The sequence below is a fragment of the Pelobates fuscus genome, chromosome 1, assembly GCF_036172605.1.
Source record: "Pelobates fuscus isolate aPelFus1 chromosome 1, aPelFus1.pri, whole genome shotgun sequence".
NCBI classification, from domain to species: Eukaryota; Metazoa; Chordata; class Amphibia; order Anura; family Pelobatidae; genus Pelobates; species Pelobates fuscus.
Window position 1 is genome coordinate 149,236,004 of NC_086317.1, and position 144,179 is coordinate 149,380,182.

At 41.0% G+C, this 144,179-nt stretch overlaps 1 protein-coding gene across 2 annotated transcripts; it reads right to left on the minus strand.

The window, feature by feature from the left end:
* Nucleotides 1-805: 805 nt before the first annotated feature.
* Nucleotides 806-69,873, minus strand: CAMK1G (calcium/calmodulin dependent protein kinase IG). 2 transcript variants are annotated; one of them, XM_063450952.1, is made up of 15 exons: nt 69,797-69,873; nt 59,349-59,392; nt 32,778-32,836; nt 29,804-29,921; nt 18,325-18,453; nt 17,705-17,779; nt 17,432-17,570; nt 14,377-14,500; nt 13,847-13,922; nt 12,547-12,659; nt 12,163-12,241; nt 11,063-11,150; nt 9,117-10,297; nt 5,082-5,205; nt 806-1,897 (listed from the first exon to the last, which is right to left on the minus strand). In XM_063450952.1, the coding sequence occupies exons 3-14, from the start codon at nt 32,812-32,814 to the stop codon at nt 5,118-5,120; spliced, it is 2,247 nt and encodes a 748-aa protein (XP_063307022.1). In that variant the 5' UTR covers nt 32,815-32,836; nt 59,349-59,392; nt 69,797-69,873; the 3' UTR covers nt 806-1,897; nt 5,082-5,117. The 2 variants fall into 2 exon arrangements, with proteins under 2 accessions (XP_063307022.1, XP_063307031.1); XM_063450961.1 differs by lacking the exons at nt 59,349-59,392; nt 69,797-69,873 and adding an exon at nt 40,445-40,494.
* Nucleotides 69,874-144,179: the final 74,306 nt, after the last annotated feature.

The following is a 144,179-nucleotide window of genomic DNA, read 5'->3' on the forward strand; positions in this document are numbered from 1 at the left end:
GCTGCAATCTTGTGCCTTATATGGAGCAAGAGAGCTCACTAAATATGACAGGCATTGTGGAAATGTTGTGCTACACTTTTTACCATCAGCTTGTTTAAAAAATAAGAAAATTGGGCAAAAAAATAAATAAATAAAATAATAAATACATTGTTAAAAAAATAATAGAGGAAAATGCACTTTCCTCTAGCTGTTAACCCAGGTTTAAACCCCAGGTTGTGATTGGTTGCTTGCATCAGATACTCTCAACAGCTCTCTCTGGATTTTATTTATTTTTTATTTTTAATGTCTAGCCATCACTGACAGCTTATAAATGGTAATTCCCGGCTGGCCACCTTCACATCCAAAAACTGGCAGATACTTGGCTTCTAATTAGCTGCGTTTTTTTTTTAATAAAACAAGGGATCCAATTTCATAGATGCAAAAAGTGTCTCATTTAACTAAGCAACAAAACAGCCACATGCAAATAAATTAATCTTGAAACCTCCCTTGCCTAAAATAAAAAAAATACTGTTTTATCCAGAAGAAGATTGGCTCTAATAGATGCCATATGTGCGGAGTATAATAACCACCACAGATATTAATCAAATATCCATATTGAAAGAAATGAGCAAGAAGCATGTCTTGTTTTTCATTAAATTGTTAAATATATCAAGGGACTAAAAAGGCAAAACATTTCAAATTTAAAAAAAAATAAAAAATTGAATTGCCATGCACATTGGGAGTCAAACATTACAGTGAAAACCCAGAGTTCTATTGATTAAAAAAAGTTTATTAATAATTATATTTTACAATATATAGAGCAGCAGGAAACATATTTACATACACACACAGCAAAGATTTCACTCAGTTTCGATGACTGAAAATAAAGCATTAGTATTTTCTAATATCCTACACTTGTTTGCAAAAATCAATAGTGGCATTTATACACTACAATTCAAATATTCCGGACATCTAGAGAATGTGTATATAGGTGATGGCACCCCACATATTGCAAATAAAGAATTGAGATGTTATAAATGATAATTTTATGGCATTACTTCTTTACTTGTCGTGACAAAAAAAAAGCTAATAGAAGTGTATAAATGCCTACATTACAAAGCTATTAACACCCAATTTGCAGAAAAAAAAAAGTTTTCTGACAACATGTCTGATACAGTTGGCTATTGATGAGTCTACTGGAACTCTTAATTTGCTATATCATTCTTGTATTATAACCAGAAAATGCACACATATTTTAAAACTTTTCATGTGATAATTTACAATATAAATTAAGCCCTATCATAACAACTAAATATATGTCTGCATGTTCGTATCAGTTTGACAAGTTTGACATTTGGCTAACTCTTCATTTCCATAAGCTGCTCAATACTTAATCTTCTGAAAAGTCCAGCATTATTTTAATTCTTCAGTTAAATAACAACCTGGTTGCCAGCTTCCGAGGTGGCCTCGTTAACAGTAGATCTTGGTTTACACCAAAGGATTTATCTTCTTCTGGAAATATTCAGAAATATTCCATGTACTGAAAATACTAAATTTTAAAACAAGTAACACAATGCTATGACTTAAAACACATGGTAACATAACCCGTACATTTACAATTGTAAATATATTTGTACAAAGATACATTTTGATTGACAACTTAGTTGAGTCCTCCTGGTGATGTCTACTAAGTGCTGATTTAGGATGTTCTAGCAAGCAATGGAGCTGTGCAGGATAGATACACCTGTTATAAGCAAGTACGTTCCAGGTTTGCAAAACCACTGCCTTGTCCTTCGGAAAGCCTCCACGTTATTCAAACATTGTTCCCATAAAGGAAGTGAATGAAAGTTTCCTCTGCTTCTCCACTGAAGCGTGATCAATGTTTTGGCTTAAATGCACAAGAAAAAGTGCAGCCCTTCTGGAAGACATAGATAATATAGTTCATGTTATTGCTACTATTAAAACATGGTTTTATTATTCCTTCCACTACCCTTGGTGCGGTGGGAATGTCCCAAATTCAGGGTTCTGTTCTGCCACACTAGGTTTGTTCTACATCTGAGGATTGGAGGGAACTGTCCCTAAACAGTGTATTATTATTATTTATATAGAGCCAGCAAATTCTGTAGCACTGTACAATGGGTGGACAAACAGACACATAATTGTAACCAGACATATGGACGCTCAGGAACAGAGGGGTTGAGGGCCCGGCTCAATGAGCTTACATGCTAGAGGGAGTGGAGCATAGTGACACAAAGGGTATAAGTAGGGGTAAGGAAATAGGTTGCTAGAAAAGGATTCACTGAGAACTTAAGTTATTTTTGAGGAGTTGCAGAAGAGGAGTCATGGGGGGAGGAGGGGAATGAAAACCCGCTAACAGTTTAAATGATATGCTTTCCTGAAGAAGTGTGTTTTCAAAGAATTTATGGAAGGAGTGGAGACTGGGTGAAAGTCCAACTGAGAAGGGAAGGGAGTTCCACAGAAAAGGTGCAGCCCTGGAGGTGAGCATCAGATGTACGGACAGATGATAGACGTAGGTCTTCGGCAGAGCGCAGGGGCCTCGACGAGACATACTTGTGTATTAGGGAGGATACGTAGGTTGGAGCAGCATTATGTAGGGACTTGTAAGCAAGCACCAGAATCTTAAATTGAGCCCTATATCTAACTGTAATCCAATGTAGGGACTGACAGAGGAGATGGTGGCGTGGGAGGTGCGGGCGGACAGGAAAATGAGCCTCGCTGCCGCATTCATTATAGATTACAGCGGTGAAATCTGGGAACATGTAAGACCACTGAGAAGGGGATTGCAGTAGTCAAGGCGAGAAAGAACAATGGCATGGACCAGCACTTTAGCTGCGTCTGGTGTTAAATAGGGGCGGGTGCGAGCTAGGTTTTTGAGATGGAAGCAGCAGGATTTGGTGGTAGAGGTGATAGTGGCGCCGTTGACTTTGAGGGAGACAGACACGGGAGTAGCAACACTTGAGAGAGGAAAGACCAGAAGTTCCGTTTTGGACAGGTTGAGTTTAAGGAAATGAGCAGCCATCCAATTGGAAATCGCAGAGAGGCAGTCAGAGACACGAGTCAAGATGGGCAGATAGAGATCAGGAGAGGGCAGGTGGATTTGTGTCATTTGCATATAAATGATAATGGAAGCCAAAAGGAGATGATGAGTTTACCAAGGGAGGCAGTGTAGACTGAGAACAATAGGGGACCAAGGACAGAACCTTGGGGAATGCCAACATAGAGGGATTTGAGAGAAGTGGCAAAGCCAGAGAAAAAAAAAACACTGAAAAAGCACTGGAAGAGGTAGGAGGAGCACCAAGAGTGAACAGTATCTCGTAGACCGAGATTATGGAGAATGAGAAGAAGCTGTTCATGATCAACAGTGTCAAAGGCAGCAGAAAGATCAAGGAGAATTAGGATAGAGTAATGGCCGCGAGATTTAGCAGCGATTAAATCGTTGGATACTTTGGTCACAGCTGTTTCAACAGAGTGACAAGCGCGGAATCCAGACTGAAGCAGGTCAAGCAGAGAGTTGGATTTGAGGAAGTCTGTCAATCTTGCATACACAACTCTCTCAAGGATCTTGGAGGCAAATGGCAGAGCGATATAGAGCGATAGTTGGATGGAGAGTTGGGATCGAGGTTAGGCTTTTTCAGAATCGGCATTATAGTTGCATGCTTGAAGGGTGAAGGAAATGCTTGCGTGCTTGAAGGGAGAGATTAAAAATTTTAGTGAGAGGAACAGAAAGAGAGGGAGTGTGGATGAGATATGAGGGAACAGGATCAAGGGAAAGGTGGTTGGGCGGGAGGACCGGAGCAAAGTTGAAACCTCTTCCGTTGTAGTAGGTGCGAATGAGCATAGAACGGTGGAGTGAGTGGGGTTGGGTGATGTATTGGAAGATGTATCGGAAGGGGAGGGAGAGATGTTAGAGATCTCCTCCCTGATTGTAGAAATTGTAGATTGTAGATCGTGAAGTGAGTAGCAAAGTTTGAGGCAGACAGGGTGGTAGAGGGAGGGGAAGCAACAGGGCAAAGGAGAGCATTAAGAGTGTGAAATAGGCATTTGGGTTGGCGGGACAGTGTGCTTATGAGGGTGTTGAAGTGATTTACTTTTGCAAAGGAAAGAGCCAGAGTGCAGCATAAATTTATAGTGTAGGAAGTCTGGTGCAGAGTGAGACTTTCTCCAACAGCGTTCAGCAGTTCTGGAACATGTTTTGAGATATTGGGTCAGCTTGGTTGTAATTGGGAATTCTTGCTGCGTTTAAATGTAGGAGGTGCCATGATGTCAAGTTGAGAGGAGAGAGTTGAGTTGTAGAGTCAGGTTGCAGGGTTAAGGCAAGTGAGATTTGAGATGGATAAAAGGAGAGTTTGGAGTTTGGTGGAGAGATGCTGGAGATCAAGGCAGTGGAGGTTTTTGAGGACTGGAGAGTTGACGGTTGTGAAATTTGGGTTTGGGGTATGCCGATGTCAAAAGTCAGCAGATGGTGGTAAGATAAAGGAAATGGAACATTGGATTAGAGGTGGTACAGAGATTGGTGAAGATTAGGTCAAGAGTGTTTCCTGCTGTATAAGTTGCTGAAATAGACTACTGTGTGAGGCCGAAAGAGGAGGTTACAGAGAGCAGATGGGAGGCATCAGGGCAGTTGAGGTTGTTGACTGGGATGTTAAAGTTCCCAAGTATGAAGGAAGGAGTGCTAGAGGAGAGAAAGTGGGGTAGCCAGGAAGAAAAGTGTTCAACAAACAGCCTTGGATGTACACTCATGTCAGGCAGTTATGCTTCTTTTCCAGGCTGGTCAACACACTTTCTGGGTGGGTCACCCCTTGTCACTGCCCTAGGAGGCCTGCCCACTTGTCTTACAGCTACCCATTAAGTATTATGACAGAATGAAAATAAAGCTTTATTTATCTTATTTTGCAGCTTTTTAAAAAGCTAAGCATTCTTTCAGAAACAAGAAATATGTGCAACGGTACTTGCTTCCCAATATCTGTAATATACAACTATACTTTCATCTCAAACATTAAATGAACTTGTGTTAGCTAGCTTTCACTGTAAACATTTATACAAATATTTTTTGGCTTGAGGCCTACAGACACACAACTTACTATGAAATGTAGTTACTCAAATCACATTCCTTGTGATCACATGATTGAGCAAACTCCTGTCTGTCCACTACCACAATGTGTGTAGTTTGTCCCTTTCGTTGGAGCAGCGGCATTCATGAAGTGCCTGTGAAAAGAGAACATTAATTCACTTAAATGTTGCAACTGAAAATCAGAACCATGTCAGAGCAAGGGCAGTCATTTAACAGAATGTCAAATGGGTCTGGTATGCCTAATGCAACACACAGGGATGAGGGAGTCTGACTTGAAGTGAAGAGCTCAAAAACTGGATATAGACAGAAATTTCACCTAAAACTGTCTGAAATACGAAGTATTGTAATTAACACTGTAAGTCCCGTGTAATGAATCCAGGAGCTGGTTCACTTAAAAAGGCTTTGTTAAAATTCAGGATGAAAACATGGAATTTGTATATATGGTGTGTATACCTTTAAATCTGTCTCAAATGAGATAAAATTAGGTGCACGCCAAATACTATACTTTTAACAAACAGGAAATTAAAATCACCTTCCAGTATAGGAAACTGTTTCCTGTGATATAATAAATCAGTGTAACACTGATACGTAGTGACACAATAATATATGGTGTGTGTGTCTTTAAATTTATGATCTATAAGTGGACAGAATATATACCAAGTGGTGTATTTAGAAGTACGGATATATTATTTGGTGGAAATATGATGAAGATGACTATATTTCATATAAATGGTTAAAAATCAATAAAATCCAATGAATTCCAAATGAAGTTTAAAAATAATTCAAAATTTATTAGAAAAAAGGCGCCTATATCAGGGCTTTCAAAGTGATAGAGTATAAAAATATAAAACTACATAAAAATGAATAAATATAAGTCAGGGACGTTTTGCAAGATTGTTACCAGCACATCTGTGTAGGTTGTTCCGTTTTTGTAGTGAGGACCAGTTAGGATGGATGTGGATAGTTTGTTGCCGGCAGAAAGAGCAACAAACTATCCACATCCATCCTAACTGGTCCTCACTACAAAAACGGAACAACCTACACAGATGTGCTGGTAACAATCTTGCAAAACGTCCCTGACTTATATTTATTCATTTTTATGTAGTTTTATATTTTTATACTCTATCACTTTGAAAGCCCTGATATAGGCGCCTTTTTTCTAATAAATTTTGAATTATTTTTAAACTTCATTTGGAATTCATTGGATTTTATTGATTTTTAACCATTTATATGAAATATAGTCATCTTCATCATATTTCCACCAAATAATATATCCGTACTTCTAAATACACCACTTGGTATATATTCTGTCCACTTATAGATCATAAATTTAAAGACACACACACCATATATTATTGTGTCACTACGTATCAGTGTTACACTGATTTATTATATCACAGGAAACAGTTTCCTATACTGGAAGGTGATTTTAATTTCCTGTTTGTTAAAAGTATAGTATTTGGCGTGCACCTAATTTTATCTCATTTGAGACAGATTTAAAGGTATACACACCATATATACAAATTCCATGTTTTCATCCTGAATTTTAACAAAGCCTTTTTAAGTGAACCAGCTCCTGGATTCATTACACGGGACTTACAGTGTTAATTACAATATTTAACAGAATGTATTTACTTAGAGCGATAAAAAGGACAACATTCTAGGGGAAAGATGTGGCTGTGTGGCTCAGCCGGCAGAAGCATCTCATTGTATTCTGGTCATTCTGTGCCCAATTTGGACCTGAACCGAACATACAAGGTTTACTTGACAAATAAAAATGCCATAGGCATTAAGCACTAAACTGGCATTAAATGTGATGTCCCCTACAATGACAGAGATTTTGAGATATGTCAAGACATACGCCCACCTTGCTATGTTATGTCCTGTCATGAAACCCATGAACATTGTGCTGCTTAGGCTCTTATAGCCAAAAGAAGCACATGCTGCTAGTCAGGTATTCATTGCAATTTGGCTATGCTACCTAACTAATAGATGAGTTTTTAGTTTAGTGCTTTTCCCAGCATTCCTTTCTCACGGTCACTTGGTGGACATCCCTACTTAAACTGGCAGACCACTATACTACTAATCGGATGCATTAAGAAACAGCTGCCAGATTTAAAATGAAAATAAATAAATACTAATATACACCTTTTCCTTCCATCAACTGTGGAGATCCCTTCACAGAGGGTATTTGACTGTATGAACATGTTTATTGCAGAGACAAAAGCTTTTATTCCACCAGTTCTAAACCTTAATTATGCTACTGTGCATTATTTGAGCTGCCCTCGCCTTCTGTTCTACTGTCATTATCAACGGTTTGTGCTCAAGAATAAATCCCTGGCTATATTTACAATAGTGTATTATACCTTTGTTTTTCTTTTTTCTTTTATATAGATCTTTTATGTAGTTTGAACGTAGGCGTTGCTTTATTGCATATCTTTTCTTAAACTAATAATAGCCATTGATATTATGCAATGTCATATTGTTCCTGTTATAGCAATATAAAATAACTATAGATATTGACCACTATCCAGGAGTGCACTGGACTGTTTCTGATCTGTTCTGAAATTAATAGGTGAAAGAGATTTAACTCTTTATGAATGATAATATTTTAAAACCTTTAAATATCAACAAAACTTTGACTTATTTAGAAAAAAACAAAACAACCCCGCTAAAAAAAACAGTTAAATAGATTAACTATTTCACCTAATCTGAGAATAGAACAGTATGTACTTTTTATATAAATATACCAAAAATGCAATCTGAACATTAATTAAATAATTTGTATACTATATAAAAAAAAAAATGTGAATTTATAAACATACTAGGAGCCTGTTCATTGTGTACACAGCTGGGACTTTAACTGGGCATTCCCCTGGCATGCTGGCATTTTATTGGGACAGGTAAGACTGGGGTGTCTATCTCCCTGGCACCTTGTGTGTCTCGTTCTTCACCCAACCCTTTGCGTGTTTCTTTTTCCACTTCTACAGACTATCTCGGTGCCTCTTCCCCCCAGCACCTTTGTGTGTCTCTTTTTCCCTCAGACCCTTTGCATGTCTCTTTTTTCCCCAGCCAGACCATTTTCCCCTTCCCCACTGAGTGTCTCTGTTTCCCCTTCCCCAGCTCCTATGTGTGTATCTTTGTCCCATTCCCCAGCCCCTCTGAGTGCATATGTGTGTCCCTTCCTAATCCATCTGTGTGTCTCTTTGTCCCCTTTTCCAGGTCCTTTGCGTGCGTCATTGTTCTCTTTCCCAGCCCCTCTGCGTGGCATGTGTCTCCTTCCCCAATTCCAGTGTTTGTGACATTCTGTGTATGTCCTTGTCCCCTTCACCAGCCCATCTGCATGTGTCATTGTCCCCTTCTCCAGGCCCTTTTGTGTGTCTCTTTACCCCTCTTTCTCCACTTGCGTGCCTGCTCACCTCCCTTTTGTAGCGTGGCCGACTAGATGTGATCTTCTTTATCCTCTACCTGGTCTGACAGGAAGCTACTCATTGCTCTCAGAAAGCAGCTTCCGGTCTGCTTGGCCATGCTACATGAAGTGACTGGCAGGTCACCCAGACAATGCATATCACGGGACAATGCGCCCTATGTGCTGCCTTATGTCTGGAAAAGTATGAGGTACCACAGGAATTATTGGCAGGAACTACTAATCATGCACTGTAGTTGCTGGGATGGAGAACAAGATAGCCTGTCAGAAGGTACTCCTGCTCTCCACTGTCACTCAGTACATAACACGGAGAATATGCTGAAAACTGATTGACGTGAAAAAAACAAAACATGTGTATACATAGATTTGTTGAAAACCCACACATTTACTATAATTTCATATACAGCATATGTTTTCCTTTACAGAAAACTTATATATGACATGGAGGGTACACGTTAAAATAGCTATAAAAAAAAATGCAAGTTGCAGCCTTAAAATTTACCCCCTTGCAGCTGAAGATGCTTTAAGGTAAAACAGTATCAATAGTTGAAAAAGATCTATATAGTATCTTTATTGATTTGTAAACAAATGGCAATATAAATTCAGATGTGAACTTACTGCCTTTTGTGAGATTTTCTTGGTGGCCCAGTTTCAGAGCAGGATATTGGTTTTCCCTTTTCATAGGTCTCCTCCGAGATTCCATTTGCGACATATAGGCTAGTGGCAACTGGAATCCTGTCATTCTTAACAGTTCCATAAGATAAGTCCATGGGTCTGCACTGAGGGATCTCCATACACAAAATATCATAATCTAGGGTAGACTTATTTGTGGGGCTGGTCTTTTTGGATGATTTTTCTTGCACGGAGGTTTGTACATTGACCTTCTTGGAAGAGGTCTTTAAAGAACTGGCTTCTTGTTCTGCTATCTTTGGGGAATTAGGTGTTATTTGTGGAGGAGGTTTCTGTGAACTATTAGTTGTAATATGATCAATTGGAACTGATGACTTTTTTGGATTAGTGTTTGTAGAAGGTGTTTTCTGTAATGAATTTCTCTTGACTTGATTGTTTAGTTCCAGGGGTGATGGGAGATCGAGAGATTGAGAAATGTGTTTCGGGCTGTGATGCCGATGCGCTTTTGCTTGTGTTTCTACTTGGACAGTCTTAGTTCCACTGGTGGTCTTGGAAGTAAGATTTTTCTGTGTTTTAGAAGTAGATTTTGTTTGTGAATGCCCATCCTTCACAGGGCAAGCTTGATTTTGCTCCATAACCATGTGGTGCACCGGGCTGGTTTGGGTAGCACTGTTTTGGGTGATACCCTTAGGTGGTGATCTCCTAGAACTTGAAGTGGGAATTTGGACTGCATGGCTTGATTTTTGGACAGATGGTGGTAACTCAAGTTGTCTTGGCTGAGAGGACATTTTGTGAGTTAAGCTGGCTCTCTCAGAGCCAGAATCAGCAGAGCTCAAAAGATGTGCATCAGTTGGCTTGATGACTTTAGATTCCATTGTAGTTAGTGGATTTGTTTCAGATTTCAGTTCTCCATTAGCAATACTGCAAGGCATCACTGTTACCATGCTACCAGGAGATGTTTTATGGGGGATAGTCAGGTGCAACATCTCTTTTTCATCTCTATTCATTTCCTCTATATTATCATTAGAACTACTTAAACTTTTAGCTGTAGAAACTTTGATTGTTGGGAGTCCATTCTTTACTTCTGTGGTGGAATTTCCACTGTTTTGGTTGGTGTTCATGTGCAGCTTTTTCATATGATAAACTACTGTCGCTGCATTAAATGCTTGCTGTAAAAACATTAAAAAATGAATACAGGAATTCCAAACCAAAAATTGTGAAACAAAGATCTGAACATTGCTTACATTTTTTGTGTGTGAAAAATATGAATTTTAAGGGAGTGATATGACTTCCTAGTGATCATGTTCATGTTCTGTTGACATATAATATTACATAATTTATGTTCAAGTCATATTTAGTATTTATTTCACAAACACAAATAAACACTGTTTCAGTCATATAAGTTATTCCTCAGCCCAGTGTACCAAGAGTGTAATTGACTGTAAATTACATAAACATCCTTTTCTCCTTACGCACTGTATATATGAGAATGTGCAGTTCTCCCGAACATCTACAAGTTGAAGGAGAAGGTCCTGGGCCCACAAGAGGGCACATGTGCTGCCTGCAATACCCTTTCAAATACAAACATTGGGTTTTAGCTAGGAAAATCAGTTTACTGTAAGTGGCTATTATGCACATAAAATTGTAATGTTCACATCTGGGGAATCTACATTCACAAAGTGCCAGCAGATACATATAAGCCATAACCTGGGTAAGTGAATATTTTTATTTATATTATTCTTGTGTCACTTAGCATGCGCTGAAAAATGTGCTTCTATATTATTTGTATTAAACTGTTTTTGAAACCACGATAAAGTACTGCACAGATTTTTATTTTTGAGAGAAAGGTTGAACTTGATGGAAACATGTCTTCTTTCAGCATGTCTAACTATGTAAGGTAAAATCTAAGAATTTAATAGTGACATATTACTCACTTTCCACTTGCTTTTTGCAAAGTTCTTCTTGATTTGGATGCTCACTGAGCAGTAGATGTCCCGATGGAGAGCAGTGTTACCTGCAATCCTACATTTTGTGGATACACAAGAAAAACATTTTTTTTAATTTTTATAGTATTATACAAACAGAAAATATATCATCACTTACAACTAGTAGTCAGTATTTGCTAGAGTATTTAAATGAAACTATAGGTTGTTGGTTGGAGATCTTTGGAGTTTTAATTTGAGCTAAACTGGAGTTGACTGTAGATTCACCGATTGTAAGCTCATTTGAGCAGGGGCTTCTTCACCTCTTGTCTCTGTTATTTTCCATATGTAAATTACTTGTCAGATATCCACACTTTATCATTTTAAAGCTTTGTGGAATATGTTGGAGCTAAATGATAATAATAATAATAGTTAATCTCTCAAAAGATATATATATAAAAACAAAAAAAACAACAGAAGAATGACTATGCACAGAACGACAGGTCCCTAGTATGAATAGAAGTAAACAAGTTTTCCCTGTAGTGAAACAAGGGTTAATCTAACAATGTCATTAAATACCTTCAAATAATTTCTTTAGCATGAATTCTACGTAAATGGTAATCTGATTCTAGGAATACTGAATGGGAAAGCACATAAGGGCACAATGGTGGTGTTCTACGAAAACATCTTCTTTATTAATGAACAGTGAGTTACTATGATGCTGGTCTCTAAGCCAATCTACAGGGTTCCTCAATAGCTATTGACAGGATGGAAAAAAACACTTATTGAACATTCTGAATTCCCACTGCGTGCTCCAAGGTAATTAGGCAAACATTAGCATGTGCACAGCCGTTAACAAGAAGAAGCTTGGAAAATATGCGGCACTGTTCTCGAAGACTAATTTATATTTGGTTTGACTGTGGAGACTCTATATCGCACTAAAGAGAAATGTCTAGAATTGATTTGTCAAGTGCTACTTCCTTCCTAATTCACAGCTTGTAAATGTTTTGAGACTCTCTTAATATCCAGTCTGTCTTCCTTGTCCTGCCAGTTGGTGTTTGTAATGCTTGGCAGTCTAAATGGAATTGTAATGAATCTCATTCGTGTCTCACCATGGGTGATTGAGGGCATTTTCACAGTTGTATCTTTTCTGAGGATCTTTCTCGAGAAGGCAGCTTATGAAATCTTTTGCTGAAAGAAGATTTGCAAGACTTTGGTTAACAACACTTTACTTTAATTTCAATATTTATTTATTTTTTCTTCCTGATTTAAGATGGCCATTTGAATTTGCTCATTTTTCATTACTTTCAAACATGTTTAGTCATTCCACATGTTTTACAAATGAAGCTTTTTTGACAGATTTATATGCTTATAGAACAATATTTTCTACAATATCTGACAGAAAAGCTCTCTCCAGAATAGAATGTTCTAGCAAATGTGAACATAACTTTGCTAAGCTGTGATATGCTATAGAAAATAGCAACAGATATCAGTACCTGATTTGGAAATGTCATCCCAAAATGGAGACTCAAACTCATATGTTCCGTCTCTTATTTTCTCAAAGAGCTTTGATTCAGTTTCCTCGTAAAAAGGAGGGTAACCACACAGCCTACAAAAGAACAAAACAGAATGTAAATACTAAAACAAATGACAAATTAAAATTACATAGATTAAATTACATATTTAGACTTATACAGTAAAAGTACTGGGTATACACAGAAATTCATATATTTAGGATTCTCTGATGGTAATCATCAGTTCCAACCTTATTTGAAGTAGAAAGTGTATTATCGTACACAATGAATGACGTGAAGGGACGGTCACAAAAAATGTCCCTTAGTGTATGAGCAGTCATCATGATTTATAGATTTTGGCATGCAATCAGGGCCAACATGAGTGTAAAGTGGCCCATGTGGCTTCCTTAGGGTGTCCCAGGAATGTGGGGAGCAAAAAAAATGACCCATGCTTTTGAGCTTTCATTGAGGGGGAATAGGCATCATTCCACCCACGCAGCAGGGTTCCGTTAGGGATGTGATCTTCCATTACCGTGGCTGCCCCCAAAATTGGGAAACCAGGGAACAAACCTAGGATGGTGGGACAGGACGCCGAAACAGTCACTGTACTGCCAAAATCAGAATAATTGGGAGGTATGCTGATGTCCTAGAACTTTATTTTTGTTTTGACAATCTTTATTTATATCAAAGATTTTTGAACAGTTTAAAATTTTACGTGAAAACGTACAACATGTCCAGTCAAGTTACACATGCATTGTATAGTACCACGGATATAGTTTTCGTGCAATATATTGATCAATATAAGTGAGACAACATAAAAGAGCTGTATGTATTTTTAAAATACCTCTGAGTGTTTGCATTTTTTTGTTTCTCAATGAGTGCAATAGTTCTACAGATATTTTGTTCCAAAATGCATGGACAATTTTTTATTTTTTTTTAGCAGAGGTGATATCAGAGGCAAGTGGGCCTCTATATCATTAATTTACGGCTATTTCCTTCAATCTTTAGCAGGAGATTATAACGTAAATATCATGTAAAGTACTTAAGAAGATAGTGGTTCTCACTGCCATACATATGTCTCGACTTTCTAATATCTATTAACTTTCCGTACTGGATTATTAAACATTCTGAACTGTAAAATGTATGATTTAAGAAACAAACAGTTTTGTTGTTTTATATATTTCTATATGATATTACTTTACACTGTTTTACATAGAAATGCTTACATTGTAAGACATTTTAAAACAACCATTTTAAACAAAAACATGGAGACTTCACTTACAAAATATAGGTAATGACACCAATAGACCAGCAATCCACAGCTTTGCTGTATGGCTTCTGGGCAAGAACTTCAGGAGCTATAAAATACGAAGTGAAGTGAGGAACAACGGACTTACCAAGTTTGTAGAAGAAGAAGAATGTAATATTTGTTTGCTTTCAGGGGTTTATTTTATTCATTCATTAGCTACTACACTAAAAATACAGTGTCTCAAAACTTCGACAGTTCAGGTTTCTCGGAGACGATAGTAAATAAACCAATCAGAGAATTAAGAGTTCTGATAGAAAGAACATGACTAGGCTTAAGGGCACCTAAGGCCCATCAAATTCAGCCTAGGGCACAGGGGTCAGACAGGGCCTCGGAACTATGAATTTGCTTAGCCCCATTCACCATCCCTATGTAAGAATCAAGGGGGAGGGGGAGCAAAATGGTAACCTGCATTGGGCTCCTGTTGAATCGTAATCCTTCTCTGCTGACTTCTCCTTTGCAAAGCAAAAATGTAAAATAATTATTCGTAATCCCGCTATACTCACCTACATAACCTGGAGTGCCACATGCAGTAGACATAATTCCACTTTCTTCCATTTTGGACAGGCCAAAGTCTGTTATCATAATCTTGGCGTTTTCATCTGGAGTTAGGTAAAGTAAGTTTTCTGGCTGTAAAACCATGTACACATTTTATTAAGAACCACAAATTATGTAGGCCACTAAAAGTAGTTAACAATCTGTACTCAGTATATAGTTATTAAAGGGACACTATATATATATAACCCTAAGTCCTTATCCATGTCTATTATATGCAGAGTACAGCTGTTTTAGTATGGCTGAACAAAGCCTCAATTAAAGGGACACTATAGTCACCAGAACAACTACAGCTTATTGAATTTTCAGAGAAAATATAGTGTTTACATTACAGCCTAGTGATAACTTCACTAGCCACTACTTAGATGGCTGTTAGAGATCCTTCCTGGGTCATGGCTGCCTAAAATGCATCCAAACATTTAGTATCTCCTCCCTCTGCATGCAGACACTGAACTTTCCTCATAGAGATTCATTAATTAAATTAATCTCTATGAGGAGATGCTGATTGGCCAGGGCTGTGTTTGAATCATGCTGGCTCTGCCCCTGATCTGCCTCTTTGTCAGTCTCAGCCAATCCTCTGGGGAAGCATTGTGATTGGATCAGGCTACCACTTCTGATGATGTCAGCAGACTGCTTGTTTTTTTTGTTTTTTTTAGGCAAACAGCATGCAGAGTTACAGCTTCTGGCTTGAATACAGTAAGATTTTGCTATATTTACGGAAGCATGAGGGGCCCAAGGGGGCTAGATGGTGGTGTTAACACTATATGGTTAGGAATTCATGTTTGTGTTTATGACCCTATAGTGATCCTTTAAGTTATACAACTTCAGGTTTACAATGTATATGTGTTATGCAAAATTAAATACATATCTGCACATAGCTAGAGTATTTCAGGAGTATATTTTGACATCTGGGTAGCACTGTCTAATGTAATATATTTCTTGCAGACGAGATGAACTATTTGTCAAAACATCAGCAACTTCTGCTGTCTGCAAGGACATATGCATACCCGCATGAAATCTTCCTCTTCATGAACTTTCTAGGTGAAAACATCTAATTGTCATTTTTTGCATATTTATATAAAACAAAAAAAAATGCCTCTTCTCCTCTCTCTCAAGGATTACCCAAAAGGTGAGTATAGGGATTTATGCTAAAGAAAGTTTATAAAACAGTCCATTGAGCAGAAAGTGTTTTGGGAATTTTGTATAAATATATATATATTTGTATTGTAGATGCATAATGCATGTGTTACTGGAATTTGAGATTTCAGTTCATTTGAACTGCTGAACACATATTCATTGTTTAAACAAAATATTCCAATAGGATAAATGTAGTAAATTCACAAATTAAGGTACTGGGAAAAACGTTCAAGACTGTCAGCTGTTGTTTTGCTAAACGCAGCTTATGTTTATGGCAGAGTTTAGGGATGATCTGAGTTCAGTTGTTTCCCATGATGAAAGGCAATTATGCTCCCTTTACAGCAATGGTGACATGAAGTAATATGTGTGGGGAGCACACTGTACACAATACAATTGTGAAACGATCATTCTTAAGCTGTCATAGGAAAACATTGTCACAAGTGTAGGTGTTCTCGGTTTTATAGTAATTGATCAATTTAAATTACATTTATTTTCATACCCCAAATGCACAAGAATAGTGTACAGAGGAAAAGTCACTGTGAAAGCTAAAAAAATAACTATTTATATTTATTTATTTATTTATAGCATTAAAGTAGACCTGACATGATTTTGTCTGATAAATAATATAATTTTAATAATCCTTTATTAAGATCTTTCTATAACGTTCCTGTTTGTTTTTCATAATGTGCACTGTTTTAATGCTATTGTTTTATAAACATAAATCATAGGATTCCCATTTTGTTTTGAATAGCGAATATACCCAGACTGCGTAGATTGACATGACAATTAATATCAGCTTGAAACCAAAATCTATTTTATTTGCCTCTGTACGCCATAGCTCAACATGTATCTAATGTTGAATAGGTAATTATATCTAAATTGAAGAAAACAAACCTGTATTCCTAATGCTATAGTGCCCAAGTTGCAGATTAATTTTACCCCCCTTCCACTAAAAACGTGACATTATCCTGCTTTCAAGTCAGTGGCCTATTTACTACGTTGGAAAGTGACGCGCATGCACAGCAAATGCCACATGCCCTTCCAAATGATTATCGTTTTACTCGGTCATAGAGGAAGCACCTCTAGTGGCAGTTTGGAAGACAGTCACTATAGGTGTGTTTAACTCTGCAATGCAAACACTGCCGCCTCTATGAAACTACAATGTTTTATATTGCAGGGATAAAAATGACAGAACCACTGCACCCAGAACACTTCATTAAGATGAAGTGGTCTGGGTGACATTAGTTCTCCTTTCAAGGAACACTGTAGACAGTGCAGCTGCTTCATTACATTGAAGTGGTTATGGTGTCTGGAGTTCTGTGGCGCTGTTCTTCTATTCAGCGATAAACTGTTGTTAACGTTTAAATGCCAAACGTCTTCAGCAGTCCATCCCACTGTGCTGCTGCGTGGGCTAATCAAGAAGTATTAGCCTGAACGAAATGGGGTGGCTGTGATTGGCTGAGAGTGTCAACTGAATGTTTTCATCCTATCACAGCACTCATTGCTGGTATGACTTTGTATGGCTAGAAGGAAGTTTGTACTCTCGGCCTTAGCCATATCTGCAGTGGGGCTGGGCTCCCAGATACTCTGCTGTGAGGAACCTTTTTTCTAATACCTGACATTAATTATTTGCACAGCTACTAATGTTGTTGTGTTTATTCCTATAAAAAGTATAACTTGTACAATACTAACGCTTTATGACACTTTAAACATTTTAATTGGATTAGTTTTAACCAAAGCACCTTCTGACCATGTGTACCTCAATACATCTTCCATTTCATAGACACCATCTCCACCTACTGATTTGTTTCTTCAGGCAATAAACACATACGGACGTTTGTTGTCCATGTTGATACAACTTCCACTCACCTTCAAGTCCCTGTGAACAATTCCATTATCGTGCAGATACTTGACTGCAGATAGGACTTGACGGATCACATTGCTGGCGTCTTTTTCCGTATACACCCCACGCTCTAAGATACGATCAAAAAGTTCTCCTCCGGACACCCTGAAATATGCAACATTTATATATGAACAGAGATATCAGGTAGCAAATATTATGATTGCACCTAATTATTTTTAAAGCAGCCAAATGTCACCTTAAAACACAAAAAAACAAACAGTTTTCTGAACAGAACTTACAGCTGCATCACGAGATAAAAGTGGGAAGAACTCTCATAAATATCCTCAAGTATCACGATATTGTCATGCTTGATCCTAATCACCAGAGACAAAAAGGGAAAGGCATTAGTTTCAACTTGACTTTCCTAAAAAGAATAAAGTTACAACATAGAACGCAAATTTGAACTTTTCAGATCAGCGCCTAAACTGTTTCTATAGACCATTTACTTTTGCAAATACACATCAAATTTAGTCAAAAAGTAGCACATTTCTTAGAACTCAGATTTGTTCCCATCATACATCATACAAGGATTTTCGTAGCTTTAAAAAAGAGCAACCAGAAAAAAGGATAAAGAGGAGCTCTGGACAGAGTAAAGGGCTTCCTTGAAGGCATCTGATGTAGCATCCTGCTATACCCTGTATAGCAAAGATGCCTTATATAACCAATATTTGATTTGAGTTTTAACTATTTTTGCCAACTGTTCTGTGAGACTTTTGTGCTTGTACTCTACCATACAAGACCCTATCCTGACTTCTGAAAGATAACTTCATAAACAGCATTGCTAAAAAATATTATCTCCAAAATGAATGATTTGTTTTAGACCACGTTTAAGCACAACAGGGGATATTGGAAAACTCACTTCTTCAGCACCGCTATTTCATTCTCCAGACTCCTGTCTCTTGAGCTATTCACCTTCTTAATGCACTTCAGAGCAAAGTGTTGTCCAGTGGACCTGTGTTTAACCAGGAACACTTCTGAAAATGCACCCCTGCAAGGCAGAAAGGGTATACCCATTAGAACTGGACAAATACATAAATGTGATATATTCACTTGATTTGTAAGATGTTATCAGCATAACTCGTGTTATGGTGTATTTGTTCTATGCCATTTTTTCCATACAAATAGAAATACATTAAAATCCTTAATATGCCTATACAATAAATACATCTATTAATGGATATATAAATGATTTTGAATATTATTAGGTTAGTAAACCAGTTTATACATGATATATCTAATTTTCTTTGAATAAGGTAACAATGTACACAAGGGCATTCAGTAGTCACCAAGATCCTGCCTACATTGAGAATGGTCATTAAATAAAAGAAGATAAAAAAATGGAGCAGGGGAAAGGAAAAAGGGTTAGAAGAATGGGCATTGTGAAACATCCAGTCAAGCCAAGGGAACTACATCTTCTGGTAGGTAAGAAGAGATCCCTGGAGCTTGTCATCCGCTCATGCATCAGATTAGAATTATGGACTTTACAAAGGACCATTGACCAGACTCTGGGAACAATACTCCTCTACAGCTACACGAGGGTTGGTCGAGTGGTCAGAGTGTTCTATATCAATTAGATAATTCTCACCTGACAGAGAAGGAATGCCCAGGAAGATACATTGATTGTTTTTTTTTCATCTTGAGCCAACCAACCTCTGGCACCACTACCACATGTCATAGAATGGCTACATCTCAATTTTTCTACTTCACGTTGCCAAAAATGCACTTTCCACCCACCCCTTTGAACACAATAATGTTACATCTGAATATAATATTATGTGGCCAGGAATTATTGTAGTGGACTGTGAAAACACTGCACAGAAATACTTCTTTAAAAAGGTTACCTTAGTAATGTGCTTTATATGTCAAATAAAAAGGTGAAGTAGAAAAATCATTGATAAGTCAAAGTGCTCTGTTGCCATGGCAATAAAACACATTTCTAAAAGGTTTACTGTTATTATGTATTTAAAGATTAGAGCAACTTACTCTTCAGTATCCCTGATTAACATTCTATAACATTCTGCTAAAGAGACACTGTCTTTAAGCACCATACCCTCTACAGTTTTTTACAGTGGTTATGGTCCAAGGAGACATAGATTGCATAGAGTGGATTCTCTTTGTTTTTCTCAAATTCCCAAGTAGTTTCAGAAAAACTGACTTATTTCAGCCACTCTAAGACCATCTGCCGCCTTCGCGATAATTAGGGAGTTTCACTTGCAATACAGGTACAGCTTACCTGGTCTTATCTGCAGTAAATTGTCATTAACACTTCTGTATTACTAAATTGAGACATGCGCCTTGCAACACAATATCATACGGTACATCCTGTTTTTTTCAATAACAGTTACCGTTACATATGAACCATTCAGAACTGAAGTGCTTTTGAGATATATATATATATATATATATATATATATATATATATATTTTAATTCTTTATTTTTGGTGTACACAAGAGTAATCACAAGCTTTGGTGCGCCACAACAGCGACATCAGGGTACAATATTGAATATTTGCATTACAGGTTGTGGTAAATGATTGTCAGGCAGATTTTTAGTTAAAGTAACAAATTAGCAGTTGTTTAGGTTCTCGAGTAGCGTAAACTTTTAAGTATTCAATGCAACTAACATTTATAAACACGTTTGACTCAGTAGCTTAAAGTAAGTGTTCATGGTGAGTGTCATTGTTTCAGTTCCTCGATAGTAATATGATCATGCTGAACTACGCTTATCTGTGCTTAAAAGAGGGACATGCATGCCATACGGTGACATCTGGACTGATTAGTCATACACCAATCCTCTATAAAATGACATGTCTATCTAAGTACACAAATTAGTTAAATGAGTGAAATCTATCAAATAGCTTAGCTAGGACGATTATTGAAATAAGGTAAAGTAGAGTATTATAAAAGAAAGGAAAGTAAGATGAGATAAGATAAGGTACCACCAGGCAGAGCACGGCACGTTGGGTCGTCATCTGTGGTAGTCTTGAAGACCGCTGTGTTACAGGTTTGGCTGAGACATTACTAACACTAATGTCCGTGTAGCGGTGTATGCCGCTAGAGTGTCCTTCGGTGAGGCTGTCGGTGGTGAGTTCCGCGGTTGTGCCTGCCATGTCTTCCTTCGTGCTGTTGGTAGGTAGCTTTTGAGATATTTTTATTTAAAGCTTTCTGTAAACAGGTAAGCTTTTATCAGCAGCCAGCACCCTAGTGGTTAATCCTACATCTTTCCTTGGTATCATCTACTGCATTCTCTGATTAGTCTTGGCTAATCTTGTTTAAGTCTCTTAGTGTTTTAACTGCTCACGCTTTCAAATATAGACATGAGATGTAGAAATCCATTAATGTTTTTGCAAGACCATCGTGTTCATTCACAATTACTTTCTATGCAGATTATATTGAGTTTGTGTTAAAGCTTTACCAATATCTTAACCATGTCATTATGGGAGAATGTCTGGCAACATATCAGGATTAATAAAGGTTTCCAATAATATACCACAACATGGCTTTTTTTTGGACTAAATTCTTACAATTTGCTTTTCAATTTACCACAAATCACTTCCTATTATATAAACTCAATGACAATATTAATAAGCGATGAACAAAGTGACATGTGACATTGGCTGTTTTAAAATCCAATCCACAGATCACATTCCATATCTGTACTGTATGTAAAATCTTTTTGTCTGCACTCATATACGTGGGATACATGACGCATTTTCCTACAGACACAGATATATAAATTGCGGAACGCTGTGTGAGACTGATATCAAGAGGTAAAAAAATGCTTCTTACAGAAAAAGGGAAGATTGAATGAAGCCGATTAAATTCCATTCACTACTTCGAAACATAATATTCCAAGCAATTTTAGCATCAGGCTACAATACATGAGGGACTCCATGTCACAAGGAAGCTCACACTGAACAGAATTGATCTATTCTGGATTCCAGGGCTTACTGCTGATACAGAATGTGAAGTATTTCAAATTAAATTAAAAACAATAAAGGCTTCTTCACAGAATGTGATGTTGAAGCAAGTAATTAATTCACACACACATACATTTTGAGATGTGAATGCTCGTCTGTTATCTTGCACCCTTTTATTTTAAGGTAACACATATTGTGGGGACATGGTCTGTGACATGGTCTGTTAACAGTTAGAGATGTTTGTTTATAAAAGGATACTTCAAACATCACAGCCATTGCTGCCTATTGTAGTAGTTATAGTGTAAGTGCCTCGTATCAAATGTTTTCTTAATATATTGTATGTTGTGTGTATCTGTAATTCCACCCTTGTGTTCTGACCTCATCTGAAGGAGTTTCACTTCCACATTCGGCTGTCCAAATATTTGTACATCATTAGCATTGTGTGACAAATGAAGTTCTACACTACCAAGATCTGTGATATGAAGGATATTCACATATATGCTTGAGCAATTAACCAGTGAAAACAATCTCACATCACATACTATCTATTTAGAGTGTATTCCTGAACAACTTGCAGAGCAGGACTGAAAATGAGGCTTTGGGTGTTAATGCTTAGAAATAATCTCCTGAAAGAGCTGACAATAATACGTAAATCAGTGTAGTGCTAAGTGTGTTATCCCATGGTTCACTTAGGACCCAAAACCAATAACATATTATGTGCATGGAGAGAAGATAGGAATGGAGACCATTTGGAAGATGGATACATTCTATATCTATATTGACAACATTACTAAAACATAGCCTTGAGCTAGTTATTTTGCCATTCTAGCAAATGCAATATTGCTTTTGAAACTACGAACAAACCAAGACATACTTGATTTCACGTAGATCTGTGATTATACAATAATACAAGAGAAGTGTGAGAAGTGATATCCATGGCAACGGGCACTTGGAAAAATACCCTACAGCATCCCCATTTATATTCAGTGGACAAAATCACACCTATAGCTGCCTATTATATAAACATACACAATTAGATTTGTTCTATGTAAGACATACACAATGTGTAGTTTTCGTTAAACACTGAGTTTTCTATGAAAAATGTAAAGTCAACTGTTAAACCGTGTGGGATATGCTAATTGCTAATCACATCAAATTAGCAGAGGTGAATATACTTGAGCAATTAAAAGGCAAAACATTTGGTAGTTACCCATCTTTCATGCTAATCCCTACTACACCTGAGTCTATTAAAGAAAGAATTATTGGTAAAAATACATTGGCATGGCTTACATGTGAATTCAATGTTCGATGTTATATGATATCCAAAGGTGACATTTTAAACTCAGATATACTTTTCAAGTTACATTTAGAAAAATAAAATATAGCCAAATATTTGGATGTTACTGCATCCGATATAGGGTATGGAGAAATTATATTACTTTAATGGGCAAAAAAGCTTTGTTCAAATTGATTTAAGCCATACGTCGTTCTAATTTCAAATGTGTCAATAGGTCTTGTTTTTGAAGGCACGTTATCTATCATGATAAACATTGGTTAAAAATATTCTATTTTATAGAAAGTGAACATAATGTGTGCTCCTTATTCAAAATATCATCTAGCTTTAAATAGCTTGTTTTTGAATAAATCTCTAATTCACCATGGAAACTGTATATTTTTCATGTTACAGCTTCCACATGCTTTTAGCGTGAGAATGGTTTAGATTAGGGGCCTTCCAAGGATGCTGTATTGTTATCTAACATTCTGAGCAAGTCGGTCACATAAGCAAGGCCACTTTTGTCCAGTACACCAATCCCTAAGCCAGGATTTAAAGGCAATCTGTTGTAAGTGACTTCAAGATATCAAATTCAGGAGTTTAAGCTGAGATCCTAATTAAACAGGCAAGTGTTATGCAATAGACCTTATGTTTCGTAACAAGCAAAGCTTTATCTGCACTGTTTTAATTTGTCCTACTTTCCAATGGTCACCTCTCTTGCCTCTTCATCACCATTCTTTAGATAATTAAAGTCATTTGAACACATAAATATAATTGCATGTTTTTAAATGACACTAAAATACAAACATTTTAAAAAGGAGGAATTTGCATAAATTTAACTAAATTTTCAAACACTCCTATGCAATATTCAGACATATTCTAACACAACCATAACAAACTAAAATAGTTTTATATTTAAATATTAAAATATTAATATTTTATAATATTCACTGGGATATGGCAATTTCCAATATAAGTGCATATACATATATTATGGTCTGGCAACTACAATGGTTTATATGACCAATATTGATTTTACACATTCTATAGTGTTAGGAATACAAACGTCTATTCCCAATGCTATAGTGTCTCTGTCCCTAGCTCTACATAGGTCACCCCTGCCCACATCTGCCCCAAAAGCGAAACAAAAAGTTTTACTCACCTTTCCAGTGCCAAGGCTCCCTGAGTGCTGTTCACCTTCCCACCTCATTACCGAGGAGGCATGTCCTTCTCCATGATGGTGCAATGCAATGCACTTCATTGAGGAGCATTTGCGAACACATTTACATTTCCCCATAGGAAAGCATTGAGTCCATGCTTTCCTATGGGGGCTTCCACGTCACATGGCAGAGTTCTACTCGGTCAATGCAGTGAAAGCACTTCTATTGGCTGTCATACTAGAGGTAAATATTGTAGATTTAAAAAAAAAAAAACAAAAAAAAAAAAACATTGGGTCCCTGTATCCAGACCTCTTCATTGAAATGAAGTGGTCTTGGTGACTATAGTGTCCCTTTAAAAAAAATTAACTCTTTAACAACATTGTGGTGATAAACACTTATGGTGTTTCCTGCAATTTGTAGGATGAAGCCCCTATGTCTTAAATATGACACCTATATTGGTCTTTATAACTGTGGTAAATATTGTTGCAAATATTAAATATATACTTGGTCACCTCTAGTGGTTTATCAGCTATTTAAAAAAAAATTGGCACAAGTGTTTAGCTGTATTATTCAAATAACCTCAAAATCAAAACTGCCTCTTTAAATTTAGAGTCGTGATATACGCTGTGCTCTGTCATTTGCAATATGGAGCTTAAAGTTTAAAGGGACTCTCCAGCCAACCCATTTTACTCACCTGGTTCCAGCGCCGGGAGCCTCGTGAAGCCGCGCCCCCTATTTCGGTGTGCGTGGCTGCAAGCTGAGCTGACTGACAGCTCAGCTCGTGGTCTTTGCCTGCCCCCTCTCTTCTGCTGACAGGCAGGAGAGAGAAGGCGCGCACACAGTGCCTTCTCTCTCCTGCACACATCAGACGTATTTTAATATGTCTGACGTGTACAGGGCCTTTTTAGGGCCATGCATGATAGGAAGTCCCTCTGGTGGCCGTCTGAGTGACGGCCACTGGAGGTATTCCTAGCAATCAATGTAAACACTGTATTTTCTCTGAAAATACAGTGTTTACATCAGATTGCCTGCAGGGAGCTATAGATCTCACCTGAACAACTACATTAAGCTGTAGTTGTTCAGGTGACTATAGTGTCCCTTTAAATGTCTGACGGCCATATTGGATTGGACCTGACCAATTTTTTAAAAGTTTCAAAATGTTGGAAATTACATATGCTTGCCATTTACTTTTCTACCTGCAATATAGCAACAAGCTTTTATTTTTCACCACCTCCATGGCAACTATATGTCTTATTGTGTTTCTTTGACTTCTAGTGGACTTAAAGAATCGAATAAAGAGCAGATGGAAGTCATTGAAACTGGTAAGTACAGCCCTGACTGAGCCCCCTTTTGGTAAATTACACTTTTCTAAAGTCAGTGCGTTGATCTCACATCTAATAGTAATAGTGTTTCTGTTGCTAGGATACCAGAGTTATTTATCTGGCTATTATAAAGCCACTAGTCTCAAACCTTCAGTTTTTATACATCAGGCAGTGCGGTCTAAACATAGCAATCATTTTGGTTTAAATCGGTTTTATGATAATGTTACATGTTTACAAGAAAATAAATGATGAAATAAACATTATCAGTTACTGCAAAATTATTTTAATCATAAGTAATATTTATGAACTTGACCTTTTATCTCTAAATTTTTAAGTACATCTGAATGTAAAATTTCTAAATAATAACCTTATTTGACCAATTTCACTAGAAATGTCCTTCCTTTTTCCTGTCGGTTCCTTTTAAAAAAAACAAATCTAGTGCCAAAATCCTTCAAATTTGCGTGATTCAATAAAACAAAATATTTCTATAATGTAACCCATAACATTATGTTCTACTGACCCATGATTCTGCGAAAGAAGCATTGGATTTGTATTTGCAGTGCAGTAACATAATAAAATAATTTTTCAGATTAACCACTGACGGCACTGAATGATTTGAACTACAAAGTAGCCAGCATTAGAATGGAAGGACAAGGGATACACATATTGTAAGGATATCACTACCTGTTTATAGTTTCTCTGACGGTCTGCAGCCAAGTTGTGAATGAACAACAGCTCACTCAGTGCTGTTTGGGCTGTGCTGTGCGTATGCAATTGAAAAGGAACTCTTTCTGGCATGGGGGTGTGTCTAAGGAGAAGGAATTCTCCTTAGCCACACCCACACCACATGGAAAAAGCATTTAGCAAAACATTTTTTTTTATTCTTTATTTTTGTGTGCAGCATAACAGGCTTGCAAAGCCACAACAAATAAATCAAACATTTGAAGTAGTCCTATGCGGTACCCTATCTTGGCTCTTTGTAGACTTGCACTAATCTTTGTTTATAAAAGGTTATAAGAAGCATATGCAGGAACGTAGTCAGTCTAAGTCTAACAAACAATTTAGGAGTGCAATAGAGAAGTCAACATCATAATAAACTCAACACATAGAGTGGGGGCAAATGATCCTGCTGGCTGGGGGCTGGTGGTGATTAACCATATGTATGAGGCCTCGGATGGCAGGTTATGGCTAGAGCTGAATTTACACCTCCATGTCTCAGCAATACCGGTCTCTGGGGAGGTGGTGGGGGGGGGGATGCTATAACCTGGCTTAGGGCCAGGGAAAGCCTATTCATATCTGAGCCGAGGTTTAGGTAGGTGGGCCACTAAAAGGAAAACTTAAAAAGGATAAAGGGTCCAGCAAAATAAATTCTAACCAACTTCAAATCGCAGTGTGTAGAAGTCCCGTGCGTTAAGGGGGAGAAAGTTCCTGTTCCCTGCTTTCCACTTCAGGTCGTTGATGCAGTGGAAGCCGCGGACGGTGCTGCCTTTGGGATGAATGGCGTGATTGCGTTCGGATTCCAGTGATGAGTCGCCTATGCCGTTGCTTGAGTGTGAGGCTGTAGTAGTGAATCCCCCGGAAGGCCAAGTTTGGTGAGTAGTGCGGGAGCTTCGGAGATATCTGTAATGGAGTGTACCTCTGCTCCCTGTCTCACTTGTAAGGCTCGTGGAGATCTCCAGTGGTATTCTTTGTCGTGGCTGCGAAGCAGTGCTGTGAGGGGTTGTAGCGTTTGTGCCATTGGATCGTCTCGGCTGAGAGATCTGCGAAGAAGGAGAGAGCCATGTTTTTAGCGAGGTAGTCCCTTTTAGTGCTGCTTGTACCCGTGTCTTATCTGCTCCGCTGCGGAACCACACTATCAGGTCCCTGGGTGCCGATGCTGGAGCTTTTTAGGTTTTGGAACCCGGAAGATGCCTTCTAGGTTTATGTTTCTATACTGCTTGGGCTCCAGTAGTTGAGCCATGAGTCTCCGGAGGAGATGTGGGAGTTCCGCCGCTGGTATGCTTCATATTATTGCAGAGTTTTGAGTCTTCCAACAAGGCGACTCGGAGGTCAGAGGATACTTGACGTTTGGTAAGTGCTTGGATGTCTAGCTGGAGCCGAGCTATAGTGTAAGTTATAGTGAGGTGACCTCCACTGTACCTATGCGGCCTACCAGGCCCATGATGTCAGTGCGGAGCAGGGCCACATCCGCCTGTATGGACCTCTGGAGGGCCCCCAACATGTTCTCAAGCCTGTCTGCCGTTGCCGGTCTTGGGCTTAGGTTGAGGCTGTGGTGGCGGTGCCATTCTGCCTTCCTCTTCATCTGGGGACAGCTGGTCCGAGTCATCAGAAAAGTCTCCCAAGTCGCTGGCCATCTTGGGCCCACTTGCGCCATCCGCCTGGCTGAGAATATCGCCAATATGCATGCCCGGCTTTGGTCTTTCGGCTTTTAACTTTTTGGTCTTCCTGCCCATGTTCGTTAGGGGTAACGGGGCTGTGGTTTTGTAGCTTGAAGTCAGATATTTTCGCCGTGTTTTGTATATTAGCTCAGAGCTCATGGAACGTGCGGCCGCTCAGGTCAGTTGCTTGGCACCGCCCCCCTAGCAAAACTTTTTTTGTGTGCCCAATAGCTTTAAAAATGTGAGCATGCCAAAAAAATACACAATATAAATTAATGCCAATTACATTACAGTTGTATTAGTGCCAGGAGTTTCCCATTCATTCAACTGCAATAAGAAACACCTGTGGGATGTCTCCAAAACAGCATATGGCCATAAATAATCCATTTTGAAAATCACATGCAAAGAATAAGTGGGAGAGGCTGGGACCAGAGAAAGAAAAAAACTGTTTTAACGTTGGCCTCGGTGCAACTAAATGCACAATTATAAACACAAAAAAACAGTTGCTGGTATTTCAAAACAGATCCACAAAGATTTTAGTCTTGTCACCTACTTCTAGGAACTGCATATAGACTGCTCATCAGCACTTTTGCATTTTAATAATCCTCTTTAACATCTAATAGTTTAATAGGATTATTGGGATTCCTGACAGGCAGAAGGCAGCCACAGATGTTTTTAGCACAACTTAACAGCTCCTGTGATTCACTCTAAGCCAGCTGCATGTATAAAAACCTATACACGTGTTTCTTATAATATTCCACAGTAAGCCTTGGACTCCTCTATGAACACAAAGGATCTAGGAATCAATGGCAGATAAAAAGGCTTCCGATTAAACCAGCCAATCATTGCCTCTCTGATACCAAATAGAAGACATGCAATATGGTCTATGTACTAAACGGCAGGTTTAAGATGAAAAATCCAAAATATTCAAGTCAAGTTCGCAACTTACTGGTCAGTGAATAAATCCCAAGTAAACCCTATTGGGGAGGATTTTAAAGTAAGGATAAACTGTGACATAATGTGTTCTAGAACCAAGATTGGTTTGAGTTGAATTTTGATTATACAGGGTGGCCCATAAGTCTATACCCATCCATATATCTTATGTATCCAGTATATCTGTGTGCTGGATGGGTAGGGATAGACCACCCTGTATATATAAAATACCAGATACAATTATGATATGTTATTATGTAATACTGTTTTTATTGGACTAGCAGAATTTTGGAATGACAAGCTTTTGGAAGATCCTGCTTTTCTACTTATTCTTCCTAGAGGTAGTGCAAGTCTATCTGTCCTTTCAATGTCCCCAAAGAGTGTAATGAGTGTGCCCCTTAAATTTAACCTAATACAGTACTGATTGATAGAAAGCTGCTAGGCATCATGTAAGCCAAATTAGATAAAAGGGCTAGATTATGTTATGAGAAATGTTTATTATAATCTATCAATACATTTGTGGGAAGGGTGTTTTAAAAAGACATACAGATATTTTCAGAATTATTTTCATGCTCTGCCACAAAGCAACCTCTTCAGCTCCAAAAATAGATGTCAGATAGTAAAAGTAAAATAGGTGTTAGGAAACATGCATATTGCAAACTCCTATTGATGAGCCCAGCAGGTATGTCAAGCTAGTGTCACCCCCTACCCCTTAGACCTCCTCCAATAGCAGACTATGTGAGATCCTGGGTGGCCCAGTGGTGATCTCTTCTGGATAACACCTTTGCTGGGTGCAGATCTTGTATATTTTTGTTGAAAAATTCTGGCTCTCTAATAGTGTCAAAGCGTTGCCACAGATTACAATGGCAACAAACCAATGCTATCAGTGGTAGTGCCATAGCCCACAAGAGGGATATGCAATGTCTGCACCCCACAAATGTGAAGACCAGAAGGTATCTGGACTCCTGTGCAGTGGGAAACTGGACAGATGCAGGTTTTCTGCAGTAACCCCTCTCACCCCCTAGTGATGCCAGTGTGTTACTGGTCCCAATGGTATGTCAGTGAGGCTATAATCACATGGCTGGTATTACTAGCATTTTGGACCCAAAAATTGCTGATTGAACACTCCTATGACTGATCCTAGTTGACTAATTGCGGTTGTACACCGAATGATGCCGGTGGCCTGCTCTGGAAACTTGCTCTATTATTTGCATGTGGAATGTTACTAGCTGCACATTCTCAATGCTGATTCTAATGAAATGTATAATTTCACAGCTTGCAGACTGGCTCTGATCTTAAAAAGAAGTGTTTGTAGAGATAAAAAACATTAATATTAGATAACAGTACTTACGATCCAAGAACTTCCATAAACACAAAGGTATCCCGAATATTGTTTGTCTGCTTTTTCCAAATGCAGCCCTCTTCCTCCTCTTTGCGACCCATTTTAGCCAGTGTTGACACAGTGAATTCTGGAAGAGAGATTTGGGAGAATCGTTTAATAAAGAAATGGCACAATCTACATAAGAAGAATATTATGTGGCGTAATCATTTTTTGTGATGCTGGTTTTGAGCCTGTCAACCTTCCAACATGTCATTAAAGAACGCATTTATATGGTTTGATAGATCCAAACACTTACAGGCAAAGTCAGTAGGGTATTTTTACATAAAAATATGCAGATAAGTAAAAGCTTCCTTTTCCTCATTAGATGCTATGATGCAGCAGACATTTCACACATGGGCTTTACAAAAAATGCAAAACCCTTAAGTATACCTCTCAACATTTCAACAGGACAAAGAAGAAAACTTTAATTTTAGGGTTGTGAGTGGGGGTGTGTGGCCAGGGGCGTAAAAATTAGAGGTGACTTGCTAACAACAATTTATACAACTAAAATGTAATTTAGAACAAGATTAATGTATCTTATTGACACAGACTGTTTTCGCAACACATTTATTATAGTTTAAAGACACCTTGTTGGGAGTTTTATTGCTGTGGACGCTCTGTAATACACTGAGACACACCAACAATATGGAGGCCTTTGAAAAGAGGAACATTCCGAAATAAAAGCGTGACAGAGGGATTTTGGGTCCACAATTGTGACTGCATACCCCCAAACAATGGCATTCTGTGAATGTGAATAAAGCACAGTAAAAAGTAAGAGACTGGAATTAAGGCAACAACCTCCCACGTCCCGTCTCCTAACTTGAGAGGTCACCTGGACTGGGTAATAGGGGGTAATTCAAAAATATGCAGTGACAGAAAAGTTAAATAATCCGAATAATCACTTTCATAGAAACTGACCAATAGGATAAGATATCAGTCCGATCTAAACAAGGTCTAAAAAAATTACAAAATCTTTATGAATATCTCTTTAAAATACTGAAGGGAGATATACAAAATAGTTATATACCCCAAGAAAAAAAGGAAGAAAAAGTGGGAGGATACTATTGCTTTATACCTCCCGCTATGTTTGTACAAAATGTATCCGGTAAAGCAACTCTTTATTAAATAAAATTGTTGTGAAAGAAATGGACACAGATTGCAAATAGGGCTGAAGAACGAAAATAGTTGCTATATATATAACCCTAAATCCTTATCCATGTCTATTAGATGCAGAGTACAGCTGTATTAGTATGGCTGATCAAAGCCTTAATTAATGCTGAAATTGAATGACAGGATAAATGGTAAATCGAAAGTTCACTAAACAGTGAACTGTATGGTCATAGATCCTGTGAATGTGAATGCTGGTGGGAGGGGACAAGGGTGCAAATTACCCAAAGGTGTGACTTCACCTGAAGAATTGCTTGTCAATAATCAAAATGCCTATCGACCATCCATGCCAACCCACTGAGGGTTTAAGTGCTATCTGCATGGTCCTAGTGTCCTTAGCATAGCGTAAGCTGATCTTAAGATGCGCTCGTGCTACGCTTTTTTGTGTCCTTAAAAGCGGTACACCATGGAAACTGTCAGGACTCGGCTATTTCTGCATAAGCGACTCAAGTGGCTGTCAGTATAACAGCTGCTAGATACATATAAACCCTGCAATGTAAACATTACTGTTCCTGCAGAACTGCAATGTTTTGAATTGATTGGCACGTGGCACCCAGACCACTTCATTGAGCTTCATTGAGCTGAAGCAGTCTGGGTGTTCCTATATTGTCCCTTTAATACTTTTTCCCCAAACAAAAATTGGTTATAACAGTTCAATTATGCAGAATTGGTCAAATATAAATGAACAATACATTTAATTGGAATTAGTCCATATACTTGTTTATGTCTAGTCTTTTTACGAGTAGTGGAAATAAAAGATCTTATAAAGAAGATTTCGAACAGAAGGCTGCATTTTGAAATCAGTCATGTGCATATAAGGCATAAGGATTACTTGCAAAAAAAACTGTACACATTCTAAGTTCTGTTATAAGAAGCAAAAACCTTTTTATATTATAACAAGATACTCTATTAAAAGCACAAACAATAAAAACCAATGACCCAGAATGTGAAATATGAAGAGGTATTAAGGTCAATGCTGTAACTTCTGGGAATCAGTCATTCATGAATAATATGTGCACCTGACAATTGATCAATTATACATTGTAAGAGACCTCACCTTGATATTTCAATGAGATTATTCTGCTTCTACCTGCATAATCTGTGTAAAAAGCTTGCACAAAGCACAAACCATTTATGTCTTTGTAGCAAGTCAAAGAACTTTTCAAGAGTAGGTGGGAGTATTGAATTAAATTTCTTATGAACAGATCCAGCCTTTTGGTGAATGAGGAGGGGTGAGTCAGAAAAGTCTTTAAAACCTGTATTATAAAGGCTATAGTGTCTATAGATTTACTTACCTTTTTCCAGCTCCTCTGAAGTTGTTGAACTTTCCATCACCCACAAAGTCACGGAGGAGGCATGGCCTCTTCCCCCGATGGTACAATCCAATGTTCCTCATAGAGGAGCATTGAGGACAAGGAGTTTATGTGCGGAAAGCTCAGGCACGCACGCATACAAGATTCCTGTGGTGGCTTCTGCGTCACATGGCTGAGTCAGTACGACAGTTGCTAGAGGTGGACTTAACCTTGTTTCTAAAAGAAACTGCAAGGTTTTACATTACTGAGTTAAAAGGACAGGACCACTGCACCCAACCCACTACATGAAGATGAAGTGGTCTGAGTGACTATAGTGTTGTATCTCAGGTTTGTGTCATAAGCGTTCATACCCTATGAATGTGTTATCCCAGCTAGTGATATTGCTCTACTATGGCAGGGTTTACATGTTGGGATTTAGTGTATGTCCTGGTGGTTAACACATATATTATATTAAATTGACTCACCAACTGGGGAAAATGCAGTCAGCTTTGCACTTGGCATTTTAGCTGCTGTGAGACGAAACCTGAAATAAATGAAAAGACAGTATGCTTAGAGTGTACAGATATGATTTTTTTTCAGTTGATACATACATAGGTGCCACCAGTCCTGAATTTGTCAGGGCAGTCTTACATGTTGGGGATTGTCCCAGCAAAAATAGGTCCAAGGGACCTGTCCTGCATTTTGGACTGGGCACTAGCACCATGCGCAGATCAGTGTTCCGTGCATGTTCTGCCTTGAGGGGTCAGGCTGTCAGACAGCCTCCTGCGGCACAATTCTCTGGGCAGCATGCTCTCTTTCCCTAAAATGGATTATGAAGAGTTACTGGGGTGAGAAACTCCGCAATGACTGAAGAGTAATGACAGAGTTCTAATACTGGTATGCTGATTTTTTTGTGGGAGAAAAACATGTTCACTAATTCTATATAACATGTATTGCCCTCTATGAGAATTCCACTGATTTGCAAGAACAATACCGGCTGTTTGAAATTCCTACAGATATTACTGAATAGGAGCACTAGTTCACTATTTCTGGGTTGCCCCAAGTGGTCTCCTCCTGGGTCAGACTGAGATATTAAAGCACATGCTTAGGATAAACACACTTCTAAAAAAATGTATGTATATATATATATATATATATATATATATATATATATATATATTAGAGCAGGTTATATAGAGTAATCTCAAAGTATTTTAATGAATCAAATACATTTAGATATGGTTTAAACATACATTAGCAAAAGTTTTAGTCACATGCAGCTCTGATATGGACACAATTCACCTAGCTGTAAACTTTAATGCTTTGGAGCTTTATGGGACACACCAGATATTATTGGGATTATTACTGCTGACGAGCTCATTCTTGTATGCAGTGCAAAACAGCTAGTGGAGTACAGCTTTATGATATCATAGATGCTAACGATCCAGAATATGCTGCATTTTGGGTACTGTCCCCGAAAAACTGGTTCCTGGGTACCTGCTCTTTATTCTGAAATCCGTCAGCTATGATTAAATGGAAACTATAGTGCCAGGAAAAGAAAACAAACTTGTTTTCCTGGCACTATAGCTTCCCTCTCTGCCTAGGTGCCTCCCCCCATGGTGCAGAAGGGGTTAATAACCCCTTCTGTCACTTACCTGGGTCCAGCGGCGATATCCCTCAGTGCTGTCTCAGCTCCGCCCAAGCTCCTCCCCCGTCAACGTCAGCCGGCGGGGGAGACCTAAAGCGCATGCGCACCAATAGCCACGCACACTTTAGGATTTCCCCATAGGAAAGCAATATTCAGTGCTTTCCTGTGGGGATTCTGGTGTTGCTGGAAGTCCTCATGCATAGCATGAGGACATCCAGTGTCATTTAGGCGACCAAAAGTCGCCTATCCACCCGGAAGTACCTCTAGTGCATCCTGCTGCCATCTCTTCCCCAGGTAAACAATGCACATCCACCTGATCTGAAAGAAAACATCATTCATCAGACCAGGCATCCATCTTCCATTGCTCCATGGTCCAGTTCGGACACTAACGTACCCACAGAAGGTGCTTTTGGCGCGGGCATCATAGGCACCCTGACTGGTCTGAGGCTACGCAGCCCCATACACATCAAACGGTGATGCACTCTGTGTTCTTAAAGGTGTTCTAAACCTTTCTATCATGGCCATTAATAAGCTTTTTAACAAGTTGAGCTACAGTAGGTCTTCTGTGTAATTGGACCAGACAGGCTAGCTTTCGCTCACCATAAGCCTTGGGTACCCATGAACCTAATGCTGGTTTTTGTACTTGCCAATTAGGCCAAAAGGATGACAACCCTCCCCTAAAGAGGACTTTATTTAGGCATTTCCAAAAACAAACAATTCTACGATGGCATGACAGGTGCCCACAACCTGTATTTTCCACTATCTTCAGAACTTTATGACTCGAAAATGTGTTTGCTGTACACAACTAACAGCAATTTAAATCTGTCGTTTAAATTGTTCTTTTTTTCTACCCGTCAAATAGCTTAACACTATCTCTGACTTCAAAGCAGGGTCAACACTATTGCAACCAATCGGTTCAACATTTATATTGTTTGGAATATTCAATAAAATTCTATTATCTTTTAATATATCAACTTTGTTCTAAACCACAGCCTTGCTTATTGAAATCGGCAGGAAATTATTACTCATTTGGTTTTGAATTTACTAATTGGTACATAAAGGATTCTAAATGCAATCTTCAAAGTGAACGCTTTGATTTAATGGAGATACTTAAGGCAAATACTCTTTTTCAGATTGTGAGATACAAATGCAAATTTAGAAGATGATTCAAACGGCATTTAACTCCTTCCTGGCAAGTTGTGCTGAAAATACAAGGAAGCAAAAAAAAAAACCTCAAGAGAAGAGAGTTTCCTACATGATTTAAGCTGCTTTCATATTTTAGGATGCTTTTTTTTTTTTTTTACATTTTTTTTAAAGGTATCATTTTATACTAGAGAGTATAACATGAAAATAGCCTAACGCCTACTAGAAAGAAAGGAGCATGTACTAAGAGTTTACAGTTTCCTTAGACAAGAGAAATTTATATTGTGTTGACAAACTCGAGCCAATTGGTCAGCTTAGCATGCCCATTACTTATATCTGACATCTACCGTTATTTTTTTCTTTGTTGGAATAAAGTAACCATTTTTTTTAGAATCCTGCCATGGAGGAAGTTTCCATTTTCCCAGGAGAGTGCATACCCAAGATATTTACTAAGGATTTATTTATCATGTTTTGATCTTGGCTAGATTTGATATCCAACACTGAAGTGAGTCAATAGCAGCTTGATATGGCCCTTATAACTGTCCATCCCTGGTACAAACATGTTATGAATTCAACACATCAGTGGGAGAGCAATTGTTAAGAAACTTTGCCACCGAAGGACTACAGGATCGTTGCCGGTAATTATTACACAGATCATAGGGATAGCAAGAAAGCAAGACGTATAATATAAATACACATACAAATCCAACTACTTGGATATCAGATTTAATTGTTATTCATGTCACCTTGAGATTTAATGACTCAAATAGTCCTTAATTACCATAAACATACAGATCTACTGCTATTTGTCAATGATTGAATAAATCAAATAAACAATAATAATTATAAAATATATAAATAAAACCTGTAGTGTGGATTATGTACTCATATGGCCCCTAAGGTCAAATTCAGATATGCAGAATTGAATTATAATGGTTAGGAGTATCATTTCATCTAGAACATGTCATAGTATTAGCAAAAGTTATGGTAATGTAAAAAATAATGGAAATTTATAGAACATTTCAGTTTTGTCAGTTATGTAACAAAAGAACTAATTTGGTAATCATACATTACTGCATGGTGCTGCTGTTCATTACAGTAATATCTACAATATTCTTTAGAATAGATAATGCGAGTTGCACACTAATAATGTAGTTTTTTTTCTCCATATTAGTCACCTTGCAAATTAATATTCAATTAATATTTGATGAGCAGTCACGCTGCAGATATTTTTTGTATTGCCCTGAAAGGCCAAAGGATGAGGTTATAGAGAGCAGACGGGAGGCATCGGCACAGTTGAGGTTGTTGATTGGGATGTTAAAGTCCCCAAGTATGAGGGGAAGGATTGCGAAAGGAGAGAAAGTGGGGTAGCAAGGAAGAAAAGTGTTTAATGAAGAGCTTAGGATGACCGGTGGGAGAGGGGGGCGAAAGATGATGGCAATTCTTAAAGGAGTGGGTTTAAATAGACAGACAGTGTGAACTTCAAAGGAAGTAAAGGATAGGGCAGGGGCAGGGAGGATAGGTTGAAGGGTACATTGAGGGGAGAGAAGGATGCCTACGCTGCCACATTTACAGTTGAGTCTGGGAGTGTGGGAGAATTGTAGTCCACCGAAACATAAAGAAGCCGGAGTAGCGGTATCAGAGGAGGAAAGCCAGGTCTCAGTGAGTTAGAAATAGGAAGAGAGATAGTGACAAGAGGTGTGAATGGGTTTTATATGGGCGGGGTCTAGGATGAGATTCGGTGGGAGCAGGAGAGAAAGAATAGAGAAACGGTTGCAGGGCATGAGATAAGAGAAGAGGAGATTGTGGCAGAGATGGATTAATGTGTATGTGATTGAGTTGTTGAGGGAAGTAGGTGTGTGGAGATATTTTGATGCTGAGGGAGAGGAGAGAAAAGGAAAAGAGGAGAAGATAGAGCATTGCTCAGATGAGTAAGTACTTTGAGAAAAGCAAAATGGGCAGAAGTAAGGAGAATGAGGACTAAGTGTTAGGGGTTAAGGGAGTGTAGGAGTGTTCTGATTGCAGGTAGTGTTTGCAGCTGTCATTTCTAATTATTAAAATTGTATGTGAGGTTCTATCTATAAATGGAGTATTGAACTTGGGGTGGGGTGGGCAACTGAGAACTGTTCTGGTTTCCAACAGGGAATTGTTTAACTCAGACTGTGGAAGACAGAGACGATAGGGTCAAGAAGGCCGGCAATACAGCTGGGAAATGGAGATGCACAGAAGAGGTGAGGATTGGTCAAGCAAGACATTCGGGTGGATATCAATAAAATAATGGGGCGTGCAGAATTAACAGAGAAAGTCTTTAGAGATAAGCAGATAGGTGAATAACATTTAGGTTAATAAGCCAACAATGTTGAGTGGGGCTGGGAACAACTAGCTTTAACATACAGGGCACACACTAGTAAGACCTATATATTAAAAAACAAGCACTCCCAGGTATGTTAAAATGACAAAGAAATGGAGATTAAAGATACATTGATTCAAATATATACAAGTAGTTAAAATACAATAAAATTATAGTGTCCAGCTTTAAGGGTTGATAGTGTCCTCCATAAGCTACCTTAACTTATAAGGCGCTGGTCCAGCTGTACTTGATCTGAGAACTGTTCTGGTTTCCAACAGGGATTTTTTTTTTAACTCAGGCTTGCATAAGGCACTGGTCCAGCTGTACTTGATCTGAGAACTGTTCTTGTTTCCAACAGGGAATTGTTTAACTCATATATATGACCACACAACAGTGATAGAAAAAAATAAAATACAGCAACAATGGCCACAACAACATTCCACACAACAAACCTTAGTTAAGCATTTAAGGTGCTTAAAGCCTTTCAACCAGAGCTATAGCTCATTTAGTTAAAGGAATACTATAGCATTAGTGTCCCACAGGTCCATGCTTCCATGTGCCATAAGAAAATAATATATATATATATATATATATATATATATATACAGGGGTGTATTTGCCGCGAGGCAAACAAGGCATTTGCCTTGGGCGGCATTTTTCAGGGGGCGGCAAAAAAAGCCGCCCCCAAATGCCCAGGGCAAATGCCTTGTTAGCCTTGCGGCTAACAAGGCATGCTGGGCGGCCGGCGGGCTGCTGGGAAGTGCGGGTAGGTGGGCGGCCGGCGAGGGAGCACTTCCTCTGAGCGGTCTGCTCAGCTCCCTCGCGCGCCGCAGAGTGAGGCTGGGAGCCGGAATATGACGTCATATTCCGGCTCCGCCTCCCAGCATCACTCTGCGGCGCGCGAGGGAGCTGAGCAGACCGCTCAGAGGAAGTGCTCCCTCGCCGGCCGCTCACCTACCCGCACTTCCCAGCAGCCACTGGACCACCAGGGAGACAGATATCCCCCCCCCCCCCAGCTTTCCCAAAGGTAAGGAGGCTGGGGGGGTTAAATTAAAAAAAAAAATGTATTAAATATGTGAGTGATTGAGTGTGTTTGTATGTCTGTGTATGTCTGTTAGTGTGTGTGTGTATGTCTGTTAGTGTGTGTGTGTGTGTGTATGTCTGTAAGTGTATGTCTGTAAGTGTGTGTATGTCTGTTAGTGGGTCTGTGTGTGTGTCTGTTAGTTTGTGTGTGTGTTTGTGTGTGTGTATGTCTGTTAGTGTGTGTATGTCTGTTAGTGTGTGTATGTCTGTTAGTGTGTCTGTGTGTGTGTCTGTTAGTGTGTGTGTGTATGTCTGTATGTGTGTGTGTGTGTGTGTGTGTGTGTGTGTGTGTGTATGTCTGTATGTGTGTGGGTCTGTGTGTGTGTGTGTGTCTGTTAGACTGTGTGTGTGTCTGTTAGACTGTGTGTGTGTCTGTTAGACTGTGTGTGTGTCTGCTAGTGAGTGTGTTTCTGTTACCTAGTGTATGCGTATTTGTCAGTGAATGTGTGTGTGTGTGTGTGTATTTAGAAGGCGGGACGGGGGAAGGGTTCGGTGGGGGTGGCGCGGGTGGGGGGGGGAGGGTTGGGTGAGGGTGGCGTGGGTGGGAGGGGGGCGCCTGAGTTTTGTCCTGCCTAGGGCAGCACAAAACCAGGATACACCACTGTATATATATATAGATATTTATATAATACTGACTTTTTTCCAGCACTAAGGCTCCCTCTGCACTGCACACTTTTAAGCCTCCCTAAACATAATCGAGGAGACATGTCCTCACCTGTGATGGTCCACTAAAATGCTCCTCATCGAGAAGCACAGGGATCTGATGCGTTTGGTGATCGCCTTGCATGCACCCATGCTTCACCTTAAAAAATCACTGAAGTTAAAGCTACCCTATAGGCTTCCACGTCACGTGCCCGGGTTTAACTCAGTCAGTGCAGTTTCTAAAAACTGAAATGTTTTACAATGCAGGGTTAAGAGGACAGATCCTTTAGTGTCCCTTTATTTATTAAACTAGAGATCTTCAAGCCTATAAATGCCGGGTTATATTCCCCACAGAAAACTGTATATACAACAAACTCATTAACTAAAAAAAAGGAAACACATTAAAATGTACAGCAATAAAACTCACTGTAATATTTACCTGAAGGTATATTTACAATTGAATTTGTTCAAAGTAAAACTATAGTTTGTGTACTAATTGAGCAACCAATAGTACAGTTAGTTATCAATAAGCATTAAAGTGATATTTAGATTGCCATGCGTTCTGATCATACTGCAAATGCATTAATTATGTTCAAGTTTTCTTCATTTTCTACTCGGAATGTTGAGAGGCATTGTGCTTCCGTTATCAGATATTTTACTTTGAGATTCAGCACTATTCGTACTGAAATTCTCTGTATTGGTGCAGGGACCGCTAAACCTTTATTTACGTTAAAAAAAATCCAACTGTAGTTGAAACCCAAAACTAAAGAGCTCCCTCATCACTTGGCAATAGATGCACAATAATAGATTATTTTTCTTTTACATTTTGTAGCAAAGCCAAAAAAACAATTGATGGTTGGGCTCTAGAACTATTTAAATGTTGGAATAATTTGTGATTTGTTTTTAAGCAGCAAGATAATAAATTATGTTAAAATGAAAAATGATCCCTTAACTTTGGACTAATTTAAAACTTAAGAAACCCAGATAAAGAGTCCAATTATTTAGAAATAAATTATTAAATAATTACAAAATATATTCTAACGTACTAAGAAAAGAACTTTACCATATCACTTGTGCCGAAATCCGCTAATTTATAATATGTTACCATAGCAAAATATATATGCAACTATATTTGATAATTATGTTTTTTTCTACACATTTGTCTATATATTCTGTGGTTCTGTACAGCAATCATTGGTGACAATAAACCTTTCAATATATACAGCTCAGGAGTTTACTATCAAGGAGTAGTAATTCTAAATATTATAATAAAAACCATACCCTACCTGACAGAGAGACAAGTTCCTGTTTGGTCGATAGTCACTCCAGCACTGGACTGAAGATGCTGGACACAAAGTTGATGGAAGAATTCTCAATGGGAGGGCTCTGGGAGATTATCTTTGAAAGCACGAGGCAGATAGACACATGTGATCTTACAGGACAAAGCTAGAGAAATCTAATTAGGTGTCCAGCCAAGGTACAAAAGGAGGCGGGAGGAGGCGAAGGTCGGAACAACGAATCTGATTATCTCAGCTGTGAGAATCAAATCTTTCAAGGCCTTGTTGATCTTAAACTTAGCATTGCTAAGGCCAATTGGCACCTGCACATACACGGCACATGCCCATCATCAGCAGCCTTACTTTTTGTATATTGTGAAGTATAGCAATTAGTAGTGATAGTGATGAAGATGTGAAGATTATGAAGTGTGCTATTATAAAAATATTCACACTATTATGCCATTGGTCAGTACCCTTAAAGGATTGTGTAGAACGTAACACAGCCAAAATCTTTAAAGGACCACTCTAGGCACCCAGACGACTTCAGCTTAATGAAGTGGTCTGGGTGCCAGGTACCTCTAGGATTAACCCTTTTTTTTATAAACATAGCAGTTTCAGAGAAACTGCTATGTTTATAATGAGGGTTAATCCAGCCTCCAAATCCTCTAGTGGCTGTCTCATTGACAGCCGCTAGAGGCGCTTGCGTGCTTCTCACTGTGAAAATCACAGTGAGCAGACGCCAGCGTCCATAGGAAAGCATTGTAAATGCTTTCCTATGCGACTGGCTGAATGCGAGCGCGGCTCCTGCCGCGCATGCGCATTCAGCCGATGACGTCGCGATCAAGATGGAGAGGAGGAGGAAAGCTCCCCGCCCGGCGCTGGAAAAAGAGGTAAGTTTAACCCCTTCCTCTCTCCAGAGCCGGGCGGGAGGGGGTCCCTGAGGGTGGGGGCACCCTCAGGGTACTCTAGTGCCAGGAAAACGAGTATGTTTTCCTGGCACTAGAGTGGTCCTTTAAGCTGAAAAGTAATTAGAAAATACAGAAATAGTTGAATATTAAAAATCTTTGCTACTAAATGTTGTACTAGTCTGCCAACACTTGAAGGCACAGACTAGATCTAGTTCGAGAGCACACTCTGTTATTTTGTGTTTATTATTATTTTTCATACTCAAGTTTCTTTAACTTTTTCTTTGTCATTTATTAGTTGTACTCTAGCTTTAGCACTGCTTAGTCCAGGGTTCCTCCTGGCCAGCAATCCAGCAGAGCACAAATACGTTGTGCTACTATTTCCTCTGATACATGTTCCCATTTATCTGGTGTTTATTTAAAAGCTGTATTCAGGTTTTAGCACTGTGACTATCCCTTCAGATACGTTACCTGTCGGTGTAACTGCGATACTAAGTATATCTATATATCTAGTGACAGATAGAATTTGCTGTAGATTATACACAGGTGCCCTTCGAAGGCACAGATCAGGACAAGTTCAGCAGCAGATTTTCTATATTCCTGTGTCCATCTGCACAACCAACGTTTTTCCATCTTTCACTACTTGTACCCAGATCCTAGCTCTGCCTAGTTTAGAGTTCCCTCTGGCTAGTATTTCGGACCACTCACATACCATGGAACAATTACATATGTTGGTGTAATGTGACCTATTTCATGATAATCCTTTCCACTGCTTGGTTAAGGGTCCCCCTAGCAGATTAGTATACCAACTAACACATGCAGCCACTCCTTTTCTATTACGGCTACATTTTTTCTGTGGATATTCAGTGACACTATATTACGTTACTAGCTCTGTTTTTCTATTGACAAGTGACACAATTCTTGACAATACTTAGCACTGCTTAGTCGAGGGTTCCCCCTGACAAGCAGATTAGCATATTTACCAATACATGCAGCTACCCCTTCTCTATCACGGCTATTTTTTCCATGGATATCAAGTGACACTATCCTTCTCTGCTGTTTTGCTCCATATAGCTTGATCCCTAACACACATTTTTTATCAATATATTCAGGGTCAACTTGAGCCGTTATTTGTACATAAGCTGTAAATATCCCCCCACATATCTTTGTACATTACATACACTTGTGTTTTGGGTTAAGTGTTTCATTTTACGTTCTTACTGATCTTAGGTATCAGTACTTTGAGTGTATTATCTGCTATTTGCACATAAACTCCTATAACCTCGAATCCAGTACTAGCACGATATTTAGCATACCGCAATACAAAAATTAAGTTGCTCAATACTCCTTTTTTCTACAGAACAATGGAATAACCTCAGGGGCACAGTCAAATCTTCATTCAATCTAAAATCTTTTAAGAGACCTATGGCAATATACCTCAGCACAGAATGCACCTGTCATGGTTGAATATATTTATTCCCCATTATGTATTACTTTTATATATGTGTGTATGTGTATATACCGGTATATATATATATATATATATATATATATATATATATATATATATATATATATATATATATATATATATATATATATATATATATATATATATAAGATAATGATCAGCACTCTCGGACTTTGAAAGATTAAAACTTACAGTTTATTGAATATCCATTAAAAGATATTTTAATGGATATTGAATAAACTGTAAGGTTTAATCTTTCAAAGTCCGAGAGTGCTGATGATTATCTTCAAATACATGCTTTTCCCTGGATTTCAAGCACCCGGCCAATACCAATTGTAAGCGTGAGTGCAAGGATTCTCTGAATTTATATATATATATATATATATATATATATATATATATATATATATATATATATATAGTTTGTATATTGAATTTTTGTAATATTGTATCCTATTGTAACAATGCAATGTTTTGTGGACCCAGGACATACTTGAAAATGAGAGAAATCTCAATGTATCCATCCTGGTAAAATATTTTATAAATAAATAAATAAATAAATATACACTCCAACTATGTATCTTTATGTTGAGCATTTATTCCTTCTGGACTTATCATTTGATATAATTTTAATCTTTCTTATTAAAAGTTATGTTTTAAAAAGCATTACCTTCTGAGCTGGGCAATCAGTCGTCCTCCTTTCTCTACATATTACTAACCCGGGTAATGAACTTCTCTCTTTGCCCTCATATCTACATTTCTATCACTCATGTTTAGTTTCAATAGTCTGCCAACACCAAATACAGAACAATGGTAGTGCCCTAGTGCAAGAATTTCTACCATTCCCTGAGTTTTTCCTTTCTTCTTGTCTCTCATCCTCAATCGATTACTATCTCCATTGCTATCTCCATCGACTTACTCAACAGCAGTCCCACACACACTCTCTCTCTTTACCTTCAGGCTAGTTATCATGTAATCACCCATTTACCTCCCTTCCATTCAATATGATTTTCTCTTTAAAAACACAAGGTATATCTGAATTCCACTCCCACTTGCCTACCTGCCCTGGTACAGGGATTGAAGCTCATTAGTCTAGCAGAAAGGTAAGTGCCTTCTCCAAACCTCCAAAATTCAGCTCTTTCACGGTTCTTCTGCATGTGCACCTATGGCAATATGCCATAACTTGGGCAGGGAATTATTAATATTATTACTGGTACTTATATAGTGCCAGCATATTCTGTAGTGCTTTAAAACATTATCAAAGGGGGAGATTTAACAATAAATGAGACAATTACAAAAACTTACAGGGACAATCGGTTGAAGAGAGCCCTGCTCAAACGAGCTTACAGTCTAAAGGAATGTTTTAGTTCTGAATAAAGATTAGCAATTGAAATGAACCTTAAAAATTATGCGATAGCATTATGGAATCATATATAGCAACCAAGATGCTTATTCATGTAATTCATTTTTTTTTTTAAAGTAAAGACAAAGAGACAATGATCCTGATAAAAAAAAAAAAATAGAAAACCATAAAGCAAATTGGATAAAAATGGGTAAAACAAACAGTGCTAGGATGGACATAAAATGATGAATCAAGCATTCTGAGCACCATAACCACTACACCTTGCAGTAGTGGCTATGGTGCCAGGATGTCCTGGTGACCTTCAAGGGTAAATACTGTTTGCAGTTTGACAACTTTACTGCAGTTTGACAACTTTACTGGTGTCTGTCTCTGCCTCCCCATGCTAATGGAAAGCTCTGCATTGAGCTAAGCCCAGTGGTGCAGGGAGGAACCCATTGTCTAACAACACTCAGCTGACAATCTCTGCCAAAAATCTGGTCTTGTTCTGCAGGAGCTTCTATCTCCATAGGAGGCACAATTGGGTACACAGCATACCCCAGTTAAGTTCTCCAATCATTTGCAAACGGTTTGACTGCTTACCCTAGGATGGCACCATAAATACTATCAACTGCTATAGTGGTTGTGGTTCTTGTACCTTTACAGTTAAGTGTAAGTCTCACTGGAACTATAAAAAGACACAGAGGGGGAATTTTTGGAAAGCAAACTTTGCTTTTATTTTTCATAATGGTGACTAGTTTGCAATGTTGACATTACAATTCTGTTTAATGTACATGTAATCCCCATGCAAAAGTCAAAGGGAATTCATGTAAAAAAAAAAAAAAACACAGTCCCAAACACCACTGCAATATACCCGAGAATTATAGGAATTATTAATTGGCTTGTTTAAAAAGCCCTGGCAGCAACTTTTGGGAAGAAAATTATGCTGTTAGATTTTGGTTTCATTAATCAAAAAATATAGGGGCTAGACTGAATTTGGAAGAAACAAAGATTTTTATCATGCAAAACATGTCTAATTTAATTTAAAACTAATTTGCCAAAATTACATCAATTTATACCAAACATTTATTTATTGCTAGAAAAATGTGTCTGATGACATTGTATAGGATTAGATTTTCCCCCTATTTTTGCTTGTTAATATATTATATCGTTAATAGAAGAGTGTGCAACAATGATAGTGGCCGCACGTGCTTGATTTTAACCTCTGTCCCCGCCCGTCAGGGAGAGGAAGCAGCCAAGCTTCTTATATGAAATCGTCATGTTAATATTGCAAGAGCTGTGCTTCTGCTGACTCAGATGCGGCGTGCCAATCTGATGCCTGGGAACAGCACATGAGCTACCTGTGCTAAAATCCAGCCCTGATCCCTGCTAAGAAGAACATAGTGTCCCATCCAAAGCCTCACTCTAAAGCAGTGGTAGTCAACCTTTTTCTAACTACCGCCCACTAATGCATCTTTTTGGTTGAAAAATTTTCCTTACCGCCCACCAGTTTTCGCGCAAGTGCGGAATATTTTTTTCGAAAGGAGGGTGTTTTAAAAAAAAATAAATGTACGTTCATTTATCTTTTTATTTCCAATTAATGCATGTTTATAATGTTTTTAACTTTATAAAGTTTAATGCGAAAACAAAGTAAATTGAAATTACCTTTACTAGTGATTAATGAGATCCTTGAGGTTGATGCTGCAAGACTAAATATTTGATATCTGGTTCGATTTTCGTAAGGAACAAACGAAGGTCTCCTCTTTCGGTGATATTCAGACGACTTCTCTGTTTGCGCATAATAGGATTTCTCATCTGTGCGTCATCTCCCCTCTTCTCCCTCCTCAATTCCCCTCCCCACCTTTTTTTTCCCCCTTTTTTTTAACCTTCCTTATAGCAATGCCCAGTAGGAAGGCTGAGCTAGGTATCCCACTATAACAGACTGGCACACAGGGCCACCATCAGGACATGACAACCGTGACAATTGTCACGGGACGGCGGCCCTGGGGGGCCCTGGCCCCACGTGTATCAGCGGAACTGCCACCGGTGCATCTGCACCAGGGCCCACACGCTTATGGGGCCCATCAGGTGGCCCAAGCATTTAGGGCCACCCAATGGGCCCTATTATCTTCAGGGGCCCGGTCAGCGCTGTAATAGCGCGACCGGGCCCCTTTAAAAAAAAAAAAAATGCAGCTCGTCACTTCCTCCCAGTTTACTCCGCGCGGGAAGGAGGAGAGAGGCCGCGAGGAGAGGCAGCCGACTCACATCATCCCCAGCCACCCTCCTGCGACGAAATGGTAAGGAAGAGAGGAGGGTGGCTGAAAATGAGGTGTATGTGTGTATGTCAGTGTATGTGTGTGTGTGTGTATGTCAGTGTATGTGTGTGCCTGTGTATGCCTACGTATGTATGCCTGTGTGTGTATGCCAGTGTATGTGTATGCCAGTGTATGTGTATGCCAGTGTATGTATGCCATTGTGTGTATGCCATTGTGTGTATGCCATTGTGTGTATGCCAGTGTTTGTGCACTGTGTGTATGCATGTGTGTATGTCTGTTTTAGTATTTGTATCTGTTAGTGTGTGTGTGTGTATTCCTGTAGGCAGGATTTGGAGGCTTGCCCTGTGGGCGGGCTTGAAGGGGGGCCCAGACCTTGAGCTGATGGCGGCCCTGCTGGCACACATACATACAGACACACAAACAGACAGACAGGCACACATGCAGACACACAAACAAACATACAGACAGCCACACATACATACAGACACACACACAGGCACACATACAAAGACACACACACATACAGACAGACACAAGAAACATATACATACAAAGACAAGACACACATACATACACACATATATACAGACACAAGAAACATATACATACAAAGACAAGACATACATACACACATATACATATAGATATACAGACAGACACACACACACACGACACATACAAAGACACACAAGACATACATACAAAGACACAGACACACACAAGACATACATACAAAGACACATACACACACAAGACATACATACAAAAACAAGACACATATATACAGACACACACACAAGACACATACATAAGACACACATACAAAGACACATACACAAACAAACACACATTATATTTAAGTCACCCTCCTGTTTCCTACCTTTAAGGTGCAGGAGGGTGACTTTCCCTGGGGTCCAGTGGTGGCTCAGGTGGATGGGAGTCAGAGTTCCCACTCTGACTCCCTCCTCCTCCTTCCTCCCGCGCGGCTCTCAGTTTTAGCTGGGAGGAGTGACCGGGGAATCACTTCCTCCCAGCTCTGTGATGTCATCACAGGGGGCCCGGTCAGCGCTGGGCGCTTTAACAGCGCGACCGGCCCCCTCACAATCCACATCCATCGGGTGGCCCTGACAGCATGGGCCACCCGATGGACCCCTCCATATGCGGCCCCGGCGGATTGCCGCTGGGGCCGCAAGTGGTGATGGCGGTACCCGGTCGCAGGGGTACCGCCGGCTCGCACCCGCCCGCCGGCTCACCCAATCTATAAAAAAATTTGAAAATCCCTACCGCCCACCTGGAATCCCGAAACGCCCACTAGTGGGCGGTAGGGACCAGGTTGACGACCCATGCTCTAAAGTATTAACAGGGTATTCAAATGGAGAGCAGTCTGCAGAACACTTTAACATTAACAGGGTATTCAAATGGAGAACATTGTACCGGATTTGCAATAAGCCACTAACTGATATTTATTGCATATATTTCATGCACGGAGCGCTGCTGAAGCATGGCATTAATGCCCACGCCTCTCCTGCATGCAAATGTCAAGATGCAGGTCGGCGCCCCGGGACCTATTTTTGCTAGGGCAGTACCCCACAATTCAGGACAGCCCTTGCAAATCCGGGACACTTGGCCATTGCTGCCCACATATAGATAGTAGTTGGTGATGGATACAGGGATGCATCACAGCTTTTCTGTTTTTTTTCTCTATTGTACGAAATTAATGCCACAGAAATGGGAAGTAGGTTTTCACTACTTTCCTTACTAGAGCCTTCCCCTGTGAAGAGAGACTTAGAACTAAAAAGCACTTTGTGTATTTATATATTTAACATTTTTTTTTACTATACTGCTCCTTAACTTTGGACATCAAGAGTACTTGGTGTTAAATGAAATGACTATCTGATTTTTCAGAGTTAGGTTTTGGATAGTATGACTTGTTTTTAAATATGTGACTTTAGAACTAGATAACTGATGGCTATTAGGTCATACTGTCAAACTTCAAATAAGCAGGAGCAAACTTTAACATGGCTGCATAACTATTTCTTGGATATTATTGGAACATATCAGCTATGAAGAAAGGTTAACAAATTTAAACCTCTTTAGTTTAGAAAAACATCACCCGAGAGGTGATATGATAACATTATACAAATGTATTCGGGGCCAAACCATTGTGTGGAAATCTATTCACAAACCGGACTTTACATAGGATACGAGGTCATGCGTTTAGACTGGAAGAAAGAAGATTTCGTCTAAGGAAAAGGAAAGGTTTTTTTACTGTAAGAACAATCAGGATGTGGAATTCTCTGCCTGAAGAAGTGGTTTTATCAGAGTCCATACAGATGTTCAAACAGCTACTAGATGCATACTTGCAAAAACAGAATATTCAAGGATATAATCTTTCAATGTAGGGTACTGCTTGATCTAAGGATAAATCATTCTGGGGTCAAGAAGGAATTTTTTTTCCTAGCTTGTTGCAAAATTGGAAGCGCTTCAGACTGGATTTTTTTTGCCTTCTTTTGGATCAACAGCAAATAACAAATATCAGGAAGGCTGAACTTGGACGCAAGTCTCTGTACAGCTATGTAACTATGTACGGTAACTATGTAACTATTGGGTATTCAAAAGTAATTGAAATGGAGTAATGCTATATTAATTTCTATTAATTTAAGAGAGTGAAGCACCATGACAATTCAGTGTTTTGAAGAGATCATGGTGCTTGGAATCTTTTTGCGCAAATGTTTCAATATGAAGTGCTGTATATACCCCCCTCCAGCAGTGTCTGCAACCTGTCCGTAACAAGAGTTCTAGGCTGCCTAATGTTAATTCTGTGCATATTCCTTGCACAGACACATTCATTTGCTGATAGCAGTATCAACATCTTGCTTTCAATGCTGTGCAGAAGGCCAGAAACCGTATGCACATCACCCTGCAGGACCCAGGTAACCATTGCAAAATAGTTTTCCCCACCATTTGGCATTCAGGCATTACATGAGGCATCCTGCATATAGTAGTTCCACAATTACTAAACTCATACAATTGGGCACACACACAGACATCCATAAACACACTAGCAGACATACATAAGACACACACTAAACACAAATCTAAACACACCTACACACATGCACACACTAGTACATGCAGCAGTATACATAAAAAAACACAATGTCATACACACATATATATATATATATATATATATATATATATATATATATACACATGCACAATAACACATATACACAGAAATATACTAAAACAGATATGTGCACTCAATAGACACACACAAATACAGATCAATAGACACGCACAAATACACATCTGTAGACACACACTTGCAGGCATTAACAAACACACACTAGCACACGTATAGACATTACCAAACACGAACAGACACTAACACACATATATAGGCATTCACAAACAGGCAGCCATAGATACACACCAGCATACATAGACACATCCTCTGTCATACACTAACAAATCCATATACATACACACACACACATTAGCAGACATAAAAAGGCACACACATGAATATGCTAACATACAGAAACACATACATAAGTAAACTTGATCATTTTTATTATATCTCCCTTTTCGTTTTCTTCTCCCTGCTGATCATCTTAAAGGAACACTACAGCGTTACTAATACAAACCTGTATTCCTAATGCTATATAGTTCACCTAACTATTTAAAAGTCCTCCTTCCTGTGAGGTTTGAAAGGTCTGTTTCTTCCCTTGCCATACAAGTCTCCCACATTCACTTCCCTTCCCAGCTGAGATAATCAAGATTGATGATATCAGTCAATCCAATGCTTCCCCAAAGAGAAGAATTGGGAGGCTAGTGTACAGGAGCCCTTCATACTTCAGTCCAGAGGTATACATCAATTTGTTTCCACTTCTGATAATTATATCAAATAAAATATTCACGTCCCTCCAAATGTCACAATTTAGGTCCTGCAGTTTCTACTCTAGTTAGGTAAGAGGCTGCCCAGAAACAGATTATTCAGAATTTTGCTGAACAGCTCCTATGATATTCAGCTAGCCAAAATATATATTGCTGGCTGAGAACTATGAGTCATATAGATTAACAACAACAAGATATTTATTTTAGTCAGCCCTTGTGTAATTGATGTTATTATATCACTGTCACAAAAAACTAGACGAAGTCCAGAAATGGCAGCTATTTACTGTCGCACAAAAAAAGAAATGTAATAAGGAAAGGTGCCATCAAGAGCATAAAAGAGGATGCTGTCCCAGCTATTCTGCTTGGCAATAATGTAATATACTTGCTGGTTTGCCAGGCTGGTGTTTGGAGATAACAAGTTTAGTGTTGTTGAGAAGCTCATTCATCTTGCCTTTTTTGCAGTATGAAACATTGAACCCTTTTATCTCTGAATCCATTCATTTATCAGTATATCAGCAGCTTTACTGAGAAGCTGTGCCATTCACCCAGACTGGAAGGGATGTAATACGATTATAGAGTACATACTTAGCTGCACTAAAAGAAAGCTTAACCCACTTAAAGGGGCACTATAGCCAGTGTTTACATTACAGCCTAGGAACACCTCTAGTGGCAGTCACTCAGATGGCCACTAGAGGTGCTTCCTGGGTGAGTGCTGCACAATATGCAGCACAGACATTCAGAATCTCCATGGACTGCATGGAGGAACTGAAGTTCCGCATAATGATGCATCGATTCAATGCATCTCTCTGAGGAGATGCTGATTGGCTCAGCACAGCATTTTGCAGCTCATGAACAAAAACCTCTCAATGCTGTCCTATCGGAAAGCTTTGGCTTGGCTGAGATCATCAGTTTTGACAATCTCACCTAAGGAGGCTGAGCAGTGGTGGGAGCCATCTTCAGCAAAAGGGCAAGGGGTTTGGCCACCTAATATGGCTTTTTTTTAACACTGTAGTGTCAAAAATGCATGTTTGTATTCGTGATTCGTTTCTTTAACCCCTTAAGGACCAATCTTCTGGAATAAAAGGGAATCATGACATTTCATGCTGGTCCTTATATTCTGTTCCTATACTGTTGTGAAAAGCCTTGCTTCCACCAATCCATGCCATCCCCATCACAATGGGCTTTAAAGCCGTTGCGGCGGCATGGAACGCCGTAACGGCTTTTTAGCCCCAGAGCCTGCCCAACACTTACCTCCACCTCAATCCACTGCGGGAGAACTGCCGGACAGCCCGCATGAGCAACAGTGTTAATTTTGTTTAGTCGACTAACATTTTTGAGATTTAGTCGACTAAAACTAGACTTAAACTAAAAACAATTCAGATGACTAGAATAAGACTAAAACTAAAATGGCTTTTTAGTCAAAAGACTATGACTAAAACTAAATTGAAATTTGCTGCCAAAATTAACACTGTACAGAAGGTCTGTGGAAGGTGCAAAAGAGCAAAAGAGCCCGACCAGGGCATGGTAGAGAGACCCCTAGAGGAACTGGGAGGACACAAAGGGGCAGGGGAATAGGGCAAAAGAGACAGATAGAGGCTTTAACTAAACCCATTAGATTTTAGTTGTGTCGACTAAAACTAGACTAAAACTAAAATAATTCAGATGACTAAAATATGACTAAAACTAAAATGTCTTTTTAGTCAAAAGACTATGACTAAAACTAAATAAAAATTTGCCGTCAAAATTAACACTGCTGAGCAGTATTACTATGCCAAGAAAATCTGCACTCAAAGTATTAGCTTGATACAGTACTATTTCTTTCAATGTCTTTGATGGTTACCTTTTTGGTAAACAGCTATTCAATAAACACTGAGATATCATTGTGGCTACTCAGTAATTCTGCACCACAACCGCACTTAGTAAACTTGCGCAAAGCACAAATAAACTGTTTGGCCAAATCAATTTGTCTGAAATAGAATATTTATTCAGGCTGACTAAATTTATCCATGTGGCATTCCAGTTTGGACAACGTTTGTACATGAAAATGTTTAAGGAAAACAATTTGGATGAACCAAATGGAGCAAAAATAAGTCTATTAATTATGTAGTACACTGATAGGTGCATTTTTCTATTCACAGATCAAATAAGAAGATATAACCAATAGACAGCAAAAAAAAAGGTGAAGCAGTAAAAAACAAATCTATATTTATAAATATATAAGGTATGTAGTATAGTATTTATCTACTAAATATATAAATATAGATTTTTTCTTACTGCTCCTCCTTTTTCTCTCTCTATTGGTTACTTCTCACTTAATCTATGAATAAAATCAACATTCAGTTTTTTGGCACCATAGATGTAACTGCGAATCACAAAACAAATACAGAGTAAACTTGCAGGAGATATCTTTATTATAAATTTAACCATACTGCTGGTAAAGGAAAAGCTTGACTAAAACACTGCTACATATATTATATATGAATTGTAGCTTTAAAGGACCACTGAAGTCACACAGGCCACTTCATCTCAATGAGTAGTGGCCTGGATGCAGTGGCCCTATCTCCTTTTAACCCTGCAATGTAAAACATTGCCGCTTTTAAGAAACTTTAATGTTTATATTACAGGGTTAAATCCCCCTCTAGTGGCTGAAAAAGCAGCCATTAGAGGAGCTTCTGTTAAGCAGAAATCCCCATTCAAAAGTCCATTGATTCAATGCTTTCCTATTTGCCCATAGGAAAGCATAGAATCAATGGACTTTCCCGGTTGGATGTGCGTGTGGCACTTGCCACGCATGTTCATCAGGTCCCAAATACTTCTCTCTATGGAGCATTGGATTGGACAAAATGGGAGGAGGCCATGCCTCCATTATGACTCATTGACAGCAGGAGGAGGAGAGATAAGCAGCACAGAGGGAACCTCAGCTCTGAAAAAAGGTAACTAAAATGTAATTTTATTATTTTTTAAGACACACACGGTGAGAAAGCTACATAACTGGGAACAAGGACACAAGTTTTAGGAATACAGGTTGCGTGACTAATGCTTTAGTGTTCCTTTAATTTAAAACAAATTTTGGATTAAGAATAACAGCTTACATTAAACTTCTCTCATAAATGCTGACAGTCAATAATACTGTTTAACATCTAAAGATTTACATTACTTGTATCTGATATAGATAATGTAGCATGATATAACCTCGATTGGCTGTGTAAATGACCTATACAATGGGCTACAATAAGCCTTCTGTGGGCACCAATTATGTATCTTTTCTGGTAGACCTCCATTTATTTAAATTTTTTTGTTAATATCTTTTTTATTGCATTTTTATTTTAAAAATGCAGGTCCCAAGCAGGAGTATAAAGCATTACTGCCATTCAAACAGAAACAAAAAAAGAGGCACACAGGTTTCAACAAGTAGGAGTGAACATGTTGTAGTCAGGGGAACATGCAGGTCCCAAACATAATTTTTTTTTAAATAAAAAATACAATTATAATTTAGATGAGTACTCTGGTCCCCCCAGTCTGTGGAAAGCATATCAATTATTAGGGGGAGTGAGGTGTCACATGAGTGAAGTGACAACTGCTCTGGTGAGTAGCAGAAGGCCTAAGTTAATAGAGGGCCGTATTTGCCAGGGCGGGTTCGATGGAGAAGAGACAAAATGGGGGCTGTGGGGAAGCTGTATCAAGGATATGTAGGTCAGTCAGTACGTCAGGAAATTAGCACACCCTGGCTTTAAATTCCGGCAGCCCTACATTTTTAAAATGGATTATAGATTTTCACTTCACAGTTCCCTACCATCCAGCAGGTGTTACAGCACATCAGAATTGGTCATTGGTTAAAAAATATATGCAGACCTAATGACTGCTTTGTACCAGAAGCCATTGTTTTTCCAAATTTAGGAAATTGACTTTCATCCCCTACAGTCCATGCAGGTAAAATCTAACACCTTTCTATGATAGCCTTAGTTCCCCATGTGCATCAATGAGCCGTGGACACCCATGGCCCTGAAGTAAGTTCACAGGTTGTCCTTCCTTGCACCACTTTTGGTAGGTACTAACCACTATATACTGGGAACATCCCTGTCGTTTTGGAGATGCTCTGACCCAGTTGTCTAGCATCACTATTTGGCCCTTGTCAAAGTCACTCTGATCTTTTCGCTTGCCCATTTTTCCTGCTTTCAACATGTAAAATTCAAGAACTGACTGTTCTCTTGCCTCCTAGCACATCCCACTCTCAACAGGTGTCATTTTGGCGATACACACAATGTTGCTCAATTCACATATCAATGGTTTCAATATTGCAGCTGATCAGTGCATATCCCAGATAAGTCAGTCTACTTGCTAGCTTTCCACTTATTTTTGGATGAAAAAGATCACCATAGAATGCCATACACTTTAACAACTCTTCCTAACTAGATATCAACATTTTATTGTGTATCTTCAATATAAACATTTTTCCTTGTAACATACTAGTCACAATCTCGACGATTTACCTTATTCCACGCTCACCGGAGCATATCAGAAAAATACTTAATCTTACTTCACATAATATGAACACATACAGAACAGTAACTACCATACTAATTTGTTTTTAATTACCCTTTTGTTTACTGATCAGCTCCTGAGTTGCTTTTATCATTTTTCAATTTATCAAGGCCAGTCTCGGCTAATTAAACAATCCACAGGAATCTCTATGGAACATACTGTTGAAAACAGATTCCTTGTCTGCTGTTGGAATGCTTGTGTATCTGTAATAAGCATTTTTATGTAGCAAGTGATTTTTTCCTTTCATTAATTTGAAATATTTCTTGTCTTTTAATGACATTTTTAAGGTATAACATTTTCTTCTAAACCATTTATATTAAAATATATCTTACTAAAATGTATTTAGAAAATTCACATTTTATCTCTATTTTCACTGATCTATTGTTATTAAAAACTCAAAACACATTCTGTTTTTAATGTAGATAAAATAGCTCAGTACTGTTCCTCAAGTCACTTACCATGCTTTAATAAATCTCTCTGAAGTCTTACTTTACTTAACATTATCTCTGAGTGACTGCTTGACTTAAGGGGACACATTGTTTAAGCAGCTTTAGCCACACCCCCTTACAGATTTCCTGTAAAGAGAGATTTAATGTTTAAGCTTCATTTAATGGACAGTCTGTTTAAAGGGCCACTGTAGCATTAGGACTACATACCTGTATTCCTAACGCCATAGTCTTATGGCAGCACCCCTCAGCCCCTAAAGTAAGTTAAAGGAACACTATAGGGTCAGGAACACAACCATGTATTCAGTGATAAACCCATCATTTAGGTGGCTTGCTCCCCCTTAGCCCCCTTAAAAGGAATGAAAACGTACCTTATTTCCAGCACTGTGCGGGGCTGGTGTTTGCTTCTCCCACTTGGTGACATCATCAGAATTGCAGTTTTTTAGCTAATCGAATGCTTTCCCATGGGGAAAGGAATGGATTGGATAAAATCAGCATGGGGTGGGGCCAAACATTGTTTTGGCCAATCAGCACCTCCTCATAGAGATGCATCTTTATGAGGAAAATTCAGCATCCCCATGCACAGCGTGGGGACGCTGAACGGCAGTGCTGCCTACTGTGCAGCCCTGAGCCAAGAAGCACCTCCAGTGGCCATCAGAGGAGTGGCCACTTGTAGGTGTCCCTAGGGACAGTGTAAACAATGCCTTTTCTCTGAAACGGCAGTGTTTGCATAAAAATGCCTGAATGCAATAATTGTACTCAGGAATACATGTTTGTGTTTCTGATCCTATAGTGTTCCTTTAAAAGCCTTTTTACACTGAAATAAAATGCCCAACTTCTTTTACCATGGCAAGAAATTACCCCCTCCCATACAGTTTTAATGCATATTATTATTTACAAAATGGCCCTTTTATATAAAAGTGTCACATCCACATGTTTAGGCTGTTTTTTTTGTGTGTGTATTTCCTATTTATTATTTTTTTTTATATTTAAAGTGGTACTGGCAAATGCCAAGATTTTTATTATATCCTTATTTATCCTCTATATTTAACAAATTGTATTTAGGAGGTATAAAAAAGACACTTCATCAAGCAAACCTTTATATTAGCTCACTGCCAATCATTGCAGTCAGCACAGAGAGAAAGAGACATGAGACAATGCTTTTACTTGTCACTTGGCATGTGTTCCCTGGCTCTGCTTCGACTGAACTGGACTTGTTAGGAATGACTAGTTTATAGGCTGTTTGTTTTCATCGTTGTAACCAAGTTATGGAGCGCCTGGACGTTGGTTACAGAAAGTCTATTTTGAAGTTCCTTAAGAAACCGATAAATATTTAAAAAGAAGGGTATGTTCTCAGCGTGCTAGGGTTTGCTATGACAGTGGTTTACAATGTACTATGGATTGGTTTATAGGTGGTAGGACTGCCATCAATACAGATGAATAGAGTGAAGTTTGAGAATTAGCATTTTAGTGACAGGGATCTGGTTTCTTTCAATGAGATAGCACTGACGCTTACAAGACATATTAATACTAAAAATAAGTGCAAGGAACAGCAAAAGGAAAATACTAAGACAACATTGGAACATTCTAAGGTAATAGGCATTAAATAGAATCTTTTATAATGTTTCTGAAATAGTAACATATTTCATTATTCCAATAGAGCATAGAAAAGAAAAGACCACATTTCAAGCGGCAGTGTTACCCACATATTTACCTTTTACCAGTTGTTTCCTCTTCTCTTCCTCTTTCCCGTTCTGTTCTTCTTTTCTGATCTATTTCTGTTTAAACACATAGCACAAAGTACAGACTACTTTGTTGTGGCGAAACCAACCTCGCCACTGTGAACTGGAGAAGCTGGGTTGCTCGCCTGCTCCCTTTATTCGTGCCTTTCTGCCGGGGTGTTCGGTAGATTCCAACTACCGAACGGGGGACCATCGGGGAGCTAGAGTGTGCCACCAATTGACCGCCCAGAAGCTGCGGTTAACCGCAGCTTAATTGATGAACGCTGGGTGGCCTTTGTTAGTTTGCCGAACACGTGGCAGCGGCCATTTTAAGTACCGAACGGCCAGCGGTGTTCAGCGCTAACACTGTGGAACTGAAAACGGACACTTACTTGCGCGAACACCGCTGAGCCATCCGCCCCCTGGTTCCTATTCGTGCCCTTGGTGTCGAACACCGGTTCAGTCGGTACTTTGGGATATGTGAATATTTTAACCCAGATAGCTAAGCCATGGAGCCCATTTGTGTAACGAAAGACTATGTGAAAGACTTTGGCTCCATGGCATTTAAACTGTATGTATGTGATCTGAGCGCCATTCGGTACTAATGTGCGCTCAGATCTAAGCTATCTGGGAATATGTAGAATGTGTATGTTTTATGTACTAAATGCATCAATAGGTAATTTTGTGTCTTTTACTGTCTTTTTGTCTGCCATGTGGGTAATGGAGTTTTGCCTCTGTCCTTGGAGATAATTGGATTACTTCCCCAATTATCTCCAGGCCAGAGGGGAGGGATTGTGATGCATTGTGGGATTGTTTAAAGTTATATGTCTGTGATTGGTCCGTGGACAATATGTTTCCCAGTTTCCCATCTGGTCCCCTAGGGAAGTGTCCACCAGGTGGGAAACCTGCATAAAAGCCGGGCAGTTAGCCCCAGTAAAGTTGTTGCTGCTTAACCCTGAAGGTGAAGTGTCGTCTCATTCTTGGGGGGAATTTGACTGTATGCCGATTGCCAGGAGTGTAAGCTGTTTGTATGGCTTTTCCTGTTCGGCTGCTTCCAGGGTTCGTGTGTTTCCTGGTCGGGAGTTGGGGGATTCGTGCAGTTTGGAGTTCGGGAGGTTGGTGATTGCCGTAGCTGCTGGTCTATCTGAAAGGGGATTATCGCCTAAACGGTTTTTATCCTCTTGTGAGCGAAACGGTCTGTTACATTTGTCTTATGTATTTTACCTACGTCTGAAATTATTTGACAACAACATTTGGAGCTTAAGCTATAGTGTCAGGAATGCAAACATGCCTGGCGCTGGATGTCCTCATACAGAGCATGAGGACACCCAGCGGCAGTTACCGGACCAAAGGTCCTTTTCAATCCAGGAAGCCCTCTAGTGGCTCTCTGGCAGACAGTTACTGAAGGCAAACTAAGTACTGCAATGTAAACATAAGTGCAACAGGGGCAGTGCACCCAGACCACTTCAATTAGCTGAAGTGGTGTGGGTGCCAATAGTGTCCTTTTAAATTATTTATAACATAATATTTTAGAGCTGTGAAGCAAAATCACAGCTTGGAAGGGGGGTGAACATCAATCTCACAGTACTAATTATTGAAATGAAATGGACATGGATATCTGAATTAGTAACAATTTAAAATCTGCAGAATTTTAACCAATTCAGTGTAATTTTAAATCGAACTTGACCGATATTCTTCAGAACAGAACAATTTAAAAATTCTGAATCGATTTGAAAGAACTGATACATTTTCACTGTGTCCAAGTATAGTAGCCACTGACACTTAACACCAACTTTGAACAGATAATTTACTATTTGAGAGGTCTTTTTTTTTGGGGGGGGGGGGGGTTAAAGAGACATAATAGGCACATTTTTTCCCATCACTTTAGGACTTCCTTGGCAATTTTCCCATCAAATCAAAATTTCACATCAAACATAAAAGTTTTCTACCGAAATTCTTAGGAACCATAGAATTTTGAAAAGCAGAACAGTATCATTTCAGAAGAACTGAACATTTTCACTAAGCACAAATCTAATTCCTATCATAAATTAAAATGTGCTTATTACTCTTCAAATTAATTTTTATTCTTGTACCATGATGCACAAAATTTAATATTTGAGTATATCATTCATAAGATTGGAAAATGCAATCAATTAATTTGTAATAGTACACTTGGGAATTAAGTAGAACATAACCAAATCAAGAAATCATTTTTGACAGCACATTAAATTATAAAATTATTGAATTGAAATTTGTTAGGGCCATAATTAGTTAATGCTTTTGTTTAATTAAATTAATATATTTACATACCTTAATATATCTGTGAGATTCAAGCACAGTGGGTGGAGGACATCCTAAAAGGAGTCAAAAAAAATGAGTATTTAGTGATGAAGAAAGATTAACATTTGCAATTGTAGAATAAGAATAAAGGTATCTCCAAAAGGATAAAATTATATAAATATACAGGGCGACCACATAGGTGGTTAAATGCGCACAGGGGTTTAAAATAAGTGCTTATGTGGCACAAGGGGTATGGGGATTAAAAGTAACCCAAGGGTTTAAGGGGTGTTAAGGGGCACGCAAGGGTTACAGGAGGGGGCTTAAAAGTCAGCTAAATGGTATAATAGACACACAAGAAGTAAAAGGGTGACCAAGAGGCACACAAATGGGTAATAGGCTCACAAGTGGTAAAAATAGGGTTGAGAGGCACACCAGGAGTAAAAAGGGGGATTACAGGCATACAAGCGGTAATATGGGTTAAGAGGCACACGAAGGGTAAAATGGGGAATTAAGAGGCACACAAGAAGTAAAAGGGGAGGATAGGAGGCAGATAAGGAACATTAAAGGGGGTTAACATGTACACACAATTTAAGAGGTGTAAGATGTACACAAGGACAAAGAGGAGTAAGAGTCACACAAACGGTGACAAGGGAGGTTGAGAGGCATGTAAGGGCTAAAATGCCGTTGAGAGATACAAAAGGGGTAAGATGGGTTTAAGAGGTACACAAAGGGTAAGGAGAGTTGTTAGACACAAAAGGGTAAGAGGGGTTAGGAGAAACACACTGGAGGATGAGGGGGTTTAAGAGACAATGGATAAGATGGTAGTTTAGGGGCACGCAAAGGTGACTTCTAAATTAACTATTTTGGATAAAATCAAAGCCAAATTGCTTTTTAGTTCCTGCACTTTGTGGTCTTGGTAGTTACAAGCTTCAGCATAGTCAACAATAGCCTGTTCAAGGTGTGTCATGAGTCCACCCAGCACATCAATAGCATGATGCATTTCAGTCAGACCAACCTAAATAATGGCTTGTACATTTGTAGCACTTTTACTGTTCTGTCCATTCTGTCTTTACTGTAATTCACCATGTATATTTTGTTGATGGCAAATAAGGACTACTCCGGTCATCGGATTTAATATTTGTGTTATCCCTTTTGCTTTTAGAACACATGGTAGTTTTGCTCTTGCCTGCCTTCTTTATTCTTTTTTTTGTAAATATAATTTTTATTGTCAAACGGGTCAAAATGAGACTCGCAGGTCTCCAGTTGCATATAAAACATTCGTTTAGGACACAACATGTGTCTGAGCATAAGAAAGTATAAGGTATTGCATCAAACTTACGAGGTTGGGCGCGCAGGCCCGTAACAACATCGGACTCGCAGGTCCTTAACCATATTAAGTGGTCCTGTCTAAGGGACCGGGCTCTGATGAAGTCTTCCAATTACAACTGTGTCAGAAATTAGGACGGGTTCTAACCTGTAACGTACATTTCGGGTCTTATGGACCCCGGAAGGTCCAGGAATGTCATACGAGAATAGTCACACTCTTTTGTAGCCTCACCCTGTCCCTGTCGGGTAACCGGCCTACTTAGGCCTTTAGTAGATGGTTAGGGCTCCGCACCTTCCTGGTCGGTGCGTATCAACTGGGACGGGAGTCGGGGAGGGGGGGATTGGGTTGGATAGGGAAGGAGGAATAGGGTTAGTATGTCGTCTCTGTGTCAGTCGGTCTTGGGCATGTAGGTGCTAGGGTCGTCAGTATCGTCTGGAATTCTGGTTTCGCTGTCGTCAGTATCCACTGCGTCCAGATGTCTAGGTATGTTTGTTGTTGCGGACCAGCCGCGTACATAGTGAGTTCCTCTATGGCTCTGAGGTCTTCCATTTGAGCAAACCAGAAGGGTAAGGACGGGGTCTCCTTCGTCTTCCAGTACCTTGGGATCGTCTGCTTAGCTATATTTATGATCCGGATCGTGAGTGATTTTTTATATTTGGATGTGGGGACATTTGTGTGGTGGAGCAGCATGGCTGCTGGTTCATATGGTGGGGGATTGTCCGAAAAGCGGGCAATGATAGCGTGAATTGTGTGCCAGAAGGGTTGTATCAGTTCGCAGTCCCACCAGAGATGTCTAAGTGTGCCTATTTCCTTTTCGCACCTCCAGCAGAGGCGAGATGCATTTGTGTCTATGTGGTGTGCTGTGGCCGGTGTGCGATACCAGCGTGTGAGCAGTTTATAGGCAGTCTCTTGGCTCTTGCTGAATATGGAGCAGTGGTGTATGATATTGCACATCTTCTCCCATTCCGGGGCGCTAAAGGTGCGTTTCAGGGATTCCTCCCATTTGCCCATGAAGTTCGGAGGTGTAGTTGGTGTGTGTGACTGGAGAAGGGAGTACAGATGCGATACCCCGTGTGGTAAGGGGTCCAGGTCAGAGCATAGTCGTTCAAAGACCGTGAGATCTCTGCCGAGTGCCTGGCCTTGTGGGAGTAACTTTACGAAATTACGCAACTGTTCATATTTAAAACGCGTTAGGAAGGGTTGGGAAGTCTCCCCACACATTTCTGTCAGGCTTTTCATCCCTCGTCTAGTGCAAATGTGTCGTAGGCGGGGCATGGGGTCATTCACTAGTGCCCTGAAGGCCCTCGGGTCCAAGCCCGGTTGGAAGTCTGGGTTATGAACTAGGGGTAGTAGTGGGGATGGGTATGTGGAGAGGGCATGTCGTCCGACACTGCCTCGCCACACCGTCAGTGTCGCTTTAGTGTAAACCGAGTATCGTGTTTCCTTCCCTGACCCCCTTGCGGGGAGCCACGGAAGGAGGGCGGCTGGTATGCCCGCGTCGCATTCCTCTGCTATTTTCCAGAGTTTGTGAACCCCCGGTTTGGACCACTCTACCACACGTTGCAGGTGACACGCTCTGTAGTATAGGGCAAAGTCTGGTAGGGCAAGACCGCCCTTGTCTTTGGGTTGTGTCAGTAAGGTATATTTAAGTCTGGGTCTCCTCCCGTCCCAAACGTAGGTCCCCAGTGCCCCTCGGAGTGCCGTGAAAAAGGAGGTGGGGATCACTATAGGTAGTGCCTGGATAAGGTAAAGCAGTCTCGGTAAGAAGTTCATCTTTACTACTTGCACCCTACCTAGCCAGGATATATGGGGATAGGCCCACTCCCTCATCTCCTTCCGAAACTGGGTCAGCAGGGGGGCGAAGTTGGCTGCGTATAAATTTGTCGTGTGCACTGTCAGCCAGGTGCCTAGGTAACGTATCTTGTCTGAAGCCCATTGGAAGTTGTGACTCCTACGCAGGTGGTCAGCTCTATGCGCGGGTACATTGATATTTAGTACATACGATTTGGAAAAGTTAATTTTCAAGCCCGAGAGGAACCCAAATGCCCGGAACGCCTGCACTAGGTTGGGTAGGGAGACCTCAGGGTTGGTGATAAAGAATAGCAGGTCGTCCGCATATGCGGCTATTTTGTGATGTGTATCTCCTGTATAGAGGCCGGTGATGTCAGGGTGGCATCTGATGGTGTTTAAGAATGGCTCCAGGGCCAGCACAAATAGTAACGGGGAGAGGGGGCAGCCCTGGCGTGTGCCATTGTGTATCGGAAAGGCATCTGTTAGTACCCCGTTGACCAACACGTGCGCGGTTGGCTTGGAGTAAAGGGCTCCAATCCATCCCCGGAGGTGTGGTCCCAGGCCCATATGTGTCAGCGTCCGGAACATATATTCCCAGTTGACCCTGTCAAAGGCCTTCTCCGCGTCTGTAGAGAGCAGGAGAAGGCCCGAGTCCGTTCCAGATGTCCTGTGCATAAGCGTGAGGGCCCTAATGGTGTTATCCCGGGCCTCCCGACCCAGCACGAACCCCACCTGGTCCGCGTGTACCAGATTGGGCACATGTGTTTGGAGCCTGGTCGCCAGGACCTTTGCGAGAAGTTTAAGATCTGTGTTGATAAGGGAGATAGGCCGGTAGCTCCCGCAGTGCTCCCGGTCCTTTCCCTCCTTAGGGATGATGGTGATGTGTGCGGTGAGTGCCTGCTCGGGGAGATCGTGTCCCTCTCTGATTGCATTAAACATGTCCACTAACGGGGGGTACAGTATGTCTGCGAATCTCTTATAGTATTTTAGGGGCAATCCATCGGGGCCCGGGCTCCTCCCGGGCTTAGAGCTCTTGATCGCAAGCGCAAGTTCCTCAGGGGTAATGGGTTCATCCAGCTGATCCGTTATGTCTGTTGGTAGGGAGGGGATTGTATGGGCCGAGAGGTATTCGTCTATAGAGTCCCGGAGTCTGTGGGAGTGTGAGTCTGTGTGCGGTCGCGGAATCGCGTAAAGTTCCTGGTAGTATGCCCTAATGATCTCCTGGATCTTAGCGGGGTGCCTGTGTAGGGTTCCCCCCTTGTCCCGGATGCGGTCTATGTAAGTGTCTTGTCTCTTTTTATTGAGCATGCGTGCTAACAGTTTCCCACTCTTGTTGCCATTTACGTGGAAGAAAGCCCTGTTGCGCAATGCATCCCTGTGGTATTGGGAGTGTAGGAGTGTTGTCAGTTCTCTCCGTAAAGTAAGCAGTGTTGCCTGGTGCGTGGGGAGTTGTAGACGTTTATTGAGTGTATCAAGGTGGTGTATGTCCGCTAGTATTGAGGCCATGCGGGCCTCCCTCTGTCTCTTGAGAAGTGTGCCCTTTTGTATGAAATGCCCCCTAACAACGCTTTTGTGTGCCTCCCATCGTATGGTGGGGGGCGTTTGATTTCCATTGTGTGTGAAGTATTCTTGCAGTGTAGTTTCTATGTCGGCCGTTAGTTCTGGCTTGGCCAGTAGGGCCTCATTTAACCTCCATTTGGAGATCGTGGGTCTGAATAGTGGGGACTTCAGGGTGACCGACACCGGTGCATGGTCTGACCATGTAGCAGTGCCCTGGTCAGCCCGAAGTGCCAGCGGTAGGTAGTATTGTGGCATGAAGAGGTAGTCGATTCGGGTGTAGGAGTTATGGGGATGTGAGTAAAAAGTGTAATCCCTTTCATCGGGATGTAGGGCTCTCCAGCAGTCCACGAGCCTTTCTCTCGCCAAAAGGGCTCTGATTGCTGTGAGATGTTGGGTGGGGACGTGAGAGCGGCCCAGGGAGGAGTCCCATTTGGGATCCAGAGCCACGTTAAGGTCTACCCCCAGCACCTGTACTCCCTCTGTGAAACTCCTAAGGGTGCGGAGTGTCCGGGCCAAGAAGCGATATTGTCTACAATTTGGGGCGTAGATGTTGGCAAAAGTGTACATGGAGCCTGCTATCTCCCCCTTTATAAAAGTGTATCGTCCCTCTGGGTCGGTCAACACCCCCTTTTCTTTAAACGGAATGCGTTTGTGGAGCAGTATTGCCGTCCCCCTTGATTTCCCACCTTGGAAGTCACTGTAGTATCCGATGGGGTAGTGCTGGTTGGTCAGTGTTGGTCGTGATCCCAGTCTGAAATGTGTCTCTTGTAGAAACACTATGGACGCCTTATGGGAGAGGAAATCCCTCAAGGCTCCCGATCTTTTCTCGGGTTTGTTTAAACCTCTAGCATTGAGGGAGAGAACCGTTATGGGGGCTGGGGCAGTGGACATGGTCGATCCCTGTCAGTCAGGTATAGATGTGCAGTCTCGTCCGTCCGGCGGTCAAGTGCTTGGACGGGGTAAGGGGGGTATAGGGAAGTGTAGGGTAGTAGGGGTGGGAAGGGTCAGGGGTAGAATATATACAGTCGCTGTAAACAGCGGCGTTGGAAAAGAGCGTCGGGGGGCTGGGGCCCCTCCGGCCGTTAACGGGCGGAGGGGAACCGCTCACCTGATTTTTGTCGCTCACTCCAGTAGGGCAGTCGAAGGAGTCCCGGAATTCCCAAGTGGGCAGGGCCCAGGGGACCAAGTGCGCTCGCTAATCGGTCGTCGCTGACCACTATGGCCTCTCGGGGCTCCACCCAGTCAGGACCTTCCGTCTCCCCGGCTTACGGCACTATCTATTAAGGAATGAAACATAGTTATCAACCTCACCTTAAAAGAACAGTAATAACTTCAACAAGGATATCAGCCATAGGAAATAAACAATTCAACAATTTAACATGGGTCCCATTTGTACCTTCACCGTGTAGGTCACCTAGTGGCCTGTCACGGGACCCTCCCCCCACCCACATCTCCATTCCCTCCCAATCTCTCATCACCCTAATGGCAATTCCCACCCTCTCTCCGCTTTCCCTCACCCCTGTGGGTGAGATCCGGTCTCGGTGGCGTGTGTCTGGAAGTTGGTATTGTGGGGTCTAACCATCGGGCGGTTGGGGCACATTTATTCTCCACATGGGCATAAGGCCCCTCATGCGACTCTCGCCCACGATAATAAAGCAGGTTAATAGTATCCCCCCCTCCCCCCCCCGGGTTAGCCCCCCCATACACTTAGGTGTTCCCTAGGATGCCCTCCCTCCCCCTTATCTGGAGCCGCAGCTCTAGCAATACTTGCTGTGTCGAGAAGTCACGGCAGTGTCCATTTAGTGGTGGGGCCTCAGGGGTACCCCAGTGTAAAGTCCAGAGTTCGTGACATGCCTATGGTATCAGGGTAACAGTTCCAAGGTCTAGACTTCGAGCAGGCATGGCAGCTTTCAGTTGGGCATCCCCACTGGTCTAGTCGTCTGTGTGCGAGGTGGCCTCAGTCTCTGGGGTCGGGGACCCATACTTTGTGGTCTGGGGGTGAAGGTGTAAAAGTTCAGCGGGTTCGGCCAGGGTAGTGTCTCCGGTGGCAGGTGCAGCTCCTTCTGGAGAGCCTGGGTATCTTCTTCCCCTAGGACCATGAAGGGGCCGTTAGGAGTCGCAACTTGCAGTCCTGTGGGAAAACACCAGCGGTACCGCAGCTGGGCGGTTTGTAGCTGCCTGGTTAGGGGCTTCATTGCTCTTCTGTATGCCAGGGTTGCTGGAGATAGATCGGGGAACAGGTGGATCTCCGAACCTTCTAATAGAATTTTTTCTGCGGTTCTGGCTTTGCGAAGGATCTCCTCTTTCAGGGGAAAGCTCTCCAGACAGCAGATGATGTCGCGGGATGGGCCTTCAGGGGGTCCCTGGGGCCTAAGTGCGCGGTGTGCACGTACAAAGCCTATAGGCGTTTGAAGCGGACGGGCCAGCAGTCTGTTAAATAGATCCGACAAGGTGGCTTGAATAGGGGTGTTCTTGTCCAACCCCTCAGGTACCCCCCTGATGCGGATGTTCTGTCTCCTACCCCTGTTATCTAAGTCCTCAATATGCAATGCCATTTGCTGTAGTACCTTCGTATGAGACTGCAGCATGTCAGTGTTTGCTGCCTGAGATGCAGACATGTGGTCACTGTCTGCCTCGAGCTGGGCCACTCTCTGGCTGAGGCCCTGTATCTCCTCTCGCAGTGCATGGAGCTCTGTAGTGATGGAGGTGTGGAGTTCAGCATTAGCCTGTTTCAGGTCTGCTTTCGTGGGTAATTGCTGGAGTATGGACATCAGTTCAGGGGTGAAGGATTGGGAGTTTGTTGGTGCATGTTCTCCCTGTGGGGACCGTGGGCGGGGAAAGCCCGAGGCCGTGGAGTCAGTTGAGGCCTGGTGGTCCGGGTCCGCCTGTGCCACGAGGTATTGCTTCATGGAGGGGTTCGGAGCACTTTTCAGGGTGTCCGCGGGTCTTTGGGCACTCGATGTGCGGTGAGTCTTCCCCATTATGAGCGTTTGGCTGTGCGGTCGGTGAGGTTTAGTGCTAGGCCGGCGGGGAGCTCACGGTTTAGGCAGCCATGTTCGCGGACCTCCAAGCCACGCCCCGCCTTCTTTATTCTTTGTTGGTCCATTGTTGATCAAAAATGGCGATGATGATGATAATAATAATAATAATAAGTAGTAACATTTGTACGCTTTATTGGTGTGATTGACTTCTGTATCATTACAAATGCTCAATGGTCAGGACAGCACCCTCAGTAAAAGGCACTGCTATCCACTCAACTTATGTCCGATGCAGCCTAACATTTAAAACTTCAAGTAATACACTTTTAAATAAATGTAGCTTTCTAAGGAAGGAGGAAAGGTGCAAAAAATATTTAACAAGGTTGTCCTAAGACCACCTATTTAAAGAGAATATAGTTTCCATATAAAGCAAAAAAGAAAGGATGACAACTCCTGAGTTGTCAATGAAAACAGACAAAAACTTAAAAAGACTCGATAACTGGCCCTTTGGTACATAGTTTCCATATAGTTAACAAATTAGTCAGGGAGACTTTAAAATCCTTGCCTACAGTAATCCAATGCGTTAGGTCAGGGGTCCTCAAACTTCGGCCCCCCAGATGTTGCTGAACTACAACTATCATGATTCTTTGAATTACATAGATAGCCAGAGAATCATGGGAGTTGTAGTTCAGCAACATCGGGGGGGCCGGAGTTTGAAGACCCCTGCATTAGGTGGAGGAGGGGTAGCCAGGATTGTATCTTCCTCACAGTTATAATGTTACTTTTTTCCTATCATTTCGGTACCTGTTAATGTTTGTTATTGGCTAAGCCAGTGGTTCACAACCCAATCCTCATGGCCCACCAACAGTCCATGATTTATGTATTTGCCTTTTTTATTCATATGGAGATACTGACAAAACCTGGCCTGTTGGTGGTCCATGAGGACTTGTTTGGGGACCGGTGGGCTAAGCAACTCTTTAACTTGTTGGTTCTATGCCGTTCATGTGGACAGAGTGGGCCTAGTTGGAAAACAAAATTTCATTTAAAACCAAAACCAACAAAAAAAAATCCAAAGGAAGCCATTCGGCAAGCTAGTTGAAACTGCACTGACAGAGTATTTTCATTCATTTGCTTTCATGAATAAAACTATTTGTGATTTATTATCTACATAGCTCGCAGATTTTTCTTATTTGTGCATAAACTGCCAAAAAAGAAAATAGAAAATACAATAAAATAATGGCACCATAAATAAATTGCACATAAAATAGCATGTTTAAAAAAACAAAAAAAAAACACAATGCTGTGTTTTTAGAGCAATTGCGTAATTTATTAACAATTTGCTATTTTATTCATACATTTCTACTAGACTTAAATGTAAAAGAATGTCACCTCTTTGCTTTCACCCATTTTGGAATGCATTAAAGCACCACTTTAGTGCCAGGAAAACAAACTCGTTTTCCTGGCAATATGGTGTTAATAAGTCCCCCCCACCCTCATGGCCCCCCTCTCGCCGGGCTATAGGGGGAGGAAGGGCTTAATCACTTACCTTTCTCCAATGCCGGGCTCCCTTGGCGCTGGGGACTCTCCTCCCTCTTTCGACGAATGCGCATGCGCGGCAAGAGCATGAAAACTGCTCTGAAACTGCTATGTTTACAGCTGCAGGGTTAACCCTAGATGGACCTGGCACCCAGACCACTTCATTGAGCTGAAGTGGTCTGGGTGCCTATAGTGGTCCTTAAATGTTTGCATCCCTTACAGGCATATGTATAATTCATAAAAAAAAATATGTGTAATCCTTTAAATATTCACCACTGTGTAATTTGTTGTGTCTATATAAACAAATGATAAGAGAAATAAAAGGTGATATAAATATAGCGATGAGTATATTTCATGTCATCTTGAAAAAAGTCAAAGCAGTACATTAAAACAATGTTCCCTCCAGCTGTTTGTCACCTGTTCTACGCACAAGGGAGCTGCGTGACAACTCTGCATTAAATGAATGAAAACAGACGGACTGCAGCAAGGATAGATACAGCACAGCTCTATTAACAATTGTTTCTGATAATGTTTCTAGGGAGAGAAAGCATTAACTCCTCACAGCCAGGGAATCACTGCAGCTCATTCTTCACCAGCAGAGAAAATATTAATTAACTCTGAAAACAGTAATGTACAGCTGTATGCAAAAGCAAGAATTAGGGAGGTAATAAATGTGTGCAAGCAAACAGAAAAATGTTCAGTAACACAATGCACTAAAACACAATTAATACTATGAAGATTCATTTTGGCTCAACATGCATTCTTGACTCTTGTACTTCGAACCCTTCATAAAAGCAAATGGTTAATCCTTTCTTGCATAAAAGTATACTAATAAAAAGTGTGTATGTAAACATTACTAGTTAAAAACAAACAAGAAACAAACAAAGAAAACAATACAAATTCTTAAAATCAGTTAAATAATTACAAAATAAATGTTATAGCATTGCTCTAGCAATGGAAAATGACTTTAAAAATAAAAAAGGTGGACAAACTGAAATGCCAGTTTCTAGATTTTAGAGTGAAATGGCACAGCAGCTTACGAGATAGCTACTGCGGAAAATTTCCAATGACATGCAGAACGATGACTGAGAATAGGGTAAATCCCATGCACACTCAGTCAGAGTATTAACCTGTACCGGGCTGCAGGATAAGGCAAAGGTCATGCTCTAACATTATACCCCCTGCATAGTGCTATTGAATATATTAAAGAGTAAAAAAGCTTTGTAATACAGTATTTATAGGGGAATCCACACAGACAATTTTGTGAATGAATAAAATGCCCTTACCAAGAAATTCTGTGGCTGCTGAGATGCTCAGTTGAAGAGGAGTCTGTATGAATAAACCTGGTACTCCGTTAGCAAGAATCAAGGATTAAAGGGGAGGAGGGATAATGTTTTTCCACTGCATGGTTACTAAGCAGCGTTTAGAGAGGAGGATGGAATGAGACACATAACATACAATACCTCTACAGGACTTGCTTTCTTTATTTGTATGCAAGAGGTGTATCACTTTGAAAAAAAAAAACATAGGCTTATACCCACAGCAATAAGTAACACTGTACAGTACATCCATATTGGTGTGTATTCTATTTCACTGGTAATGTCCCTACTGCTTAGAAGCAAGGGTTTTGGTAACGTTCCGGTGCCTAACAGCAGGTATTACATTTAAAAAAAATAATAAAAATCCCAAATCACTTCAAATGTACTCCGTTCATACTCAATGAGTGTACATGTGATCCATGTTCAACTTCTGTGGCAACCGACACATTTTGAGCAAATTAATAAGACAAGACATATCAGAATTGCAGTTACAATAGTAAATCTTGCTATAATTGTCTCGAAAAGAAAAAAAATATGCCTGTGAATTAAAAAAGGAAAATGTAATATGTAAAGTACAATGAAGAAGCTACTACCACTATGTGTGGGTGCTTCTACACTTGCACTGTACACTAGAGTCTAGTCCACACTCTAGAGTTTAGAGTGTGGAGTAGACGCTAGTATACAGTGCAATATGTAAGTAAGTAGTTAAAAAACGAAATCACACAAAACTACAGTGGAGAGTGTTTCTGGTTGATGGATTACAAGGTAAAACTCGCCAGGAAAGATTAAAGGATCTTAACATGTATAGCTTGGAGGAAAGACGAGACAGGGGTAATATGATAGAAACATTTAAATACATAAAGGTAATCAACACAGTAAAGGAGAAGACTAGATTTAACCCCTTAAGGACGGAGTCAAATGTACAAGTTGTGATAAAAGCAAAACGTAAACAAACCACAGAATTTGACTCTATGTCTGTTCAACTATAATTTACCTCTTTCATACCCAGTCTTTTTTTTTCAAATAAAAACTGTACTTTTACTGATAATATTATTGTCAGTGTATAGTTTACTGCCCTGAAACACTCCTAGTTCTAATCAGTGATGTCTCACAAGCGCCACGGTACCCCCCATGTATAGGTTTTATGTTTTTTTTTAAAGTTACAGGGTCATATATAAACGGCTTATCCATATATGCTTTTTCACAATGAAATTGGTTTGCTGTGTCTAGGCTGCCTTTGAGACCGTATGGAAGCCAAGAAATGAAAATTACCACTTAATGGCATACCATTTGAAAAGGTAGACATCCCAAGGTATTCAAAATGGGGTATGGCCAATCTTTTGTAGTAGCCACTTGGGCACAAATGCTAGCCAAAGTTAGTGTTTTTTTTTTTGTTTTTTTTGCATTTTTCACATAAAAACTGTACTTTTATTGATAATATTAAAATCAGTATATAGTTTACTGCCCTGAAACACTCCTAGTTCTGTTCAGTGATGTCTCACGAGCGCCACGGTACCCCCTATGTATAGGTTTTATGCGGTTTTTGAACGTTACAGGGTCATATATACGGCTTATCAATGAAATTTGTCAGATTAATTTGCTGTGTCTAGGCTGCCTTTGAGACTGTATGGCAGCCAAGAAATGAAAATTACCCCTTAATGGCATACCATTTGAAAAAGTAGACATCCCAAGGTATTCAAAATGGGGTATGGTCAATATTTTGTAGTAGCCACTTGGGCACAAATGCTAGCCAAAGTTAGTGTTCCGTGTTTTTTTTTGCGTTTTTCACATAAAAACTGTACTTTTACTGAGAATATTAACATCAGTATATAGTTTACTGCCCTGAAACCCTCCTAGTTCTGTTCAGTGATGTCTCACGAGCGCCACGGTACCCCCCATGTATAGGTTTTATGTTTTTTTTTAAAGTTACAGGGTCATATTTTCGGCTTATCCATTTATGTTTTTTCACAATGGAATTTGTCAGATTAGATTGCTGTGTATAGGCTGCCTTTGAGACCGTATGGCAGCCAAGAAATGAAAATTACCCCTTAATGGCATACCATTTGAAAAAGAAGACATCCCAAGGTATTCAAAATTGGGTATGGCCAGTCTTTTGTAGTAGCCATTTGGGCACAAATGCTTGCCAAAGTTAGTGTTCCGTGTTTTTTTTTGCGTTTTTCACATAAAAACTGTCCTTTTACTGAGAATATTATTGACAGTATATAGTTTACTGACCTGAAACACTCCTAGTTCTGTTCAGTGATGTCTCACGAGCGCCATGGTACCCCCCATGTATAGGTTTTATGGGGTTTTGGAAAGTTACAGGGTCAAATATACGCTTGTCCATTTTTGGTTTCACACATTGAAAATTGGCAAAGCGATTTTCTGGGCCTATCTTGCCTTTGAGAGAGCATTATTGCAACAAAGCCTCACAATTTTTTTTAACATTGTCTCCTGAATATAACAGTACCCCCATATACCGGATTTTCTGTTTTTTTGGGAAGTCACAGGGACAAATATATTAGATGTCCATTTCAAAGTTGGAAATTTGACAAGGTGATTTCCTGGGCCTATTTCGCCTTTGAGAGAGCATGGCAGCCTGGGTAATAACATTTCCACTATTATGGCATACCATTTTCAAAAGTAGGCAACCCAGAGTATTTAAAATGGTGCATTTTATGATGTTTGGTCGAACCACTTTATCAGAAATGAAGGGCCCACATAGCGGTAATAGTTTTATTTGTGTATTTTTTTTTTTCCCACACATGAACTCACTTTTCACAGGACATTTCTTATTCCTGGTATGAGTTATTGCAACAAAGCCTCACTATTTTCTTTTAACATTGTCTCCTGAATATAACAGTACCCCCATGTACCGGATTTTCAGTTTTTTTGGGGAAGTCACAGGGACAAATATATTAGATGTCCATTTCAAAGTTGGAAATTTGACAAAGTGATCTGCTGGGCCTATGTGCCTATTTAGAGAGCATGGTAGCCTGGGTAATAACATTTCCACCGTTATGGCATACCATTTTCAAAAGTAGGCAACCCAGAGTACAACAAATGGCAGACCTTGAGATGTTTGGTCTAGCCATTTTGACAGAAATGATGGGCCCATGTAGCAATTTCTACTTTTATTTTTGTCTTTTTAATCACATAAATTGCATTTTCACTAGAAATGTCATAATCCTGGTATTAGTTAGTGCACTAAAACCTCAGTATTTTGATTTAACACTGTCTTCTGAATATAATGATACCTACATGTACAATGTTTCCAGCTTTTTAGTATATCACAGGAATAGTACAGTACCCCCACATACAATCTGATCTGAAGGCAGAGAGAGGCAGATAGATCTTTGACTCAGATACTGTAGCATTAACCCTGTGATTAGTTTTTTGCTTTTTTTTGAGAAGGCACATTTCAAGTACTACAAATGTAGTATTTTGAGTTGTTTGGTGTAGCCACTTTAGAATGGCTAGCATAAACAGGGACAGGCCAAGGTCAGGGGAATCCAGAAATCAGAGTAGTCGGTAAAACAAGCCAATGGGTCGGTACAGGCAGCTAACGAAGCATAGTCAGGACAAGCCGAGGTCAGGGAATCCAGGGAAATCAAGCAAACAGAGTGATTTAGTAGTTCAGCTCTGTATGGTAGACTTTGAAACAGTCTGTTATGCAGAGGGCGGGTAGGGATGGACAGGAGGGGCAATAATAACTGGAGTCCTTTCGGACTCCTCTTTTCCAGCAAATGCGGCAAATATAATTTGAGACAAAATTTGGACCATAAACTCTAGAAATGGGCATGGTCTACCTATGGCTTCCTTTTTATAAAGCACATAGGCATCGAAAATTGCAATCTGGGTTATGTAGATTGCAATTTTCTTGTACCAGGTCCTACTCTTCCGGTTCACCAGATAGGGCTGTATGCACTGATCAGCCAAGTCTACTCCCCCCATAAACTTGCTGTAGTCTACAATGCACTTCGGCTTCTCCAGCTGCTCAGTTCCACCTCTCACAGACACTGGCACTGAAGTTTCGTTGTGCATTGTAGACAACATGTACACATCTTTTCTATCGGTGAAGCGAAGGGCAAGCAACTCATCCTGGCGGAGCGCTGAAAGGTAGCCTCTACTGCGTCTACCTCTTGCCAGGGTTTGGGGGAAACCTCTACGATTCTTACGCACTGTGCCACAGGCTACGGTCTCAAAGCAAAATAGAGTTTTAAATAACTCTATGCTTGTGTAATAGTTGTCAACCCATAGCCTGTATCCCTTATTTAACAAGGGAAGGATTAGGTCCCATACTATCTTGCCACATGTACCCACAGAATCAAGGCATCCTGGTGGGTCAAGATGGCTATCCTTCCCCTGATAAATACGAAACGCCCATGTATATCCAGATTTTGATTCACACAATTTATAAAATTTTACACCGTATCGGGACCGTTTAGAAGGGATATACTGTTTAAAAAGTAATCTACCCTTAAATTTCATTAAGGACTCATCTATACAAATATTTTCTTCAGGGACATAATTTTGGGAGAATTTGTTCAATTAGGGGCCGAATTTTGTACAGCCTGTCAAACAATGGGTCGTTTCTTGGGGGGCACAGTGTGTTGTCGTTGAAGTGGAGAAAAACGCAGCAGCTGCTCATAGCGATCCCTCTTCATAACCCCAGGGAAAAGAGGGGTCGCCAGGATGGGGTGCTTGTACCAGTAGGACCTGATACTCGGCTTTTTGACAATGCCCAACTAGAGTTAGGGCACAAAATTTGCGCATTTCTGCGAGATCCGTGGGGTGCCACATATTACGCCGATTGTAATGTGACCCCGGATTTGCAGTCAGATATTGGTTGGCAAATAAATTGGTTTGCTCAACCAATAACTGAAATACTTCCTTTGACATAAACAAATCAAAATATTTTAGGGGCTCCCAAGCATCCACCATAAGCGTGATGCCAGGGGTCGCCGTAAATGGGGGAATATCTGGGGCGTTCAGGTTTGGGGGCACCCAGTCTCCATCTGGCATTGGGGTTGCTGAGCGTCCTCTTGTTGGTGGTGGGACACCATCACTAGAGGAGTCAGTCATAGCCTCAATGTCAGAGGCAGTGATAGTGTCACTGTCTTGCAGAGTGTCACTATCACTGCCTGCCAGAATGGCGTACGCCTCCTCGGCCGAGTAGCGACATGCCATTCTAGGGGGGACTACTCAATAATTAATAAAAAGGGGGGAAATTACTAAATTCCTACCTGCCTAACACCCTACTACCCACCCTCAAAAACCCACAAAAAATAAAATAAATGTACTGATCGCAGTTTAGGCTGCAGTGACCAGTACAGAAAGGGTTCATTTTTATTTTATTTTTTGTTTTTTTAATAAAAATAACCCCCCAAAAAAGTCAGCCTGATCAGAGAGCCCTCTGATCACAGTGATCACTGGTACAATACTGTACAGTAGCGATACTGTACAGTACAGTGATCACGGCAGCGGGGAAAGAGTTAAGGGAGATTTGGGTTGCTGCGGCTGACAAAGGGTCAAAAAAATTTAAAAAAAAATGTTGACCCTAAAAAAAAAAAATGAATAGTACAAATGTACTAAGATCCCTAAACAGGCTGATCACAGTGTTAAATGCTGTGACCAGCACTGGAAGGGTTAATTTTTCTTTTTTTTTTACTTTTTTTTTTTTTTTTTAACAATTCTCTCTCCACAGGACTCTCCAGCAAAGTGAGATCGAAGTGAGGAGAGGGGCAGAGACAATGTGTCAGCCAGTGATTTAAAATCATTGGCTGACACATTGTAACAGTGATCGCAGTGACTGGCTGTCACTGCGATCACAAACTGCAGATCACCACGGATTGGCCACAGGAGACCTGCCTGGGTTGCCAGGCAGGTCCCCCAACCGTGATCTGCAGTTTGGGAGGGATCGGAGACATGTGGGTGGGCTAAAACGCAGCGGCGTGCTATGCCGCCGTGAAGGCGTTTAAGCCCATAAACGCCGGGACGGCATAGCACGCTGTAACGGCGTGAATGGGTTAAAAGAAGAAAAACTACCACAACAAAAGGACATAGTCTTAAATTAGAGGGGCAAAGGTTTAAAAATAATATCAGGAAGTATTACTTTACTGAGAGGGTAGTGGATGCATGGACTAGCTTTCCAGCTGAAGGGGTAGAGATTAACACAGTAAAGGAGTTTAAGCATGCGTGAGATAGGCATAAAGCTATCCTAGATATAAGATAAGGCCAGGGACTAATGAAAGTATTTAGAAAATTGGGCAGACTAGATGGGCCGAATGGTTCTTATCTGCCGTCACATTCTGTGCTTAATGTAAGTAACAACACTTACCCTTTCCAAATGTAAAAAATGCAGGTTTCACTCAAACCCCCCCCCCCCCACCCCCAGAAAAGAAATATACACATAGTGCAACACAATTAAGTGGGCAAATGTAGAGAGTATAAGGGTGTACACATGCATTTTCACATAGATAGAGCCAATAGGTTGGCTCCTAACTTTGAATCTTCTGTACTTATTTGGCAGTACAACACCCTCCTCCTTACGTAAATAATCCCAGTGAATCATGGATGAAAAAAAGAAAATAAATAAATGGCACTAAAGAGCACTGCTCATCTTGTAAAGAGTCTCAAGGACCGGCTCATAGTATCTCTGAATATCAAAGTATCCTTGAATGTATTGCACACTTTAGAAGATATTTTATGGCAGGAAAGCTATATCTTGGCAACAGCTTCCTTTATACAATAATAGCACATGAAAAAGGCTGTGAAGCAACAGAACACTTTCTAATTAATTCAGGTAGATATCCAAAAGAACAAATAGATGTTAAAGTAGAAGCAATTAAACTTATTTTTAATAATAACTTCTGATTTGGGAACAGTTTTTATTTACAGATCTGGGGAACGACGATGGGGACTAGGTTTGCCCTCAGATATGCCAATCTGTTCATGTCCTTTTGGGAACAACTGTTTGTTTACCAGGAACATGACTGGGTGCATCACCTGGTGACCTATTGACGTTACGTAGATGATCTGTTTTTTTTTATATGAAATGTCACAGAAGAGATAATACAAAGCTTTTTAGATCATTTAAATTCTAATAATTGGGGAATTTTTCTAACTTGGAATTTTAGTCAGGAAACTTTCCTTTCAGAAAGTTAATGTTAACAGTTATATTTAACTATACAGTTGCCATTTCTCTCCTTGGCTTTTAAATGACCCTAAATCACAATTTCTTAGAGTGAGACTGTACAGATTTAGAAATTTTAACACCCAGGCCAAAAAATATTAAACAGGATTTACTTGAAAAGGTTATAATAAAAAATGAAAAAAAGCAGAAACTTTTAGTAGAAAAACACGCTTTATTTGCAGTTTTTTTTTTTTATTATTTATTGATATCTTGAACCAACATTGCAATGAGCCATTAAGTACATAATAAAATAGAGACAAGATAAATAATGGAGGCATAATTTCATACAATACAGCATCAGAGATAAATGGTTGGGGAAGGATTTTTGTGTATATATAATTAGTAATGTAAGCTGATGTGGGGTAAGAGAGTAAGATTGGCCATAGCATAGTGAGATGTGAATTATAAGCCTTTTATGTAGAAGTGGGTTGTCTCACTGGTAAGATACCACCTGCCAGGACACCTATATATGCTGGGCTGCAGGTTTGTTCTGCCATATTGAGTTTTAGTTGAAGTGAATATTAGTGATAATATTAATGGGAGGTAGTGTATGGGGCTAGTAAGAAAGTTGTGATACAATTATGTCTGGCACTCATTAACCTCTGAGCTCCAAGAGAGGAGGGAGGGGGTAACTCCAGTGACATCGGCAAGGGATGTAATGCTTTATCGTTAGTAAAGTGTTTTAGCATATACAGTCAGGTCCATAAATATTGGGACATCGACACAATCTAATCTTTTTGGCTCTATACACCAACACAATGGGTTTGAAATGAAACAAACAAGATGTGCTTTGACTGCAGACTTTCAGCTTTATTATGAGGGTATTTACATCCAAATCAGGTGAACGGTGTAGGAATTACAACAGTTTGTATATGTGCCTCCCACTTTTTAAGGGACCAAAAGTAATGGGACAGATTAACAGTCATCAAACTTTCAATTTTTAATACATGGTTGCAAATCCTTTGCAGTCAATTACAGCCTGAAGTCTGGAACGCATAGACATCACCGGACGCTGGGTTTCATCCCTTGTGATGCTCTGCCAGGCCTCTACTGCAACTGTCTTCAGTTCCTGCTTGTTCTTGGGGCATTTTCCCTTCAGTTTTGTCTTCATCAAGTGAAATGCATGCTCAATCGGATTCAGGTCAGGTGATTGACTTGGCCATTGCATAACATTCCACTTCTTTCCCTTAAAAACTCTTCAGTTGCTTTTGCAGTATGCTTCGGGTCATTGTCCATCTGCACTGTGAAGTGCCGTCCAATGAGTTCTGAAGCATTTGGCTGAATATGAGCAGATAATATTGCCCGAAACACTTCAGAATTCATCCTGCTGCTTTTGTCAGCAGTCACATCATCAATAAATACAAGAGAACCAGTTCCATTGGCAGCCATACATGCCCATGCCATGACACTACCACCACCATGCTTCACTGATGAGGTGGTATGCTTTGGATCATGAGCAGTTCCTTTCCTTCTCCATACTCTCCTCTTCCCATCACTCTGGTACGAGTTGATCTTGGTTTCATCTGTCCATAGGATGTTGTTCCAGAACTGTGAAGGCTTTTTTAGATGTTGTTTGGCAAACTCTAATCTGGCCTTCCTGTTTTTGAGGCTCACCAATGGTTTACATCTTCTGGTGAACCCTCTGTATTCACTCTGGTGAAGTCTTCTCTTGATTGTTGACTTTGACACACATACACCTACCTCCTGGAGAGTGTTCTTGATCTGGCCAACTGTTGTTGAAAGAATTATTCGGTCATCCACCACAGTTGTTTTCCGTGGTCTTCCTGGTCTTTTGGTGTTGCCAAGCTCACCGGTGCGTTCTTTCTTTTTAAGGATGTTCCAAACAGTTGATTTGGCCACACCTAATGTTTTTGCTATCTCTCTGATGTGTTTTTTTCAGCCTAATGATGGCTTGCTTCACTGATAGTGACAGCTCTTATCTTGAGAGGATCTCATATTGAGAGTTGACAGCAACAGATTCCAAATGCAGAAAGAAAAGAAGGGGAGCGGTCAAGGATAGGGGTTTAGTGTAACACCCTCATCCCATACCTAACCCACAAAAAAAAGCCACCTAGACTGGAAAAGTAGGGGATAACCCTAGAGAATACAGTAATAAGATTCCAAATGCAAATAGCACACTTGAAATGAACTCTGGACCTTTTATCTGCTCCTTGTAAATGGGATAATGAGGGAATAACACACACCTGGCCATGGAACAGCAGACAAGCCAATTGTCCCATTACTTTTGGTCCCTTGAAAAGTGGGAGGCACATATACAAACTGTTGTAATTCCTACACCGTTCACCTGATTTGGATGTAAATACCCTCAAATTAAAGCTGAAAGTCTGCAGTTAAAGCACGTCTTGTTCATTTAATGTCAAATCCATTGTGGTGGTGTATAGAGCCAAAAAGATTAGAATTGTGTCCATGTCCCAATATTTATGGACCTGACTGTACCTCTTCAGAAGAATATACTTCCATTACTGAAGATATAAAAAAAATCTTGACAAAATGGAAAGAACTGTAATCGAAACTAAAAAGAGAAAGTATTTGAGAGATAAAAATGACTATGCTAGTAACAAAGTAAGAACGTACTCAAAACAGTCATAACAATATAAATGATTTCCAATAATCAAGATATACAGGAAGGGAAGTATACAATAGGAATACATATAACTATGTAAACACATATAAAGATTCCCACTTCAGAAGACGTACCAACAGTAAAAGCTATAATTTTACTCCAAAAAAATCTTATGCAGAAGTATTGAAGAAACTGATTTATAAACCAAAAGAAAGATGTAATAATACTGAACAAAGCCGTATTTCTCCAGAAAGGGTGGTGAGGAGAAAGGAATATAAAACGAAAAAGAGAATCATATGGATTTACAAAACATGGTGTCCATTTTGATAGACGCAAATCAAACACCAATGAACGAACGAACAAGAAGAGCAGAGGATAGTGTCTTTCCCTACAATAGATTCTCACATTTAGATCAGTCACCACGACAGGAGGATTTTTGGGAACGTCAGGAAAGGGAAAGGTACAAAGGATCCCCATCCTTTCAGAGATCACCAGGCAAAAGGAGGAGATCCCTAGAGGCAGGGGAACTAGAGGAGGATTACCTATACAAAAGAGGAAAAAGGGACAGACAGTGAAACAAAATGGTATTTTCAACCTCACAAATAGAATACTATCTGTACCCCAATTGAAGTTACTTGAAAAGGGCCTAACATTTACTCTCACCAGAACACTAGACAAGTTTAACACTTATATAGATTTAAATAGGTTCAAAAGAAAACTATGTCTTAAGAAATTATTTAAGAAGAACGAGTCATTGGGACCTGAACCTAACGTTACAAATGACGAGTTTGTGCATACTGAACTTAAAGAAAAGTCCAAATTCTTTCCCAAATTTTGCATCTCAAATGAAATGACAACATTTGAAAAGATGGTTATGAAAGACATTAACCAAATTAAACCTATTAGGAAAAAATGAGTACAATTTAACCTTCCAAGAGAGAGAAACCCTGAAAGATTTAAAAAAAAGTTAACACACTGGTTTTAAAACCAGCTGATAAGAGAGGAGGCATTGTTCTTATTGAACAAACCGACTACATAGAATAATCCAATAGACTGCTAGATGATACTAAGACTTATATAGTTCTGAATAGAGACCCAACTAATTACATCAAAGCCAGTTATAGTAGATTAATAGACAAAGGTAAGTTAGGAGGCATCCTTAACAAGAAAGAATCAGAATTTTTAAATATTCATCATCCTAGAATTCCATTTTTTTATTACTTGCCTAAAATTCATAAGAACATCAATAAACCACCAGGACGCCCCATAATTTTAGACATATGGTCTATATCTAGTAGGCTTTCGCAATATATTGACCAATGCCTACAACCCATAGTACGGAAATGTTCAGGCTATTTGAAGGAAGCTATAAGCATCCTTCAAATTCTCAAAAATATTACAGTAGTACTGGTTAGTAACAGCCAACGTAAATTCTTTATATACTATAATACAACAAGAGGCTGTGAAGCAATTCGATTTTTTCTTGAAAATTACGGTACTTTCCCTCAATCCCAAATTGATTTAATCCTGGAAGGAATCAATTGGATCCTCCACAATAACTACTTTTGGTTCAATGAAAAATGTAATCTGCAGATTTGTGGGATGGCGAGGGCACCAGGTTTGCACCAAGTTATGCCAATTTATTCATGTCATACTGGGAGCATGTATTCATCTTTGGCGATCAGAGATGGGGTGCAAACCTGGTGTCCTACCATCGTTACATAGACGATATCTTCTTCATCTGGAAGGGTAATAGCAAATCCTTGGACCTTTTGTTTGCACATCTTGACAGCAATAACTGGGGTGTAAAACTTACTAAAAGCAGCAGTAAGAACTCAGTTGAATTTTTAGACCTTAACATTTATATCGACAACAATGCCATTAAGACAAGTAAATTTTTTAAAAAGGTGGATGTGAACAGCTACATCGAAGGCAGTAGCTGTCATTATTAACCTAGGCTTCTTAATGCACCGAAAGCTCAGCTTTTGAGAGTTAGAGGTAATTGTACCTATACTGATATTTTTCAGGAACAAGCGCAGAAAATCATTAATGATTTTTCTGATAAAGGTTACAACAAGCAATTACTGGATACCGCTTATCGTGAGACAGTACTCAAAGATAGAGATGCCCTCCTAAAATATAAAGATAAACCAGTGACCTCTAATGAAAGCGAAATAGCCTTTATTTGTGATTTTAATATTCAAAGTAAATTAGTAAAGTCACTAAAGTTTCAAACACTGGCCTATCCTTAAAAGCGATGAAACACTGAATGCTCTTTTACCAGACCAACCTAAAATTATATATCGAGGGGAATAAAATTTGCGAAATAATCTCACAAACAATCATGCTAACGGATGTAAAGATATTAGTAACCCATTTATCGAACCTAAAGGTTTCTACGGTTGTGGAATCTATGGGGCCTGTAAAAATACCAGTAGTAACAAAAGAGCAATTAGAGAGTTTCCAGATCCTAAAACCCCCCCAAAAAGCTATAAAATAAAAGATATAATTATTTGTCACACCAAGAAAGTAATTTACATGCTAACGTGTCCTAGTGGTCTGTTATATATTGGCCGCACTACGTGCCCTTTTCAAGTAAGGATACAAGAACACGTTCGGAATGTGAAAAACGGGTTTACAAAGCATAATGTATCTCTCTGTTTCAAAAATCTTCACAACAGCGACCCTAAACAAATACAATTTGTGGGTATCCAAAAAGTAGCCACAGACTGGAGGGGTGATGATTTGGTGAGAAAAATGGGGCAAACAGAAATGAAATGGATATTCCAATTAGATATCCTACATCCAAAAGGTCTGAACAACGACTTTGAACTCTGCCATTTTTTATGATATGCGGACAGTCTATTTTTAATAAGAATCCCCTTTTTTTTCCTTTTATTTTTAGTTAGGTATTGTTGTATGATAAATATATTTTTAAGTCATTTCTATGTATATATTTTAATTTCTGTTTGCCACATGCTTTTCACTTTAAATGATTTGGTGTGTTCTAGCATATATTTTTTTAACTTATATGTAAAACTTGAGAATAGCATTAGGCTATATATTTGTATACCTTGCTCAAATTCTGTTCTGAACGTTATTTTTATGAACTGATGCACTAACAAGAAAATTATTTTTTATTATCCAGCAAATATTGTGATTATAGTTTTCACTAATGTGCATACAATTCTAAATGTGCCATATTGATACTTCAATTTTTTCTGTTTCCATATATTACAAAACACCCACTGTTGGATGGAAATAAGTTTTGCCCGTTACATATATGGACTAAACTGGCAGTTGCCAGTACTCAATACGATGATCAGGACAAACCGGAAGTGATGTTGTGGCTACTCCGATACGTCACTTCCGCCTATATGAAAATTACCAACAGTTGTACCGGAAACCTTTTCCTTACATGGACGGAGGGAAGCATCTAATGAAACAGTCTGATTTTTAAACATACCCAGCCCAGCATAGAACTCAGAGCTCCATCAGCTGTTCCATGGCCATTTGAAACAGTCTGATTTTTAAACATACCCAGCCCAGCATAGAACTCAGAGCTCCATCAGCTGTTCCATGGCCATTTGAAACAGTCTGATTTTTAAACATACCCAGCCCAGCATAGAACTCAGAGCTCCATCAGCTGTTCCATGGCCATTTGAAACAGGTAGCCTTCTGGAAGACTCACATTTCATTCTATGTCTACATAACCTGTTAATTTTGTTGTATGTGTAATGTTTTTATATTTAGTGACTATTATTTAGTTTTATTATTTTAAATGTATACATTGTCATGTCTTTGTAACTATAGCCTGTGCTAATCATGCAAAGTATTTTATCACCTTTGTCTTTGTCCATTATGTTAAAAGTTAGTTTAACCAGCTCAGGCCCATATATCTTTCTTGTTCCTTGTTTAATGGTTTTATTTCCCTACTTAAATACCTCTGTCTTATCTCTGTAATTCTCAATCTTAGCTTTTGTTTTTCCTTAAATGACCTTAAATCAAATGTCCATCTATGTACCCCCCCCCCCAATCTCTTAGCCAATCTGACCCTAATATACATCTCTCTCCCACAGTCTGATTTTTAAACATACCCAGCCCAGCATAGAACTCAGAGCTCCATCAGCTGTTCCATGGTCATTTGAAACAGGTAGCCTTCTGGAGGACTCGGTTTCCTCCCACCCACCCCATGCTTAATTCCTCATTTATAGATAGTCTCCCACACAACTTTCAATCTCCTGAAATGACAGGTGCAAACACTGATCAGCACACCCTTCCAATCTCTTAACCCTATAGAACACATACCCTCTCTCCCTACAAATAGATATATCACACAACAATACTATATACTTTTTATTTAATTTTTGTTTTTCACGATTTCTGTTTCATTTTCAACTACACACCTCATACCACTAACATGAATCCAAATATTACCATACTGTTATTCTTAATAACCCTTTTCTCAATCCAATTTTGTTCACACCACTACCAGCATAAGCACACACCTCAAACTGGAACACAAATTATCATACACCATGGCATGCTCTGCTCCTGTAACCTATCTGCAGAGTGTTGTTGGAGAGTTCTAACAAATAGCCCTCCTACCCCCACCTCACAAAATTATAAAGTATCCCATTCACTATGTGCACAAACAAAAATTATGTCCAAATTCCTATTCCTTATCTTACTTGCCCTTGCAAATGATGTGGAGTCTAACCCAGGTCCCCCAGCTAATTCTAGTCCTAATCTCCCCACTAAAAAAGGCCTCTCTTTTGTGCACTGCAACATCCGTAGTTTACTCCCTAAACTGGATGCACTGCAAGCCTGGTGTTCCCATTACAAACCAAAAATCATTGTGCTCTCAGAATCTTGGTTAAGAACTAAAATACCAGACACCGCCATTGCAATACAGGGGTATTCATGTTTTAGAAATGACAGAGCAAAGAGAGGAGGAGGCATTGTTATTTATGTTGACAATTCCATAAAGTTTACCCCTTTACAAAACCTTAGTCCTCCTGCCACCTTTGATTTCCTTTCTGGCACAATTGACAGGGGCGGGCTGGGCCGGGGGGCAGGGAGGCAATTGCCCCCCAGGCCACCCGAAATTATTTTAGGACCGGCCGCGGCGGGCCGGCCCTTTAAATGCTGCAGCCGCCGAGCGCTCTGTTAAGAGCGCTCAGACGGCTGCAGCTGCTTTTCCCTCCCTCCCCTCCCCTGTAGGTGGCCGAGCTGCACTCCGGTCCGCGGTCCCGTCCGGAGTGATGGGAAGGTGCACACTGAGTGTGCACTTCCTGTCAGTCCGGCCGGGTACAGGAAACAGAAACTCCTGTTCCACGCGGAACAGGAGTTTCTGTGTCCTGTACCCGGCCGGACTGACAGGAAGGTGCACACTGAGCACCTTCCTATCACTCCGGCGGGGACCGCGGACTGGAGTGCAGCTCGGCCACCTACAGGGGAGGGGGTAAGAAGAAGGGGGGGGGAGAGAGTAAGAAGAGGGGAAGGGGGGGAGAGTAAAAAGAGGGGAAGGGGGGATAGTAAAAAGAGGGGAGGGGGGAGAGTAAAAAGAGGGGAGGGGGAGAGTAAGAAGAGGGGAGGGGGGAGAGTAAGAAGAAGGGAGGGGGAGAGTAAAAAGAGGGGAGGGGGGAGAGTAAAAAGAGGGGAGGGGGAGAGTAAGAAGAGGGGAGGGGGGAGAGTAAGAAGAGGGGAGGGGGGAGAGTAAGAAGAGGGGAGGGGGGAGTAAGAAGAGGGGAGGGGGGAGAGTAAGAAGAGGGGAGGGGGGAGAGTAAGAAGAGGGGAGGGGGAGAGTAAGAAGAGGGGAGGGGGGGAGTAAGAAGAGGGGAGGGGGGGAGTAAGAAAAGGGGGGGAGAGTAAGAAGAGGGGAGGGGGGAGAGTAAGAAGAGGGGAGGGGGAAGAGTAAGAAGAGGTTGGGGGGAGAGTAAGAAGAGGGGAGGGGGGAGAGTAAGACGAGGGGAGGGGGAGAGAAAGAAGAGGGGAGGGGGGAGAGTAAGGAAAGGGGGAGAGTAAGGAAAGGGGGGAGAGTAAGAAGAGGGGGGAGAGTAAGAAGAGGGGAGGGGGAGAGTAAGAAGAGGTTAGGGGGGAGAGTAAGAAGAGGGGAGGGGGGAGAGTAAGAAGAGGGGAGGGGAGAGTAAGAAGAGGGGAGGGGGGAGAGTAAGAAGAAGGTGGGAGTAAGAAGAGGGGAGGGGGGAGAGTAAGAAGAAGGGGGGAGTAAAAAGAGGGGGAGTAAGAACAAGAGTGGGGAGTAATTAGAAGAAGGGGTAAGAAGAAGAGGGGGTAAGAAGAAGAAGGGGGAGTAAGAAGAAGAGGGGGGAGTAAGAAGAAGAGGGGGGAGTAAGAAGAAGAGGGGGAAGTAAGAAGAAGAAGGGGGTAAGAAGAAGGGGGTAAGAAGAAGAAGGGGGTAAGAAGAAGAATGGGGTAAGAAGAAGAAGGAAGGGGTAAGATGAAGAAGGAGGGGGTAAGAAGAAGAATAGGGGGTAATAAGAAGTAGGAGGGTTAAGAAGAAGAAGGGGGGTAAGAAGAAGGGGGGAGTAATAAGAAGAAGGGGGTAAGAAGAACAAGGGGGGGAGTAAGAAGAACACAGGGAGGAGGGGGGGTAAGAAGAACACAGGGGGGGTGAGAACACACAGAGGGAGGAGTGAGAAGAACACAGGGAGGGTGGAGGGGGGATGAGAAGAGCACAGGGAGGGTGGGTGAGTGTGAGAAGAGACCGCTAGGGGAGGGTGGGGGAGAGGAAAGACCACTAAGGGGCAGGGGAGAGCTCTAAGGGACAGAAGGGATAGCTCTATAGGACAGGGGGCAAGACATGGAGCTCTTTAACACTACGCGCACACACACACACACACACACAATGCATCCCTATACATACACAGAAACACACAATGCACCCCTATACATACACAGAAACACACAATGCACCCCTATACATACACAGAAACACACAATGCATCCCTATACATACACAGAAACACACAATGCATCCCTATACATACACATAAACTGAACATGCTTCCCTTACACACAGAGAAACACACAATGCATCCATTACACACACACACACAATGCAACCCTTACACACAAAGACAATGCATAATTTGCACACATACACAGAAACATACAATGCAAACCCTTACACACACATGCAAACACACACACTGTTTTTCTTACATACACACAGAAACACAATGCATCTCTTACACTCAATGCACACACATACAGACACACACCTTGCATCCCTTATGCATACAAACACAGATTCCCACAATGCATCCCTCACACACAACCATAAACACATAATACATCCCTTATACACAAATACACACTGCTTCCACTACACACAAACACACTGCATCACCTGCACAAACTGGTATCCCTATACACTACATACCATAAGCACACATATTAGATAACACATAAGTGGGTGGAACATATAAGTGGACTTATGAGTGGGCCTTATGGGCATACTCACCGTCAGGCACTGGGGCCCAGACCTTGAGCTGTGTAAGAGGCCCCCAAAAAATGGAGCTGCTTCCAATTCTCCCAGAACGTTGAATTTTGTGACCACAGTTGCAAACAGCCTCCAGAGGTCCTGTTCTACACCAGACCAGTGGAGCCAAACTGCAGCCCATCATCATCCTCATCTAATTGTAAGTAGGCAATCTAGTATATTATTAGTGACACTAATCTATAATTTACCTCACATTAAAGGGACACTATAGCTTAATGAAGTGGTTCTGGTGTCTATAGCTGGTCCCTGCAGGCTTTTTAATGTAAACACACACTGTGTGCAGCACTGGCGTTAGTTCATATGGCAGATCATATGGGTGGGGCATTGTGATGTCACATGGGGGGGGGGGGGCGGCAAATTTATATTTTGTCTAGGGCGGCAAAAATCCTTGCACCGGCTCTGATCCTGGGCAGGTGCACCAGTCTACTGGTGACCCACAGGAGGGGAGTGCACTGATTGCACTGCACTCTCCTCCTGCCCAGACCCGTCTTGACCGCAGTGCAAGTGCCCTCTGCCCCTAATTTACAGTGGCTCACACTCACAACAAGCAGTGCCTGGAGCCCTTTGCAGAGACGGAAACAAAGAGGTTCTGCGGCAGCTGGCCGTCCTGCAAGCATTACATTAAACAGCTGTTCCCCATGCAGCCACAGGTGGCGTTGTGCTGGGAGACTGTGATTACTCTTCACTTCCTCCCAGCCTACAGAGCAGCGCATGGGGGAGGGAGGAGGAGGCATGATTTAATCTTGAATAAATCCTCTAAGCAAACCTTTATAAATTTGGGGGGATCAGCTCTGTTTCCACAGTTTATTGGTGTTTACTCTCATCTCTGTATTAATATTGAGGGATGTCTAAGTAGTAACATCAGTGTGTGTCAGCAGGGCCAGCCGTTGGGGTGGGCAAGCTGTGCGGTCACGCAGGGTGCCATGACAACAGAGGCGCCCGGCGGCCAACACAGCTCACAAGTTGGGTACACCAGCATATTTAATTTAAAAGATTCGCTGGTGGTCCACTGGTGCGCACCAGCAGTAGGTGCAGTCAGCATATCCTCTCCCTCGTGGTTCCGGCGCTCAGTTAGTGAGTCAGAGCACAGGCTCAGAGATTCTCAGCCTGTGCTCTGACAACATTGAAAGTCAGAGCCGTGAAGGAGCGGGTATGGCAAAGAGCTACTGATTAGCATAACATCAATATCCGTTATAAAACCAGAAAAAGGTGGGCATGGATGGTGAACTGATTTGGTGGCGCAATGGGCCACTTGACTGGTTTTGCCCCCCAGGCCTAAGGCTGCCAGCCCTCCCCTGACAATTGAGATCCCGTGCAGTAATTCAATCATTGTTGCAGGAATCTACCGCCCACCTAGTTCCCCTGTGCATACTCTTTCTGACATAGCCCATCTCCTTAGTGAAACCATTGCTCAAAACCCTAAAAGTGAACTGTTGGTCTTTGGAGATTTTAATATTGATTGGCTGAATCCTAAAAATAATAGTTCTTGCACGCTTTTTAAGACTTTGCAGCTAACGCAATTAATCTCCTCCCCAACTTGCATAAACATTAAAAGCCTTAACCATACCCTGCTAGATTGGATTCTCTCCACTTCTCCTGATAGAATCCAGGAGGCCGGTGTTCTCCCAAACACTTTCAGTGATCACTGTTTAGTGTACTGTGTGCGCAAAATAAAGGCTATTAAATCCTCTCCCAAGGTTAAAATAACCAGGTCCTTCAAAAAATTTAATATTGAATCCTTTCTAAAGGACATCAAGAACCTCCCATGGCACAGATTAAACATTATCCCGGATCTAGACTGTGCTGTTGAATTCTTTCAGTCTGAACTCCTACAAATTTGGAATCTGCATGCCCCGCTGCGTAAGGTGAGGGTAAAAGGAGCACATATGAACTGGATCACAGCTGACCTCATCCAAATGTACCAGTTTCGGGATTCTTTGTGGTCAAAGTTTAAGCGTACTGGCTCTATGAATGATCACTGTGCGTATAGACAATGGTGAAATATATGCACAAAACAAACAAAATTGGCCAAGGCCCAATATTTCTATGACAATCTGAACAATAACATCTCAAACCCTAGAAACTTTTGGAAAGTCATAAATAAACTACAAACTCCCCCAATCCACTCCCAACCCTCCACTGTCAAAGTGGATAACCAAACCCTGCAACTTCCCTTAGATGTAGCAAATGCCTTTAACAATTATTTTGTCGGATGCTCTACTGCCCTGATTGCCAAGCTAATAAATGGCACACATCCTGAAACTACAAATGTGGATCAGGTCTCACTAAACTTGCAAACGCCCAATATAGACAAGTTCACTTTTAGACCTGTACCTGTTAGTGTCATTGAAAAACATCTTAATAATCTAAAAATGAAAAACCAGTCCGGACCTGACCAAATCCCAGCAATGCTGTTGAAGCTCAGTGCGCCGGCAATTGCTAAACCCGTCGCAACTCTAATTAATGAATCCTTGGTGTCTGGATACTTACCCAAACTTTGGAAGACTGCAAGAGTAGTGCCTATCCATAAAAGTGGTGACACTACCTTGGTTTCTAACTATCGCCCTATATCATTGCTCCCGGTATTGTCAAAAATCTTAGAAAAATGTGTCCATACGCAACTATGTGAGTATTACCAACAATCAAACTATCTGACCCCTGATCAATCGGGCTTTCGCCAGAATCACTCCACTACAACTGCCCTCTTAAAAGTTTGCAATGACATCCAAACTGGCATGGAACAAGGAGACCTAACTGGAGCTATTTTCCTTGATTTTGCTAAGGCCTTTGACACAGTAGACCACGACATTCTACTGCACAAACTCAAAAACTCAGGTATTGGTGATCATTCACTAAACTGGTTTCGATCGTATGTATCGGAACGCTCACAATGTGTCAATTTCTGACAGCGACTCCCTCCCTCTCCCAGTCACGTGTGGTGTTCCCCAAGGTTCCATTCTCGGCCCCCTACTATTTTCATTATTTATAAATGATCTGCCTAATGTCTGCAAATCCTCAAATGTACACATGTACGCAGATGACACAGTAATCTATGCGAGCAGTTCCGATCTACCGCAGCTTGAGGCTGAGCTCCAAGACCAGTTTACAGAGGTAGAAAAGTGGATCGCAAAAAACAAACTGTTCCTGAACACTGACAAAACTGTCACAATGATCTTTGGAACAGTACCTAAATTACACAATTCTCACCTATCCATCAAAACAATTTCAAATGGCACACTGACCGCAGTCCACTCTTTCAAATACTTGGGTATGATGTTAGACCCCAATCTATCTTTTGGCCTGCACATAGAAAACCTTGCATCTAAACTGTATCCAAAACTAGGTGCCCTGTACAGAAACAAATCCTGTCTAAGCCCTTCAGTAAAGGAAAAGATTGTACAGCAAATGCTGATGCCAATCATTGATTATGGGGATGTAGTATATGCATCTGCATCGCAATCCCACATTAATAAACTCAACACATTGTATAACTCGTTCTGCCGATTTGTGCTACAATGTAATTACAGGACCCACCATTGTGACATGCTAAAATAACTAAACTGGCTGTCGCTGGAATCCAGACGCACCCTTCATCTTTCCAGCCTTGTGTTTAAGAGCTTTTCTGGAAAACTCCCACCCTACCTGAACGCAATGCTTTCCCCGGCTGTTCCCACTTCCTACAACCTCCGATCCAGTACCAACACTTTACTTAGTCTACCTCAATATAAAAAGAAAGCAGCCCGATCCTCCTTCTCCTACAGAGCACCGCATTTGTGGAACGACCTCCCGCACAAATTAAAATCTTCCCTAAGCTTAAAGTCCTTTAAGAGATCCTTCTCTACACACCTCAAAACAGAATGTACCTGTCATGGTTGATTATATATTTCCTACCTGTTCTATGTTAAATGTTGTATATATTGTATATTTTGTATTTTATTGTACACTAACTGTAACAATGCAATGATTTGTGGACCCAGGACATACTTGAAAACGAGAGAAATCTCAATGTATCTTTCCTGGTAAAATATTTTATAAATAAATAAATAAATAAATAAGATGGTGAGAACCAATCAGAACGGGACTTCCGGGTATTAATACAGGAAGAGAACGAACAGCAGGAATCCGATTAAAAAGGCTTTTGTGATAAGGTGAAACGCTTTTTGTTTATAAATAAATTGTTTTTATTTTCTACTGAGTTCTATGAGCTGCAGCATCTTTTCCTGCTTTACAAGAAGAGCTGTGCCCTCTTAAAGGCACACTGCTAATTATACTGAGAGCCCAGTTACCTTTGGCTCTCAATCAGGTGAGCAAGTATTTGCACCATTCTTAATTGTGACATACATTTAATAAGGATAACGCACCAGGACTTTGTTCCACTTTCTTTTCTCCTTTCTGAGTACCTGGACGTCAATATAGAAGAAGTTTGGTATTTTCTTTAAAATACCCCTGCGTTTGTGACTTGAGCCTATCCTCCCCAGGCTCTAAGCCATGTGAGTTTGTTGCATTTGTTTTTTTCCACCACTTATAAGATTTAGACATACTACACCATATTGTTCCCATTTATCTCTTACTCCAGATATCTGTTATACCAATATTTGTATCCCTTATTTTAAGGAAAAGTTATCTCTAAATAGCGCTCCACTGTTTTCTTTTTTATGTGACAGTTTTCTCTCACTCTAATCACTCCATACTCTTGCATGTATCTGTGTTGATTTCAGAGGTACCGACACGTTTGTGGTGCTGCTTTTCATAATTGGGTTCTGTATTCTATTATTTTTAAGCGCCTTATATTTCACAGTCCAACTTGTATTTATTTAGGAGATAAGCCCGTGCAAACTTTTACATTTTATTTTTTTTGACACAAAGTCTCTACCCGCTATACATACCCGCTATACATATTTATGGGTCTTTGAATGTTTGTTTTTTTTATTTGGAGAAATAAACATTTTCTTTTTAAAAAATGCCAGATGTCTCATAATTTGTTTCAACCTCACTGATATTGTAATATAACTTGATGAATTTATAAGTGAATCAACACAGTTAAGGAGGATACTATATTTAAAAGAAGAAAAACTACCACAACAAGAGGACATACTCTTAAATTAGAGGGGCAAAGGTTTAAAGAAATATTAATTTACTGAGAGGGTAGTGGATGCATGGAATAACCTTCCAGCTGAAGTGGTAGATGTTAACACCGTAAAGGAGTTTAAGCATGCGTGGGATAGGCATAAGGCTATCCTAACTATAAGATAAGGCCAGGGACTAATAAAAGTATTTAGAAAATTGGGCAGACTAGATGGTTCTTATCTTCCGTCACATTCTATGTTTCTATGTTGATACAGAGATACTCTATGATGCTTTTGACATGCACGATTGAAACGGAAGGGACATTACGCAATTTGCTAAAACCTCACTTCTGGCAGACGCCGGACTTTTAAATTACACATTGTGACGCTAATACTTTGCCAGCAATAAATCTGATTGCCAGAAATGAAGGGGCGTGACAGCATTCTGGATCGAGAGACACCTTTTAAAAAAAGTTATGCAAACAGGGGAAAGCAACCTTCAGCATTTCAGATGTTGTACACTGCACTTCTTTTTAACATATTTATAAATTATCTTAAAAATGGGCATTAAAAGCCATGTTTCGGTGTTTGCAGATGACACAAAACTCTGTAAAGTAATACAATGTGAGCAGGATATTGCTTTGCTGTAGAGGGATTTGGATAGATTGGGGGATTGGGCACTAAAATGACAGATGACATTTAATGTAGAGAAATGCAAAGTTATGCACTTCGGGGTCAAGAATGCACAAGCAACTTACACCTTAAATGGTTGTGAGTTAGGGATAACCACACACGAGAAGGATTTGGGAATTGTTATAGACAACAAATTAGGTAGCAATATGCAATGTCAATCTGCAGTTGCTAAGGCCAGTAAGGTTTTGTCATGTATAAATAGGGGCATAAATTCTCAGTATGAAAATATATTTTGCCTCTTTATAAATCGCTGGTAAGACCACACCTTGAATATGCTGTGCAATTTTGGGCACCTGTTTTAAAGAAGGATATCATGGCACTAGATATAGTGCAGAGACAAACTACAAAATTGATAAAAGGAATGGAGCATTTTAGTTACGAAGAAAGGTTAAAAAATTGTAATCTCTTTAGTTTGGAAAAACGGCACCTCAGAGGGGATATGATAACATTATAGAAATATATTCGGGGCCAGTACAAACCATTATCTGGAAATCTATTCATAAACAGGGCTATACGTAGGACACAAGGTCACACATGTAGGCTGGAAGAAAGGAGATTTCATCTAATGCAAAGAATGTTTTTTTCACAGTAAGAGTAATAAGGATATGGAATTCATATACAGATCATACAGATGTTTAAACTGCAATTGGATAAATACTTGCAAAAACATAACATACAGTGATATCATTTCTAATTAGTGGGGTAATAGCTGCTTGATTGAAGGAGACATCTGACTGCTATTTTGGGGTCAAGAAGGAATATTTTCCTAGTTTGTTGCAAAATTGGAAGCGCTACAGACTAGGTTTTTCGCCTTCTTTTGGATCAACAGAAAAACATATGTGAGGAAGGCTGAACTTGATGGACGCAAGTCTCTTTTCAGCTATGTAACTATATATCCAACAATGCTACCAGCATTATAGCTGCAAGAGCTTTGTGGGAGATGTAAGTTACAACATGAATTGCCGAAGGTTGTCTACACCAACCTAAGTCAATATAGAAGTACTATCCCTTGTATATCTGGCTGAACCCATACAGGCAAGGGTAAAACAGAATAGAAATTGAAGACAGGTACCCTCTTCAGGAGGGGTACAGCAATCACAATAATTCTTTCACTTTTTAATTGGCCGTGTCATTGAGGTACATTCCATATAAGTAAATATCGATTTTTCCTTCATCTCTTGGTTTACCCTTGCACTATGGGGCAGCACTCTTAAAGCCCCCCTTGGTTGAAAGAATGGTGTGCCTATTATAACCATTTGAATGTCTGAAACCAGCTCAGAGCACGTTTTTTTGAGATGTTCACTTGAACATCAGGAACTGGAAAGTATACTAGCTCAGGGTTACATAAGCTGTGCTTATGACCAACAAGGATTTGAAGATGGCTGCAATCAACTAACATTTTCTGATACATCTAACTATATTTATATGAAATTAATGCTTTGGTCTCCATAGATTGATAAAAAAAAAAAATAGCACCTGATCCTATTAGACCCATACTCTCCTTCTGAGTGAGGTGGAGGAGGGCAGAGAACAGGAAGCACGACTGGCACTTGTTAAAACACTTGGCAACACTTGGCAAGTGTTAAAGTGTTTCAAAAGATAAGAAGGCTTTAGAGGACTCTGGGAATGGAGTATTCTTCTATATAATTAAAAATAAAAAGTATATATATTTTTATTAGAATGTTCCTAGTAAAAGGAACACCACAGCATTAGGTATACAAATTTACATCCATGTCTCTAGCTAGTTGCAGCTCCCATGTGTGCACTGCAATATAACAATAATTTACTCACCTTTAATCCAGTCCACTTCTTCGCATTGCCTCGCGTGACCTAATCCTGGATGTGTACCTCCAAGATGACCCTCCTCGTAGAGGGTGTTTTGTCATACAGAATCATTTAATGCAATGATTCTCTATGACAAACTCTGATAGCACTGTGCATGTGCGCATGACATCATGATATGCCTAGGTATAAGAGATGAGAACCAACAGTCGAGTTGAGACTTCTCTTGAAGCTGTGCTTCCAAGCCTTGTAAATATTAAAATAAAACATTTTGGGGGAAAAAACAAGAGAGACTCTACTGTAGGCACTATAACTGCTTCAGTAAGATGAAGTGGTTATAGTGAGTACAGTGTTCCTTTAATTCTAACAATATCCCAGACATTCGCTCCACCGGAAAGGGTGGATGGGAAATAGAACAACCTAAATAAGATTGTAGCAAAACCAGAAATGGGGAAAACCTTTATTAAAACTAAAAGTTGAACCACTATATCCACCAAAGGGTGCTTAAATAGAATAAAATAGTGTCTTTACCTGGCATATAAACACTGTTTTATCCTATTTAATGACCCTTTGGTGGATATAGTGGTTCGACTTTTAGTTTTTTTTTTTTATTATATTTTTTATTGTAGTGTAAATATAATTATACAGAGATATAAAGCATATTGAGCTACATTTTTGAAGTGCATGCATGAATAATGGCAGACTCGTTTAGAACGTTTGTGCTTATACATTTACATAGAAGATCTCGTCTGGCTGAGCTTGGTGAAGGCTACCTTGCACTTATTAGTATATATCAGCTTCAACTGGTGATCTACAATCATTGCTTGCTGGGGGGTATTGGATTCTCGAGAGAGTGCTGATAGTTGCAGTGATAAACAGCTTAGTATTTAACAATTCCCGTCAGTGCTCAGCTGCAGGAACGTAATTAAGAAACACATTTAAAAGAAAAAAACTTTAACAATAATACTATGGCTTAATGGGTAGCTGTGCGGGTGTGTGTCACGGCTTCCAATAGGGGTAAGGCCACGTCAACTAGCTTAATTCAGCCGGGAGCATAAAAGTAAAATAAAATTAATAAAGCAGAAATCAAACCTGACAAAGTTTAGTAGCTAAATTCTAAATTGCTGTTATAGACTAAACAACAGGATAAAGTCCTAGGTTTTCAGCGACCATTCGCTTTTGCGCCTTGCAATGTTCAGGTGCCTGAAGACATCTGCGTCCGCGCCACCCGATTCGGCTTGGGATAGAAGGGCTGGATGTTATCAACGTCCCATGCTGGAGCGGAGGCCGATCTCTGGGTGAGGTCTGGTGCTGGTAAGTCCAGTTCTCTGAATATGCGTCCAGCTTCCGAAAGGTGTGTTAACTGCATTCTCTTCTCCGCGTGCAATATGGTCAGTTTGCGACCCGTTCCCCAGCGGTACCTGACATCCTTCTCCCTTAACAGCTTAGTCACTGGTTGTAGTGAGTGCCTCCAGGTCATTGTGGACCTTGAAAGGTCTGTGAAGAAGGCCAGGTCCGAGCCTTCAAAATGGTAAGTGGATGCAGTTCTTGTCGTGGCTGAGATAAGATGCTTGCATTAGAGCGATTGAAAACACAGCAGTAAATCCCTTGGAACCCCAGCTGGAACTTTAGGTGATTTCGGTACTGGTAGTCCAGGTGTATGGTCTTGGCTTTAGCCGATGGAAGCATAGAGCTCCACATTCTGTGGAGGTAATGAGGTACTTCGTCCTCCCCAATGTGCTTGGGGATGCCACGGACCTGCATGTTACGTTGCCGCCTAGCATCCTCCAGCACAGCAAGCCTTCCTTCCATAGCATGGTTGGTTTGCTTCAGATTTTCCATCTCAGCTTGCAGAGCCCCTTCTTTGCTTGTCATGGCAGCATCAGCCTCCTCTAGCGCCCGCAAGCGCGCTGTTATGCCTCCCATATCTTCTTGCACCAGAGCTATATCGGCTGAGAAGTAGGCCTTCAACTCTGCCATCATGTTTTGAATATCTGCTTTACTGGCGGGAGCGTGGTCTGGTTGGGCAGCTTTGCTCGCCCTCACAGGCTTCGGATCGTATTCACGGAGGGGTGAACTTTTACTGAGCTCCCCTCGATCAGCATAGTAGCTGGAATCGTCGTGATCACTGTCTTCCGAGGCGAGGTCCGAGTCTGCCCGTGCGGGTGCCATCTTAGCAGGCCTCTGCGAAGTTGTAACGCGGAGCAGGGTTACCGATATCTTGAGAGGTGGGAGTCGCTTCAATCCTGCGGATTTTGGATTTCTTCCCCATAGTGGTAATATAGTTTGCAAGGGGGTCAGAGGCAAATAGTAGCAATTAGGCTGCAAAAAATCAAATCTTTCTTGGGAGCTCCTGACATGTGCGACTGCTTCGTTCAGTGGCTGGCTCCGCCCCTCCTCGACTTTTAGTTTTAATAAAGGTTTTTCCCATTTCTGGTTTTGCTACAATCCTACTTAGGTTGTACTCTTTCCCATTCACCCTCTCCGGTGGAGCGAATGTCTGGGATATTGTTTCTTTACTCTCTATTTCCAGTTATTAGGGTTACCCCCTTAAGTATGAGTACAGCCTGGTGACCTCACTTTTTTTACTGGGGATAAGGTTATGTGATTACCCTAGCCTATTCTGCCTTTGGCTGGCGGAGTGTCACGTGATCTATCCCGCGGTTAATTCTTTCAGCCGTTACTTCCTTTAATTGTACCCTGCCCCTTTTTAATTTTAAGAAAGAACAGAGAGAAATAACTGGGCTGCGTTCCATTTATATGGAACTTTCTATATTTTCACAAAGCCTGACCACTTTCTTTCACATATGTCTCATATTTAGGGATACAATATCCTTGGGGTCCTGCAAATGTGGTTCAGTCTTTCTTTATGTTGCGTTAATTTCCTTTTGTCACTTGATTTTTTTTTACTACTGTTGTATGCGAAGATTCATAGTGCTTTGATTGTTATTTGTTTTCCCCTGTCAAATCTAAAAAATTTGCAAACTGCGTAAAAATTATAATAAAACATTATGACAGTATCCTTTTAAAACATAATGCTAGTTTGAAAACTGAAAAAGTAAACAAATTACCTGCCTGGAGACCTTAATTACCCTGTAAACATATTAGAATATATAATATTAAGACTTGAAGCATACTTATTTTTAGCATATAGTCTTAAGTTTATAAATCAGGCTTTATTCACTAAACAGTGAATCACAGTGAATGGACAAAACTAATTCCATCATTTAGGTCAAAATGAAAGGAGTTGGAAACACTACTATCTATATCTAATACTAAATTATTATTATTGGTATTTACATAGTGCCAGCTTATTCCGCAGTGCTTTACAATAAAAGGGGAATTTACCAAATGAGACAATAACAAAATGTAACAGGAACAATAGGTAGTTGAGGACTCTGCTTAAATGAGCTTACAGTCTAGAGCAGGTGGGGTATAAAAACACAATAGGAAGGGTATTGAGAGAGACAGCAAATAGACATGGTGGGAAAGTACCAGAACTGGAAGTGAGAGTGGAGTGTGGTCCTTTAGGAGAGAGCAAGAGGAAGGATTGAGAGATACAAGTTACTCTTGGAGGCCATAATCAATCCTGAAAAGATGGGTTTTGAAAGACTTCTTAAAGGATTGAAGACTATAGAGTCTGGCAGGGGTAGGTAGGCTGTTCCAAAGGAAAGGAGCCACCCGTGAGAAGTCGTGTAGGTGTCAATTTGCAGTAAGGGTGCGAGCAGCAGACAGGAGAAGGTCACCAGTAGAGCGAAGAGACCGAGAGGGGGCATACCTATGAATCAGTGAAGAAATTAAAGAGGGGCTAGAGTTGGTTAGAGCTTTATAGGTAAGGGTTAGTGTTTTAAATTGACACCTGTAGGGTACAGGAAGTCAGTGTAAGGATCGACAGAGGGGTGAGTTGTGAGAGGAGCGATAGGAGAGAAAGCTCCGCCTGGCAGAAGCATTCATCACAGATTGTAGGGAGGGCAGTACGGTTCTGGGGAGACCAGTTAGGAGAGAATTACAGTAATCCATGCAAGAGATTACTAGAGCATGAACAAGCTCCTTGGTAGCATCTTGCGTAAGAAAGGGGTGTATACGGGCAATGTTTTTAAGCTGGAATCGACAGGTTTTAGCAACAGACTGGACATGAGGTGGGAAGGTGAGGCCAGGATCAAAATTACACCAAGACAGCCAGCTTGGAAAGATGAGGTGAGGCAGGTACAGTCAACCTGCAGGGAGAGTGAAGGATCAGTGTTATGAGGAGGAAAAATAAGAAACTCAGTTTTAGAGAGATTCAGTTTCAGTAAGCGTGAGGACATCCAATCAGAGATACAAGAAAGGCAATTGGTGAAACGTTGTAGGACAGCAGGGGAGAGGTCAGGGGAAGAGAGGTATATCTGGGTGTTGCAGGTGGTAGTGGAATCAAAATAAATGAATGAGTTTGCTAAGAGAGGTAGTATAGAGAGAGAACAAAAGAGGACCAAGAACTAAACCTTGAGGGACTTGAAGAGGAGAGACGGTGTTATTGGAAAAAGACACTGAAGGAGCGTTGGGAGAGATAGGAGGGTAACCATGAGAGGGCTGTGTCACCGAGACCAAGAGATTGAAGAGTTAGGAGAAGGAGGCCATGATCAACAGTGTCAACGGCAGCAGAGAGGTCAAGAAGAATTTGTATGGAGTAGTGGCCTTTGGATTAAGCTGGAATTAGATCGTTTGTAACTCTAGTCAGAGCATTCACTCAAGAGTGGAGGGGGCGGAATCCAGACTGAAGAGGGTCAAGGAGAGAGTTGGAATTGAGGAAACAAGTCAGACGGGTAAAAACAAGTCTTTCCAAAAGCTTTGAGGAGAAAGGGAGCAGGGATATGGGATGATAGGTTGAAGGGGATGTAGGGTCAAGAGATGGCTTTTTGAGGACAGGTACAACAGTAGCATGTTTAAGGGGAGCTGGGACAACAACAGAAGAAAGAGCGCAGTTGAAGATGTGCGTTAACGACTGCACCAGACAAGGGGCGAGAGATCTGATGAGGTGGGATGGGATGGGATCAAACGGACACTTGGTGGGACAAGAGGAAAGGAGAAGCACAGCCACCTCCTGTTCAGTAGCTGGAGAGAAGTCTTGGAGGGTAGGGATGGTATGGTTCAAGTGAGATTGAGATAGAGAGGGGAGAAAGGGGAATAATTAATTCCTTAATAAATGGAGTAAGGTCCCTTTAATTATGTCCTCCAAATTAAGGGCCTAACCCTGTATATAACACAATAAGACAAATGTTCCCTCTGGAAACCAAAGTATTTGGAGTGACACTAATGAATAGTGCTAAACCATATTAGAGTGAAATAACATCCCAATAAACGTAAATGTTCAGAATCAAGTGTGGTTAAATACTATATTAGACTATACCTACGCATTCTAATGCTAAAATATTGTGGATTACCTTTAATGTATTGCTTGGAAAACCATGCGTGGTATGTCTACTAATCGAAAAATGTAAAAAGGAGAGGGGGGTATCATGCAGTGGAGAAATACTATTGAAAAGGGACGAATAAGGTCCTCAGAGATACTTCTGATGGCTTAGGACAGGCCTGTCCAACCTGCGGCACCCCAGATGTTGATGAACTACAACTCCCATGATTCTTTCAATGAAACAGATAGCCAGGGAATCATGGGAGTTGTAGTTCAGCAACATCTGGGGGGCCGCAGGCTGGACAGCCCTGGCTTAGGAGATATATATATATATATATATATATATATATATATATATATATATAAAATACAGTAACAGTGTATAGCTCTATAAGAATACTCAAAATAACTTAAAGGAACACTATAGTCACCTAAATTACTTTAGATAAATAAAGCAGTTTTAGTGTATAGATCATTCCCCTGCAATTTCACTGCTCAATTCTCTGCCATTTAGGAGTTAAATCACTTTATTTCTGTTTATGCAGCCCTAGCCACACCTCCCCTGGCTATGATTGACAGAGCCTGCATTGAAAAAAAAACTGGTTTCACTTTCAGATAGATGTAATTTACCTTAAATAATTGTATCTCAATCTCTAAATTAAACTTTAATCACATACAGGAGGCGGGATCTTGCAGGGTCTAGCAAGCTATTAACATAGCAGGGGATAAGAAAATCTTAATTAAACAGAACTTGCAATAAAGAGAGCCTAAATAGGGCTCTCTTTACAGGAAGTGTTTATGGAAGGCTGTGCAAGTCACATGCAGGTGTGACTAGGGTTCATAAACAAAGGAATTTAACTCCTAAATGGCAGAGGCATGTTATACACCAAAACTGCTTCATTAAGCTAAAGTTGTTCAGGTGACTATAGTGTACCTTTAATCCTTCTAAATGAATAGAGAAAGAGGGAAAATAAGCAAGACAAAACAGGTGTACATCCACCTCTAGTAGACAATATGTATTAACTCAACAGGCTAGTGAGTCTAAGACCTGTGTAGAGATCATAGGGGTTAAATACAGATCTGCTAACAATTCAGTTTAGATTGATTCTGAAAAATATTGCAATAAGTACCAGATTAGCCTCTAACTATCATTAGAAGGTCAAATGATACTATGTAACAACTATAAGAATCCTGATATCTTTAGAGCTATCTCAGAAGGATAGTAACTTATGCCAACAATTTAAGGTTGGCTCTGATATACACGGGCAGATGTCCGTATTACTTGAAAAATAAATGCTGTGGGCATCCAGTCAAGTATGTTACTGACACTGATTTCTAGCTGTAAAGTACAGATCGAAAACGAAAAGAGAAACTCTATAGATAAAAATATCGATCTCCTGCCTAGTTTCCCTCAACAAATTACCCTCATTAGGATAAATATCTGATGAAGAAATGCTAAGTTCTCCTCTGGACTCCCTCAACCAAAATAAAGACTTCGATGAGCAAGTAAATACTAAGAGACACTAAGTGGGGTCCGGACACAGGAAGCTAATGACAGAAACCCTAAACAGAACCACTCCTCTCCAAATAAAATATTACACTAAATATCCATCACCAATGGCCCAAAATAACAAACATAAAAGAAAAAGAAATAAACGTTTAAACGCCCGACGCGCGTTTCGGCGCTGTAGTATTGCGCCTTCATCTGGGGTTTGTAACAGTCATCTCCCTCGTTTCCATTTTTAAAGGTTCCCGCCAGAACCTTAGGCATGCCCCCCCTATGGGAATTGTCCAATCACTGCAAACGGGGCGTGTCCAAGTTAATTACCTAATTCGACCACATTTTGCCGCCCAAGAAAGCTAAAGCCATAATCCTTCATGGCTACTATTGCACACTGAAACCTCTGAGAGGCCCCAGCTCTAGTACATGAGACCTCATTGTGCAGTTTGTTTTCATGCTTGACAAGATGGCAGTCCTTTCTGCAGTGCGCAAAGCCTCCTCCTCCTGCGAATTTGAGTCCCACCCCCTTACCTTCTTACACCGATTTGTCTCGAGCCACACTACAATGGAGACGCATCCCCCGCCCGATCACCGGCATGCTACGAGAACACTGGGTTCCATACAGGTGGGGTACTCCACACTCCCTACAAGTTACCAAAGATGGCACCATCCACAGGCTTACAGACAACATAGAGACTGTCGTCTTCCTGAAGGCACTGGGCCTTCCTACTGTGACTTTGCGAAGTCGAGCAACACCAGGCCATTGAAGTTGGGATGTAGATAAGGTGCAACTCATCGTTCCCGCACACAGTAGATCATGGTCAACTAAGCTTGGCCCCAATGGCTGAACTGTGAATACTTCTGGTGACATTTCTTTATGTTTCCGTCAGTCCTTTCAGTTTCTGTGGCTCACAACCTAGCTTAATCTATGCCCTTCCGGACCGGGACTGCAACAAAATACTATATAAGAAAAGGGGAAAAAAAATAGATAAAAAAAATAAATAAAAAATAATAATAAAAAAATAAATAAAAAAATAAATATATATATATATATATATATATATCAAGCGATAAAGTGGAGCACTCCAAAAGGACTTTTCAATCGTGTATTTATTAATACGAAAAACGCTTACATTAAATCATCTATTTCGACGTTTCGACCCCTCAGGGTCTTTATCAAGAACAATTTGCAAGTGACAAAAACAGCATTTATATACAAGTGAAGATAATTGACTCACCAATCTCTTGTGTGTGTGGCCGCCCGTCCGAACCCGGAAGTGTCACGGAGACCCACGTGGTTTCCCTAGCGTGCGTCAGTGCGTGCAACGTGGTTGCTATGCGATAGACTATGCTCAATGCGGTCATGTGATCTTTGTGACCAAGAGGTTAGGAATAACAATCTGAAACGTGTATAAACTATGTGGTCTCTAGCAAGGAGATCTACATAGTGATAAGTGCTGAAATATATACAAAGGTCTAGTGGTACCCAAAAGTATGCCAGAGGGAAAACCTCAGGGTTAATGAAGTAAATAAATCATTTTGAGACATAAGACCCGAAAGGGTCGAAGTGCAGCTGGTGCTGAATAAGACTGAAAACCGTGTGGTGAAAAATACCAACAACCCCAAGTGAATGCATACAATAACATACATCTCATAAATTATATTTAAAAACAAAGTAGAAGGAGTTAATTCTTAGAGTAATATGGGAAAATCTGTATTTCAAGGATCTATTGTCATAACTTATAAATTATAAATTATGAATACAAATTCAATGGCTAATTTCTATCATTCTAATACTAAATAGTGGGGCATTACTTCGAAGATCAGAGCGAACTTTTATATTGATAATCTGGTTTAGGGCACATACGACTTCTATAGCTAAATTCAACAGAACATTTGTCCCAGTATCCAAACCAGCACCTCTCCAAACCGATATCGAATTTCATAAAATACAACAGATCTTGACTAAATACGAACGATGGACAGACAAACCCTCTATGCTGGACACTGGGAATAAACTGAAAAATCCATTAAGAATTAGGAACACAGGAGAACAAAAAACCTCCAATATGTCCATAAAAACCTTTATGCAGTCGGTGAGAAATGAAACATATCAGAAGCTAAAAAATCCTCAAGATAATCGACAAAACCTATCCCCAGCGGAGAAGACAGCCTTAAGAGACCTTATGACAGATCCCAGTATCATCATTCGACCCGCGGACAAGGGGGGAGCGATTGTAGTAATGACCTATGTGAATTACAAAGAGGAAATATATAACTAATTGTCTGACACAAGCACATATCAGAGATTAACCTATGACCCGGTTAAAAAATTTCAAGCTCAGATTAAAAATATTATTACCATTGGCATACAGATGGGGTGTGTCGATACCAACATGGCTAAATACCTATCTGTGGATTACCCGAAGCACCCAGTGTTATACACACTGCCGAAGATCCATAAAGACATGCAACATCCACCAGGAAGACCAATTGTCTCCGCTAGGGACAGCCTCCTTGAACCCATTGCGAAGTTTATCGATTATTATATCAAGACTACCGTGATGGAGCTTCCCACCTGTTTGCGAGATACAAACGACTTTTTGGAAAATATAAAGAATCTAACATCAATAGAAGAAGGATACATACTGGTAACACTGGACGTTAAGAATCTATATACCATAATACCACATATGGAAGGTATACAATCACTCCGACGGATTCTTAGCAGCTCTTCTAAATACTGCGGACCACCTATTGAATTCTTAATGGAGCTACTACAGATAGCTCTAACATGTAACTACTTTAAGTTTGAAGAGCACTTCTACCTACAACGGACGGGTACTTCCATGGGGGCAGCAATGGCACCTTCATATGCCAATGCCTACATGTTTGTGTTTGAAACCCAGTACATCTTGGAAAAATATCATGAACACATACTTGCATACCATCGTTTCGTGGATGATATTTTTCTCATTTGGACGGGAACCAGCAGTGACTTGGAACAAATGGTCTCGGATTTGAATACAGCTGAATGCCCTGTCAAATTGACATTATCATTTAATTTTCATGAGATTCAATTCTTAGATGTGTCCATCTACAAAGCAAATGGGAGACTAGGGTACACCCTATATCGTAAAGAAACGGCAAGGAATACGTTACTTCAGGCCACGAGCTATCATCCTCAGAAACTCAAAGAATCTCTCCCGGTATCCCAATACATGAGGGTATTGAGATACAATAGTGATCCAGAGAAAAGAGAGCAACAACTTCAAGAAATGACTGAGAGATTTCTGCACAGAGGATACAACCCGGACGTATTATTACAAGCAAAAGACAAAGCCATGAGACACACAAGGGATCCGATGGCGACCACCAAAAACACCTCACAAGTTACCAGGATCTATTTACCCCTAACCTTCCATACAGGCACCTCACAAATTAAAAAAGCCATGAATAAATACTGGGGCATACTACGGTCCGACAAGAATCTGCCACCTATCTTCCAACAGCAACCGATTATCAGTTTAAAAAGAAATAAAAACCTTAGAGACCTTTTAGTCAAAAGCGATCCAAGTTTATGTTACCAGAAGACAAAAGGACCTATAAAGAAAGGCTGTTACCGATGCAGTGGCTGCGTGACATGCAGCCACATGAACACCAGCACCTCATTTTCTCACCCACACAGCGGAATTCGGATCCCCATCACCCAATACATCACTTGCACTACGGATCATGTGATCTACTTAATCACATGTCCCTGTGGTCTCTCATACGTGGGGAAAACGGACCTAACCCTCCGAGATCGGATTAGAGGCCACAGATCCACCATCAACACGGCCTTCAGAGATCAAAAATCAGACAAACCTGTCGCTAAGCATTTCCTCCTAGCCAACCATAGACTCCCTACCCTACGATTTATAGCTATAGATCACGTCCCACCAAGTCCGAGAGGAGGAGATAGATCTAAAACACTACTTCAACGCGAAACCTACTGGATACACCGGCTGGATACAGTCACTCCCAAGGGACTGAACGAGTACATTACATTTTCCATGTTCTGTTGAATTTAGCTATAGAAGTCGTATGTGCCCTAAACCAGATTATCAATATAAAAGTTCGCTCTGATCTTCGAAGTAATGCCCCACTATTTAGTATTAGAATGATAGAAATTAGCCATTGAATTTGTATTCATAATTTATAATTTATAATTTATAAGTTATGACAATAGATCCTTGAAATACAGATTTTCCCATATTACTCTATCTAAGAATTAACTCCTTCTACTTTGTTTTTAAATATAATTTATGAGATGTATGTTATTGTATGCATTCACTTGGGGTTGTTGGTATTTTTCACCACACGGTTTTCAGTCTTATTCAGCACCAGCTGCACTTCGACCCTTTCGGGTCTTATGTCTCATAATGATTTATTTACTTCATTAACCCTGAGGTTTTCCCTCTGGCATACTTTTGGGTACCACTAGACCTTTGTATATATTTCAGCACTTATCACTATGTAGATCTCCTTGCTAGAGACCACATAGTTTATACACGTTTCAGATTGTTATTCTGAACCTCTTGGTCACAAAGATCACATGACCGCATTGAGCATAGTCTATCGCATAGCAACCACGTTGCACGCACTGACGCACGCTAGGGAAACCACGTGGGTCTCCGTGACACTTCCGGGTTCGGACAGGCGGCCACACACACAAGAGATTGGTGAGTCAATTATCTTCACTTGTATATAAATGCTGTTTTTGTCACTTGCAAATTGTTCTTGATAAAGACCCTGAGGGGTCGAAACGTCGAAATAGATGATTTAATGTAAGCGTTTTTCGTATTAATAAATACACGATTGAAAAGTCCTTTTGGAGTGCTCCACTTTATCGCTTGATATATATCCGGACGCTGGATGCACCAAAGGCAAGATATACTGGAATAACTTGCATGGGTGAGTGCCTAAATTATCATTTTTTCTATATATATATATATATATATTATTTCCCTATTTTTTTTTCAATTCTTTATTTTTCTTGTGCGTGTAATTACAACATGCTTGCAGCGCCACGACAGCATGTACAAGCTTTTCAGTGTCATACATTTAAACAATGTCATGGCAGTTTAAACAGCACACTTAATTTTTTTTTTAAGATATAACAGGCTTGGTACAAGTGAATAAAACTGTGATAGCTGAGTTATGCATGCTTAGTTGAGTAGTTATTATGCGATTATTAAGTTACAGGCTATGTAGAATAACGTCGTATAGATTTCTCTACACTGCTTAAAATTTACCACCAGGGGGCAGCGAGTCACTGAGCTTGCCGGATAGAGCATATATGTTGGCTTAGACTTTTTAAAATGGTTTCTATGCAGATCTGCAGTTATAAAACAACTGTGTTTAAATCAAAAATAATATTAAAAGGGAGATGTTAACTAAACAATATACAGTGCGCTGCTAAAACTTTAATTCTTCACGGTTAGCAGCTGCTTGGTTACTCCTGCAGCTGTGCTGGATCGGCTGGCTTTCAGGTTGTAATCAAGTCGCTTGTGTTTCCTGCTGGTTACTTGACTGCTTAGGAACTTGGTGGCCAGGAGTGTGTTTGGTCTTATGCTTCTACTGCCTCAACCTTAGGTGCAAAATAAAGCCTGCGTGTTGTGTCTGTTGCTCCTCTTTGAGTAGGCAGAGTGAGAGTCCAAATAAAGTCCCCTTAAGTCCGCCAGTAACAGTTGGAGTCGCTGCCTCCGATAATGCAGATCAGAGCTTGTTCTCCGGCTTGTAATGGGCGCGGCGGCCATCTTGGATTTTGCCAAGCGGTTCCAGTTTAAACATTTCGCCGCTCGGATGGTGTAAGTGGTCGTTGCTTCCCCGGTGGGGTCTGTGATAACCCCCCCGGCCCACGGGGGGTGAACGGGGCCCTCAGTAGGCGTGTGGGAGGTCCCGCCGGACTAAGAACGGGACATAGGCCGTTTCTCCCGCCAGAGCCTCACGACAGGCCTCAATCCCAGCTGCCCAGGAGTCAGCATTGCCGGTCGGACAGGGGCCGATATCGACTCCTGGAGGGGCTGCACGAGTCCCCTTTGCCTTCTTGGGCTGCTTCCTGTTCTTTTTGGGGGAGAAAAGGTTATTATGAGAGTTTCATTGTGGAGCCGAGGTGCCACACGTCCATCCATCCGGTCAGGCCCCGCCCCCTTATTTCCCTATTTTTGTCCCTTTTCTTTTCCTTTCCCACTTTTTTGTTAATGCATACATTCGTGGTATATATTACACTGTGAAGCATTATCCCCTATGTTTCATTCATGATGATGGGGCCTGTCCTTGTGTAGTTTCCCACCAAGGGTGTTGATCTAGGGTATATGTGGTATCCAGAGTGAGCATTTGAAAACATGCTGCTCAGTCCACAACTGTGGGTCTTAAGTGGCTGGTCATTAATATAAGCCTCACTGCATTATTCATATCTGTTCCCATGTTCTGGTGCACCTTATGCCTCCGCGGCCCTCCAACTTCCGTTGATCACAAGTCCCAAGGGTGCTTATGTTTTTTTCTCCCTCCATTTTCTCAGCCACATATTATCTTCTCCACAAAGAGCCACGTAATTACCTTCTCCTAATACTGTCGGCTACAACTGCCCCGCCCCCAAAGGCCTCAACCTCATTGACACAACGACATCCACCGCAACCCCACTCGCAATGTTTACAACACCCAATCCTAGAACTCCAAGTCCCGCTTTGACCTTTCCTGTTTATTAATTGAAGATAATGTTCCAGCGTTTCTATGACATATTATAATTACTATAAACTGTGCTGATTATTATAACTGACACTGCTGTTCCTCTATATTCTGTTTGAAACAAATGTGACGTCATTGCCTGCTGATTTATGATGAGTGCACAACAAAAATAAAGAATGTAAAAAAAAAAAAAAAAAAAAGAGATGGAACTGAAGTGAACCAGGAATCCCACCCTATATGTGCAATCTCACCTGGTTTGGGGACTTCCACTGTTCCCACAGTCAGAAGTATGCAATGAGGAATTAGTATTCACTTCTTACTTCCTTTATTAAAATCCCATGTAAGATCGACACAGCATATTAAAACAAGCCAATCTCAGTATTTTTTAGCCTTTATTACATTCATATAGCCATATGCAGTTGTCAAATATGCAATGTCATTGTAATAAATTTATTAAACTGATCTTACATGTAAATCCAGCCCTGGCTGTAGTAACAACAATTATGGAAGATATCCACTGGCTTATACAAGTATGGCACAAGTAAAACACTCAGGACGTGATAAAAAATAAAATAAAAAAAAACACACAAAAAAACCAATATAATTCATTCACAAGAGGACAATAACGCTGTTATAACTAAAATAGGTTTTTCATTCATGTGTATCAGAGTCTTACATGTGAGCTGTGGGGAAACAGTGTTGATATGCCTTTATATAGGGTATACCCCCACTTACTGAAAATGGATCGAAGACTAATTGGGTTATATTCTACATTCCTAGGCCAATTCCTAAAAGTGAGAATTAAAAGTGAATTTCATAGCTAATGTTGCATTTTAAATTCACTTTGTATTTTCAAGTGAATTTAGATGTAGGTAAGTGCAAATAACCAATCCGAAAGCATAGCTGGCTTGGAGTATGTTTCCAGTTTAGCTATTTTAGCCTAGAATTTGAAACTCACTTTGAGTTTGATAGGTGCAGATATTAAGTGTTCAGTTATTTTGAATGATATTGATTGATTCACACTGCAATAAAAAAATATATATATTTTGCCAGTAGTGTCCTTTTGCTCTATTTAAATGGATAAGTTGAATGTAATGCAAGGTAAATACTATGTGACAATGCTGCACTCTAGTGGCTTATATATAAAATTACAAGAACCAAACAATTAAGCACAATCACTATTCTCAGATGCATACACATTGGTACCTCGGTTTACGAATTTAAGGCGTTCTCCGGGACGTTTCGTATTGCGAAAAATTTGTAAACCAAAACGTGGTTTCCCATAGGAATGCACTGGAAACCAAGTAATACGTTCCAGAGGTCAGTAAAAGTCAAAATGAGCTGGCATGGAAACCAACCCACAATGTAGAACACACAGTAAAAGGCATGCAAATGACGAAGCTCAGCTCCCTACCTTTCCACCGCTTGATAAATGCACCCAAAAAGTTCCAAAAAGTCCCCAAACCACTGCAAAAAAATTCCAGAATGGCGCCAAAACTCGCTGCAAAAACTATTCCAACACCTCCACACTCGACGCCACTTGCCACCCACAGGCTCCAGCATGCATGGGGGAGGCGATATAAACCTCCCAGGCGCAATGCATCCTGGGACACTTGCTTTGTATTGCGAAAGAAATTCGTAAACCGTGGCATTATTTTCAATGGACTTTCATTTGTAAATCGAAAATTATGTTAACCGAGGCATTTGTAAACCGAGGCACCACTGTATATGGATATTCAAAGAAGTTCAAAAAACACAAAGATGTGGAATAGGTGGCGCTTATGTATTCGTGTATAATTATATAAAGTAGCCGCTAAAAAACACTCCGTGGGTACTCCTATAAACCCACCACACATAAAAGATCACCAAAATCAACAATGAAAACCTAAGTTTTCTTGAGTGTAGCGCTGGGTGTAATTGGAAATATAAAAGTGAATAGTGCTCTAATTGCACTTACCCTCTTTATCACACTTGTATATATGTAAAAAAAAGAGAAAATATACAAATAATTGTGCAGTATATTAGAGTGAATTAAATTATATAGTGAACTCTGGAGATATAATCAAATCCACTCACATTTTTTAGAGCCTTTTACAGATATAAGGCTCTAAACTTCCTGGTGTCTGTGTCTTTTTTGGGTAGACCACACGACCCCTCTCTCACGATATACGTATGTGTATTTTCCTCCACGTTAGATAGAAAAAAGACACAGGTAATCCAATCTGAGCGTAGTATTTCAAATACTATAAATATCAATGTAAATAAAATATAGTATTGCTCACCTTCTTTAGAGCCTTTGATAACCGGCTCTAAGTATATTGGCTTAGTGTCAATTTGTGGGGTGACACTACCCCTTTCTGGAATCACTTCAACAGGATGCAGCAAGGTTGGTTGAGTATAAAAATGTATATTTATTATAAAATAGAATTTTTAAAATTATGTATACAATTTTACTAGAAAACAATAAAATTTAAAATACCATATGGATAATACAAATATAATTATTGCCAAAACGCGTTTCGCAGTCACACGGCTTCCTCAGTCGGCTCCTGATCTTCTTCTGAATAATTCTGCTTTTTTATATCTTTAAATTGGCCGCCAAAAGTCTCTTAATCCCCAGTCCGGTGTGTTTTCAGTGTCGCGGGCCGGTGCCGCCGCGTCACTTCCTGTCTTTCGTACTACATTTCCCATGATGCTATGTGGGTCCCGGCGTAATTTCCGGTGTGCGTCAGCGGTGTTATGGGAAATCGAGTCCATAGTGATATCGTTGAAAAGTTCGTTTTTAGTCCGTGAACACATTTTGAACATATAGTTTATATGTTAAGGCAGGGGTAGAAGGAGACAAGTATAACATCATTATTAAAAGCATTTATAACTTTAGAGAATATAAGATTAATAAAAGTGAAAAAAATGTTAAGGTGATAAATAATAATGTAATAAAAACAGAGACTTGTCTAGATTTGGTATATAGGTTTCTTGGTCTGATGCCATATTTCTATCCCTAAAGGTTTGACTGTGGGATGTTCTTATATATAAAATAAATAGGTTGGGCTGCCTTACATTATTAACAGCATATGTTAAAGAGGTCTCTCTTGTATACATATATTAAATTTCTTGTCTGTGTTGTGAACATTGTGGAATTGCAGATTTTATTAAAGACACGGAGGCTCCTATTATGCTTCTCTTTCTTTAATTCTCCCTCAGCAGCGAAGAGAGATATATGCAAAAGAGATAAAAAAGAACAAATAACATAAGCATATTGACAGTGCTATCATGGGTATCCACCCCCTTAGTATATAAGGTGTAGCACTTCCTGTTTCTCCCTCTTTCTTCGCTGCTCCCTCAGATAAGTACACTCTATTTTTATTTATGGTGTGCTCTGGTGGGTTTTTAGCTTGTGACATCTTGTATTGATTTAATATACTGTTGGGATATTCTCTTCCCGTTTTCCCTTTATCCCACCTTTACATAATTTTACTTGTTTATTTCATTTATTATTTCATTTATTATTATTTACCAAGGTATTTTATTGTGCTGCTACCTTTCACTGTGTGACCGGGCTGCCCTCAGTTCGCCCTCTGGGCTCTGCCGTTTTTTCTTTCCCCTCGCCCCCCCTCCGGGTGGGGCTCTCCCCCCGGTCACACACTACCGGGTTTCGCCGGCGGGGCTCGTCTAACACCCCCGCGGCGCTTCCCGGCACTATTTACGTTGCCGCCGGCCGGATCTACTTTATCCGCGCGGCGGTTTCATTTCCCGCCGCTCGCGAGTGGCGCGCATGCGCAGTTTGCTCGCGGCGGCCATTTTTTCGGTTTCCGTCGCCGATTAAGGCGACGGCCATTTTCTGTAGCGTGTTTCACGGATTTTGTTCCTCTCACACGCTGGTTTTCGTTGCTCTCTCATCCTCAGACGGGTATAGTCTTTTCCTACCCTCTCTACCTTGAAATTACCCTCCATCTCACTATCCTTCCCATCCTGTATCTGGGTTAATCAATCCTGATACTGCCTGTCACTCATATTTCGTTTATTATTTTTCTTACTTGCACTCATTACCCACCATGCAATCTGGTGATAAGTTCCCTGGCAAACTTAGCCCACCTATGGCCAATACTAATCCTGACCCCCAGGTTGACCCTGGACTGATGGGCTCAGAGGAATTTCAATGCCTCCTGGACACCACCATGTCCAACTCTATCTCAAAGGCCATATCATCGGCCATGGGCGCTATGTCCTCTACCATATCAGACTCCATTGCACTTGCACTCAGGCAAGTACAGCCTCAATCTGCCCCGGCCTTGGCCCAGGCCCCCCCTGTAGGGACACTACCGGGGCGCAAATCATTGGGCAAACGCAAACACTCACAGGACCCCCCCCCCCACGCAGGTTGAACCTGCTCTGATTGACATGCCTCAGGCTGTCCAAGATGGCGCGCAACAACCGCGCAGTAGAGCTTCTGGGAGAGCTACGGCTACCAGAGACTGGAAACGGGCAAGAGCCCAAGATATAATGTCTGACTCAGACGAGGAGGGGGATGAGGGGTCTGACGTCCCGTACTCAGACCCGTACGAGGACGAGCTCTCAGAGGGTGAAAGCCTCCAGGGAAAACAATTCCCTTTAACGCCTACACGTGCCTTGACACATTCAGGGACGACCGGGGCAGATACTGAACACGACCCTAAAGAGGTTCCGCTTTTCGACCCAGACAACCTGAGACACCCACGCTCTGCTGAGTGGGAACCCTCCGAACATATCGCCCGATATCTGGCCCTCAGGGTGCGTAAGTCCCTCTCTCAAGAGGGCCGTAATAAATTGAGAGCAGAATGCCCCCGACCCATAATTCCTGATGCTGTGGCAAAAACCCCAGAAGTGGACCCCCAGATAGCCCAGTTTCTGGCCAAGACAGGGTGGAAACCTAAGAGGGGACTAGACTATTCCCTCCGTAACTGTCAGGACAAGTTCCTCGACACCCTGGGTCCCGTTACGAAACTTTATGAGATGCTGGAGGCAGCTCAGTCGGGTGAGGCATCATTAGACTTTGAGGTGGCATTTGGCTGGCTCCAACGCCTGGTCTGCATGATCGGCAACGCCAATACCGCCATGTCCACGGAGCGCAGGAAGGCTATTCTGCTGAAAATTGAGCCTAAACTGGCTAGCATGGCCTCCTCTGAACCAGGGGCCGCAGCTAAGGGTCTGCTATTTGGCGACTCCTTCGTCAAGGATCTGGGCTCCTATGTAAAAACCTTCACAGCCCTTGACAAAGCCCAGTCATCTATAAAGAGGGTCTTCCACCAAAAGGTTTTCGGTGGGGCCGGGAGAGGTAGGAGCCGTCTACCCGGCCGCAACCCCCGAGGTTTCTCCAGACCGGGCAGAGGCTCCTTCAACACACAGAGGCAAAGCCAGGAGCGTTCCTATACACCATTCTTCCCCTCTCGAGGGAGGGCTTGGAATGCCCGCGGCGGCAGAGGTACAACCCCAGGAAAACGCCCTTATGGTGAGTACGATTTTTCCCAATTTTTCCCATATAAATGTGGGGGGCAGGTTGGCTTTGTTCACACAGACTTGGGCCACTATCACATCCGACAGCTGGGTGTTACAGACTGTAGAGGGTTACCACCTAGAACTGACGGGTCTTCCCTTTCAGGACTCCCCTCCAAGGGTACCACACATGCCACAGTCACACCGCGACCTCATCTCCGCAGAGATAGAGGTCCTTCACAACAAAAATGCCATAGAGGAAATCCCTCTAGATACCCCAGGTTTTATAAGCAACCTGTTTTTGGTACCAAAGAAAGGCGGGGGTGTCCGCCCGGTTATCAACCTAAGACCCCTCAATGCCTTTATCCGATACCATCATTTCAAAATGGAGGGCATACTCTGCCTCCGAGACCTCCTTCTCCCAGGAGACTGGATGGTGAAACTCGATCTGCAAGATGCGTATCTTACGATCCCGATAACTCCTACACACAGGAACCTATTACAATTCCAATGGGACACAAGGAAGTGGCGCTTCCGCTGCCTTCCCTTTGGTCTATCCTCCGCCCCCTGGTGCTTTACGAAAGTATTGAAACCAGTGGTTACATTCCTCAGATTACACGGAATTCGTCTCATCATCTACCTAGACGATATCCTCATACTGTCAGAAACGAGATCCCTTCTACTATCACATCTGTCGTGGACTCTGCACCTCCTACAGAACCTCGGCTTCCTAGTGAATTGGGAGAAATCGGTACTACAACCATCTCAGCAGATGGAATTCCTGGGATTCCGAGTCGATTCGGTACAACAAATTCTATGTCTCCCTGCGGACAAGATGTCCAGCATCAAGAAGGAGATCAGGAAGATAAGACACCGTCCAAATATCTCCCTGAGACAACTAGCCCGAGTAATCGGATTACTAGCGGCCTCCATACAGGCGATCTTCCCGGGACCACTCCACTATCGGGCGTTACAGCGCCTGAAAGCTTCTTGCCTACGGAACGGGCAGTCGTACGAGTCCAACATCACTCTAGACGAGGAATCCAAGGAGGAGTTGGACTGGTGGTTGACCCACATGGAAGCATGGAACGGACGAGCGATCTTCGGTTCCACTCCGGATATAATAATAGAGTCGGATGCGAGCTTACATGGCTGGGGCGCGCGCTGCGGCTCCATCTCCACAGGAGGCAGATGGTCAGTAGACGAATCCTTCCTCCACATAAACTCACTGGAACTACTGGCAGCCTCATTTGCCATACGCAGCCTCACTCCCAGGAGCGTCTCTTGCTCAATCCTCCTCAAGTTGGACAATATCTCGGCGGTCAGGTACATAAACCATCTGGGAGGTACAAAATCACGCATCCTGGCGGTTTTAGCTCGAGACTTCTGGCATTACTGCTTACAAAACAATGTGTCGGTGACCGCGGAGCACATACCAGGCCTAGACAATTACGCCGCGGACTGGAACTCCAGATACCTGAGGGATCTGGGGGATTGGAGACTTCAACCGAAGGTCTTTTCCAAGATCGCACGGCTATGGGGTCCATTGAGTGTGGATCTCTTTGCATCCAGACTGAACACACAACTTCCTCAATTTTTCAGCTGGCGACCGGATCCGGAAGCCTTGGCAACAGATGCCTTTCTTCAAGACTGGACCGGGGGACGAGCATACGCCTTTCCCCCGTTCAACCTGATTGCTCGGACTCTGGCGTACATCCGACGGTTCAAAGCAACAGTAGTTTTGATAACACCATGCTGGAGATCTCAACCCTGGTTCCCTCACCTTCTGGAAATGGCAACCGATTTCCCACATCTACTGCCGGATCACACGTCCCTGTTAACCAATCCGGATGGGGAGAACCACGACCTGATAGAACGGGGAATACTCCGTCTCATGGCATGGCTCCTTTCAGGGGACCCTGGGAAATCACGGAAGTTTCGAGAACAACTACCCAACTCTTGGCGAACGCATGGGCACCAGGAACTCGGCGCACATATGCTGCGGCATGGAGAGTTTGGTCCGATTGGTGCCTGGAAAAATCAGTGGATCCCATATCAGCTCCTGTGAAGACAGTACTAGACTTTCTCACTCATTTATTCGAATCGGGCAAGGCGTTCCGTACAGTCAACATCTACAGATCGGCTATCTCGGCCGGTCACGATAATGTAGACGGAAGTCCTCTCGGACAGAACCCCCTGATCTGTCGCCTGCTCAAAGGCATACGTTTTGCACGGCCTCCAAAATCCAGATACGGGTCCTTTTGGGATGTCAACATTGTGTTCAAATTCTTAGAAGAGTGGCCCGACAACTCGGCACTATCACTTAAACATTTGTCTGCTAAATTGCTCATGATTTTATGCTTACTATCCTGTAAACGAGTATCAGATGTACGAGCCTTAGACTGGCAAGCCCGCACATTCACCCCGGAGGGGGTGTCATTTGATATTTCACGAAGAACTAAATCAGCGACTAAGCATGTTTTCTATCCACGCCTCCCGAACCAACAGAAGCTGTGCCCAGTACTGTGCTTGAAAGAATACGAATCCCGTACTTCTTCCCTCCGACCACCAAACGAAGGCCCATTGTTTATTTCTCTGAAGAGACCGCACCTCCCGGTATCTACACCTACGCTTGCCCGTTGGGCCAAGTGGTTATTAGCTTCAGCAGGGATAGACGTAACTGTTTTCTCGGCCCACTCGGTGAGAGGCGCTATGGCTTCTAAAGCATCGACGATAGGATGTCGATTAGAGGATATCCTGAAGGCCGCAGACTGGTCTACGGAATCCACATTCCGGAATTTCTACTTTAAACCAATCCAACATTTTTCGGAAAGAGTTATTGCTCAGCTTTGAAAGAGCATAATAGGAGCCTCCGTGTCTTTAATAAAATTCCTACATTTTACTATTAACATGACGTAAAGTCATGATTTTATTAAAGACACGGAGGCGAGTATTATTCCCTTCCCGCCCTCCCTGGGTGGAGGGATTGGATTTGCAAGGATATCGACCTCAAGCGGATGTAACCGTAAGTTCAACTGCCTTTTACAGGTTTTCCTACATCCTTCAGGTAAGTGGCTCTACGTGCTACTGTGGACATAATCTGATAGATATCTTATGTTTGACGTCATGACGATAATGCTGTACACATTAATTATAACTGTTGTGGGGGTATATGATACAACCAGTCATCAACCGAATATTACCATATTTTCTCCTTTCATTTTAGCCTGAATTATACTGTCATGGTGTTGAAGTACCGTTACTAAGTTCTACAGTCCATCATCAAAGAATGGAATTTTGACTACCGCCCACTGTTCCTGTTCGGGCCAAGTTTATCGTTCAGTTATGGATCTGGTCTTCGGATCGCAGAAGAAAGAGGAAGAAACAGGAAGTGCTACACCTTATATACTAAGGGGGTGGATACCCATGATAGCACTGTCAATATGCTTATGTTATTTGTTCTTTTTTATCTCTTTTGCATATATCTCTCTTCGCTGCTGAGGGAGAATTAAAGAAAGAGAAGCATAATACTCGCCTCCGTGTCTTTAATAAAATCATGACTTTACGTCATGTTAATAGTAAAATCTAGGAATTGTTATAACTCTAAAAACTCAGTCTAAAAGTTTCTGAGTCTTTTCAATATGTATTGTAATCATAAAATATTCTTAATTTATATTTAGTAAGAGATAGAAATGAAAATGGTTACTAGCAATGAAGTTTTTAGGAAATATTGTCTATTCAAAAAGTGTTTAACTTAGAGTTACTAGTTCAGTCTACTTTGGAGAAATTCTATTAGGTTATTGTGCAAATTGCTATAGGCATAAAATTCTTATGAGGTTATAATTTTTAGAATAGATCTCAGCATTAAAAATGATTAAAATGATAAAAAGTTAAGAAGTTAAAGGAAATGACATAGTTCGAAATCCGCATTTAAACCCAGAGGGGCTAAGGTGTTTAAATTAAAAATCCACTTTGTCTCTATTTTTCCTAGCTTCTTTATTTCATCCTCCCCTCTCCAGTTTAGAGTGACCCTCTGAATAGCTGAAAAATTTAAAAATTGAGAAACATTGTTGTGTACTTCTTTAAAATGATTTGAAACACTATGTTTTTCATACCCTTTCTTTATATTTCATATATGTTCGTTTATTCTTACGTATAAAGGACGCTTTGTTCTGCCCACATATAGAAGATTACAGGAACATTGTAGTAGATATATAACTCTCTTTGAAAAACATGTAGTCATTTCTCGTATTTTATATTTATTTTCTTTCTTTGAATCTAAAAATTCTGTAACATGTCTTTTCACACTCTTTGTATTTTTACAGGCTGAACATAACCCACAGCTGAAAAAAACTTTCTTTTGAAAGAAAGGGGTGGATTTTTTGTCTTTTATATGGTTGTGTACCAATTTTTGTTTCAGATTGGGTGCTCCCCTGTATATAAATCTAGGTTTCTCTGGTAAAATAGAGTGTAGCATTGGATCATTCCTTAGCATTGGCCAGTGTCTGCTAATTATTCGTTTTATTCTGTTACTCTCCTGATTAAAATTGCTGATAAAAGGTAAAATGTTGTGTTCTTTTGTGTTTTTTTGCTTATATTTCAATAAAGAGGATCTATCCATAGTTTCTATTTGTTTAATGGTGTTTAAAAGGGATTTTTCTTCGTAACCCCTCTCTATGAACTGGTTATTAATTTTTATGGCTTGGGTTTCAAACGTGCTTGTGTCTGTACAGTTTCTGCTGATCCTCATTAGCTGTGCTTTCGGGATGTTTTTTAACCAGGGTGAAAAGTGGCAGCTGTTTAAAAAAATATAATTATTCACATCTACTGATTTAAAAAAAGTTTTTGTCTTGATTTGGTTTCCTTCTATAAAAATTGTGAGATCCAGAAAATTTACGCTTACTTTACTATACTCAGTGGTCAATTTTACTCCCCAGTCGTTGGTGTTTAAAAAAGTTAAAAATGACTTTAAAAGATCCTCTGAACCCTTCCAGATAAAAAATATGTCGTCTATGTACCGCTTATAGGAGACCAGGTTCGCTCTCCAGTCTTCATTGTTGTTTATGAACTTCTCCTCCCAGAATGCCATGAAGAGATTTGCGTAGCTAGGAGCGAACCTGGTCCCCATAGCAGTACCGACTTTCTGTAAAAAGAATTCGTTATCAAACCAAAAATAGTTATTATTTAAAATAAGTTCTATTCCATCTGTTATAAAATTAATTTGTTCTTCAGGATAAAAATTATCTTTCTTCAGAAAAAATTGTGTGGCCTCTATTCCTCTAGTGTGTGAGATAATTGTGTAGAGTGAACTAACATCCGCAGTGACTAAGATGTAGTCTGGTTTCCACTGTATTTCTTGTAAAACGTGGATGATATTAAGTGTGTCTTTGAGGTAGTTTTTAGTTTTTTGTACAATTGGTTGTAAACATTTGTCCAGGTATTCCGATAGTCTACTTGATACAGAGTCTATACCTGAGACTATCGGTCTACCTGGAGGATTGGTGGCATTTTTGTGGATTTTGGGTAGGTGATAAAATACAGGGATTTTTGGTTTCGTGACGCTGAGGTATTTATATTCTCTATCATTCAGTATCTCTATTTCCTTTCCCTTCTGTAGTAAATTCTCAAATTTTTTCTTAATGTTAATTGTTGGATCTCCCAATAACTTTTCATATGTGTCTCCATCTCCAACTAGTCTCATGCCTTCTTGTAGATAATCTTCCGTTCTCATGACTACAATCCCCCCTCCCTTATCGGCTGGTTTGATAACTTTTTCCTTATTCTTCTGAAGTGTTTTTAATGCTGACCATTCCTCTTTATTTAAATTCATATGTCTCTTATCTTTGGGTTTGATTTTGTTTATTTCCTGCATGACCGCATTTTCGAACGAAACCATTTCTTTGGATATAAAGTTATTTGGAAAGAAAGTGGACTTTTCTTTAAGATCAGTGTGTATATATTTTGAAATTGGAGTCTGATGCGTTAATTTGTTTGTCCTCATAAAACATTTCTTTAGACACAGCTGTCTTTTATATTTATTCAGATCTATAAAAATTTCAAATTTGTTTAGGGGTTGTGTGGGAACAAATTTTAATCCCTTGTTCAGAATCTTTTGTTGGGCCAGTGGTAGGGGGTTCCCTGTTAGATTAAAAATGATTGATTGTGATTGTGCTAATGTTTTCCTTATCTTATTGTGTGTCTTTCCTCCTCGGGTGCCCCTCCTCTTAAATTCCTTTGTCTTTTGGGAGGGGGGGGTATTCTGAGGAGAGTTTGTATTTTGTGGGGATTGTGCTGCTTTGTATTTCCCTTTTTGGCGTCCCTCCTGAAAAAAATCATCATCCTCATTGTGCCTGTTTGTTAAAATGTCAAATCTATTAGTGGTAAAGTTGTGACTTTTTTGTGTTTCCTTTCGATTTCTCGTGAGGATAGGTGATCTCTCTCTTACTTTTCTGCTTGGTTCATATCTTTCCTTTGTAGGGGTTGGTGCAAATTTATTGGTTCTTGGTTGTGGCTTGGGGAGCCTTGGATGTGGTGACCTAACTCTAGAATGGTGTCTCCTATCTCGTGAATTGTTTTGTTCCCAATAAGAATGTGTTGAGTTCGAATTGTAGTTGTTCTCCCTTCTGTTTGCATAAGCATGGTTGTTTCTATCCTGTTGTAGGGAATGGTCTCTTCTATTGTGATAATTGTGGTGATTATCGGTATGTGTATCAGTGTGTTTCTTTGTTGCATAGGTGGTGACTTGATTATTGTCGTAGTCGTACCTAGCCCTCTTGTATTTCTTTCTTTTGATATTTATGGTTTCAGTCTCTGTTTTGTCTATTTGTTTTTGGATTGTCTTTGTTATGGTTTCATATTCTTCAGGGGTGGTATGGTTTAGAAGTTGGGTTTGAATTTCATTAATATCTTTATCTAATTTTTGTAAGGTAAGTTTTCTCCTTTTGATTATCATCTTCATGGTTGTGAAGGAGAAGGTTTCTAGCATTTCCTGCCATTCTTCTATAAACTCTTCCTCCCCTTTATCAAATGTGGGATATTTGTTATATCTTAGACCTCTAGGGGTAATTTTTTCTTTAATATACTTCTCTAGGGTCGCTACTTCCCAAATTATTTTAACCTCTTGGTTCATACATTTAGTTAATTTATATTGACATTCTCTTAAGTCATAGGTATATACCTATGTCATACCACTGTATATGGATATTAACTATTGGCAGCTAATGGTAGTGAAGAAGCTGAATTATGTATTATCTTTTTTTACAATCTTACATTTATAAACCCCCCCACAAATTTTTTTAAAGAGCTTTATTTATATTTTACCCTACTTTTTCCATTTATTTCCCTTCCAAAAAATATTTGAATATACCTTGATGGTTGCTGCAAGTAAAACATATATAAATAAACTAAAGAGAAAATATTTTGGGGATGTGACGAGCTGGGGTGGGGCTGTTTTCTGGGCAATTGTATGTGATTTAATAATAATAATCATGATTCATGCAACTAAGATGTAATTTAGAACAAGAACAATGTATCTTATTTACACAGACTGATTTCTAAACACATTTAACGTACCGTATTTATTCGAGTATAACGCGCACACGTGTATAACGCGCACCCCTAATTTTCGATTAAAAATCGGTATAAAATTTTATACCGATTTTTAATCTAAAATTAGGGTGCTTGTTATACTCAAATAAATATTCGAGTGGGTGCTCGATAATACCGACCGCCGGGCTCATTAAACGCTTGCAGCCCGCCCCCCCAGGACCGCCGGGCTTGTAATGAGCCCGGCGGTCCTGGGAGGTATATTTATTCGAGTATAACGCGCACCCCTAATTTTAAATTAAAAATCGGTAAAAAAATTTGCACGTTATACTCGAATAAATACGGTAGTTTAAAATACACATTACTGTGAGTATTATTGCTATGGAGCTCTAATATAAATTAAAAACACCAGGAATACAGAGTTCCTCCAAAAGGTAGGGATTTAGGCACAAAAAGAGGATTGTTCCTCCTAAATAGGGACACATGGGAGGTACCATGTTTGTGGCTAGTGTATATGCTTGTGCATTGTGTGTGCATATGTGTACATCTTTGCATGTATGTATGGCAGTGTGTAAATGCTTGAGCATTTGTCTGTGTATATCTCTGTATGGGCACACATTTGTGTTTGCCAGTTTGTGTTGGAGGCTTTGTCAATAATTTGACAAGGGGCCTCAAGAGCTCTGGTGGCAGCCCTTACTGTGAATAAAGTGCAGCTCATACAATTTTTTTAATTGAAGACAATTAAGTACAATGCTAGTGTCTCATAACTCTCCTTAAATTCCCTTTACCCTATTTAAAAGCCCCCTAAAATTAATCAGTTTGCTGAAGCAATTTAAAAGGCATTCTCATAACACTGTTCTTGTAAGGCCAGTTAACAGAGTACTGGCTGTATACCCTGTCTATGTAAGATGCAATCTGTACATAAAGTGCCAAAGTTACTTTAACCCCTTAAGGACCAAGCTTCTGGAATAAAAGGGAATCATGACATGTCACACACGTCCTGTGTCCTTAAGGGGTTAAAGAGACACTGTAGGCACCCAGACCACATGTCCCATGTCCCTTAACCCTAGAGTGGTAATTATTGTTACCCCATAGGGTTAAGTCTACCACTAGTGGCTAACAGTAGGGGCATACCTAGAGCATTTGGCACCTGGGGCGGGTCCTTTTTTTGGTACCACCTCTTCCCCCTCCCCCCCCCCACTTTAAAATGGTAAAAACAACCACAATTTCTTTACATTTTATTTTGTATTAAGCACTAAGCAGTGTTTCTGTGTTTGTGAATCTAAGCATGTATTTGTATGGAGTATGTGTGAGTGAATGTAGGGGGAGTGTTTATATGTGGTGTTGGTGTTTGAATGCAGGCATGCATTTTTATGTAGTATGGTTTTTGAATGCAGTAGAATGGTTATATGTAATGGTAGGGTTTGTATGTAGTGTGTCGTTAAAATGCAGGGGTGTATTTGTGTGTAGTGTTAGCGAGATTCTGAGATGTATGCACATATACACACATATATACACACTGACACACATGCAGATACATAGTCACACACAGATACACAGACACATGCAGACCAGGGATGTATTTACCACAAGGCAAACAAGGCATTTGCCTAGGGCGGCACTTTTATGGGGGGCGCCAAAAAATGCCACCCCAAGCTCCCAGACAAATGCCTTGTTTGCCTTGTGTTCTGGGGCTGTCCACCTTACTGTGAGTGTAGCTGTCAGTGTGTGTCTGTGAGTGAGAATGGGTGTGCCTGTGAGTGTGTGTCAGTGTGTGTATGTCATTTTATGTGTATCTGAGAGTGTGTGCCTGTCAGTGAGTGGGTGTGTCAGTGTGTGTCTGTCAGTGAAAGTGTGTGTTGGTTAAACAGTGTGTGCCAATGACTGTATGTGTGCCAATGACTGTATCTGTCAGTGAGTGTATATCAGTGCATGTATCAATGAGGGCATGTGTCTGTCAGCCAAAAAAATGGCCTTGACACGAATTGGTGGTGGTGGGGGGGGGGGGCAAACTTAGATTTTGGGGGTGCCCGAATTTAGTCATGCCTAGGGCAGCACAAATCCAAAATACACCACTGATGCAGACACTGTGGCGACTCTAGGAACAATATAAGGGGGGGGCACTAAAATCTTTCACTTGGGGATAGGGTAATGTGCTGTCATTGGTTGCCTGATGCCAGCATGCAATGCACGTTGGCATCAGTCAACAAATTTGCATATAATTCACATTAGCCACCCAGATTTCTTGTTATGGGCTGGCTGACACCTCTTAACTTCGATCTTTGTTTATCAAATAACTCCCCTATTGGCTATCCTTATGTGTGATTGCCATATTTAAGGACACCAAATAAGGGAGCCATCATATAAACAGCACCCTCATTTGGTATCTTTAAATATGGAAATCTCACACAAGGGCACCAATTTAGGGAATTATCTACTAAATACCTAAAAGAGAAAAAATTTATTTCAGTTGTTTAGTAGATAACTCCCTAATTTGTTATCCTTATGTGAGATTGCAATATTTGAGGACACCAAATAAGGGAGCTATCTACCAAACACATACACATTTATATACACACACAATAGGTGTACGTCTGTGTATGTATATCTGTGGTTGTGTATGTATATATACACACACACTTAACCACAGAGATACACACACATAAACACAGACATACACAAACACAATCACAGACACACACATACAATCACAGACACACAATCACATACACACAGCGCTATGGAATTTTCTGGCGCTATATAAATATTAAAATAATAATAGATATTCACACACAAACATCACATACATACACATATTTTAGAGGTCCACCCAGCCTCCCTACCTTGCTCTGGGAGGGCTGGAGTGGCTCATCAGTCCCTGGTGGTCAGTGGTTGCTGCTGGGATCTCTGTAATCTTCCTGCACTGGTCCCTGGCGCACCCTGTAATGACGCAGATGCCAGGATTACGTTACATGCCGGCTCACTGCAGGGCGAAGACAGTAAGACACAGTCACATGCTCACAGTTATACACATATACTGTCAAATACAGCCACATGCACACAGTCCCAGACACATAGTCACTCGCACACAGTCAAACACACAGTTACAGGTAGACAGTCGCACAGAAACAGTTGCAGGCAGACAGTCACACACACAGTTACAAACAGTCACATGCACACAGCTACAGGCAGACAGGCACACACACACACACACACACACACATACACACACTTATAGGCAGACTGTAGCACACTTACAGGCAGCATCACATAGTAACACACACTTAGTGACATGCAGACAGTCACAGTCAGTCACACACACACAGTTACTGGAAGAAAGTCATAGACAGTCCCAAGTAGACAGTCACAGGCAGACATTCACACACAGTCACAGGCAGATAGTCACACACACAGGCACAGACAGTCACAGGTAGACAGTCACAGACACAGTTACAAGCAGACAGTCCCAGACACAATCACAAGCAGACAGTCCCAGACACAATCACAGGCAGTCACAGGTAGACAGTCACAGATGCAGTCACAGGTAGACAGTCACACACACAGCCACAGACAGACTGTCATGGGTAGACAGACACAATCCCAGTTACAAACACACACACACAGACACAGACACTCTCACTTACTGACAGTATGGGCTGGAGGAGGAGTGGAGTCAGTGAAGTCCCTGGTGTTGTTGGTGGAGTTGTTGGGGAACAGGGACTCCTTCCTGCTTCCCCTCAGTGAGCTGCAGTAAGAGCAGTGAGTGGAGGCTGCTTGTAGCTCCGCCCAAGCATCCAGTTTGGCTCCGCCCCAACTCACTGTGCTATACTCTTGCTGTTCTCCTGTTGGCCCCTGTGTGTGTGTGAGCATGTTGGCTTCCCGGGGTCCCTGCTGCTATGGCAACCCGTGCAGCCACACAACCCCAAGCCTGGCCAGCCCTGGTGGCACCCTCCTACCTTGTGGCACCCGCCCTTTAGTATGCCACTGTCTACCAGACAGCCACTAGAGGGACTTACGGAATCAAAACGGACCTTTGGTCCATTATCTAACGCTGGACGTCCTCACGCTCTGCATGAGGACCTCCAGCGTCAGATTTTCCCCATAGGAAAGCATTGAATAATGCTTTTCTTTGGGGAAATCCTGATGCGAGCGCGGCCATTGCCGCGCAAACGCATTAGGTATCCCCCGCAGCCTGACGTTAGCGTGGAGGAAGCGTGGGCGGAGCCTGACCTAGCGCCGAGGGACATCGGCCTGGATTTAAGTAAGTGACTGAAGTGGTTTTAATCCCTTCATTACCTCAGAAGTGGGGGCACGAAGGAGGGGGGCACTGCACAGGCCTAAAGTGGCAGTAAAACGGGTTTGTTTTCCTGGCACTATAGAATCCGTTTAGGAATAGTGTTCCCCACGTTGCCTAGGTAACCAAGAAAGGATATCTGTACCTCTTTGGCCACCCACTGTGCATTTCAGAGTAGCTTAGATCACAAAATTAAATATATTAAAAAATCATGTTGCTGGGGCCTATTGCAATCTGTGGACCTAAAACTACAGCTCCAAAAGTCCCTATGTTAATGTACCCTGCCGTTACTAAGAATGGCTTGCTGTGGCTACCAGACAGGCCAGAAACCAATTAATCCCTGCTGCTGAATTGCCCAATTGGTTAGGTACCCAGCAATAACCCTTTGCATGTTAGTCACAGTGTCTACTGAGGACAGAGACTGCCTCAATCCCTGTAGCATCTATTGACAGGCATCCAAATGCTCAGATGTCTCGAGTAGAGGTCATGGTGGCTGTTATTTAAATATGCATAGGGAAATGCACATGTAACTTTTTTGGTTTTGAGCAACAGGACTGAACATAGCTAAGGAGTTAACACTGCTCTGTCCATGTGTAGCTCTGTGTAGCACTGACTAAGGAGATGTACCATTTTCTAACAGGATACCCCACTCTAGGTGACTCCTGTTGTGAGTCCTATCACTAGTGTGCCCCTTGTAAGCCTGCCTACCTCTGTCTTTATTCCATACCTCCCACCTCCCAATGTTCAGATGTATGACCTTGATTGACCTGACAGAGATTTGAAGGTGTTGAGATAATGCCAGGTGAGTTATTCTGTAAGTAGTAATAATGGCTTGTTACATTTTTATTAGATATTGTTTATTGTCATATTGGAACTGTGAAGTAAAGTTTTTTCACTGACACCTGATCTTAGTAAAAAAAAAAAAAAAAAAAAAAAAAATACACTTCATATTTGAAGAGGTTTTCCAGTGCATCCTTTAATAGAGATGTAGCCTACGTGCCAAATCAAGGTTATTCCATAGAATGCAATTTTGTTTGAGCAGGGCTTTCAGTACCTTCTGTTTCTATAGGTCCAACTACTTGTTTGTTAGTGCACCTATTGTTTCAGTGCTGCATAATTTGTTGACTCTATAAATAATAATTATAATGTAGTTGTGGAGAATTTATAATGCAAGGCTACATTAACCCGTAGTGGGGAAATCTCATTACCTTATTAAATGACAATGAAACACATTCCTATACCTTAAGATACCTTTTTACCCATCGTACAGCGCTGTGGAATTTGTTGGCACTCTATAAATAATAATTTAGAATCCTTGCAACAGTCGCAAGACGTTTTATGAAATGTAATAAGTTAAAGGAACAATATAGCGTTAGGAATAGGAACACAAATAAGTATTTCTAATGCTATTGTGCCATAGTTGTAAGCACCATTATACTTACCGTGGAGGTCCGCCGGTCAGCTGTTGCTCTGATACTGCGGACCGCCGCTCCCATGCAGCATGCTGCTCCGGTCAGCCTACTGGCTGCTGGGTGCTGTGCACCCGCCCCTTTTAATGACGCGGTGCAAGCGATCCGGCGTCATAACGTCTCGGGAACTCTAAGTAATAGAGTTCATCGCACTCTCACGTTTTGTGGGCGTGGTAAGCATAAACACGCCCCCAAACTTATAAAATCATGCTCAGCCCAAGGCACAGTACCCTCTTGTGATTCCTTGTGTCCCAATATTGTGTACATTGCTTTGTGTACTGATTTTTGGGATTGATCCGGCTTTGTCTTGACTACTCTGTTACTCTGGTTCCCTTTACTCGGCTCTGTTTCTCGTTTTTGTGATTTTCTGGCTTCCCTTGACCTTGGCTTGTTCTGATGTTCATCATTTTTCCTTTTATTTATTCTTTCTTTCCGGCCATTCAAAGGACTGGTTTAGGGACCTTTTCTCTGTCTTTAAGTAGGATTTACATTCTGTTTGTTGGGTATAAACTCTACAATAGTCACCATTTCGGCGACCACCCCTCACACAATGGTTAAAAGTTGACCCCTTAAGAGTTTTCTTCCTATCCTGAGCTACTCTTTCCGTGGCTGACCCTGCCTCTTTGATCTCATCATGAAGACCGATTGTCTCAGCCAATGCTGCAATGCAAGTTAACTCTGCAATGTAAACATTGGCGATACTGTAGAATATCAATTTCTTCAACTGCAGGGTTAAAACAAAGAGTACATGGCACTCAGACAACTTCATTGATCTAAAGTGATCTGAGTGCCTAAAAAAAAATAGATCTAGAAAGAAGAAACTACTGGGTTCATCCAGGATTTGAAACCAGGACCTCTCGCAACCTAAGCGAGAATGATACCTCTAGACCAACAAGCCAGATGCAATAAAGATGTTTTTAACAATATGAGAGCAAGAAAACATTGGTGGTATCAATACATAAACACCCCAACATAAAAACCTATATTATTTATTTATTTATTTATTATTGCCATTTATATAGCGCCAACAGATTCCGTAGCGCTTTACAATATTATGAGAGGGGGATTTAACTATAAATAGTACAATTACAAATAAACTTACAGGAACAATAGGTTGAAGAGGACCCTGCTCGATCGAGCTTACATTCTATAGGAGGTGGGGTGTAAAACACATTAGGACAGGAATTTACAATCAAATAAGGTGGGCTGCCCTTTAGGAGAGGGCAAGAGACAGGTATGTGAGGTAAGGGTTAGTCTTGGAGGCCATAAGCTTTCCTAAAGAGATGGGTTTTAAGGCACTTCTTAAAAGATGCAAGACTAGGGGAGAGTCTGATGGCGGTAGGCAGGCTATTCCATAGGAAGGGAGCCGCCCGTGAGAAGTCCTGCAAGCGCGAGTTGGCCGTACGAGTGCGGACAACGGATAGGAGGTGGTCACGGGCAGAACGGAGAGACCGAGAAGGGACATACCTATGGATCTGTGAGGAGATATAAGAGGGGCTAGAGTTGTTCAGTGCTTTATAGGTGTGAGTTAGTACCTTGAATTGACTCCTATAGCATACAGGAAGCCAATGTAAGGACTGGCAGAGGGGTGAGGTGTGAGAGAAACGACTAGAGAGGAAAATCAATCTAGCAGCAGCATTCATTACGGACTGTAAGGGTGCAGTACGGCTATTGGGAAGACCAATCAGGAGAGGGTTACAATAATCCATGCGGGAAATTACTAGAGCATGGACAAGCTCCTTGGTAGTATCTGGTGCAAGAAAGGGGCGGATGCGGGCTATGTTTTTAAGATGGAATCTACAGGATTTGGCAACATGCTGGATGTGAGGCTCAAAGGTGAGACCAGAGTCAAGTATGACGCCAAGACAGTGCGCTTGCAAGGATGGACTAATGTTGGTACCACAAACTTGGAGGGAGAGCGAAAGATGAGGATCAGTATTAGGAGGAGGAAAGACAAGGAGCTCAGTTTTTGAGAGATTGAGTTTCAGAAAGCGGGAGGACATCCAGTCAGAGATGGAAGAAAGGCAAGCAGTGACACGTTGCAGGACGGCAGGGGAGAGGTCCGGGGAGGAGAGATATAGCTGGGTGTCATCAGCGTACAGGTGGTAGTGAAATCCAAAAGAGGTAATAAGTTTGCCAAGAGAGGCAGTATAAAGAGAAAATAGAAGGGGACCAAGGACACAGCCTTGGGGAACGCCAACTGAGACAGGGCAAGGGGAGGAGGTATCATTAGAAAAGGAGACACTGAATGAGCGTTGGGAGAGATAAGAGTAAAACCATGAGAGGACAGAGTCACAGAGACCAAGCGATTGAAGAGTTTGAAGAAGGAGAGCATGATCAACGGTGTCAAAGGCCGCTGAGAGGTCAAGAAGAATTAGTATGGAGTAGTGTCCTTTGGATTTAGCTGCAATTAGTCTTTCCAGAAGCTTTGAGGAAAAAGGGAGCAGGGATATGGGACGGTAGTTAGAGGGGGTGGATGGGTCGAGGGATGGTTTTTTTAGTATAGGTACTACAGTGGCATGTTTAAGGTCAGCAGGGACGATGCCAGAAGAGAGCGAGCAGTTGAAGATGTGTGTTAGAGAAGGCACAAGACAAGTGGAGAGAGATCTAATAAGGTGAGATGGGACAGGATCGAGCGGGCAAGTGGTGGGGCAAAAGGAGCAAAGAAGAGCAGCCACCTCTTGGTCAGTAGCTGGGGAGAATGTCTGAAGGGTAGGAAAGGCATGATCTATGTGTGATTGAGAAACAGAAAGGCAAGGAGGGGAGAATTCTTTCCTTAGCTGTTCAATCTTGTCAGTGAAGTAACATGCAAAGTTATCAGCAGTAAGGTTAGTTTTGGGGGTGGCCACAGCAGGGCGAAGAAGAGAATTAAAGGTGTGAAAGAGACGCCTGGGGTTGCGGGAACATGAACTAATGAGAGTGGAAAAATAGGACTGTTTGGCAAGGGCTGCACTGTATGAACACAATATGAATCTATAATGGAGAAAGTCTGATTGTGTACGAGACTTCCTCCAGGAGCGTTCAGCACAACGGGAACATCTTTGCAGGTAGCGCGTTGATTTAGTATGCCATGGTTGGGGGCGGGTCCTCCTCGAGGTGCTTGTTTGGAGTGGCGCTGCAGTGTTCAAGGAAGATGTAAGAGTAGAGTTATATATGGAGATGGCCTGTGAAGGACAGGAGAGGGAAGGGATGGACAGCAGTTGTGAATCAATGTCAGCTGACAACTGTTGGAGATCAAGAGAATTAAGGTCCCTCCTGAGTTGAGGGGGGTTAGGCTGAGGTTTTTGGGTGAGGGGGTATGTGAGAGCAAATGATAAGAGGTGGTGATCAGAGAGTGGATATGGAGTGTTGCAGATATTAGATACTGTACATGCATAAGTGAAGATTAGGTCAAGGGTATTGCCAGCTACATGGGTGGGAGAATTTGCCCACTGCGATAGCCCGAGGGAGGAAGTAATTGAAAGTAGTTTAGTGGCTGCAGAGGTCAAAGGTGGGTTTTAATGTCAGACACCCTTCCCCCAATTTAAAAGCAAACAAAAATAGCCCCCTCTTATCACTGATATGCCCAAGGAAGACTGTTGGTTACAACAGTCTTTCCCTCCTTTCTGGAAAAAATTAGTACATGTGGCGATTCCTAAGAATGTGGCAATCAAATGCACTGATGGAAACTTAAAGGGACACTATAGTCACCTGAATAACTTTAGCTTAATGAAGCAGTTTTGGTGTATAGAACATGCCCCTGCAGCCTCACTGCTCAATCCTCTGCCATTTAGGAGTTAAACCCCTTTGTTTATGAACCCTAGTCACACCTCCCTGCATGTGACTTGCACAGCCTTCCATAAACACTTCCTGTAAAGAGAGCCCTATTTAGGCTTTCTTTATTGCAAGTTCTGTTTAATTAAGATTTTCTTATCCCCTGCTATGTTAATAGCTTGCTAGACCCTGCAAGAGCCTCCTGTATGTGATTAAAGTTCAATTTAGAGATTGAGATACAATTATTTAAGGTAAATTACATCTGTTTAAAAGTGAAACCAGGTTTTTTTTCATGCAGGCTCTGTCAATCATAGCCAGGGGAGGTGTGGCTAGGGCTGCATAAACAGAAACAAAGTGATTTAACTCCTAAATGACAGTGAATTGAGCAGTGAAATTGCAGGGGAATGATCTTTACACTAAAACTGCTTTATTTAGCTAAAGTAATTTAGGTTACTATAGTGTTCCTTTAAATGGACTATAGGCACACAGACCAATTGAACTCATCGAAGTGGTCTGGAGCAGTGCCCCAGTCTGTTTAACCCTGCGATGTAAAACAGTTTCTTAAAAACTGCAATTTTTACATTGCAGCATAAAGTCCACCTCTTATAGCTGTCTTCTACAGCGCCGTGCATGAACATTAAGTCCCACCATTGCTGTGAGGAGGAGATCTAGCCAGCGCCGAGTTAGTCTTGACAGAGGTTAAGTGAAAAAAAAATATTTTTAACCCTTTCATCACTGCACGGTTTGGGGTGGACTTATTAAGTTAGGGACAGGGACATTGACATTATAGTGTTAAAATACTAATGCTACAGTGTACCTTTAAGTGATTTGTAATAGTACACTCAAAAAAAAAAGAACTTTGATGAAATGATTTATAGATGTAGGTAATACTCTGTTGAGTATTTTAGAAAACAAAACTGACAAAACACTTGTGTCCGTATCTTCTAATGGGACACATATAACCAAATCATAACACATAATATGGATTGTTAAACAGTGGGTATTGTTTTAGAGAAGCTTAAGAATATGCTTCCAAAATACTTATTGTGAAGTTATGAAATTTCAAACTTTTGGCATCAATAGCAAAATTTCAAGAATTCTTTAAATCAATTAAGTTATTAAACAATTATGCTATTAAATTGTGTCTTAATATGATGCCTCAAGAACACATCTAGTTTGTCCCTAATTTGAAACCAGACCACTCATTTCAGCAGACTATGAGACAGCTGCTTGCAATTTACTCTATACAGCTGTTGTAAACCACAGGAATGTGATTTCTAAAGTAAAGTAACATTGACCTTATACAGGGTTTGAACTCAGAGACTGTCATTTACAAAGCATTACAAAGAACCACTAGACCAACAAACACATTTGCTAAAAAAAGCAGCCTGAATGCCACATCATCACTTCAATATGTTGTACTATTGTACACTCTCATGACTCACCTACTGTGTGAAGAAAACAGCATAAAGCTGCTTGCACGAAATATATAAAAAAACTAAACAAAAAAAACTATAGCACTTAACTTAATATTGTTCAATATTGAGCTTCCCTAATAAGTAATTCCAGAAATCTTTAAAAAGATATACAAATGTCTTTTAGAGTTGTAAAAGTTTACTAGGATTTTGCATTAGTAATATTAATAAAAAAAAGTGCATAAATACAGATTTTTAGCAATATGTTTAACACTTATTTTGGGAAAATTTACTTACGATTTAAATTTACTTAAGGTTTATTCACTAAACTGTGAATTATTAAGAATTGCAAACTCACAATGGAATATAAATTCTAAAACAAAAAAATAAGTAAAATATCAAACGGAAAAAAATGGGCTCGTCCGGGATTTGAACCCGGGACCTCTCGCACCCAAAGCGAGAATCATACCCCTAGACCAACGAGCCGGACAAAAACTTTGTGTATTTAAAGTTTAGTTGAATAAAACACGGTAACAACTAGTGACTGTTCTCAACTGTGAGCGACGATTGGCTCTTTAAATGAACATTTTAAGTACCACAGGTATTGCAATGCTATTTAGTAGTTATGGTGCCAGGAGTGCCCTAACCCCCTTTCTCCATTTAGGAGTCAAATAGTTTAGTAATGGTGTGATTTATTAACTGGGGTCCAAAGTTGGTGCTCTACACTTACTCTTTGCTAGAAGGAGAATATTAGCTCTCCCGAGTTAAAGGGACACACTCCAAAAGGATTTTAACATTACCTTGTTAAATGCTTTATGCGTTGAGAGTTTGAACTCTTTTTTTCATTTTATAAAAAGTTTACATTTCAATAGAAAATGACACTTTTATAAATTAACCTTGTTAACCTTTGGTCCGTCATCTGACTCTGGATGTCCTCATACTCTGCATGAGGACCACCAGCATCAGATTTTTCCACACAGGAAAGCATTGATTAATGCTTTCCTATAGGGAAATCCTAATTCGAGCATGGCCATTTACGCGCATGCGCATTAGGTCCCCCCGTCGGCTGGGCGGAGCATGACCCAGTGCCAAGGGACATCGGCACTGGATTCAGGTAAGTGAATGAAGGGGCTTGCGAGGGAGGGGGGCACTGTAGGGACCTATAGTGCCAGGAAAAAACCTTATAAAATATATACAATGCATGTATAGGAAATGTGTGTTCTAGAATTGGTCATAGTGAGAGATAAAAAACTACACATCTAGGCGAGTCCAGCAAGGTGTAGAAACCCCCCCCCCCCCCCCCCAAAAAAAATTCTAACTTTGAATAGTATAATTCTGTTAGCTGTTACTGCAAAAAAGTACAGATATTTGTATTCAGCGATGTCTCACAAGTAAAACAGTAGCCCAAATGTACAGGTTCTATGGTGTTTTGGAAAGTTACAGGGTCAAATATAGCACGTGGGATTTTTCAGTTTATACAAATTTAAATTTGCCAGACTGGTTATGTTGCCTTTGAGACCAAATGGTAGCCCAGGAATGAGAATTACCCCCATGATGGCATGCCATTTGCAAAAGTAGACCACCAAGGTATTACAAATCGGGTATATCCAGTCTTTAGTAGCCACTTAGTCACAAACACTGGCCAAAATTAGCGTTCATATTTGTTTGTGTGTGAAAATTGCAAAAAACTAATTTTGATGCTAATTTTGGCCAGTGTTTGTGACTAAGTGGCTACTAAAAAAAAGCCTGGACATACCCCATTTGCAATACCTTGGGTTGCCTACTTTTTTAAATGGTATGCCATAATGGGGGTAATTCTAATTCTTGGGCTACCAAAGAAACTGAAATGCAAGCCTTATAATTGACACAAGGCCTGCGAACCAAATTCTGTGGACTTTCTGTCTGGGATGTTAGGCAGGTCCCTCAAACTCCCCTAACTTGGGTATTGCTCCTATTACAACTAGGACTATCACTGCCTTCACTTTCCACATCCTTTCTAGTTTTTCTTTCAGTCCTTGGTATTTGTTCACCTTCTCATGTTCCTTCTTCCTGATGTTATAGCCACTGGGTATTGCCACATACACCACGACTGCAGTCTTACGTTCCTTGTCTACCACCATGATGTCTGGTTGGTTGGTCAGCACTTGCTTGTCTGTCTGGATCATGAAGTCCCACAGGATCTAAGTGACACTGCAAACACCATAAAATCTACAGCACTCTGATGACCATCTGGCTCGTTGGTGTAGGGCATAGGTTCCCAATTAATTTTTCCCGTGGAACCCTTTGACATAGTGTATCAATATTGTGGAACACTTCCCCCCGCCCCTGGCAAAATAAAAATGGCGCAGTTTTTTGTGTGTGTCTGTGTATGGTTGTATGTGCCAGGGTGTCAATGTGTATCTGTGTGTGTGTATGTATCTGACACACAGATACACACATTGGCACATAGTGGCACACAGATACACATAGTGTGTATCTGTGTGTATATGTATGTATCTGTGTGTCAAGGAGTGTGTATCTGTGTGTCAAGGTGTATGTATCTGTGTTTGTATGTGCCAGTGTGTGTCAAGGTGTGTATCTGTGTTTGTATGTGCCAGTGTGTGTATTTTTGTATCAGCATGCATCTGTGTGTGTGTGTATATGTATCTGACAAAGATACACAGTGACACACAGACACACACTCAGATGCACACAGGGACACATACACACATCTTGACTCACAAATACACACTCAGATACATATAGTGACATATACACACACTTGCACCCACAGATACACACACTGGCACATACACACACTAAGATACACCCATTGACATATACACACAGTATCATATACACACACTCACACACTCAGATACATACACACACACACACATAGGCACATACAAACCCACTAATATACACTGACACATACACACACACACACACCCAGATACACACAGTGACACATACACAAACCTTGACACACAGATACACACGCTGACACACTCAGACACACATACTCTTTGACAGACACACATACACTCTCACTGACAAACACACATACTCTTTGACAGACTCACATACTCTTTGACAAGCACACATACATTCTCACTGACAAACACATACACACACACACTCACTGACAAGCACACATAGACTCTCACTGACAAACACACATACACTGTTTGACAGACACACATACAATTTTTTAAAAAAAAAATTATTTATCTCTGTGGTCCAGTGGGGCTGCTGAGCTGGTGGCGTGCGGTCCATGGGGTTCAGTGGGGCTGCTGAATGGCTTGGGTGAGGGAGCAGTGATCTCCCTGCTCAGCTCCCTCGCGCCCCTCTTAGTGATGCTGGAGCCAGAGGGACATCATATTCCCTGCTCAGCTCCCTCGCCGTCTGCGGACATTTTGTTTTCAGAAATTTTGACGGAACCCCAGGGTTTTGCGGAACCCCAATTGAGAAACGCTGGTCGAGGGATATGATTCTCACTTAGGGTTCTAGAGGTCCTATTGAAGTTCCAGGAAGGCCAAGTAGAAGATGGAGAGAACAGCTACAACTACCTGGGGGTACCACAAACGCATTGGCAACCATGAGGAAGAGGCAAGGAGGATAGCAACATCCAAGTATCTCCAAAGAGTCAGAGGGGTCCTGAAGTCCCAGCTCAATGGCAAGAACCAGATAAAAGCCATCAACACATATTCGCTACTGGTCATCATTTACCCAGCTGGAACAATAACTTGGCCAAGAGAAGAACTGGTCACCATGGATGTCAAGACCAGGAAACTACTTACAATGAATGGAGGATTCCACCCGAAATCCAGCACCCAGAGATTGTACACCTGCCCAAAGGAAGGAGGTCGGGGCCACAGTCCTGGATTAAACACAGAGCATCCACAAGTACATCACGAAGATGGCTCCCAAAGATTAACTGCTAAGGGAACGCCTGAGACTTCCACAGATCAAGGATGCAGAAAAAGAGGAGGTTCCTTGGCAAGACAAACCTCTTTAAGGGGTGTACCACCAGCAGTTAGTGGATGTGGCTCACAGGACAAAATCCTACCAGTAGTTGGAAAAGGCAGGACTGAAAGACAACACTGAGGTACTAATCCTAGCAGCACAGGAGCAGGCACTCTGCACCAGATCAATAGAAGCTGGAGTCTACCACACCAGGCAAGACCCAAGGTGCAGACTGTGCAAAGAGGCCTCTGAGACAGTCCAGCACCTAGTAGCTGGATGCAAGATGTTAGCACGAACAGAGTACATGAGAGACACAGCCAAGTTGCTGGGATTGTGTACCGAAACATCTGCACAAAATATGTATTGGACCTGCCTAAGTCCAGATGGGAGATACCACAAAGGGTAGTTAAGAATGACATTATACCTGTACATACAGTATTATGTCTGTGTATGAGATTCTCCTCTCCTTATATTTTTTTTTTTAATTCTCTTACTATAGAGCAATGCATTCCTTTTAGTTTTATACAGGAACATGATGTGCCAAAAAACCTGTTAAAGCAAGCTTCCCTATAAAGGATGTCATAACTCTATAGATAAATTAACTTTCAAGTGGTTTTACAGGGTTATCTACTAAAGTGACACTGGTCAGAAATTCAAAGTGATTTTGAAATTTAAAGCAAAAATAGCAATATTGGAAGACTTCTCCAAGACAGCTATGCTTCTAGCTTGGCATAAAATCTTTGAATTCATAGAAATTCACACTTTAACCCCTTAAGGATACGTGGCATGTGATGATTCCCTTTTATTCCATAAGTTTGGTCCTTAACCCCTTAAGGACCAAACTTCTGGAATAAAAGGGAATCATGACGTGTCAGACACGTCATGTGTCCTTAACCCCTTAAGGACGCATGACATGTGTGACATGTCATGATTCCCTTTTATTCCAGAAGTTTGGTCCTTAAGGGGTTAAGGGGTTAAATGGACACTATAGTCACCTGAACAACTTTAGCTTAATGAAACAGTTTTGGGGTATTGAGCAGCCTCACTGCTCAATCCTCTGCCATTTAGGAGTTAAAACCCTTTGTTTATGAACCCTAGTCACACCTCCCATATTGCAAGTTCTGTTTAACCCCTTAAGGACCAAACTTCTGGAATAAAAGGGAATCATGACATGCCACACATGTCATGTGTCCTTAAGGGGTTAAAGGACCACTCTAGGCACCCAGACCACTTCAGCTTAATGAAGTGGTCTGGGTGCCTGGTCCCTCTAGGATTAACCCTTTTTTTTTATAAACATAGCAGTTTCAGAGAAACTGCTATGTTTATACTGAGGGTTAATCCAGCCTCCACCGCCTCTAGTGGCTGTCTCATTAACAGCCGCTAGAGGCGCTTGCGTGCTTCTCACTGTGAAAATAACAGTGAGAATACACCAGCGTCCATAGGAAAGCAATGTAAATGCTTTCCTATGCGACCAGCTGAAAGCGCGCGGCTCCTGCCGCGCATGCGCATTCAGCCGATGACGTCGCGAGGAAGGAGGAGGAGGAAAGCTTCCCGCCCGGTGCTGGAGAAAGGTAAGATTTTAACCCCTTCCTCTCTCCAGAGCCTGGCGGGAGGGGGACCCTGAGGGTGGGGGCACCTTCAGGGCACTATAGTGCCAGGAAAACGAGTATGTTTTCCTGGCACTATAGTGGTTCTTTAATTAAGATTTTCTTATCCCCTGCTATGTTAATAGCTTGCTAGACCCTGCAAGAGCCTCCTGTATGTGATTAAAGTTCAATTTAGAGGTAGAGATACAATTATTTAAGGTAAATTACATCTGTTTGAAAGTGAAACCAGTTTTTGTTTTCATGCAGGCTCTGTCAATCATAGCCAGGGGAGGTGTGGCTAGGGCTGCATAAACAGAAACAAAGTGATTTAACTCCTAAATGACAGTGAATTGAGCAGTGAAATTGCAGGGGAATGATCTACACTAAAACTGCTTTATTTAGCTAAAGTAATTTAGGTGACTATAGTGTTCCTTTAATTTATAACCCTGTTAATCTTGTTCTTGCCTTTATCTCACAACCCTATCACTCAGAGAGGCGGCTGTAGGCCCAGCCAACTATAAGCACCCAAATGTGTTTAGAGGTCAGTCTTTTTTAAAGGATCTCAAAACTGTCCTCCTAACACTAAAGAGCCCCTCTGCATCCCCCACAGTCATTAAAGGGTTAAAAACCCTTTCTCTTACCTGATACCAGTGCTCCTCCTGCCACGACATCATGGCAATGGGAGAACCTAATGTGCATCATTTCACAGAGTTAAATTCCATGTAAATCAAGGAAGCCCCTCTAGTCAATGTCTGGAAGACAGCCACTAGAAGCAGTCTTAACCCTGCAATATAAACATTGCAGTTTCTATAAAAAAAGTTATGTGATAATATAATATTGACAAACAAATGAGGGCTGTGACGAAGTGCCACTTGTGCCTGGAGCGGACTACTGGCTAGCCTCCTGCCTTCCGACTATGGCCCCATGTGCTGATAGCTGTATTTTCCCCTGCAGAAAGGTTTATTTGTGTATTTCTGCCGGGGAGTTCAGGACTTTCAGTATGTGAGTAGTGCTACCCCAGATAGCTATGCCATGGAGCCTATTCGTGTAACAAAAGACTATGGAAAAGACTTTGGCTCCATGGCAATTGAACTGTTTGTAGGTGATCTGAGCGTCATTCGGTAATAATGTGCGCTCAGATCTAAGCTATCTGGGGATATGTTGCATATATATGTTTTATGTAGTAATTGTAACATTGTGTAATTTTATGTCTTTTGGTAACCATGTGTTTAATGGAGTCTTGCCTCTGTCCTGGGAGATAATTTGATCACTTCCCAATTATCTCCAGGATAGAGAGGAGGGATTGTGATGTCACTGTGGGAGTGTTTTGTTTGTATTGTCTGTTATTGGCTAATATCCAATATGTGTCCCATTGTTTCATCAGGTCCCCTAGGGGAGTGTCCACCTGGTGCACACTTGCATAAATACCGGGCAGGTAGCCCTCAATAAACAAGACCTACTTGCACCTTTCTTGAAGCCTTGCTTGGGGGAAGGGATACCTACACTCTGGGGATTGCTATAATCACTTACTTCCCAGAGTAAGCTCTTGTAAGAGCTTGATTTGTTCCTGCTACGCTCTCTGGATTTAGGAGAGGTTCGTGGTCGTGGATCCAGGGTGGGTGAGAGACGGCGAGACCCCGGCGCAGCTGCATCGCTGGAAGTGGGGTCCGCAGTGCTGATGGTGTCGGTTGGAGTTCTCGGAGTCCTCGGCAAGCGCTAGGAGCATCGATTGGCGGAGGTACTCGGTCGGAGGTACTTTGTCAATTTGAAATAAAAACAAATTTGAGAGGTATGTAAAAGTCCCAAAAATGTTTGCGTGAAAACATGCATGTGTAACGCAGGTAACGACTCACTAACATACAAATCGGCTTGGGAGAGGGACCTAGGCCCACCAGAGGACTCCGGGGACAGGGAAGCCATCTGGGACGCAACGGCCTCCATCTCAATTTGTGTAAACCACAAGGAACAGGCATACAAAACTTTATTCAGGTGGTACCTCACCCCACTCAGACTCACTCAGATGGGCAGGGCAGACTCGACCGTTGCTTTAAGGGCTGTGGAGAGAAAGGCACCTACCTACACTTGTGGTGGGAATGCACTCACATAACACCGCTCTGGCACGAAGTAGCGCTACTGACCTCCCAAATACTGCATACTGACATTCCACTAGTCCCATGGATATGGCTCTTATCTAAACCCCATAGGGACGCACCACGAGCACAAAACAAACTCATAGCTAAAATAGCTCTGGCCACACGTAGAGCAATAGCCGCAAACTGGGGTAGTCCCGATATCCCCCCAATAGCCACAGTGACACGGAAGGTTAAGGAAACAAGAGAAATGGACTACCTTTCGGCACTGGTCCACGACAACACCAAACCCATGGCTCTTGGAATTCCCCCTCACCCGATAGGCAGCACGCCGCCGGGGCATCCAACCCACACCCCCCACCAGAGACAAAACCCACCAGGCTACCCCACAGCAACTCCAACCACACCACAACCAACACACACACCCCCCACACCCACCGGCTGACTTACAAAACCGCACCCACACGGAACACCCCCGCCACACTAACACATAAGGCAGACAATGCAGCACAACGTAAAGGGTAAAAAACACAGTCAAACACTCCTAAGGAAGGAAAGACTATCATCCGACCCGGATCCCCCCCGACCCACCGTGAGAACCCACCCACCACAACAAGCATAGGCCCCCCATAGGACTGCCAACACTGAACGCACCACGAAAGCAAACTGAGCACTGCATAAGGGTATGGTACCCCAACCTCCCCTCCTGACTTCCCCCTGAACACCACACCCAACACCTAACCCCAGTCCACAGACCCAAACAGAAGGCACGAAAGAAAACAGAACTAACAAACAAATCAAGTACGCTACCGCCAAAACAGAAAAGACAGCCCGGACTGCTAGACCCTCTCAGAAGCAAATATATGTACACTGACTTATACATAACCATCTACTACCTGCGATTCCTCTCCTGTACCACTACCCTAGAAGAACACATGAATAATAAGGAATGCACATGAAAAAGAAAATATACGGAGAGAACATCCTAGCCCCTTCCATTCTTTTTCTGTATCCCTCCCCAACCCCAAGACTAATGAATAACAGATGTTAACAAGAATGTTGATAATGTTTACTTAGACATAACATGTGCAGAAACTAACGTTAACAAATGGCAAATATGCTCAGACTGTGTAACCACTTTAAACTATAAAAATAAGGTGTTTCAACATCAAATAAAGTGATTGAATATTAAATATATGATAATTCTTCAGCAATTCATAACCCCATATATCTAGGGTAACCTGGTATCTCAATCCTAGCACCTAAGGATCTAAGGTGATGGAGTGACAGAAAAAAAAATTGATGAGTTGTGGCGAAACGCGCGCGTCAGGGGCCCTCGGAGATTCACAGTAACAGCTGGAAGCATGGAGCCTGACCGGTATCTCCATATTCTTCTACGAATTCCGAGCAGTTTTTTCTGTTAGCTCGTGAGCAGACGTCTTGAACTTACAACAAGCAGCTATACTAGCTCTATACTTCACGATTATGGTATAGTTCTAACAGCCTAGCTCTCGCTCTCCCTAACAGTTCAAGTGATTCAGCTCGAGCCATCCAAGCTCTACATGGCAATCAGCATAATTAGTTACTTTCACTAAGCATTAACTGCAACATTGTTTTGTTGCAATGAAAATGCATCAGAGGTACTCTGAAAACTTTTGAACAGGTCCTCTGTGTGTTACATATTATTTGATTGATTTATTTGCATGTTTTAAGCTGAATTTCCATATGCAGCATTTCACTACTATCATATAGTTATTTTTATGTGCTAGGCTTGAGACACCTTGCCGTCCTAGACATATTATTAATTACCATCATATAGATATTTTGATGTACTAGGATTGAGATATTGATCCGTCCTAGTCATATTGGGTTATAACCTGCTAATTAATTCTCATACACTTAACAAGTGTTAATTCATCACCTAATATCCCGAGGTGCTAGGGTAGAGGCACCATGCTATCCTAGACACCCTGGGTTACATATTGTTGATTCATCTTCTGTCACTCCATCACCTTAGATCCTTAGGTGCTAGGATTGAGATACCAGGTTACCCTAGATATATGGGGTTATGAATTGCTGAAGAATTATCATATATTTAATATTCAATCACTTTATTTGATGTTGAAACACCTTATAGTCAATTTTTATTATCATACTAATAAAAGTTAAATTTTAATCTTAATTATTTTCTTAAGGGCACTCAAGTCTCTTCTCTTGCCTGTTACTACTTTGGTAGTCTATTTGGGTCAACCCCACCTTTTGAGTGTTTTCCTTGAGCTTCCAGTCTCTCTCTGTACACTTGAAACTATACTTGCATGTTACGCGACAGCTTGTACACCAATAACTCCCTGTTCTTTTTTCTGTACCCTCCTCCCCCCCTTTAAAAACAAAAAACTTTCAAAATAAAGAATTTATAAAGAAAACATGCATGTGTGCATATGCATATTTATGGTGGGAGATGCCAACTGGTTTTGACTGCATAGTAATTACAATGTGTATTATATGTGACTGCATCATATTGATAACATGTATTGTTTTTGATAATGTTAGAAGTGGCTATGATAAAGGTTGGTGTAAGGTTTGAGAGAGGTGTTAGGAAGATTAACAGCTTGTGATGGGGTTAAAGTTGTACTATAAACTTTGTTTAGGATTACTGAGTTTCGGGCTAGTTGGATTACATTTCATATTGGAATACATGAGGTATTAAAGGACCACTCTAGGCACCCAGACCACTTCAGCTTAATGAAGTGGCCTGGGTGCCAGGTCCAGCTAGGGTTAACCCATTTTTTTTTATAAACATAGCAGTTTCAGAGAAACTGCTATGTTTATAAATGGGTTAAGCCTTCCCCCTAATCCTCTAGTGGCTGTCTCATTGACAGCCGCTAGAGGCGCTTGCGTGATTCTCACTGTGAAAATCACAGTGAGAGCACGCAAGCTTCCATTGGAAAGCATTGTAAATGCTTTCCTATGCGACCGGCTGAATGCGCGCGCAGCTCTTGCCGTGCGTGTGCAATCAGCCGACGGGGCGGAGAGGAGGCGGAGAGGAGGAGGAGAGCTCCCCGCCCAGCGCTGGAAAAAGGTAAGTTTTAACCCTTTTCCCTTTACAGAGCCGGGCGGGAGGGGGACCCTGAGGGTGGGGGCACCCTCAGGGCACTCTAGTGCCAGGAAAACGAGTATGTTTTCCTGGCACTAGAGTGGTCCTTTAAAGATAGGAATTGGGTAAAGAGTTAATTTCAGCTTTAAATGCTGGTGTTTGAAGGGTTATTTGAAACATACTTACCCTTCTATACCTTTTGTAGTCAAGTCAGACTGATGGTATTAGAGCTGCAGGGGTGGTTTTACATTGTGTATTACTGAGTACTTCCCCTGCTCCTCATGCAAGGCATTTCCTGAGTGAAAGGTTGTTAGCGGGCAGATGGGAATTGATCTCTTCCACTTCCTGTCCAGCCTCACACACAGACACTGGATGAACTGGGAGAGCACTGAGTTTTACACCCTCTATAACTGTTCCTGCAGCTTTGCTATTAAAGGGACACTATAGTCACTAGAACAACTACAGCTTATTGTATTTGTTCTGGTGAGTATAATCATTGCCTTCATGCTTTTTGCAGTAAACACTGTCTGGCATGACTCCCTGAAGTAAACCCTTGTTGTCTCTGATCTGGAAATGCCTGTGATTTTAGATGTTCAACAATCTTATCCTTTAACATGGTTTCCATATCACTGCCCCCGGCAATTTAGGTGAGTATAGTGTTCCTTTAATCCGAATTTTATGTGATGGATCAGAACACAATAGTCTAAGTTGGTGAAGTGAAATGAGAAAAATATATACATAAAACAATTTTTTAGAAATAGAAAACAGAAAATTGGCATGTGTGTATGTATTCACCCCCTTTGTTATGAAGCCCATAAAAAGCTCTGGTGCAACCAATTACCTCCAGAAGTCACATAATTAGTGAAATTATGTTCACCTGTGTGCAGTCTAAGTGTCACATGATCTGTCATTACATATACAAACCTTTTTTGAAAGGCCCCAGAGGCTGCAACACCTAAGCAAGAGGCACTACTAACCAAACACTGCCATGAAGACCAAGGAACTCTCCAAACAAGTAAGGGACAATGTTGTTGAGAAGTGCAAGTAAGGGTTAGGTTATAAAAAAAAAATATCCAAATCTTTGATGATCCCCAGGAGCACCATCAAATCTATCATAACCAAATGGAAAGAACATGGCACAACAGGAAATCGGTCAAGAGACGGCCGCCCATCAAAACTCACCGAGCAAGGAGGTCATTATTCAGAGAGGCAGCACA

Excerpts from the sequence above, each read along its gene's own strand:
- CAMK1G (XM_063450952.1), bottom strand. The coding sequence starts at position 32,814 with ATGCCAAGTGCAAAGCTGACTGCATTTTCCCCAGTTG. Across the intron at positions 18,454-29,803 it reads TTTATGGAAGTTCTTGGATC|GGGTGCATTTTCAGAAGTGT; the intron begins GTAAGTACTGTT and ends TCTGCCTTGCAG. Across the intron at positions 17,780-18,324 it reads GAAATAGCGGTGCTGAAGAA|GATCAAGCATGACAATATCG; the intron begins GTGAGTTTTCCA and ends TCTGGTGATTAG.